The sequence below is a fragment of the Coffea eugenioides genome, chromosome 6 (assembly GCF_003713205.1).
Source record: "Coffea eugenioides isolate CCC68of chromosome 6, Ceug_1.0, whole genome shotgun sequence".
Lineage (NCBI taxonomy): Eukaryota > Viridiplantae > Streptophyta > Magnoliopsida > Gentianales > Rubiaceae > Coffea > Coffea eugenioides.
The window spans coordinates 11,207,342-11,330,482 of record NC_040040.1 but is presented as its reverse complement, the minus strand read 5'-3'; the positions used below and the strand labels follow the sequence as shown (position 1 = coordinate 11,330,482).

Below are 123,141 nucleotides of genomic sequence, written 5' to 3'. Positions count from 1 at the left end.
TTTTGTCAAGCCCATGGAAATAGTAGCTTTAAAATTAAGAGGATCTTGCACAAGGACTTTTTTGTCGCATGCATAGATGGCCAAGTGCGAAGTCTGCAGCACTCAGATTCTGTCAGCAATTAGCATTATGGATGCTGGGAAGGGAAGCCCTGTTTCCTTAAATGGACAGTAGAAACATGTCATAGGGTCGTTGTCATTACTTTAAACCAACTGGGACAGTAGAACCAAATTTGTTTCGTTAACTCGACGGACAGTAGTAGAAACATGTCATAGCCTCATAGGGTCTTTGGGAAAAATATTGGAATGGCCTCAGCTGGGCCCCTCCACCTTACATAAGCAATCCATCAGAAATTGACACCCACACATCTCCGTTTCCTATTATATCCAACAGAGATTGACATGACCTACACAGCTCTGTTTGTAATCGCTGTGGTAATTTATTAAAGGGTTTTTTTTATTATTATAAAATAAGTGCTCGTCGCGAGAATACGGATAAGGGGCACAGCCGTTTTTATCGATTGTGTGCATTTTTTATTGTGCGTAACTTTAATTACACACGGTATAACTTTCTTTGCACGACGTAACTTTAGAACAAATTTTTATGGGTCCCATATATGGCGTGAAAATCGAGTTACAAGATATGATTTGAGCCGCACAAAATTTTTTAACCAAATCATGGCCGTCAAGCCCCATTTCCCGAGAATACAGAAGTGTGTGTTGATGATGTAAAAAGTCTAACCTATTGCGTGATTTCGTACACTGACAATTATTGTTATACCCTGCATTGATATATTTTTCTTAATTAATGTTATGTGTTTTTCAAAATATGAACATCTAAAGTTTGTGTTACGAACACTCAGTTAGAAGGATCAAAAGATTTGTTACTTCAATCTTTACTGAGTCGATTCTATCGACGGGAATGGAGACTGAGGCCTCGTTTGTATTGTATTTTTTTGAATTTTTTGTAAAAAAAATTACAGTAACGATTTGATATATATGAAATAAAAGGTGATTGAAAATGCATTCACGAAAAATGTAACAATTTTTCTTTGAAAAATGGCAACTCAAACACACCCTGAATCATCATCGAATTAGACGAGTACATCACGTACCTCTATGAATTTAAAAGAAGTCACGTATGTAACGATACATTGACGGGAATTAAGATTTAAACCCCTGATCTTTCCTCCCATAATTCATACAGTGGCCAACTTCTGCGGAGGAAGTTGGTTGGATCATGCGTTTTAGATAAATAATTGTTTGTTGTACGGTTTGGTTGGTACAGATGATGCTCCTCCATTTTAAATGACCACCATGAGCTGATCACAGTGTACCTTCCTTGCACCTCTAGATGGTTCCGAATACAAAACCCAGAAAAAGTCTGAAGGTTGTTCTGGAAAAAGAAAGAAAGAAAACCAAAAGCAAAAGAAATTTCTCCTCATTTTAGCGCCCACCAAAACAAATCTCAATTGTATTTTTGGCCTTTTTGGCTGTTGTTTGTTTGAACTTTCTATTCTTAGTTCAGACGGCGATTCAGAGGACCAGACTTGCAGAGGATCTACGTCACACTCCTTTTTGGCTCGACATGCAATGATTCTACGCTAATTACACATCACTCCTCAACTCTTGCCAAACTCCCAGAAAAGCCCCATTTCCACCAAAAGTCAAGGCCCTCCCCCCCCTCTGCCATTCATCGCGCCGTCACACTTCAGTTCCCCACCGTCCGATCTGACGATCTCCAACCACCCCCGTCATTTTCCACCCGTTCAACGGTACCCCCATTTCTCCACGTCATCCACTGGACCCCACACGCATCCCTCCATTTCCCTCGAATTTCTTTCTCCCTTCTTCTTCTTCTTCCTTATTCGATCCCGAAAAATCTTCATTTTCCGATCTTTCACCGGAAAGATCTTCTTCTTCTTCCCTACTACTGATTAAAAGTGCGGTTTTGGGTTGACTCCAATTTTGATTATTCTTAATAATCATATTTGGTTATTAGGAATTAAGAACTTGCCATATACATAACTGTGGAGCATGGACCCAATCATTGGAGTTGGGGTTTTAGATTTATCTAACGTGATGGTCAGGCATTTAATGAACTAATCATTCTTTTGGTGTATACATACAAAAACATGTATGTATAGACTAGGTTTAGTTGCAGCAATTGTATACGTATATAGGCACATGCATCGATGATTAGGCGTAGAAAGGCGGGTTCGGAACCCAAAAAGCCGCTGACTTCATCACCGCTGCAATCAGAATCCGGCGAAAATAAGGATCAAAAGAAAAACTTTGAAGCTGAAAATGGAAAGTTAAATGTAAATGAGAACGAGAATGAGAATTCCAAGAATTTGAATTGGAAATCGAGTACGAAGTCGAGGGGGAGATCGTGGAATTGTTTGGATAGTTGTTGTTGGTTTGTAGGTTATATATGCTCGATATGGTGGTTTTTGTTGTTCTCTTACAATGCAATGCCGGCGTCTTTCCCGCAGTACGTGACGGAGGCAATCACAGGGCCGTTGCCAGACCCGCCGGGAGTGAAACTGGCGAAGGAAGGGTTGAAGGCGAAGCATCCGGTAGTTTTTGTGCCCGGGATAGTGACTGGAGGGCTAGAGTTGTGGGAAGGGCATCAGTGTGCTGAAGGGTTGTTTAGAAAGAGGCTCTGGGGTGGTACATTTGGCGAAATCTATAAAAGGTAGCGTTGCTTCCCAGTGTATATTGGGTGTTTTCTGTTTTGTATTATTTTGATGTTGAACTGGGGGTTGTTAGATTAATCCAGGAACCTGATTTTCGTGTTTAATTGGGCAACTGTAATTGTTGAAATTGTTAAGAGCTGCTTTAATTAATTTTGGTGTGAAGAAAAAGTGGACGGTACTGAATGAATCATAGAATTGATGGAGTGCAACATGTGTTATCAGTTGACATGCTGAGGGATTATTCCTTTTTTTTCCCCCTCCTTATGAGAAATGGTATGCTGAGGTTACTGGGAACTTGAAAGCTCAAGTTTTATACTCCAAACTGCAAAAGAACTTGCTTGTAGATCTCTTCTTCTTCTTCTTCTTCTTCTCCTCTCTCTCTCTCTCTCTCTCTCTCTCATTTCTTCTCCTTTGTCACTTGTTTTCATTGAATTACTTTGTCCGTTTCTTTGTGAAGACCGCGTACTTTCATTGAACTAATCATGGGGACTAGGTGTCCTCTAGACAGGGGAATCTAGTTTTTTTTTTTTTGATAAATTTTATTTTATTATAGGCGACAGGGCAATCTAGTTACTTTTCACTGAATTTGTAATTAGGTATAACTCATAAACTTGGAGATCTTGTGCAAAATTAGACGATTTCAAGTGATGGTAGGCTATGTTGTAATAACTTCATATTGTAGATTTCTCAGAAAGGAAAGAGAAATTTTCAATGAAAACTCAAGTTTTGCTTCATGTGGGTAGTCTAAATTCTATGTAGTTTTGATTTGTTAATTAGTTTGTACCAAAGCTTGACGTAATAGGAAGTTTTGATATGGTAAATTCTGATAGGGGAAAAATGGGCTCAAATACGAAAGATTAATATGAGATGTCATCTTTACCTGTGGATCATTTGTTTAGCTGATTCAGGGACATATCTGATCATTAAGACAGAGGATGACGACACCAGTTAGTGGTTACTGGGGCAAGGTGACTATTACTTTTAAGGTACAGAAGTCTTAAATTGCATAAATTTGTATCCTTACACCATTTAGTGGCAAAGATTGCTGAAATGTTGCTCCTGTGGCTCTTAAGAAGTATTGGAAGTTAAATGAAAATTTAAGGATCTGAAATATAGGACAAGAAAAAAAAAAAAAAGATCTCAGGTGAACAAGATTTAGAAAAGAAGTTGTATACCAGCACATGATTGATGTAATTGGATCACAGTATCTTATAACGCAATGCTAGGGGATACCAGTTTTTGGTGATTTACCAATATGTTAATATTGTTTATTGCAACAGATTAAGCTCGGAAGAAGTTGTAGTAGTAGTGTAATTTAGGTTCAATTGGTTATTTATGCTCAGACTGTAGCTTTGTCTTGCTAACTTTTGCCCCTTTAGGTAGATTATAGTGTACTTATTACCTCGATCAAAAGCAAAAGGCAGTGTCTTGCTAAAGAATACCGCATAGAAAAAGGACTAACAAAATTATAAGACATTCTTGAGAGCATCACTGGCTAGATACAGTGGTTTCTCTTAGATTGTGTTGCATTTTAAAGCTGGAAGTGGATACATGCAAGCAGGATTTTGTAGTAAGTACATTTAACCACACAATTCTGCTCATTTATTGCATATTTCTGTGATTGTACATCCAAAATGATCAATTAAAGTTTGTGGAAAAAGTTTTATGGTTTAGTCAAGAGACAATATCTTTTCCCTGCATGGTAGATTTTTAACTCATAGTTTCATAGTAAAATGCTGGAGCACTACCTTTCATGCTCTCCCATCATGTGGGAAATCCAATTTAATAGGTTACTGTAGATGCCTTTGTGAATATCTTCCTTTCTGGTCGAATGGTGTTCCTTTTGTTCTCTCAATGTCTCTTTAGTTATTTTTCTTTGTAATCTAAGTTCTTTGTCTTGGTTCCTTGAGTTTATCTGCTCTTCGTGCAGACCTTTGTGTTGGGCTGAGCACATGTCACTGGATAATGAAACTGGTTTGGATCCTCCTGGTATAAGGATCAGACCTGTATCTGGACTTGTGGCAGCTGATTACTTTGCACCAGGTTATTTTGTATGGGCTGTTTTGATAGCTAATTTGGCGCGCATCGGATATGAAGAGAAAAACATGTACATGGCTGCTTATGATTGGAGGATATCGTTCCAGAATACTGAGGTGTTGAATTTTCATAAGAATTCACTTCATAGATCTTTTCCCCTCTCTCACATGACATACTTGACTGCTTTCATTTGTTATGAGTTTTGTGCACTGAATACATTAGGCTGAAAATTGGAATTTGACAGCTCTTAACCTTAATAATTTCTCAGAGACGATAGGAAGTGTCTTATTGGATGAAATACTTTTGAACTCCAGCCATGCATGAGAAACACTGGAGAAAATTTTCTCCTATTGCATCTTTGATGATTTTCTGAGGATGTTGATGGATGTAGAAATGGTCTCTTCTGCCTTAGAAGTTTGCCTAACCTTGCCTTTTTTCTGATCTTACTCTTAACAATTTAGATGAATGCTTTACAAATGATCAGGTTAGAGACCAAACTTTGAGCACTATAAAGAGTAACATAGAACTGATGGTAGCTACAAGTGGTGGAAAAAAGGTGGTGGTAATTCCTCATTCAATGGGTGTTTTGTACTTCCTGCATTTTATGAAATGGGTTGAGGCTCCAGCTCCCATGGGTGGCGGAGGTGGCTCAGACTGGTGTGCTGAGCATATCAAGGCTGTAATGAATATTGGTGGACCATTTCTGGGTGTCCCAAAATCAGTTGCTGGGTTACTTTCTGCAGAAGCCAGAGATATAGCCGTGGCCAGGTTTTTCTCATAACTTATGATAAGTTGGTTCTAGGTCCCTCTTACCTTGATCTCTCTCTCTCCCTCTCCCTCTCCCTCTCCCTCTCTCTTTCCCCCTCCCTCCCTCCCTCCCTTCCGCAATATTTACCTTCATATAGTGCTTCTGTGTCAAGTTCTTGTTTTCACTGTCCTTTGGTGCAATACCTTGAAAACTATGCACTAAGTAAAATAGAGTTGAAAGCGTAAATTTTGTTTTTTGTCAACATAAGCTTGTTAACTTTCTTTCTTATCATGTAATGTAGAACTCTGCCATGTTAGTTGATAATCCAAAGCTACTAGGAATTTATTCTGGCAATCAAAATTATTCTCTATAGCTGTACCTTGTATCTTTTACTAAGCAGATTTTATCTTCATATAGGGGTATGGCACCAGGTTTTCTGGATATGGATGTATTTGGTCTTCAAACTTTGCAACATGTCATGCGAATGACTCGTACCTGGGATTCAACCATGTCAATGATTCCAAAGGGTGGGGACACTATTTGGGGTGGCCTTGACTGGTCTCCAGAAGAAGGGTATGAGTGTAGCCCAAAGAAACCGAAGAACAACAATAGTGAAGCAGGAGGCCAAAATGGGTTTGGGAATCTGGGTAATGCAACTCAGGTTCATTACGGAATAATGATTTCATTTGGGAAGGGTGTAGCTGAGTTACATTCATCAAAGCTTGAAAGAGTTGATTTTAGGGTAATATTTGACCTTGTTTTTCTTTATGATATATAGGCCATTTAATGAAATTGGAAACATACCCGTCTGAACCTCCCACCAGTAATCTTTCCAAAATCCTGTACAAGTGGCTCATTCTTTTAAGTAGATTGGTAGTGGTGCCAACTTTTATTTATCGAATTATTATGTCCCCTAAAAAACAATTTTGTCTTCATTATGTGGTTGATCCATATGTAATAGAACCATTTTATATCTATGCTCGTTTTTGTTCCCTGGAAATTGGTTAGCATATGGGTTATGTTCTTTTTTTGCAAGTTTTCTTTGGAAAGATTGATTTTTTCTTGACAAGTAGTGATGGAAACAACATCACCTATTAGTCAATTGTGCAACCTTTCCAAGGTTTTTGACAACTTCATTGTGGTGTGTGCCAATCTAATTGACTGCTCTGTCATATTTAGATTTAAGTGTTAGGTATCTTGTAGTTATCAGGTGGCCATCGTGAACAGTGTAAAAACTTGGATCAAAATCAACCAGCTCGTTCCCTTGTTCCCCTCCTTTCTTTTAAAAATTTTATTCAACTGTCTCTTTGATTTCTACCAAATGCATGCTTGGAAATTCATGTGATGAATGCTCCTATTATGCAGCCTTCTGAAACTTCTGAGTACAATTTATTGTGCGAATGATGAGTAATTAGGATTCAGATACAGCACTTTAAGGTGGCAGTTATATTTTCTTGTATGCGATGCATAATACCTAGAATATTGAATATGAATCGAGTTGCAGCAATAATCAGTATCATTATTTCTTATTAGAATCTAAATGTTGTTGATGCAAATGCAAAGTGGAAGAGAGGGACATGCCACTGTGCTACAATTTGTGGCTGATGCATGATGTTGCAGAAGATTGAATTCTGGCTCATTCAATTAATTAACAGAATCTTTTTCTGATTTTCTGTCATGTCATTTCTGTCTACAAAATGCATGCTTTTTTTTTTCAGCTTACCTTCTTTCTTATTGACCTTTAGGGTGCTATGAAGGGCAATCACCTTGCAAATACAACGTGTCACGATGTATGGAATGAATACCATGATATGGGTGTTGAGGGTGTCAAAGCTGTTGCAGATTTTAAGGTTTACACAGCAGGATCAGTTTTGGATTTACTTCACTTTGTGGCACCAAAGATGATGAAACGAGGTGGTGCACATTTTTCATATGGAATCGCTGATGATCTGGATGATGAAAAATATGAACACTACAAATATTGGTCAAATCCTTTGGAAACAAAGTGAGGTTCTTTCTTGGAGTTTAAACCTAAGTTTATCAATAATCTTCCCTTCTTCTGATTAAATTTTGAGTGAGAAGTGCTTCTTTCTCACCACATAAATACACCTTTTTATGCATATATTTACAATGAGTTTCTAAAATTACTTTGTGTTATTTTTTCCAAGCATCCAATTGTTCATCTGTTGGGAGTTGGCATTATAAATGAGAATGGAAATGTTCCTTTATCATCTCTGCACAAATTGCATGATCAAGAGGAAGCCTTTTTGACAGCACAAAGTTCTTTCTATGTTGCTTTTGCAGATTACCAAATGCCCCAGACATGGAAATTTTGTCAATGTATGGAGTTGGCATCCCCACAGAAAGAGCATATGTTTACGAGTTTAGTCCTACCCCTGAGTGCTTTACCCCTTTCCGGATCGATACCTCAGCTGAAGCTGGATATGAAGGTACTTGTTTAAAAGGGGGAGTATTTTCTGTTGATGGAGATGAAACAGTTCCTACACTTAGCGCAGGTTTCATGTCTGCAAAAGGTTGGCGCGGAAAGACTCGGTTTAATCCTTCTGGCATCCGTACCTACATAAGGGAGTATAATCATGCGCCTCCAGCTAATCTTCTAGAGGGAAGGGGTACACAAAGTGGTGCTCATGTTGATATAATGGGAAATTTTGCACTGATTGAAGATATTCTCAGGGTAGCAGCTGGTGCTACTGGTCAAGACCTTGGCGGAGATAGAGTGTACTCTGATATTTTCAAATGGTCTGAGAGGATTAATTTAAAACTCTAGATTTTAGAGTGTAAGTTTTTATGCATGTTAGTCTGCTTTCTTTGAACAATTTGAATTGTGTGTATTTCGACTGTGCATCGCTTAAGTTGGGTAGTATTGGTTTCTATGCCGCCAACAGCAGCGGCTCTTCTACCCTGGAATAGATAGAACAACTTCCTCGAGAGTGAAATATGTTGAATACTCGAGTCTTGAGAAACTCAAGCTAAAGTACTTGATGTGGTTTCACTGTCATTGGTATGTGAGGTTGCAGGAAGAAAAACGAAGAACAAAAATTTATTATTAGTCTTTTCATATGACCAGCTAGGTCGTCTGGTTTTATGGCAAATTGGATCATAAGTTTTAGGGAATCTGAAATGTTTAAAGCTTGAAAGTAATTGCTGCACTGTTGTTTTGTTATATCATCTCATCTCAACCATTGAACTCTAATAGTGGTTGGTAGGGATGCATTTTCTTGTAAAATGTACTTTCTGTTTCGCTGCTCATTTTGTTGTTTCCATTTGATTTTCTTCATTGTCAGCTATAGTTATCTCCCTTTCTTCTTCTTGTCTTTGTGAATTGTGATGGATGAGACACTCACTAATTATTGGTTGTTGTTGATGCAGGTTCCAGTGCGGAGGCTGAGTCACTAAAGGGGCAGTTGTGCCTGTACAGGAGCATTACAATTAGGTTGAAGAGGAAATATAATCCATCTGTCATCGGAAGCTGGATGCTGTTCTCTCAAAATGAAGTTGTGCAGGCTAATCTGTAGCGTATATTTGTACACTAGCATAATGAATGGGAAACATGGATTCTGGTTTGCATAACAGCGGCCTATATCCATGGCCCCAGAAATTTTGACCTTTTTTTTTGGGGGGGTTATTGTTCTTGCGTAATTAACTAATCTCTGCAAAAGTTAGAGCGTCTTCTGTTACAAATTTTGGTAGTCGTAACCATCATTTTGATTTTTTCATAACTTTTCATAGCATTTGTTGTTAAGATGTTAGAATTGAATGGTGCACTATTTTCCTGATCCTGTCGAAGTCCTGATTATCTATCTGGTCTTTGCGGAACGCTGATTTGATTCCCCTTGCTCCAAATGTTTTGGTTGAAAGTAAGTAGAAAGTGATGGCAGTGCAGTGCAAGCAATAATATGTCTCCTGTTGGCGTGGATTCAAGTTTCGATGTTATCATCTCTTTTCGGAGAAGAGGAGCACTAAAATTAATAATAATAAATGTCATTTACGTTGTCAAGATGTTGTGGCTGAGCTCGTGTCACCCGCGCGTGTCGGTATCCTGTGTAACAAAATCTCGTAAGATTACGTGGTAAACCTTGAGGACACTCTAGTCTTAGGGAAATATAAATATAGGGAAAGCACGTGTGAGATCTTTCACATCGGTCGGATTATCTTTGAGGATACTCTAGTCTTAGCAATGAAAGCAAAAACATTCTAAGGTCAACCTTTGATTACCGAAGAGGTGAATTCTGGATTACTGAACCGAACAGAAGGGATTCACCTATTAAATCTGCACAAAGAGCACAAGGCTTTGTCGTCCTGTCCCACTTCGATGATCAAGTCAATTCGGATACTCAATTGCAAATTAAAAACAAGGGTCTTAAGTATCTTATATAAGTGAGAGTGAGAGTCGGCACCTTTCCTACGAATGAAAGAGTATTTACAGGAAATAATATGGTGGGAAGAATGATAGGCTCCAACTTCCATGGATCTTAGGCTGAGGTTTAGACTTGATAGAAGGGACATAGCACTAACCATTTTTTCACTGTCGCGTCATTTCATCATGCACAAGTCAGCTTGCTCAATGGTACGTCACATGTCAAATAGGAGGTCAAGATAGGATGGGATCATCTCGAAAGAGACTGGGACTCGTTCTTGAGAAAGAGGCAACGAATCGAGGTGACAAGGAACTCGCGGAGATCACCTCGCCTGATCACGAAAATCAAGAACCCTCAATTACCTTTGAGATCCCTTAACCCAACCCAAATAGGTCAGCTCTTAGCTACGTAAGCACGTATTTTCTGTCAGGTGTCAACAAACAGTAACTAGGCAAGGCCGGGAAGTCAAGGCGATGGCCTGTGCCGCACACAACCCAAATTAAATTCGTGCTTCTCACAGAATTGAATTACTGCTACTATTTATTATTTACTAGTTCATGCAGCCGGATCGTCTTCCTGTGCCCTGTGACCGCAACGTCTCGAACCTGACTAAAACGCTGCTGCTGCTAATTACATTTACAAGAAGACGCAGCAGATGGAACATCACATTCTTGAAAGCAAATGATTGACGCGTGACGACGGGTCAATCATCTAACCCCTTCCCCTCAGCTGTCATTATTTACATCTGCTGTGTTGGCCGTCCTCCAACAATTCGATTCAGTCAATTCTCCTTGCCTGTCGATCAAACAAAATTTTGGGACCCAAAACCAAAAATGTAAAACAAATCTTTATGGAGTCCTTTATTCATTCTTTTTCCCCCCTTCCACATCGAATGATACTTTTTCCATTTGTTCGAAAGCAATCTACTATTATTATTCTCTTCAAAAGCTTTGCAGAGGGAAATTGCTAAACATTACACCATTTTCTGGGACCTTTCATGTCCTCCCAAATAAGTTGCTTAGAATTTTTGTTTGCACAGCGGTATTGGCACCTTTTTCTTTTTTCTTTTTTTTTGTAATTGGTGTGAAATAGCTCCAACTTACTTTAGACATGTTTTTATCTTTTTATTAATAAGAAAAAAAACAACATTATTCAAGACCAAGTTCGAACTCAAACTTGCTCTATTATCTCAAGTAAGTTCAAGTACGAGTTCAAAGGCCTTATAATTTTGACAAGTCAATCTGGAGTGGCCATTCAAGTTATATATCTATTCAAACTCAAGGTTGGATATGCAAAATATTTGGCCTGAGGCTGAGGCTCATCTTGCTGCAACTTTTTACCTGAAAGTATTGAAGTGAAAGGCACGCACGCCTTTTAAATCTTTCCACAGTAAGTTCATATATTCTTTTCCCCACAGCAAAACCTATTGAAAACCTAACAATTATATAAGTTTCCTGTATGAGAACGACAATAATATCATCTTTTGGATCACCAATCACAATTGTACATGCCACCCACACTCCAGGTCCCAAGCCCAACCATAAAAATGTCTTTTTCATTTAGGAATGCAAAAGTCCGACGATGCCGATTGATGCCTCGTCTCCTGGCTTCTTTTTTTATTATAAAAAGACAAACAGACGAAAAAAGGAAACATGTTTGGGATAACGTTGTACCGTATTTTTATGATTCACCAAAAGAAAAAAAAAAATCCCACCCACCTTCGAATTACTGAACTGCTATATCAAACCGGATATCAAATGTTGTCCGCTTACATTCCCTTTCGCCCTTGTGGTGCCCTATTATAACATAGTGGGACCTTTCTGCATTTTGTTTTTTTCCCATCTTAGATTCTTTTTTTTTTTTTTAACCTTCCAAGTCCTCCTCCTGCTCTTTTTCATCCCCAAACTGTGAGTCCTTTTTTTTTTCTCTCTCTCTCTCTCTAAGGGTACTTTTTTTTTTTGTCGCCACTTAGCACATTGAATCACATGGGAGGAAAAGTGGAAAATTTGTACCCAAATTGTTGTTGTACTTTTTACATAATACGGTCTACTCTTATAAAATTTTATTGTACATATAGATTTTATTCTTATATATATATATATATATATATGTATATGTATAAACTCAATACATAAATAAACATAAATGCGACAATAAGCGTCGATCAAGTTAGGGATGAAAATTCAACCACCACATCACACTATATCTAATTCAATCATACCTGTCCTAATTCCGGATTTAATATCATTGCTGATGATATCCTTAAATGAATCCCAATTCTGACACCAACATCCTCGAGTCCTTCCAAGTTCTTTGCTGATGTGCATGATGAGCAGCGAGGCCATTGAAATGAAATATGAATTCCAATATGGTGTCTGAGGAATCAATAAAAATAATGCTTTTATCATTTTGTGTCAATTCTTGCCTCTTTTTTTTTTTTAATTCTCCTTGAACAAATTAATCGGTGGTTTGTGTAATTTTTGTATGTTTGTTTTTTCAATTGATCACTCTTTCTACAATTACTTCAAGAAAAGGCTATGACCATAGTATTCAAGTATATGGTCGTAGTGTTGAGATCCTATGGTCGTGGGGAAAAAAAAGAGAGTTTATAATCGAGAAATCAATCTGACGTCTACAAATTCATTGTTTGAAGAAAAGAATGTCAACCCAAAATATCAGTCGGAGAAAGTGCCTTTCAAAGCTTTAATTAAATGAAGCTATCAAAGGCTAATTAAACCATGGGAAGATGACCCGTAGCACCCCTAGTCTAAGCAGCCAGATTAAATGTAGGAAAATTTTCTATTAAGTGCTTTTTTTTTTGTCAACAGAGTGGGTGTTTGAGTCAATTCTTACGGGCCCTACTAATCCCACTCCTGTCTGGAAGAAGAGACCCCTTCCCCCAAACACGGTAATCACTGGGACTCGATCCCTGGTAGGAGAGTTGGACAACGACTTCCAAGGACTGTCGTGATCAAACGAGCTGCCCAGGAGAGAGGCTTCTGTTAAGTGCTTTGTTGACTAAATTGTGCACTTGTCCAAACTTCTTTAAAGTCCTCTCTCTAGCCCGGATTTCCATTTGAGAGTCTTGGAAGTCATCAATACCTATCAACTTCACATGTTTTCATTGATAACGAATGATGATACTCTGTCTCATATTCGTAACATTGTTTTGGGGGGGGGGGGGGGTGTAATTTAAAGGCATTGTTCAGATTAAATGTATCCCTTTACCCCCTTGAAAAGTTACTTTTTGAGCAGAAAGTTAACGGCATGTTGTGGTCTTGAGCAAAAAATCACCCTTTCTCTAGGAAACTAGGCTCCGTTTGGATTAGCTGTTTTTTGGGTTGTTTTTCAAAAACAACACTGTAACATTTCGTTTTTGAAATACAAGTCCGTCTGGATTAGTTGTTCTTTGGATTGTTTTTCAAAAACTATATGAAATACTTTTACTGTAGATGTTTTTTGGATTATTTGTAGAGGTATTTTTAAAACATATTTTTGGGTATTTTTATAAATCATAATTTTTATATACATTTATGCATTCATATCTTATTTATAAATATTTATAAATAAATGTATTTATATATTGAAGCAAAAAAATATATAAATGTATTATAAATGTATTATATTATATATAACACATAATATAAATATATTTATGAATGTATAAGTGTATATTATTATGAATGTATAAATTATAAATGAATATTACATAAAAATATATAAATGTATTATATTATATATAATAAATAATATAAATATATTTATAAATGTATAAGTGTATATTATTATAAATGTATAAATGTAAAATGAATATTATGTATATTAATATAAATGTATAAATGTATTATAAATGTATTATATTATATATAATACTTAATATAAATGTATGTTATAAATATACATTAATATATATATTATGTATAAATGTACATTTATATAAATGTATAATGTATATAATATATATTATAAAATATAAATGTATGTTATAAATATACATTAATATATATATTATGTATAAATGTACATTTATATAAATGTATAATGTATATAATATATATTATAAAATATAAATATATTATATATTATATTATATATAATTTATATAATGTATAATATTCATATAAATATATTATAAAATATAAAAATATAAAAATATTTTTAAATAAAATAAAATATTTATAATATTTATAAATAAATATATAAATATTTAATATATATAATATACATTAATATTAAATATATGTATTATAATATTATAAATATGGTGTTTATATTTAATTTCAATTTGTAATATTTATTGTATATTTCATTATATAAATATTCATATAATATATAGTATATAAATATATAATATATGATTTTCAATTTGTATAATATAATTAATATTGTATACATATAATATAATATACATAACATTATATATTATACATAATATACATTATTACATTATTACATATTATGTATATTAAATATTATACATAACATTATTATACATTATTATACACAATAATGTACATAATAATATTATACATTAATAATGTATATATTATAATATAATGTACATAATATATTATGTATATATATTTACACATTTATGTATACAATATTACATATTATGTTTATTATATTATATTATGTATAATATTAATGTATATAAATATTTATATAATATATAAAATATATAATTTTCAATTTGTATATTTCAATTAATTTTAATGTAATATATATAATATACATAATTGAAATATACAAATTGAAATATACATATGTAGTTGTTTTTGATATAATGTTTGGATATGGTGTTTTTGGAGTTGTTTTGGAAATACACACTTACTGTAGCATTCGGAATGTGAAAAACAGTGTTTCAAAAACAGCCCCAAAAACAAGGATCCAAACGGACCCTATATAGTTAAAATGGCACATACAAGTTGATTGATTCCCATTCCTAACATAATAGCCAAGATACTTCAACGAGAAATTACCTCAGCCCTGATGTGCAATATTTGTAGCACCATGACTGACTTTTGCATCAACTTGTTCTTTTTTGTAGAACCAAGATACTTGTTCGTTTTTAACTTTTACATCAAGTTAAAGAGAAATACTACTGCAGTTTTTTAAGTGTTTATACTGTCAACTTGTTAGTATTCTTTTGCAAAGATTACGTGAAAGCAACATATGATTATGAACAAAATTAACTGGCGGCCACAGAATAGGTAGAGGCAACTTTTCTCGCATCTATTAACCTTTTAAAATTTTTTTGCCTCCATTTATTTCACTTTGTATCTTACCATGTGCTTATCAAGCCAAGTGCATGTTTAATCTGACATTAGTACAATGATATAAATCAACTCGTTCTGGACAATTCTAGTAATAAAATTTGCATCTATATATATCTATATATATATAAAATACCATATGCCTTAATTACCTCATTTGACACAAAATTAATCTTCAATGTCTTAACTCTTAACCAATGTGATATTGCGCCTACTAAATGAAATAATATTCAATGATAACGTATAAGTATAGGTGGCAAACAAATCCATTTAATTAAATTTATCCATACCCGTCCATAAATAGATGGATATGGATATTTTAAATTTTTGCATTTGGGTATTGGATAAACTATCAAACCTAATTAACCCATTTAGAATTGTCTTCCTCCAAATTTCTTCTCTTCCCCCCCCCCATTTTTTTTCAGACTCTTCATTTTATCATGATGTTAACTACTTTTGTTTCATTATTATTATTATTATTATTAGTTGATTTTATCTTATCATTTTATTTTTTCTTAGTTTGTTAACTTACTCATTTTTCAGCATTACCAATTTATGACAAGTTTTAGTATTTTTTCCTACATTTTCAAAATAAAATTTTAAATTTACACACGAAAAAAAATGTTAAGGGTTCAAAATTTTTGAATTAAGCTTTTATGTTAAGTTTTATAAGACTTAGTTCAAATTTTTATATTCTTATTGTTCACTTATTAAATAGTATGTAATTTTACGACATAGAGTATGGATGAAAAAAAATTGGTAAGTACGCTTATTAAACAGTATAAGTAAACATTTAAAACTAATGATGCGGTGCAAAGAGTGGTATAAATTAATAACTTAATTTGTAAAAATAAATTTAAATGAATTTATAAAAAGTTAAAATAAATGGATAATTAAATTATCCAATTCATTTTTTGACTTACCCATTTATACCAATCTAATTAAATATATATAAATGAGTTGATTCACTTATACCAACCACCCATTTTAACCCATCCAAATCATCAATTTCGACATCTCTGCGTACAAGTCGAGGCACAAGTTGTAGTAGCACTTTGCCTAAAATCTTTTAGGAGTTCTTGGAAATTTTTGTAACATGGAGCTGGGTAACTGTACCATTTCTATTTGCCCCCAAATAATTTTTTTTTTTTCTTTTTGACATAGGGTGGAGGTCAGGATTAAAAGGCCCATTCTCATCCGCGACCGCGTGTAAAATCACGAACAAAAGCCCTACAATTTAAGCCATCAGAAGAAATCAACAGACGCTGAAGCGCGTGAAGTTTACAAAAACGGGGGGCAGCTGGAAAGTGCTACACGTAGTCGGAGGAAGCAGAAGCAGTAAGTAGATCACTGGCGGTACTCTGCAATGCAAAATTGTAAAGTATGCACCTCTTCAGTCTTTGCCCTTTGTACTGTACTGGTAGCTGAAGTCTTGAGGATGGTTGCCAAGTTTGCTCTGTGTTCCAAATTGGTTGTCCATGTGTATAGGAAATGCATGCGTTGATACATAATTTGTAGTAATAAATTATTTTCTAAGTAACATATGATTCAGAACATGCCTGGCCACGGTGACGATCAACTCACATCGACTTTTTTTTAAAAATTTTTCCTCTGATTGCCTAGAAAAAAAAACAATAAAATAAAGGGAGATGGACGGATGGATGGTGGGGGTAGCAAGCTGAGCCTGAGAGGTGGTATGATGGCAACTATCTATTGAGGTCCATAATGGGGACAGAATTTGGTGGGGCCCACCTTGGAAGAAGATGAAGAAGAAGAGGAAGTAATGAAGAAGACGTTAAGCGCTAAAATACAAAATACCCCGAAAAGGGGTTGGGGAATTGGGGATGCCTTTGGCTTTGGATATATATCAACTTATTAGTTATTACTACCATGATCCGATCCTGCATGGTGAGTAAAGTAGCAGTAACAGTTGCTAAAATACTACTACTATGATCCGATCCTATCCTATCATCATGAATGGTGCTGGTAGCTGGGGTGTGTCTTTATTGTGCTACTAGCTAGTTAAATTAATACTAGTAGCTTTTTGGGTTCTTCTTCTTTTTTCTTTTTTTTTTTTTCATTGCTTTCTAGCGTAAGAATTACTGTAAATATTTTTATTTCTTGGCCCCAGGGGGGGTAGAATATACAACAAGATTCTTCAAGACGCGAGAGAGATAAATAGGAAGAGAGAGTTTGAACTTTGAAGTGAGGAAAGGGAACATACCCAATTTGATCCCAGCAACTGTGTTTCTTGCTTCTTCTAGTTATAGCAGATCCCGAAGGTATCCATCCGTCTTTCCTTCCTTTCCTTTTCTCTCATCTATATGCATAATGCATGGGTATATATACATTTAATAAACACATCTGAAAATTTTTCTTTACTTTCTTATCATAATTAGGTTCTGCAACTTTTATTATTGCCTCATATTTTCTTATTATTAATTATTTAATTGCTTGCTGTATTGTCATTATGTTGTGTTTATTTCGCTTGCATGTCTTGGATGCCTCCCTCTTTCTCTTTTTATTTATTTTTATTATTATTATTTTTTTTTTTGGTGGGTTGCTGGAAAGGGGTGGCGGGGAAGGGAGATGGGCTTTACTGACAGATGCTTTTGGGATGCATGTAGTTTGAGGGAACTGGGGAGGGCATTGCTTGTGGTTCTGTTACTGGATAGAATTATTTGTTTCACTGGAGTTTGTGTACTTTTTCTTTTATATTTTCTGGGTTTTGCCGGATCAGTCTTTTAAAAACTGTGGATTCAGCAAAGGGTAATTTCTTATTAACTTTTCATCATACAACTATTTGGTTGTTGATCTAATCTTGACCAATAATTCTCTACTGCATAGTCTGTTAACAGAATGGTGGTCTCTGGTACTGGTGGTGATTGAGAGGCAGATATGGCTAAGAAGAGAATATCGCCTTCCTTTTTCTGGGATACGGCTCTTCCATTTCCCCCTTTCTTTTTTGCTTTGTTTTTCTTTGAGGCATGCCAAAGTGTTTCTTCCGTTTATTCTCATAAAAAATTTTTTTTTTGCTGAGTTGATGCGTTTAAGCATTCTTGGGGGACAATTTTTCTTTTATTGACTTCTATATTCATTTACGTTTCAGTAGACAATACATTTCAACAATTTTTTGTTCCAAAGAATGAAGCCAAACTTCTCTGTTTGACATAAGTTTAGGGGATAGAGGATTTGCATGTAAGAAAGTTGATTTTGCCCAGTTACGAGTGTTGGCCTTGACATGGGCTCCAGGATCAGAAGCAAATAAATGTTGTAAAATGTCATCGTATTTTTGACTGATGATGGTCCTGGAATGTCCTCATTTATTATACCATGTAAAGTTCACCATACGAGGAGGAGGTGATTAGTTAGATCCGTGTTTCGGATAGTTGGATACTAACTTTGTATCCAGAAAGCTCACCAACCCCCTGAAAGTGTTGCATCTGTATAATCTGTTACATTTTTATTTCGTTTCCTGGTTTATTTCTTCTTTAACCTTCCAAACATACCCAAGCTGCTGATGATTGATTTAATAATCTGTTAGTTGTTTATTGGACATACTGGGCACATTGATCATACTCATTTCATATTAATTGGAGATGTTTGGAACAACTTTTTCATCATCTCTCGTGTTTTCCTTGGGCAGATGAAGTCAAGTAGAAACTCTCAGTCTCAATTGATTTTGGGCATTTTGGGTTCTGCAGAGTTTAGAATGCTTCAATGAGTAAATGGCTATACGAGTTGAGAACATTCACAGTAAAGTTTTAGGACAAGATTCTACTTGTTCAATGCTCCATTTTGTCAGTTCACCATGGTGGAATTTACAGGAACAACAGTTGTCTCAGACATCATCTAAAAATCTCAGTTTGAGAGTAGAAACTCCATCTCTATGCTTTGAGGAGGCAAAGCATCTAGGCCAACAGATAGAAGAAGACCAAAGCTCTCACTCAATGGAGTCAAGCAGCCAGTCTCAACGTGGAGCGACTACTATGGGAAAGTCAAATTCTCAAGATCAATGTATTTCATCAGAATCTGGTAATGGTGCATTAGCGTCCTGATTCTCTTGAATAGTTGCCTTTTTACATTTGAAACTTCTGCTGTTTGCTACTTATCCTCTAGGGAAATGGAAAACAGAAAATTACTTATTTGTTACCAAGTATAAATTCTGCTGCTATATCTACTACTGGTGCTACAACTTTTGTGAAATTTTGGAAGTAATATAAATCTTAGACCTTTGATGATATATAATACTCCTCGATTGATTATGCTGCAATTGTTAATAACTTCGGATGAGCCACATCTACTCTGATAGATCTGTATAGATGTCAAGCTCAGTATGAGGTGGAACTGTCCCTGCAACACAGAACGCTAACTTTATGATTTAACTGACCCAGGACATTAAATTTCATCTACATCTTCTACATTTTCTGTTTTTCTATTTGGTTATAACATGCAATTGCTGTTATTTTGGGTGAACTGTTATCATGTATGGTCATACTAGAAAAGCAAACATCATAGTGGATGATATCTTGTCCTAATTTGTTCTAGAAGGTCCTCCTTGGCTAATTAAAGCTATTCAAATTGATCCAGCGCAAAATGAAAGCTTTGGGACGCATGTAGAAGAACAACCAAAACCTGCTTTCTTTCCGAGTAATTTGGAATCTTCAGCCAATCCTTCGCAAATTGAATTCCCCCAATCAGCTGTAAGTTGCTGCAGTCACTTCAGAGTCATCTTAGTGGCCAACAATTAACAACTTTTACTTTTCACCTGATGAATTCGTCTCTTATTTTAGGCACAAATTCCATGTATTTACTCGGATTCCTACTTCAGCAGCTTATATTCGGCTTATGGGCCTCAAGCCATGGTAAGTACACCATTCAATGTTTTCATAGATTTGCAGAATCAAATATAACCTGCAATTCGATGATTTAATGTTAAAACTACACAGATAAGGATGAATGCAGTGTGCTTTTCTTCGTGTATTTCTGAGCATGAACTACAGTTCAGAGAATCTATAAAATAGGAGTCTATTTCTTAATTTTTGACTTTCCAAAATGGAACTTTAGGCTTCATGTATCTGGATTTTTAAAGTATTAAGTGAAGAGGCAAGTCCTTCATTTTAGTATATGACCTTCATGATCTTTATAATGCCATTGCTTGTGGAATTTCATTAGATTCAGCCGCAAATGATGGGGATAGCACCTGCTCGCGTCCCACTGCCTCCTGATCTTGCCCAAGATGGTCCAATATATGTGAATGCAAAACAGTATCATGGTATACTCAGACGGAGACAGGTGCGTGCCAAGCTTGAGGCTCAAAACAAGATGGTGAAAGGTAGAAAAGTGAGTGCAATGTCTGCTTTTCTTCCATCCTAGTCAGTATCAGTATGTTTCTTTAGTTATTTGCTTATTCTGTGATTCAATAAACTGTACTAAGCATATTAAGCATGGTGACGGAAGAAAATATGTAAACCGATTTGCATCTTCATCAAAGATACGCGCTGTGTTAGCATAAAGATTAGAGAAGAAACTGATGAAAATGATAGAATCCTCCCCCCTCCCCCTAGTTTGTGACTTTTGTGGGAGGTTTTTGAGCTGCCCACTTGGAACGTTGTTTCATATCTTGCCCTATTTAATTTATCGGATGATTTGAAGGACTTTTTATTCTACAAAGAACGATGAGAACTTGTCCTTGTTCTTTGGGTCTCGCTTTTGTCAATAAACTCACTACTAAAGTTTAATAGTTTAACTTCGTATGTAAACATCATTGTGCACGTGAGGTAATGCTTTCTAAATCAATTAAATACAGCCATATCTTCACGAGTCCCGTCATCAGCATGCAATGAATAGGGTTAGAGGTTCTGGTGGAAGGTTCCTCAGCACAAAGAAACAGCAGCAGCAATCCGAGTCAACTCTCTCCACTGGCTCCTTTTCCGCATCCATCCATTCTTGTCAAGAGACCGATGCGCTGGAGATGGAAGCTGAAAGGTCCAACGACAGCAGGCATTATGCTTCAACTAGTACCAGCTCTTCTGCCATGGGATACACTCCTGATGATATCATTTTCCAGCAGCATGCCGACAGCTACATCAGCCTTTCTGGTCAAATCGCTGGTTCGACGTCGTCGGGAGGCTTCATGCAGAATGGAACTCCGCTCCCTGTTCCGACTACCCGGTGAAAAGCGCAGCAAAAAGCACCGGGACTTGGCAATTCATCCTTGGCTTTGTTACATTCAAGTTTTAGCTTATTTTACATGATGGACATAAGAGTACCGTGTAGAGTATACTAAGAATACTTCACCAGTTTGAGTCCGTTTGACACATACCATGCACCTGCCAGTCGAAACCCTATGTCATGGCTCATGATAAGGAGATTCCTTTGTCATTTATTTAACCATGGTTCAGTTTGTTAAATGCTTAACTCTGGATCTAATCTTCTTCTGCTTCTTCTTCTTCTTCTTTTTTCATGTCGCTTTCGTAAGAATGTCAAGCATTCTATCAAGAATCTGTACCCCTAGATTAAAGTGAGATGATGCAGTGGAAATGCCTGCCGTTTGGTTCTTTAGGTATTGAAAATTGAATTTTTGTGCTAATATTCTTGGATTATTTTATGGGGTAAACTTTATGGGTTGGCTGGTTCCATATCGGGAAGTGCCGTGTAGTTATTTAAAGGGTAAATCACAAGTTATCACCCTAAAGTATATCTTGATTTTCACTTCAACCTCTATTCTTTATATTTTGTTACTTAACGCCTTAAAAGATAAAAATATCCTTCTAGTATTATGTAAAGTTTTTATTTTCAAACTTTCTACTCCTTTTAAACATTGAATTTAGACTTGTGATTTGATTTTGACCACTTTAATTGATAGTGGTAAAGTTTCGCATGAAATTTGTGTGTGTGTATTAGGGAAGACACTTACAATTGAATATTTTTTTAAAAAAGCCAAAGAAAAGATCCTAAAAAGCAAAAATTCATTAGAGTAAAAACAACCAAAAAAAAATTTCCAATAATTGGTATGTGAATCCTTATCCTTATACTATATAAGAATGAGTTTAGGGTAAAGATGATCTTTGGATTTCAACTGCAAGGGTGGGGCTGTTTTGGAAATGCGAGAGTGTTTGAAGTGCAATTAGAGCATTGAATATGAGTCATTGTAGTTAATTTGGTTTTGTTATAATTATTTAGATGTCCTTTCAGACATTCAAAGTTAGGGGTAAGTTTGACATGTGACAGTGTTCGATATCCGATCCAACATTGGGTACAATTAAATTTAACTTGTGTTTTAGTGAAATTACATAAAAGCCCTTCTAATCATTTAATTGTATTAATATTCAAGTCTTTTAATTTTCTAAAGCCTTTCGAAGGAGTTTGAATGCCGGTGTGAGCTAAATAAATCAACGGAAAGTCTTGGTTCTGTTGAAAATGCCAGTGAAGGTGATGAGCCCGATATAAAAGATAGGACTAAAAACATTCAGAGTTGGGGGGGTCGTGACGATTCTAGTAACAATAAGGTTGATCATTTATTCGTCGTTAAAGACATTCGGAATTTCATCTCCGATGACACTTTTTTAGTTAAGGATAGTAATGGAGACAATTTTTCCATATATTTTGATATTGAAAATCAAATTTTTGAGATTGACAACAATCATTTGTTTCGGAGTGAACTAAAAAATACTTATTGGAATTCTAGTTATCTGAATAATGGTTATTTGGGCCTTGTTTGGATTGCTGGTTTCCGTCGAAAAATTACGTCGTTTTTCGTGATCACATTACCCTATTACCTTTTTCCCTCACATACATCAAATCGCTACAATAATTTTTTCATGAAAAATCACGAAAAATGCAATCCAAACACAAAATTTCATTTCATTACATAATTAATGTCAATTAGTAGAGAAGTTTGGTTTCTTGACGATTACCATGGCAACCCCCATCTATTCAAATTCATTTCATTTACTTATAGTTTTGTTCCATCACAATCATGCAACCTATTTGTTTCTCAATAGGTGTGTTTTCTTTAGCCAATCTACTTTTTGGTTGAAGAAATCTGTAATCTTGCAAGTTGTATCTGCAATAAGTTTTTAGTATTTTAATTCAATTATCCATGTTAGACAAGCTTAATAGGGAGGAGATCACATTTGTTAATTGTTATTTGTGATTTAAAATAAGTTTATCATCATAAAATTTTCCATTTATAGATTGTAGCTACTTCTTTTGTTGTTTTAACTATTAGTTATGGTAATTTTCAAATAGTTTACTATTTTATTGATGATTCCATCTAGGCAAATTTTCACTTCATTTGATTTGCCAATATGTTTAACTATCTACTTAAAACTATTTGGCTGCAAATCTAAAGTATGTATTTCATTACTTTTTATTGTTTTCTTGAATTGAGTGGATTAAGATGCTTTAGTAACTTTTTGAGGTTATTATTTCTCTAAATTAGCGTGTTAGGTGTTGTATATCTTTGCAATTAGCTCAAAAACTGATGTTTCGTGATTGTAACCCTTATTGAGAAGGAGATTCTTTTCTATATGCTCTAAATCATACAATAAATCATAATTGATTGATTGGTCAATGTGGAGGTTTCGTGATGATATATCCTTGAAATCAATATAAAATCAAGAATTTGGCTTGCAAGAACCGAAATTCCACCAGCAATGATTTCTTTAAGTATGTAATTGTCCAAATCTCACTTGTATGACAAGATAATGTGGTAGATTGCCCTCATATCAAGATTAAATTCAAACTAAACAACAGATTTTAATATTCCTAAAGTGCATGAGCGGATATAAGTAGGTTTTTTATTCTATTAGGTTAGATGCAAAGTGGTTGATCGTATCTTATAATTATGTTTCATTGCATATTATATATTTTGACTAATGATTTTTCTGTTTAATATTACATAATAAAATTATCATACTTCAATTCTTATACTACAAAATACCAAATAATAATTATTAACCATCTCTAATTATAAGCACTAAACTCCCGCGCGTTGTGCGGGCTTTTTCCCCTAGTGTGTGACTATAAAAATGGGTAATTGACTTTGAATTGTCTAATTATAAGGAAAGAGAATAAAACATATCTTAATTTGGAAAATAGATGAAATTGATTTATAAAAAAAATGTACATAGCTTCTTTAATTTTGTAAATTAGACAACAGACATCCTAAAATTTTTATTGGAGAAATTTTTTTATTTGCTTATAAATAAAGATTTGAAAAAAAGAAAACTAATGTCAAATAAAAAAGAGAAGAGACGCAAAATAAAAAAAAAATCAACATAGTATAGGAAAGAAATAGAAAGGCTAGTAACAAGAAACAAAAAACGCTGTCGTTTAGCTCCACCACAACCGCAACGCCGGTCTCTTTGGTTTCGTCCCCTCAGCAGCACACGCCCAAGCAGCATCACTCAGTAGTCAGTAGACAAGAAAAACTGTGAAAAAGAGAGTGTTCCTCACTTCATCATCTCATATACGGGTACATACGTACAAAGATTTAGATACAAACACAGTCAGACTCTCCATTTAAGTATACGTGTATATATATATAGAGAGAGAGAGAGAGAAAACGGGGAGATAGAGAGAGAGAAGAAGATGGTGTCGTACATGAGCGTACTGCTGTACGGAGTGGGTGGAATAGTGGTCGCCGGGATGGCGTTACTGGTGGCTTTCCAGGAGAAGCTTGTCTACGTCCCCGTCCTCCCTGGCCTTACCAAATCCTACCCCATCACCCCCGCCCGCCTCCGCCTCCTCTACGACGACGTTTGGCTTAGATCTTCTGACGGCGTTCGCCTCCACGCTTGGTTCATCAAGCTCCTCCCCGAATCCCGAGGTGCTCCTCTTTACGTCTTATGCTTGTTGTAATTCTTAATATTGTTGCTTAATTGCTTTGGGAATTAGGGCTGGGTGCTTGTTTAGGATTGGCGATTGCCGGAGTCAGAGAACTTAGGGCTAATTGTATACAGATATTCGTAGCTGTTAATTTGTTCTCACTTGTTAATTTTGTGTAAGAAAGTGATTGGCGTGTAATATTGCTGTGAATAGGAACTATTTTTGAGCTTGAGCGATGTAGTTAAGTAAGGTCTTCTGAAATGAAAGAGTTGGTTTCTGATTTCATTATACGGTTACATGCATTCACAGAGTAGTTAAGTTAGGTATTGCACTGTTTAAGAGTTGGTTTCTCAATTGGTTGTGTGGAATTAAATTTCATTTATTCGGATATTTGTGCATCTTATAAACTGGACGGCTTTACTTTAAAGTTTGTTGGATTGTAAATGAAACTTTCTCATCTTTTGACCATGGAACCTTTTGTATGCTTTAGATTATGAGCTTCATAGGTTATTTTAAGACGTAGAAGAAATGCAGGAGGGAAATTATGTATGACTTTATTTCGGCTTAGTTTTGGTGATACTTCTGTTTTCTCATGTAGCTGTTGCAAAAACTAACTGATGACTGCTGCAAGATGATTTTTAAGTTTTCACTTGCCTTGTAGTCTTCCATGATTCAGTTTTATTTACTTTTTTATGCTTCATAAGTGGTAAACTTGTGTTCTTTTGAAGGTTCAAATTAGCTTTCAAGCTGATGGAAGTATTTGTGTCAATTGCAGGTCCAACTATCCTCTTCTTCCAAGAAAATGCAGGAAGTATCCTTTTGTGTTCTGTTGCTTAAATTATGATGTCTTTGATTTCTTACCGCTTTTTGTTTATCTCAAAAAGTGATTTCATGATCAATCTTTTGGAGGACTTTACTAGTTATAGATATTGCCCACCGTCTTGAGATGGTTCGCATTATGCTACAACGTCTGCAATGCAACGTTTTCATGCTGTCTTACCGAGGGTATCTACATTTTTTTTTTGTGTGTACCATCTGGCAGTGTTCATGGGGACATAATTATGTCTTGTAAATTGATGTAAACTGTTCTATATGGATTGTAGTTACGGAGCCAGTGATGGATATCCTTCCCAGCATGGAATTACAATGGATGCTCAGGTTTGTTTTTCTGTCTATATGTTTCTTTGATGCACCCCATAGATGATATGAGATCTTTTCTTGTGGCTTCTGCTTCTTTGTAGGCTGCTTTGGATCATCTGGTTGAAAGGACAGATATTGACACATCTAGGATTGTTGTCTTTGGAAGGTCACTTGGTGGCGCTGTTGGAGCAGTACTTGCCAAGAACAATCCTGACAAGGTACATATTAAACAAAAATTTTGTTTTCCCAGTTGTGTATTGCAACAGATCCTGGTATGTCTTTTTTGTGATAGCTTTCTTATTTTAAATGCCTTTTAACTTGTGTCATCAAATATTTTCAGCTCATCTGTTTATGCAGTTGTAGAATATCTGCTCTCATGGAAATTTTCTTTACGAAATTTGTGAAATCTAACTGGAAGCCTTCTAATGGGTGAGCTTTTGTTTACTTGATCAGTAGCTTAGGACACTAGTTCCTTATGGAAGGTCCTGTCCTTGCAGGACGAAATTCCGGTATCATGTTCTTGATTGTCTTGAATTACCACCTATGGGGTTGATAGAGACATCCGACAAGCCTAATTTTCTTTGAGTCACCGCATAGAAACATTAATAGGAGTTTTTTGAGTCCTCCTCCTGAAAAGTCTGCTGAAGTTTTTAGAAGCTTTCTTTATCTATAATTGAACAAGAGAATCTGTTCAAGTTGTTTGGAGAAAGTAATGTATGTGCTACAGCTTCTGTGAGAAGCTGACTTGTAGAAATTTTATTGTAGACTCTCGTTTCCTTATGGGGCAAGGGCTGTTTAGGACCTTGCAGTTATTTTGCATATTACTGTGCGAGAAGATCAATCAGTTGCTCTGAGGCAAATTTACGAAATACACTATCTTCCTCTCTCTAAAACTTGAATGTATTTTTTTTGAAGGCTTCTTCCTGTTACAAATATATTATCCAATGAAGTAACTATTTCTCTGTCGTGAAACTTGATTAATCTATGTCTTGGTAATATATAGTTTTCCCTTCCTTGCTAGTTAACAGTCCTGTCAATCATAATCTGTATCCCAGGAAATCTGTGCATTTGAAATTGCTATTAGTAAGCATTTCTATTCTATGCTTGTCACATTTTCTTTTGACCATGTTGGACCATAAATTTCTTTGCTTCAGTTATGCATAAAGTACAGATTTGTCTGAGTTTGGCTGCCTTCTTGTCATTTTAATCGGCCTTTTTAGTTAGTTATGTTGTTGAAAGTATACTCATTTATGGTTGAGACACATTTTTCTTAATGTGATTGTGCTCAGGTGGCTGGGCTAATTCTGGAAAATACTTTCACATCTATCCTTGATATGGCGGGAGTTCTTCTACCCGTCCTAAAATGGTTTATTGGAGGGAGTGATTCAAAGCACCCCAGACCTCTCAATTTTCTTGTCCGCTCTCCATGGAGGACTATTGATGTGGTTGGTGAGGTGAGATTTCAGGGTATTGTAGCTCCAACCCTTCCCCCCCCCCCCCCCCCCCCCCCCCCCCACCCAAAAGCAAAAACAATGTATTGTAGCTTTTACTCTGCACTCAGAGTGATTTTGGGTTTCCATTTCATGTTTCTGAAAAGTTGTAACAGGGATCTTTATAGTGTATTTGTTGAATCAACAATATGAAAGGTCTTGTGTTATTTTAGGGCAAGACTTGGTTATTTGATATTGAACATCCTAATTAAGTCTAGCCTAATAAAATGGAAGTGAGGTAGTGACATGTTTTGTGTTTATTCGATGCTGTGATTTTGTCCTTGTCTAATGACAATTTATTTGCACCTCTTGTGTTTGAACTCTTTGCTGCAGGTCAAACAGCCCATTCTCTTTATCTCAGGATTGCAAGATGAAATGGTTCCTCCATCACACATGCAGTTGCTGTATGCTAAAGCAGCTGCACGCAACAATCGATGCTTATTTGTGGAATTTCCAACTGGCATGCATATGGATACATGGTTGGCAGGGGGTGATCGATATTGGAAAACCATTGAGGATTTTTTGGAACAGACTGTCCCAGAGAAGAGGTTTGGTGAATCTTCGCACAGGGGTGAGTGTTACATTTCATGTTCTCTAAAGTTCCATTATTTCAAGACTAAATTCTCCCAAGTTTCGGGAGGACCGTGTGATGACTTTGTGCTTCATTATGCAAAGCAAATTCCAAACAATGATGTGCCAAGCACTTTTCAGATAGTAACTATTCATTTTTCCCCCCCTGCTATGCACCTTAGGTTTTGATCCAAGGTGACCTGCTGGGGTGCAGTTATTTGAGGCGTAGTCCACGAGTTCAGGCTGCTGTGACATTCAAGCTTCTGTACCTTTCTTTGGTATTGCAGTGACCGCTAGCTCATTGTGATTGCAAGACCAGTGTTGATGTGTCCCCCAAGTTTTTTGTCTTGTGGACACAATTTTGGGTACACCAATTACAAATTATGCGAAACTGTGGACGGCCTTGGTAGATATACATATTGACACTGACAAATTGCTCTTGCAAGAAAAGTCTGACTGATTGTCCTTGTGTGAATAAGAATCTAGAAGAATCTCAGAATTACACTTGGAGTTTATCAGTAAAATTGCTTGTATCACAACTCTTATTGTGAACCATGGCACGAGTAGTCCATACTGTTAGTTACCAATGAATCCGAGGTCTCAAGTTCCACTGTTATATTAGGCTTGCTTGCCCTGATTATAGTTGCTGTTAATATGTGTTTATTCGGATTGATGGGGCTTCTAGAGGATATGATTCGTTTATCCATCTCGTGGATTCCACGCCAAGATACTGAATGCAGCCTTACATACTGCATAATATAGGTTTGGGGGGCGTCTGTGTGTGCTATAAGGTGATTTTGCTTTATCATCAGTATTTTTGGCCATTCATAAGAGATTTAATTGTGATTAGAAATGGCCGGAGGCAATAGGTCAGATTCATTCTTTTTCTTGTGTAGGAGGTCAGGTCTCACGCCTCAGCCCTCAGCTAGTAGTTTACCTTAGATGCCGCCATAAGAGTAGTCAGCTGATACATATTATCAGATTTAGTTGTAATAGAAATGGCCGAATTTGCTCCTTCCCCTCTTTCCTATGTCTTCTTCTTTGGCTGTCTAATAGTATTGGGTTATGGTGGAGATGGATCTGGGGAACTCGTTAGCTAAAGGAATATACATGAGAAGATGATTAAGCGCGTGTTGGCGGGGAAGTTGAATGTGCATCTCCTGTGCGATGAATAACGCGGGCCCTCGCGGAATGCTGTGTCTGGGGGGAATTATGGGCTTCGACCTTCCTAAGTCAAAGCTCAGTCTACAATAACCAGACCCAATAAAAAAATATAAAAAATGATGGTCATGGCTTCGAGCGTGCCCGACGGCCAACAGTTGATTTAGAAGAGTTGGGAGTACCCAAAAAAAAAAATTAAATAAATTGGGCAGAAGGGGCTAATTGATTAAAATATAGCTCTTTCCCAAAAAGTTCCGTCAAATGGGGTCTGTTGTGCGGGGGGTATAATTCTATGCCCGTCGCTCCACCAACAAAATTTTTTTTTTTAAAAGTCTTCTGGCCGTTGCCCATGTTGGAGCGACGGTCAGAGATGTCAGAAATTTTCTGACCGTCGCGCCGTATAAATCTTCTGACCGTCGCTCCTACATGGCGTGACGGTCAGAAATTTTTTTTTTAAATCGTCCTGCTCATTTGATTAGGGAACAATTTTTCTTAGGTTACATTTACGGTTAGGGTTACAAATAATTAGAATTTGTTTTAATAAAAAATCCTTCTGCCAGGCGATTTAGAAATGAATTTTTTTAATCTTTTTCCAATTTAATTAGGGATTCGGCAAATTTTTTTTGTAAATATTATTTAAAATAAAAATTTTTTAAAAACAATGCATTCAAATTGACAAAATTTAAAAAGCAAACATTGGGCTCGCAAGAATTTTAGCATTTTAAAGGAGACAAGCTTTTAAAAATTTGATCCATTTGTTAAAGGATTTAGGGGTTCCTTAAAGAATTAATGTTTACCATTTTAGCAAATTTAAGTTATATAACATGCGTAATTGGTATGATTTGTTAAATTTAGAAAATAATTTAATAATATGATTTAAGTTGAAGTGATTGCATAATGGATGAAAGTATTGCTTAATATTATTATGATTTGTTAATTTTAACTTTATTATGTATAATGCACACAGAATATTAAAGGAACCGTAATTGTGTCCAAAAATAAAAAATTATAATATGAATTACGATTTATATATTTGAATTTTCATATAAAATATAATCGTATAAAAAGATTAATAACATATTTGTAGAAATGAAGAATTATTTGCGTGTCATTATTTGATACACGATAATTAGTTTAAATAATTTAATCTATTAAAATAGCTGTAAAACGACTAGTACTTATTTGTTTTGTAGGTATTATCCTATAGGGACCCTTTTATCCAATTATAGGATTTAATAGAATAACTTGTACTTCTTTATTTTGAAAATAATCGAGGCAATCTGTCTTTTTATTGCACGCAATAAACTGGACAATGATGAACGAATGGCAATACAGGTTTCACGTGAAAAAAGCTATCAATAGAGCCACGGTCAAAGGCTGCATATATTCTAATTATCTGCTGGACGGCTAAGAAAAAAAAATTTTTGGTGGATTTTTCTGGAGCGACGGTCAGAAAATTTCTGACATCTCTGACCGTCGCTCCAACATGGCGCGACGGCCAGAAGACTTTAAAAAAAAAATCATAGAATTATACCACCCACACAACAGACCCCATTTGACGGAACTTTTTGGGAAAGAGCTATATTTTAATCAATTAGCCGGCAGAAGGCCTCGAAAAATAAATGATGTGGAGCAAATTTGTAGACTTGAAACTTTTCGTTCCTGCTAAGTTTATTAGTCTATCTCTTTCCAGAGCACTATTGTGAGATTCGAGTCCGTGGCTGCAGCTGCTTGCGCAAAACATCAACTTAATCAGTGCAAAATGTGGATGGGTGGATGGATTTTTGTGGGGTGGGTGTGTGTGTACCTGCTCTGTTGATGATCCTGCTCTGCCTGCTCGCCCTCAAGTCGGTCCTTCCTTGATTTTGTCCTCCTCCGCTCCATTGACACCCAGAGACCCAAGAAGTTGTTGGTTCCGGTTCCGGACCAGGCAGTTGCCAACCCAACACCTCTACAACGTCTCATCTCCCCTTCTTGAGACGGGCCAATCCCTTCCCACCACTCAACATTCAATACAGCAGCAACACAGGTCCCCCATATATATATATATATATATTTTTCCCTTCCCAGCAACTTGTACTCTCTCTCTGCTGTGCTCTGCTACCCCCTCCTTCCACTACTTGTACGGCTTCTACATTAGCTTCCATTTGTGCAGAGCCCCTGATCCATGATGCCAATTCACCACCCAAACCTATTCCCGCCACGTGTACCCCCAACTCCCCTGTGGTCCTGTGCCCAACAAACAACTGCAACCCCTACTCCCTATCAAGTCCCCCGCCGTTGGATGCCCATCCGTCCACCATCATCAGCATCAGTACCCTGATGCAGTCGGGTTGCAGGATAGCATTTCTCCCACCAATTCCCATCCCTGCAGCTGCAAGCTATGAGTAGTATCCGTATCACCCCGAGTCCCCGACCCCTCTCTCTCTCTCCGTGGCACTTCACTTGCACCTGTGATATGCTGCCCATCGATCGCGGACCTCAAATACTCCCAAAATCACAACTCACAAACACCAACTCAGATCACAACTCGGAGGATTTGGCGGGTTGCCCCGTCAGCACCCAAAAAAAGTACCCAAAAGGACTTCCCACGGTCACAGAACCTCTCCTCCCCCAACCAAAAAAAAAAAAAGGGAAAAAGTTAAAAAAGCCAACTCCTTCGCAATTCTTTTACTTACTGGTAGTAAGAAAATAAAGAGTGAAATGAAATCCAAGTGAGCGAGCGAGAGGGACCATGGTCCATGATGAAAACTGCTCCCCGGGAACGAGAAAGCGACACAGGGCCGCTAAGAAATAATTTAAAATTCCAAACATAACCCTCCCGCTGGCCCCTATTTGGGCCACTCCAGATTAGACTCCTCCTTTTTCAGACTCATCAACTCCATAAATAAATATATCCCTTTGGTAATTATTTATTTATTCTTTTCCGTGTTGTTTTACTGCAAGAGTCAGATAGAAGCAGCCAAAAAAAAAAAAGGAAAAAAACAAGTAGTACTCTTGGGCTTCATACATTCTCTGTGAGTGTGTGTGGGACTGACTGCGTGTAAAAAACTAAAAAGCCAGCTCTAATGGACGGAGGAGGAGGAGGCTATAATCCTCGAACAGTGGAAGAAGTTTTCAGAGATTTCAAAGGGCGTCGTGCTGGCATGATCAAAGCTCTCACTAAAGGTACTTCTTCTGCAATTTCCCATTCACTTCTTCCCCTGTTCATGTCCTTGCGACTTGCGAGCCTTTTTTTTTTTTTTTGGTTCTTTCTTCTGTGGTTCGAAGTTTTCGTTGCTTCGTTTCCAATTGCATTTTGAAGCACTAGGGTTTTGGATTTTCGCATCATAACGTGGTTTTGTTGGCATTTTTGGCAGAGGTTGAAGTTTTTTACCAGCTTTGCGATCCTGGTTAGTTTTGCTTTTCTCTTCTTTTCTTATCTTGCAACGTTTATTATTCCTACGTGTCTTGTAGTACTAATTAATGCTCCCTTTCATTTCGTTTTTCCTGGTACACGGGCTTGCATACAGTAGTAATTTTGTCCTGGTTGTTGACATTACTCGGTCTGCAGTTGCATTCTCTTTATTTCTGCCTTCATTTTGATCAGAAAATTACAGTCTTCTGTTTCTCCATTTTACCCATTAATTTTTTGTTTGCTTGTTTCTTTTCCATTTCTTTGTATTTCTGCTCTTCTATGACTTTGTGGTTGGAGTTCTGTGTTTTAATGCTACTGAGTAATTACTTTTTTTTTTCTACTCATCATCTTACTTGTCAGATTGCACTTTCTCTCTTGTGAACCTCGCTGTTGCGTAAAGCCTTTTTTTTTTTTAAATAGCTTGATGGATTCTATGGTTTTATTGTGAAACTCTGGCCCATGTGGAATTCAATTTTGATACGATTTGCATTATCTTTTCCGGCATTCTTTCATCGTGATTAGCAGCATTAGTTTGCTTTTCTAAGTCTTCTTTTTTCCAAGTTTGATAGTTTATTGAGCAAAGCGATTGTGTATTGGCTGTTTCTGGAAGGAGGAGGGTCTTGTGGGCCTAATAGAATTCTTGCTTGGTCCAATGGACGTTAACAAATGGCTGTTGCATTGTCATTAGCATACCATTCGGATGCCTAATGAGTAATTTCGCTTTATTTGTATCAAATGTTTGACACTTATGCTCCAATAAGAGCCTCTCACCATAATTTTGTACTTTTCTTTCTGACTCTCCAATTTGTTGTCTTTTAAAACCTGTTAATTCATCTTTATTAAATTAAAGTTCTATAGCCAGACATATTATAGTTTACACTTAACCTAGTGTTACATACAAAGTGCTTTAGAAACTCTAAAAGGTTTCAGTTCCCTTTCAAATACAGCTATCTTGTAGTGGTATGGCTTTTTAGAGAATATGAAAAGGCGCTGGAAAGCAAGATAGCTTTGTTATTTGCGGAGGACTGAAATAGATGATGGTGCATGACTGATTAAGTACGTCATATCATCTTACACGTATATTTAGTTTGGTTGTCATAGACTGGTGCCAGTCATACCTTAGGATTAGAAAGTTAGTCTTGTGTGTACTGTTCACTTTGGCCCTCTATTGATATTTCTTGATCTTATCCTCGTACTGAACTAAAAAGAGTGCAAAAGAAGTTTACTGCTCTTCTCATCTTATTATTTTTTGAGGATGAAAGTTGATTACTGTGATGTTCATCTTTCCATTTCTTTGCCTTCTAATTGAACGCCTTAGTTCTCAGAAAAGTCCTCCCCTTTCATACTTCAACATGTCATATTGCAATACTAGTTAGATTACTGTAGGTGTATTTTTCGTTTCTATGTATATGGAGTGTTAATTCATCTAATATGAAATTCTAGACACACTTAAATCCAATTTAAGGAACAGTGGAACACTTGTAAGTGTGCCCTGGCTTTTCTGAATGCTTGATTCTATTCATACCATTGGAGTAATTGGATTGGATGACTTTTGAATTTTTTGATGGACAGTAATGCCAAGTTTCTATTATCTGACATATAATTCTGGTTTGACTTTTTCATAATAGTTTTTCTTGCTTAGAGGACTAATGTCCTGTAAGGAATAACTAATAAAATGGTTTTCTTGCTGTGGTGTATGCCAAAAGTTAGTGAAGGTTGTCTTGTTGATTTTATTTTATTTTTTTTCAATCAATTTAGGGGAGATAAAAAGCCTTACTAGGGGGAAGGGGAAAGGGAAAGGCTTTAGAGTTGAAGGTTGCCATTTAATTTTCCTACCAGCTGAGCTTGGTCTTGAGGACATCTTGACGATTTTCACAAGCTAATGACATGTAATCTTTCTCATCATGTCCTTGGAAGCAGAGATGTGCTATCCTACATTTTTTGTATTTGTCTTCTCTCTCTCTCTCTCTCTAAGTGTAAGTGTACTTGTCAGCTGCTTGGTCATATAATATGAGTTCCTTGTACATTATAGTAATAAAGAAGACTGAAGATGCTAGTATATCTCTTGATTGCTGCATAATTTGAGAGTTCTTAAACCTTACAGAGAAGGAAAATCTTTGCCTTTATGGTTTTCCTAATGAGCAGTGGGAAGTTAATTTGCCTGCTGAAGAGGTGCCTCCAGAGCTTCCTGAGCCTGCATTAGGGATAAATTTTGCCAGGGATGGAATGCAAGAAAAGGACTGGTTGGCCCTTGTTGCTGTGCACAGTGATGCGTGGCTATTTGCTGTTGCCTTCTATTTTGGGGCCAGATTTGGTTTTGATAAAGCTGACAGGTAACATGTGAAGCTAAGTGATGATACTTTTCCGCTTTTGCCTGTTCAGCATCCTTGTTTCTTTTTTGCTCTCAGTCAGTTTCGTTTGAAATAAAATGTGACTAAAACAATAAATTTTGTATCAAACTTGAAGTGCTAATGTTGCATGGGAAATTAGACTGAATTTTAAGTTTCTTTCTATAAATTCAGAACTCAGCCTTTGTTATTTGGTGGTTGTTGGTATTTGACAAACTATTTATTTAGTTTTTTACCTTTTTGGAGCTACGTTTACATCTGGAGGCAGTTGTGAAATAGTGTGGAACCTGAGGTTATGGTTTTTTTTTTTTTTTTGCTGGCCAGCATGTAAAAAGGGCAGCCTCATGCCTAGTAAAGACTCCCTTGAACAGGACTGACAAAAATATTACTTTTAACTAATGTTTAGCACTTCAGTGGGGTATTCTTAAGGCGGGGGTAACTGTAACATTTAACTCCTTGATGCTGAGATTAACAGATGAATGGTCCTCTCCGTTGTCTTCAGCAAGGCATTCATACACCAGTGGGTTACATCTTGGACCTTGGCCACATATTAGTCCTGACCATCATTGTGTAACATAATTGTGATACTTCTTTCAATAGTGTATTTTAGGTCGCACATGGTGTGAAAATATGCTCATTCTAACAGAGTTTAAAGTGGTCTGGAAGTAGGCAGTTAAGACGATGGTAAATAAATACCAGACTTGCTAGTTTACTTCCAGCAATTGTTGTTGATTTCTGTGGATGCATCAAATTGAAACCAAGTTGATTAGTTTATGTTTTTGTATTGGTTGGATGCGGTTTCATTAACTTCTTCGGCTTTGTGATTCAGGAAACGGCTCTTTGGTATGATAAATGATCTCCCAACAATTTTTGAAGTTGTAACTGGAGCTGCCAAGAAGGAACTTCAAGAGAAATCATCTGCCTCAAATCATAGCAGCAGCAAATCCAAGTCAAACTCAAAACCGGTACAAGCATCTAATTTGGTTCTATCAGAAGATTATTCATTATGTGATGTTCCGTGGTCTGATCATGTCAAAATGGCTAGAGGAGTTTTAGAGAGAATGAGCCTTGGAGGATTAATTATGCTGAGTCTGCCATATGTCATAGATGATGCCTTAAAGGTTCTATTGCTCTGATATCTAGGTTGAGGAAATTTTTAGGCAGCTCTTATTTGCTTCAAATGTGTTTTACTTGCAAGTTGCTTTGAGCTTTCTCTTGAGCATGATCTTTCAAGTTTTATTCATTATTTGGTGTATTCTGTCAATTGTTACGGCATAGGGTGTTGGAGTCGGGGTCTGTACTTTCTTTCTAGTAAAATTGGTTGGATTCTCTATTAAGCATTTTCCCAGTAATTGTAAGATTTTGACAGCAGCTTTTCTCGAATAGATTTTGTCTTACTGTCTGTTATAGCAGTTTTTGCCAATACGAGTTAATTATTTGGTTTCAATCACAGAGCAAGTACTCAGAGGTCCAAGAAAAGGACGAGGATGAAGGCTTAGTAGATGAAGAAGAAGATGAGGATCATGGGGAGACATTGTGTGGAGCATGTGGGGAGCACTATACCTCAGATCAATTTTGGATCTGTTGTGATGTGTGTGAAAGGTGGTTCCATGGCAAGTGTGTCAAGATCACTCCTGCGCGGGCTGAGCATATCAAGCAGTATAAATGCCCATCTTGCAGCAACAAAAGATCGCGTCCTTGATATATTTTATGTGAAGGTGTGGTGTTGGGTCTCAGGTTCTGTAATTGCCCCAATTTTAGACTGTAGCTAACCATCTAGCTGGCTGGTCATTACCTAAGCGTGACGGAAATGTCTCTGTGTTAGTGTCATAATCTTGTTTAAACTTGTTTCTGGGTAATATTTTCTAGCTTAAACTCTTGGACACCTTTGATGTGACCCTGATTTAATTATGTAGAGATTTTATCATTTTAGGGAACTAGGGGTGAAGCTTCCTTGATTAATGGTGATGCTATGAAATTTTGCAGGTTGTGATTCTGCAAGTTTTATAATAGAGACTCACACTTTCTCTCTTGTTTCGAACTCCTTAATTCCTTCACATTTTAATCCTGATATGAATTCGAAATCAGTTTTGAATCTCGATGCCTAGTCGAAAGTAGTATAATCTCTTCAATTGTGCTTATGCTTATGATTCCACAACATTAATTTGTTTCATATGCGATCGACAACTTAAAAAAACAGATCAGAGTACAATGCCCTGAAACTCAGCAATGACTCGATGATATCATCCAACTCTGCTATAATTATCCGGTGGTAATTTGAGATTCCAAATCAGTAAAATCCACTAATCATTCTCTGTCTTGGAAATCAAATATTTAATTGGATTCGACCAAAAAATTCCTTGGCCTGCCTCTTGTGAAAACTCTCAAAGGTTATTTGTCTCAGATATTTAATTCAACTTCCCCAAAGCAAACTGGATAAACAAGGGAAAAAATAATACAGAAGAGAAGCCAGAAACTAATTCTCTTGTTAATAGTCATGTAAAATTTATAAAAAAAAAAAAAGGCTATTGCAAATTATTTGAAACAAAGTACGGACCAAAGTGCCAAACAACGAATAACATGCATCATTAAACTTGTAATCTAGTGATTCAGGTTAATCAATGAATCTTTTGAACGGATGATCAATAAGCACTCGTTAATGCACATAAATTTCAATCAATTTATCATGTATATACACATTAACAATTATTGTATTTACTTACATTTATATATATATATATTTAAATTAATTTTATATTTCTCAAAATATAACACTTGAAAGGGTGGATAGTTTGATAGACCTTTAATCAAATTTACCCCACCATTATCATTTTCTCCTTCTCCATGGTATCCATCCATCCTTTGATGCATTCATAAGAAGAATTAAACAAGGCTCCCCTTGCAACTAGAGCTGTTAAGTCAATCGAGTAGCTCGAAAACTCGTTAGAGCTCGACTCGTTAAGGCTCAACTCGGCTCGTTAATTTTGGTTAACCAGTCGAGCTCGAGCTTGAAACATGCTCGTTTAGTTAACGAGCCGAGTAAGCTCGGCTCGTTTGATACTCGAGTAGCTCGTTAGAACTCGTTAATGAAGGGCATATTTATCATTTTAGAAATCAAAATTATAAAAATTAAAAATTTTAAATTTTTATTAAGGTTAATTTGCACGAGCTCGAGTTCGAGTTCGAGCTCGTGAAGCTCGACTCGTTTGTGATAAACAGTCGAGCTCGAGCCACATGTACATTTAATGAGCTGAGTTCGAACACATTTTAAAGCTCGTTTTCCTAACGAGCTCGAGTCGAGCTCGGCTCGAATTCAACTCGAGTCGAGCTCGACAGCCAAATACTCGGCTCGATTAACAGCTTTACTTGCAACTATAACTCCATCGATGATTGACCACCAGCAAGGAAACAAACAGTCAAAATATAGGTTAAATTTGCGATTACTCGTCCGAAGAAAATAAACAATATAATGCTTTTACCTCCATAATAATGAAAAAATAGAAAAACCGATGAGATTCTTTTAGCTACTTATGAATTTTTATTTTTATTTTTTTTGGATAAATCACCCTGATGGAGAACATGAAAGCAACAAAACGTCAGTTTTTTTTTTTTTTCTTTTTTAACCGTTAGTTCCCTACACCTGAAGTCAAACAGGCACGGAAGCTTCAGTTTGGCAACAGCTAGTTTTCTCATTTGCATAATTCTCCGCCTTCAGTCGATCAGCTGCTGCCCCACCTGCCTTAAAAACTTAGCCAGTCAAACTAGGTACCTTCCCAATTTCCGTAAATGTAACGTTAATTAGAATTTGTGAGAATTCAAAACCCATTTTTTAGTATCCAATCTTGACTCCGTCGACACAAATTTATCCCCAAAATAAAGGAAAAAAAAATGTCCACAGAAAAAGATGGCATATATCTTTAAACAGGGAGATTGTTATATGATAAATGATAGGGAGTATCACGCAGTATGTACAGAAGTCGCAAACTGAAGAAGTATGGAAAAAAGGCTATCAGAAGCAGCAGCAGAGGGAAATGTGGAATCCTTGCTTCAACTTCTCCGGGAAGATCCGCTAATTCTAGACAAGACTATTGTTTCCTGCGTATCAGAGACTCCCTTGCACACCGCATCAATCTTAGGCCACGTCAATTTTGTCAAACAACTGCTGAGCTCGAAGCCCGAGTTAGCATCCGAGTTGGATTCCTCCTGCTGCTCTCCCCTGCACTTGGCAGCAGCAAAAGGGCATGTTGAGGTCGTCAAGGAGCTCCTCAAAGCAGATTCCCAGGTGGGTTCGGTGAGGAATTTGGAGGGGAGGACTGCTCTGCATGTTGCTGTGGCTAAAGGGAGAGTTACGGTAGTGGCTGAGTTGGTCCGAGTTAAGCCCGAGTTGACCCGAGTGTTGACTGACCGCGGGGAGACGGTATTGCACCTTTGTGTCAAGTACTTTAGGTTGGAGGTGTTGAAGTTGCTGGCTACTGAGTCTGTTAAGAAAGATAGCGAATTGGTTAATTGGAGGGATTCTGATGGGAACACCATCTTGCATACTGCTGTCACCAAAAAGCAATTTGAGGTAAACTTTTAAACTGTGGTACTTTTTCCTTTTTTTTTCCCTCTCTCCTTTAAATTGCTGAACTTTACTTGCTGGATGTAGTATTAGTATTTCTCTACAAGATTGATCTAGCAGTTTTTCGTTCTGTATATTTAATCCTGAGGAAAGGCCTCTTTCATTTGTCAATTCACAAAATGTTGGACTTTGGCTCGGAAAAAGAGAGAACTTTTTCTTTGGAAGTTGAAATTCATTTTTAGTTGCGAATGATGATAGTTATGATGTCACTGATATGTATGATCCTAGGTTCCTGCTTTCTGCCTTTTTATTTTGTGAAACTAGCAAATATGAGTAATTAGAGTGTGGGGTGTCTGGTTTCTAGTTGTTAACTGCAAGCATTTTTTCCAATTAATTTTGCAGATTGTAAATCTTTTGCTCACTATGTATCCTGCTGAAGTAAATGCATTAAATAAATATGGTATCACAGCTTTGGATGTTCTAAATCAAAGCCCAAGAGACTTGAGAGATATGGATATTGAAAATTCACTGAGAAAAGCTGGAGCATTAGGTGCAAAGGATTTGCTTTTGATCACAGATGATGGGCTTCAAGATACGCTTCCTCAGATTGCAAAAAAATTGTCCTCCAAGCCAAGCAGTAGTGCACAGAAACCATCTCCAAAACACAAACACACGGATTGGCTCGGTCGAAAGAGAAGTGCGTTGATGGTGGTGGCATCTTTGCTTGCAACCACAGCGTTTCAAGCATGCCTAACGCCACCAGGCGGAGTTTGGCAGGATGATTATATATCCGATGACAAGGGCAATCCTGTTCTGGAATCTCACATTGCCGGGACATCGGTGATGGCTTATAAGGCAGCCAAAGATTATGGCATATTTATGATCTTCAACACGGTTGCTTTCCTTTCATCTCTGAGTATAATCCTCCTTCTTGTTAGCGGTTTACCTCTCAGAAGAAGGCGATATATGTGGTTTCAGATGATCACCGTGTGGATTGCGATCACAGCTCAAGTTGGGACTTATTTTATCACTCTGAGGAATATGTCACCTAAATCTACGCGTGTTCAGAGAATGTTGAAAGAAGTTACTGAGATATCTGTTTTGACATGGTTGTCACTCATGGGTGTTGTTTTTCTTGGGAATGTAGCCCGGATGAATTTGTGGATTCTCAGAAAATATGGCTACATCAAGGAGAAGGAAAGAGCATCTTTGGCTGAGGAGGATGATGAAGAATTACTATGATGTAATGAACTCTTGATCATACCTCTTATCTTGCTTGCTATACTACCACCAGTAATTTTTTGGCTCGAATATACCGATTCAAGATTGGAGCAACTAGATCATATTACTGTGTCTATACAGTAGCGTGTAGAGAATATGGATTAAGATCATCAATTTTGTAAGCATGATACCAGTAATTAATTTCTTGGATATGTTGAGAATCTGGTGTTTGGCAAAGACTCTAGGGAACAACAACCGGAGAAAATGCCCGCCTGCTCCCTGAGCCTTGTTTTGTTACCTGAAATAGTTAATTCACAGCCCGCCTAAACTGGGATGTTGTCATTTTCTTGGATTTCCATGAGGATATAGCGCTCATGTTTTCATATTGAAAATCTCCAACATTTTGCAGAACCAAAAGAGTTACTAGGTTCCTCCCGAGGGCATTGAGAAAGTAGTAACTGCAATAATTCATTCAACGTTTTGCTGGGCATTTTTGTTCAACCATCCTTGAAGTTTCAGGTGGCAAAGAAGGAAGAAAGCCCGGTTGGTTATTGTCGATCTTGGAGTTTTGAGGTAGTCGAGCTTCTAGAAGTGATACGAATACGCCCATAAGAAAATACGATATAGAAACGTTCAAGAGTCGGAAAGTCAACCAGTGATCGCCGGATTCAGACCACTACAGCTGACTAAACTAAGTTTAAAATTGCACGGTAGGCCTTAAATATCCTCTAGTATTTCTAAAAATGCATTCCAACCAGCTTTTGACTTTGACTTTGACTTCCTTTTTCTTGCTTTCTAAGTAATGGCTGAAATTTATTCTACTATCAAAGTTTTCCAAGATAGACTCTATTAGTTGGCTAGGTCAATAGTCAACCTGGAACGCTGTTGATTCGGGGTTAATGAAAGCAAATGTAGTCCTAAATGTTTCAATTTCTACGCATCTCTAGTTCTAATGATCGATTTTTACCAATTACTACCGAAATCAAGTCACACGTCAGAAACCAATTTTTTGAAAAAAAAATAAAAAAATTTGATGAAGTATTGCTAGCTATAATTTTGCAATAAAAGATGACTAATTACTCATATTTCGATCACGTGAGTTTTTTTTTTATATATCATGTGAGTAATTAGTCTTCAACCATTTTTTTGTCAGCAAAATTTTTGTATTCTACAGTAAAGAGTAATTACGTACTGTAATCAACATGTGAGTAATTAAACCCTTCTTACTATAAATTATGGCTAACAATATTTTTCATTTTTTTAATGTTTTAAACAATTGGTTGTCGACACGTGATAGCGCGTGACCTGATTTGGTGGTAATTGATAAAAATTAGTCAGTGAGACTAAATATGATTAGAAATTGAAACGTTTGAGATTATATTTACTTTCGTCCAAACTTTAAAAACTCCATGACTCATAATATTTGAGACCAAAACTGTAATTTTCTCTTAAAGAACACTTTTACTTTCAGCGGAAGGACAGTGCTAGAACACTGCATTGTAAAAATACTCAATCACAAATAATCCAGCCCTATCTCAAGATGTACACCTGAACAGTCAGAGAGCACGATTATGAACAAGTAGTAAGGCCCTTGTTAAGAATTATGACTTCTAAGATTTAACGGAACATAAAGGACTAGCAAAAAATGTCAGTCCATACAGGAAAATGTGCCTTTGCTATGCCTACATTCGGTGGGTTTTGAGAGCTGATTCTTTACTTGAATATGTTGCCTGCAAATTGGAAGCGGGATGCCGATTCAAAATTTAGATTGGCAAACTGGAGAAGCAAGTTATTTGGAACGAACAACAAAGGGAGAGAAGATAAGATACGAAATTAAACAATCAGACATATACCGAATTCTAGCCAAAAAGTGCAGTTTTGGTCAAAATTGATTGTAATTTCAGTCTGATTCTTAATATGTCAGTGATACACAGCACCAAATGAAACAAAATAAAACAGAGCTGAACTGTATATTTCCAACCAGATGAAAAAGATGAGCGTTTTCCCCTGAAAAGACCAATATCATTGCACATCTTGATTGCAACACTTCTACATGTACAAATGAGGTGAAAACACACGCAAAACTACCTGTACTTCTGCAGGAACTTGTATTGGTTAATTAAACTCATCCACAGCACATACAGGGGAAATTTTTACCATCAACAGTCAAAAGAGTGTGTCTGGTGTTTGATTGCTACTGTCACAAGTCAAAACAAAAGCTGGCACCAGCTGCACATTTACACAATGTTGCCAAGTTCAGAATAGCTTGAACTTGTGTCACCCAGATATACGATCCTTTGATTTAGTCCTGTATTCGTCCTTCTTACATAGATGCAAATCCCTTCTTTCTAGCGCAGCCTGATGGTTTCATTTGGAAAAATGATATTGGGATTACGAATATGAGGATTAAGTGCAGCCAGTTCCTTCCATTTGGCCCCTGTGCCATGAACTCGAGAAGAGATGCTCCACAAAGTCTCACCAGGTTGCACTGTAGTTGTCTCCTGAGAAGGCACTGGCAATGACGATTTCGCACCTGCCTTTGACTTCATCAGTGGATGTTTATTCTTCTTCCCCATTCCATTGGCAAGTAACCAACGAGAACCAGACTGCTGTTGGGTGTTGGAGCCCCATAGCTTCTTTTTACCAGGCTCAGTCTTTAGACCTGCAACATGTACTTCAGTGATTTTGAACTGAGGAATTTGCTCCTCTTCAAGGACTTTTTCTTCCTTAGGCTCCTCGCTGATGTCCTCTTTTTTGACAGGCAGAGTCTCATCATCTTCTTCACTAGTGTCCCTTGCTAGGGAAACTGTGCAGTATATTCTTGGTTTTGGTGGAAGAAACACTCTCTCCACCTGGATGAGTGCCAGCATTGGCGTACCAACTGGCTCATAATTCCTTAAAGGATCACGTAGCTGCACCATCAATGCAACAGTAAAATTGTTCCCCAGCAAACCACAATTTCGACCCTTTCCCCTTCTCTTTTCCGCCTTTGACCTTCCGCGAAACACGTCCAAGCCTGTGGCATGGTGAGCTGCAAGTAATTTAGACGTTTGCTCACTGATATTATCCCCATCATCAATCTCACCAGAGTCCAGCTTCATCCATTCATCTAGAGTTAGAGATAAGCCCATCAATCCATCAACATCACCACCATTGTCTTTAATGTCCAACAGTTGTAACCCACCAGCTCCCTCCAGACCTAAGGACCCACTAGAACTGCCCCTCTTCCCCTCAAAGGCCGAAAATTCACGTATCGGTTGGGCATTGATGTTTAACGGAGCATCCTGATCCGACAAGCCAGATTGTATTCTCAACCCTTCAACTGCAAGGGCTTCGATTTTATCCATGGCCAAAGGAGCAAGATCTTCTAAGGAGACATACTCCATGTCCATCTGGTTGCCAACAGGATTTACCTCGGACTTACCAACCCTTGGTCCGGATGTTTTTGCTTTGATATTTCCATGCTCACCAGATATGCTTTGTCCAAATCCAGATTCATGCTGCAGCAAATCTTGACTGGAGGAAAAAAAATCGATCAATTGCATTGAATATTCTCAGAATTTAAAAAAAAAAAGAAAAAAGCATGCATATTTATGTATATAGTAAAACATTTCAAACTTCAAAGGTGCTTCAATATGAGTGACAAACCTCTCAGGTCCATTCAAACTTGGTGCAGCTTCCCATGCTATTTGTTGCATTGTCATTCCAGTAATATCTTCCAAAGGCATCAGTTTATTTGCCTGCATTGAGAGCTTTTCAATTCCAACAGAGGCCAGATGCTGAAGTATGTCCATGACACCAGATCCCATTTCTGCAGGCATCACCACTGGACTAGACACTTGCATAATCAAGCTTCCTCCACTCTTAGCATTGCTGAAAAGCACAGGATTCATTGAGCGCAAAAATCCTCCATCTTTAGTCTCAACAAAAGGGCCTAAGCCCTCCCCAAGGTTAGGAAGCTGATGAGGAATTTCAGGAGGCAGATCAATTGGACTTCCAAACCCCCCAGAGCTATTAGGTGGAGAATGTTGAAAGGCTTTTTCATTCATGCCCCACTCACGCATTAGAGCTTCTGTCTCCAAGTCCTCTAACACAGAGGCTCTTGTTTTATTTCTCGTTGGCTCTCCTTCTATCTTAGGCATCGCTTCAGAAGTATGTACCATCGGATAGGGATCAAAATTCTTGCAAAACATACCCCACTCTGACTCGGTTGCAGCATCATAACATACCTCTGGTTCGTCCTCATCGATACCAAAATTAAATAAGGAACACCCACTGGCTAGAGTATCCTTCTCAAATTGCCTCAGCAGGCGCTCTCTTGGGGATTCAGGCTCACTTTCAGAACTCAAGCCAACTGGACTATGCACACCTAGCATATCCAGAAAATCAATAGCTACAGTTTCAGCAACATCATCCAAACTGAGTGACTTTCCCTTCCTAAGCTCTCTATGACTAGATTGAAGCTCCAGGTGATTCCCTGGAGTTGAACTTTCACTTTCGTCTTGCGAATCTAATCCTTCTTTCCCTAAATCTGAGACATTGCTCAACGCTGACTCCAATTCTTTCAACAATGATTCTTTGGCTGAGACATCAGTCTCTCTAGATTTGCAGTCACTTGTCAAAAGCTCTCTTTCCTGACCCCCAACTGAAGAATGATGGTGGGTTTCTTCCACAGGCACTACCTCAGCACCATTGCTTTGAGCACCCTCTCCCGCACAATCATGAGCAGGCTTCCCAGTGTCCTCTATTGCTTTCTCCTGTTCATTAGAGGGTAATTCTGCCCCTTGATCTGTGATAGTGACTTCAGTAACTTCGAACTCATTTTCATCATTATCCACACAGGCATCAGATGAGGAATGGGTATCTGGCTTTACAAGCTCAACAGGATCAGGAAAAACATTAACTTCTGGTTTAACAGGTGCAAATGGAACATTTAATTTCTCTTCATCAAGTTTCTGATACAGAACTGATATTGAATCTGATAAATCTGAATTTGATATGGGCAAAACCTCATGAAGATCCTTTATATCTTCAACAGATTTCTCTGAGGTTGAAGACCTTGCAGGAAGGCTACCCGTTCGACGTATCGTGTTCAACTCATGGCCATCATTTAGCTCCAAGTGCTTCAAATTGCTCATGCTCTGCTGCCTTAAGCTCCGCAACTCGGATACATCCTTACTCTTATTTTCCCCATTAACTTCATACCCAAAGCTGACATTCAATAGTGCGCCTTTAGCCTTACCTGATAATCTAAAACTAGTTGTCCACTTCCCTGAGCTCTTCTCCTCCTCTAACTCCTCCAGTGTCAGAGGAAGCAGCCTCGTGAGATCAACCCGATGCTTTCCTAAATCTTGCTCTGGATAGCCATAAACCGAAGCATACAACAAGAAATATTTGGCCTCATACTTAGCTGAGTGATGAGGACCACTCCTACTACCATATACCAAGCACGAATGTGTCAACTGTTCCTCAAACTCAGCTACCCCTTGAAAAACCATAACAGGACGAGTCATCAACTCGCCATCCCGCCTCTTCCAATGGACAAGAAGACTAAGGTCATCAAAAAATACCGGCAACCCTTCAATTGAATGTACTTGAAGAGAAAAACAACAGTTAAATCTACGGCTTCGGACGTTAGTTAAAGACCTTAAACCCTTCCAACTCCAAATAGACTTCTTATCCTTTTCGACTGTATCCTTCTTATCATCCTTATTACTCTTGGATTTTGGCTCAGGCAATGGGATTTTTCCAACTGATTTAGATCGACTACTAACAGTGGAAAGCAAACTTCTAGGCCGAGTTTTATCCAAATACAAGGCTTTACTAATGGTTTCAATATCATTTAACAACTTACCCGCCCCCGAATCCTCACCTACTTTCCTTCTAGCATCCACCTTGGATAACATCTTCTACTCAACAAAATCTACAAAATTCAAACCAAGAAAAAACGATGAAATAAAAATTTCACCAAAACCCCTGATGAACATAAACAATAATAACCAATATAAAACCAAATCCAAAAATTCCAATATTTTTACAGAAAAGCCCACAAATAATTACTTTCAAGAAAATTAAACTAACAAGAATAATTCAAGAAATGGAAGGTCCAAAGGTTACCAGCATCAATATAAGGGGTGACCCAGATGGGATGAAAATGAAAAATTAAATTAATTCATAGGTTTTAACGTCGTTAGAGATAAAATTTGAGCTTTACATGCATGTCTGACGGTTATCAATACGATCGAACGAAAGAGATTCGTGGAATTTGAAACTTAAAAAAAATAGAAATTATGAAGAAAGAAAAAAATGGATGACTAAGAGAATAATTTATCTTACAAGTAGAGTAACCGATACAGGTGGCGGGGTTGCCTCCTTCTTGCCTGAGTTGTCTGAGGCCTCCTTGGCGTGACCGTATTGTTTTTTAGGAAGGAGCGTGACCGTATTTCAATTCAAAGTTTAAACCCCAAAAAAATGTAAACGAAATTGTAAGTTGTTTTGCCGCAAGCAGGCGACCTTGTACTTAAAAATATTTATGATTGTTCCCTGTACTTTGTTTGTATTTCTTTTTTCACCTCATATTAGTTCTCCTATGTTATAAATGGGGGAACTAAGGTCTTGTTTGAATTGTATTTTTCTATATTTTTTTGTAGAAAATTACTGTAGCAATTTGATATATATACGGTAAAAAGGTGATTACGAAATGTATTCAAAAGGGTCTTGTTTGTAATGTTCAAAAAATGTTCTCCCTTGTTACTTCAAAAATATGTTCTCCCATGTTTCAAAAAAAATGTTATATTTCAAATATTAACAAGTGTTTCAAAAAAACGTAGCAATGTTAATATTTCAACAAAAAAAAAATGTTCTCCCATAATACTTTTTTCCTATTTGTCTCTTTTTTTTCTCCCTTTCTCATGGTTTTCATTTTTTATTTTGCTTGTCCATTTTTCCCCTATTTTTCTAGACTTAGTATCAACACGTGGTGATTCATAATCTTAGGTCTATTAAACTTAATTAATTTTTTCAAGAGAGAATTTCTGAAGTACAAATTTGAGTTTTTATTACAACAACATTATGAATTAGTTGACTTTTATATCAATAAAATTTTAATTAGGTTCCTCATGCATAATAAATTTGTGGGTTACATTTTAGTCATTCCAAAATTGTAAGTTCATTCATGATATAAGAGCAAATCTCATGAAGATTTGTTTTTGCCACATATGTGTCAGTGTTGCAGTTTTTCATGAGTTTAAATAGTTTATTTTGATTTTGTTCATATGTTTTTCTCAGCCCAATATCTAATTAACTATGGGGTGAAAGGGCTAGATAACAATTTGAAAGGGATTGCAGGGGACAATGGCGGAATATGCTAAAAATGTATGGAAAGCTATGATTGAAAGTTCTTCTTTCTTAACACACACAGTTAAGCTAGCTTAATGCTAAAACATGCTAGTATACTAAACGTTTGAGAGGATTTGCCGATTCGGGCAGGATAACAACACATAATTGTAGTAAGTTTTTATGGCGTTGAAATTTTATTTTCCCCTTTTATTGGTAAATTTTGTAGCATCCAACCAGGGTTTTTTCTCTCAATTTTAGGCTGCAAAACTTGTTGATATTTCCTTTTATATTATTTATTAAAAACATTTTCTTGTTTTAGATATGGTAGAGATAGTGGGTAACTATGACAACAATCTAGCAAACCGGTATGTCAAGAAAACAAAATTAACAAATGAGAAGTATAGAATATCACATTCATGCATCATCGTTCTCTCTTTCTTTTGGTAAGAAAAAAGTTTGGGTGGATTCAACTTCGATTATCAGTCAGGACATGCTCTAGAATTATGGATCACTTATAAGTGTACTTGTAGATTACTCACCTATAAATCTTCCATATCAATAACGAGATTCAAACAAACGACCTTTTATGACAAAATGATCCGTTCTTACAGATTATACATTGTTATTGTGCTTTTTATCCTGTGCTTCTTTCTTTTTCTCTTTTTTTTTTTTTAAGTCATTCCTACTTCTACAGTCCCCCGAGGACCACTTTTGGATTAAAAAATTGGATGAAAGTAGAATTGGAATTTGGTGAATGAGACAGAGAGATTGGAGCGTCTGCCCTGTAAAGTCTAAACAAACAAAAAGGAGAGTGGAGCGTGTGTTGACGAAAGGAGGGACGTTTTTGAAACTTAAAATTTGGGCTACCCACCAACTTCGAACTTCAAAGGCATCGGAAAGCCTGGGCTCACTATCTGGGCCACATGCTTTGTTTTCTGACTGATGCCTGTTTGTCGTCATTTTGGGCCCCCTTCCCACTTGTCTAGCTTACTATCTTGATCTCTTTATTCTATTTCTTTTTTTTTAAGAACCCTTAAGGCTATTTTGGCTCGATTTTATTTTATAAAAAGAAAAAAAAAGGAAGTGGCACTAGAAATGTGCAAATAGTGTATAAAAATTATCTTAGGTTTCTTAAATATCATTTGCACAGATGTAAGCAGGTGGATAGTTAAATTACATCAATCCACTCTTTTATAACTTCATAAACTATCCAAGCATAAATTATTTTTCAGAGCGTTACATGTATTCTCGCAAATGATTTAAATTATATAACTATATGCATTTATCAATTATGTAATATAACACGTTTTGTGATATGATACATTCGCACAAATTTAATTTAGCAATTACGCACCCCATCATCTTTGTCCACTAGAAGCTAGGGGGAAAGGTGGTAATTTTTGACTCTATCCCCTTATCATTGGCATCTTTATATCCACCACAATCCACTCAAAGAGACAGCAATAAATAAATGGCTGACTGCGTGAAACCATTTTCAACATCCAATGTTTGGAAATTGTGAATTTTGGATTTCATTGGATTTGTTGAATTTTGGGCAGTAGTGTAGGCAACTCTATGAATTGAATCCGTTAAATTAAATACCGTTTATTTACACCGCCATGCAGACATGCAGACATCTCCATTAAATACCTTTATTTACATCTCCATGCAGACATGCACTGTCTAATAAGTGGGATGCCCAGATGCCAGAAAAGTCTCGTCCTTGAAAGACGGGGTGAGGGATCACACAGATCTTCTGCAAGTTTAATGACTAATTAATACTTTCAAAAAAAAAAACTAATTAATAAGTGAAGCTCAACCATCTGCAGATAAAAAGGGTGCAGCTGCAGGATGTTGATGTTATAAGGGGCTAGTAACTACTTACTAAAAGATTCTTTTAGTACCCATTCATGGATGCGATACGTCGCGTCTAAGATAATTTGGGATTTTCTACGCCACTACCCGATGTAAAATCTGGTGTCAATATCACTTACATATGAAGGTAAAAGAAACTTAAATAAATAGTATGCATATACAAAGTTAAATAAATAGGACACTTGACATAAATATAGAAATAGCACTAATGATCACATATGCTATCTATACATTTACACATATTTTTTATTTTCCACACATTACATATGACTCTTCTTTCCTTTTGCTTGTAGGCATACTCTTTCACACATATATGCTTCCTCTTTTGTTGGAAAACAGTTGGTAAGGTATTTTGAAATGGGTAATTTCACTTCATACTATTCAATTTTACTCCCATTTCTACTTTGATCTTTAGATTTTAAAATAGGATTCTTTAATTCTTAAAATATATAAATTATTCCAATTTAGTTTCTAAAGTATAAGATCCATCATACTTTAATCCCCATAACATAAAATCTTTCACTATTTTAGTTTATAACTTTTATATTTTACAAACTAAAGTGGGGGTAAATTTTAAATTTTGGAGATCAAAGTATAATAGATTTTATATTTATGAACTAAAATGAGACAGATTTTATAATTAAAGAACTAAAGTATCACACTTTAAATTTTAAGAACCAAAATAGAAATAATAATTGATGGATGCAAAGTGAAATTAACCACATTTTGAAACACCATTAAGTATGTACTAATAGAAAGAGTTAGTACTAGTTTTCATCAAAAGCACAAAAGCTTTGGGAACAAACTACTGTCATTTCTCTTCAACCAACTATGCTTAGAGTAGTTGGCTACCAAGGGAGTTTTAAGATTCTACTTGGCTATAAGTCAAAGGATCAAATATTTTGACTTACAATCTAAAAAATCCAAGCCTACATATAAGTCAAGGGATCAAATCTTTTAACTTACATTCTAAAAAGTCTAAGCTCACATCCGTCTTAAAGCTCTCTTATTTTTTGTTCATACTTTCCTCAAATACCTTTTATTAATATTAGATCATTCATTGAAAGTACTCAAATACCCCTTATTAAGAGACACATATTACTATAAGAGACACATATTAATATTACCTTATCAGATCATTCATTGAAAATAAGAGACACATATTACTATATTGTTCTTGGAGGTTAGAGTGATTTTGTTTTTCAATACAAGAGTTAATTTAGTTAATGTTACATGTTTGACTAAAATGAAGAGCAAGAATAAAATTGCTAAACATTCAAACTTTTCAATTTGGAGCCATTAGAAGGTAATTAACATATTCACAAATTTCTAATAACCATGTACATTAAATATGAGAATGTTACTAAAATAACAAATTAACTACTCTTTAAAAGTGAAAATTGATTTATCTACCTTGTATATAAAAAGAAATAGGGGTTTAGTGTTTTGTTTTCCTTCTGCCACGTGGTTTTCTATTGATGCAACAAGTGGTGCATCTCTATATTTGTTGTTCTTTGTTAATGGGCCAATGAACTCAAAAGATTTCAGCTTTTACGGCAAAAATTTGCTAAGAACCCGCTGCTGCCACGTGGCAGCTCCAGAGCTGAACTTTTAGACACTGCTTCTTTCATTGAAGGAAGTGTGAGGATGTTGTACGTTTGAGTGTGCTTTGTGGCGGTTGTGCTTTGTACGTTGCACTCTTGGTTTCTTGTTTGTCCACTGTGGAGCCCACTTTAACCATTTGCATAACTTGACAGTTAAGAAGCATTCAGGCTCATTCGCATATATATGTTGGATTTTTGCTTTGTTGCTTTTGGCCCGTGGACCCCATATTGATTGTATGTATAGTCCTTCGCCTTTCCTTTCATTTGGTGTCGACGCTTTCGGCGGAGGTCAGCCAACTGCTCCACCAACTCTGCCCGCTGCAGACCCACTCCAATCTGCTTCCTTGAAGCGATGGACTTGAGATGACCACTCAGTCCCATTCAAATTCATCCATCTCCTTTTTGTCACGGGAGAATAGATGGTGAAAAAATCAATTGAGCCATAGTGTTCTTGTGCTATAAACATTCTTTGATCTGAAATGGGAGGAGAATAAGGTCCGGTTGTTCAGCGGCTGGAGCTTGGGATTCCTCAAATGCTGAAGCTTGGGATTCCTGCAATTTTTTGTTATTTCCTTTTTGGTTTGAACATTTGTTTTTTCTTCTTTTTATTTCCTTACCAGGGTTTAATGAATCTAAATTTTCTTGGACTATAGTGTTGATATTTTTTTGTTGGATTTTCACAACAAATAAAGATTAGAAATAGGTGAATTTATTTTGTTCTCATCTTCGGCTGTGATGATACAATATTGTTGCCATGAGTTGTGTTTCAGGCTTGATACTAACTGGATTTAAGCTGTATCTTGGCGAGGCAACTCAGATGGCATTTTGGAGTATATATTATTCCAGAACTGCAACTGAGTTTGCAGCTATGGTTGTGCTCTTCTTCTTCGCCTGGCATTGAGAAACAAATTTGAGCTTTACTTTTAATTGTCAAAGTTCATTGTTTTTTTTTTTCATTTATTAGTCCAACGGTAGCTTAGTTTGTTCTCAGCAACAAAATCAAAGATATGGTTGGGATTTTTTGCTTCAGTTTAAAATCTCTTTTTCCTTCTTTTTCCAAAGCTTCTCTGGCCTTTTGTGATTTTTCCCCTTCTTTTTTAATTTCCTTTTTTCTCTTTTGTGATGTTTTGATGTCGCAACTACGAAATTTGCAGATTACCTCCACCATTCTCATGCTTTTTTCTAAGTTTTTTCCCCCTTTTTTAAAGGTAAGTTCTATAGGTTATTTTCTGAAAAAAAAGACTCTTTTTTTCTGTATCCTCCCCTTACTTAGTCTTATTTCCGTCTTTTTTTTCCTGTGACTAAAGACGTCTTAGTTTCAAGGCGTCCTGAGTCCAAGAAAATAATGTACATCAAATTCTGCTATACTATGTCTGCAGGCCCAAGAGGACGATGGAGATTTAAAAGATGCTATTTTGTGATGTCTTGGCATTCATCAGCTCAACTGCCACAACCTAAACATTCAAGATTAAAATTAAACTTGTCTACTTTTCATGTTTAGAATGCCTGTATAATTAAAACTTCTTTCCAGCATTACTAATTTTCACTAATATGCCTGTATAATATAGTTCCGTTTTATACTTCCATTTGATTGTACGCATTTTCACTAATTTCATTCTCACCAACATTACTAATTGAACATTATTATTTATTCTTCACAATTTAGAATGAGTAGCTTACATATATTCATTCATTTATAGATATTTAACTTTTTGGGAAATGTGGCCACAGTTTTTGTCAAATTGAAAACGTATAATGTTTAAAAAACAAACAACTTTTAAATAAAATTTTGATATCTTTACTTAGCTTTCAGCCATATTTCCATAAAATACTTTTCTTCCCATTGACTACTTATTAAAATGAACTATTTTATCACATTCAACAAAAAATTCCTTTTCATATTGCTTTATAAACTCCTCATTTACGTAATGTTTTCTTCTACAACTAAATTTTTCACATTTCTTGGCACCAATCAATACATCTCAATAGGCATTGGCTGTGCGTACCACACTGATATGAACATAACTACAAAAAAGAAAAATGTATCAAATTTTTCTTAGTACACTTCTTCCACCATCTACACATGCACGTGATGAATATCTTTGATAGCACCATCTTAATTACAAAGAGCCCAAATTATTTTATGCCAATATATATTTTGCAAATCGACACCTTAACCACTAAATCTTTTTTTTAACATTTTCCTTTATTGTTTTACAATTTTCAAAATCCAGTGCACCTATTTTTTTTTGGGATTTAGCAATGTCATGCTATATTGAAAAAAAAAATTCTATTATCATTACAATTTAGAATGAACAGCTTACATATGTTCATTCATTTATAGATATTTAACTTTCTTTCCATTAAACAACAAATTCCCTTTTCATATTGTTTTATAAATTTTCCTTGTTTCTTGACAGCAATCAATTAATCTCAATGGGCATTAGCTGTGATCAATTAACCACTTGTTCTTTTGTGCACCTTAATGGATCTTAATATGTGATCTTTTGTAATTGCAGCCTATGATTGCACTTTATATTAAGTATTTAGCAAGTCATCTCCTGTCTCTGTAAGACTAACTTGCACTTGAAGATGTTAAGCTGTTTGTCAAACTACTTGCCATTCTTTTGTCATCTTCTCTTATATTTTGCAATGCTAATGATTTTTGTGTTTTGTTTAGTCTCATATTGTTAGCTGCATACTTGATTGGTAATTTATAATTTTAAGTATGCTATTTCACAAACATTACTATTAATCTTATTTTATATGAAAATATATGACAACAGATTATAGGGGGCCTAGGCTGTGCTTAGCACAGCCGATAACCTCCTAGTAATTTGATACATACAAAGAAAGAAAAGCGAGCCAACCTTTAATCAGGAAGATTGAACTAGAATCTTGAGTTTGTAAGGGAGCCACGTGTAGAGTTGGATATGGCATCTTTCTCGGGAAGTGTAGTAGGAGCAGGTGATCCATTTCCATATTTCCATATATCCAAAAGCCCAAAAGCTCAATCGATAGACTAGTTGCCAATATTAATTATGCGATAACCGTTACATTGTTGGGTTATTCCCAGGGTACCTTCTTTGATGCTCCGTACTCGTACGCAGGTGTACCTGGGCTTCTTTTTTATTCCCATCCCATGCGTACTTGGGGTTCTTTTTCTTCCGAGAAATCTTCCTGCGCTCACTTCTATCTTTTGCTCCTTGGACAAGGCTAAAGATGAATTTTTGCCCCGGGACTTTCTCTCTCTGTTTTTTTTTTCTTCTTTTCGGTCACGAGGTAAATCTAATACACCAGATCTTAAACTTGGAAAACTGCAGAAGTTGCCTCATCAGAAAACTATTTTAAGGCAAGGGCCAAGGGTGAAAGGAGTGAGTGTATATCATGCATATATGCCCGGATGCCTCCTTTTTCTTCACACAACACTTTAGGAATGTAATGATTTGGTTCTTTATGGAATTAAAATTGTTAAAGACCAGTCTTCAGGTTATCACATCTTAGGATTAATAAACCTTTCCATTTCTTTGAACATTCCATCAATTTCTTATTTTAAGTCTTGCCCTTGTGATCATTGTAGAATTTTGATATGATAGTCCAGTATATTTTGGAACATCCCATCCCTTTTATACTTCTTGGTTGTGTGAACATAGAAATTTCTGCATTTGGAAAGCCATTTTCTTTCAAAAAAAATTTTACGTTTTCTGTGAACACGTTTTTTAGTCACCTTTTTACCTGACATATATCAAATCGTTACAATATATATTTTTCACAAAAAAAAAAAACTTCAAAAACAAGCAATCAAAAGCTTCTGCATAAATGAAATATTAGCGTCTTTCAATAACATTTGAATCCAAAAGTATCGAATATTCTTTCGTCTGAAATTGTGAAGCATTGTTTGCACTTTAACTATTAGCTATTTAGAAATCGAAATAAATATCAATAAGAACAACAATGAATTAAAACAAATTAAAAAGAGAAAAAGGTTGAGGAATCTTGGAAACAGAAGCTTCGAGTATGTTCCTTGGTATCCCTAATGACAACTTCATTGTACTTATTGGCTATATAACTACAAAAAAGTGAGTAATAATAATACATTATTGACTCTATGTGTTGATGTTACCAAAAGACATCCTGTTCAAAGTGGAAAGTTATAAAAACTAATAATAATAGTAATAAAATTTAAAACCAAACTTTCCACAACTAGAAAGAAACGTGTACGGATAGCAAATAAATCTGTCTGTCTAACTCATTCTTATGCATACAGACATTAATGTGTATTTTATCACTATTAGATGTATGACAACTAATATATATTTAAATTTAAAATTCGAATTTTATATACGTCTCATGTATCTAACTGTAACAGTGTATACATTATTAATGCATACAAGATTAATTCATAATTAAATCCGACTAGTTTTAATAAGGCTCGAACCCTACCATATACTTTCAAACAAAAATGCTACAAAAAAAAAAAAAAAGAAGTTGAATCCTGAGATATACCACCAATAAAAAAAAAGGCAAAGTTTACATATTTACAAGTTCGATTATATGCAATCATGTCATTTTGTGAATAATAGTACGTTCCTTATAAGAAATTGATTATTAAAAAAAAGAAGAAGAAGAAAGTTTTCACCTAGAAAGTGAGGATACAAGTATAACCTTAGAAGACTAGTAGGCTATTTAATCACGCATTTATTTCTTTTTCTTTTTTTAGTTCGCTCAAATGTTAAAATAGCATAAAATGAAATTCGGCCTCAAAATTTAGCAGCTGTCCTCGGATTACAGTTGGGAGTATAGATATATAGAATCGTCAATGGAGTAATGTATTAACAGGAAACTCAAGTCATAAACAACTTCTTCCTTCATCAAATTCATATTGATTGCTTCTCCCACACACCAAAAAAAAAAAAAAAACTCTAATTGATTGCTAGGCATTTTTATAGTACTATCCAGTTTTATATATACGTCACACAGACCCACAAAAATTACAGGCGAAGGAGAGGAGCACAGAAAACCACCACCACCACCTTTTCTTCTTTTCATACTTGCGGGAAAACACAGGAGAGTCTTTGAGCAAGAAAATGTATAGCAACGGAGAATCTTCTTCTGCGGAGGACTCCAATGGCGAATCAAATGGAGGGTTGATTCGAAAAAGGCTCAGAGATCGATCAGAGGTATTAATTTTTTCCCACGTATCTGATTTAGTTTTGCAGTTTGTGATGCGATTTGGGTAGTTCTTTGTCATCTGGGAATTGTTTGTTGCGCAGAAAGTGGCTAAAACGAAAGAGATATTGTCGAAGCAAGCAGTTCAAACCAAGCAGATCTTGTCTAAACATGCAGATAAGATTGCCAAACGGGCTGAAGAACACGAAAGATTCATCAACAAGGTAATCAAGTAACCGACCGACCAAAACCCACCATATGTTTGTCAGATGGTCTCAGTGGCTATTAAAAGAACAACTTTGTAGCTCATATTTGTTTCCGGGATTCATAATTTGTTTATTTACTTTTACTAGCATCTTTGCTTATGGTTTGGTGACATGGGATGTCGATTTTAGGTTGAACTGATTGGCAGCTTTTTGGGTTGACAGGTGATTTATTTGTTGAGTGTTCTTGGGTTTGGAACATTCTGCTTTCTGTTGGGTGCCAGTGAGTATTACACTCTTAAGATTTGACAATTCAGTTATCTTTATCCCTCGAATAATTAGTTAGGCCTAGTGGATTGTCGTTTGCTAATTTGCTTTTGCGGTTCTTTTCTATTGTGGCGCAGGGCCTCAAGATGTCCCTTATGCATATTGTTTGCTCTATGTCATATTTGTTCCTCTACGGTGGATTTATTATCGATACAAGAAATGGCATTATTATCTCTTGGTAAGCTCTTCCTGTTTTGCAACTTCTTGTTTTGGCTCATTTAACTACACAAATATTTTTTGTTTTGCGTATCTCGGTTATTTAGATCCTTGTCGAAGAGGTTCTAGAGTCTTAATTAGACAAAATCACTTTAGGTTTAGTTGAAATTCTGATGGTACATGTTATCTGTGAATTTTTCTGTTTCAGTGTAGACTTCATCTCCTACAAATGTACTTTCTCTTGTGTCACTATGTACTTCTTTTGCCATTCAGGACTTCTGCTACTACGCCAACACACTATTCTTGGTCATGCTTCTTTGTTTTCCTAGAAATGAGAAGTTTTTCATGATTTGCTTCTCTTTTGCAGAGGTAAGCAATCAATCTGGAGATGCCTTGTTTTCATCTAAATGGCATTAAGATTTGCTTCTTTATGTCTTGACTTCTCACATAACTGCAGGGTCCACTAGCTTGGGCACTGATTGTGTGGAGATGCAGCTTAGTCTTTAATTCTTTCGACAAAATTGTAAGCGTCTTCATACATCTTTTGCCTGGTAAGTTGGACATCCTTCTCTCTTTTCTAGTCTAGCCCCCCTTTATAGCAGGTATTTCGACTTGAAAGCTAGGTCTAGTTTAATGATGATGAGAATGAATTAAGCACTTGTAGTTATTAGCTGTGGGCCTTCATTTTTATCACATCTGATTGCTTCTATCATTTGCTTGCCTGTTGACTTCTTCATTCGCTGCATATGTGCTTTTATCCTGATTATGTAACTGTTTATGTTTGAGAAAATATGGTATCAATCTTTTCCAGTGGATATGCAGATGTTATTTTTCTTATTTAATTACTTGTAATGCCCTTTGTAGTCTCTGCTGAATGGGAAACAATAGCAGTCCACAGATGTATGCTTGGAAATTTTGTTGAGATGGATCTAATATGAGATAGAATTAACCTTACAGTAATTCAGCTCTACGAGCCGCGACTTGTGTATTTTCCTTGGCTCCATAATTTCAGCATAGTTATTCTTGCTAGGAGTTTTTGGTGGTATATAAACTTTCTTTCAATTGTACAAATCTCACTATGACTGAAGCAATATTCTTAAATAATAAAGAACATAAGAATTTTGTGCATTTGAATGCATTGGAATAGTTTTATGGGGTATCATGCGTCCTGTCTATTCTTGTATGACATCTAAGCTGCAATAATTGAAAGTTGTAGAAAGTTTTGGCAATTCAAATATGTTTTGACTTAAGAGTATTGCTTTATATTGTTTAATACATTTTAGGTCTTTTAACAACTTTAGACTCTAGAATTTTTGACATCATCAAGATACTTTTGTCACATTTTCATGTGGCCTGATGAAAATTTTCTATATGGTGACGTCTTTCTTTGCATGTTTATGGTGGTCTTATTAAGCACTCCTTTTGGAGCTATTGATGCAAATAGTTAGTTAAAGCTCGTGTGAGAATAATAAAAAATCTTGTCATGTAAACTATAAACATCCTTTGACAGAAAGGACGTCCATCCTTTCTTAACTTGCAAGTCTGCATGTGTGGCTATGCCTCACAATTGCTAATAACTGTAGAAGAATCGTTTGCTTTCCTCCTAGAGCACCTGTATTACTGAAGGCTACCTAAGAGACTTTCCTCCTAGAGCACCCGTATTACTGAAGGCTACCTAAGAGACAAAGGCATATGCACAAAACACCCTCTTATTCTGTGCCTACATACATCATCTTGTTTAAGTTGCGTTCGCTGGAGTGCAAATTTTTTCCTCTGAAGTGATGGCATGGTTCTTTCCCGTGTAGTTTCAAGTAAATTTGTTATTCAGTTGTCCGGTGCAAATTGTAGCTTACTTGATAATTCTGAATTCAGGGTTGGTTTTCTTCACAATTCGATGGTGGGATCCTGTGTTTTTTGAAGCCATGCACCCTGAGGGGACTCCTCGCCGACCTTCATGGCCTTATGTAGAAAGCAAGTATAACCTCTGGACGTGGCTATTTCTTGTTCCATTAGTTGCTTACTGTCTCTGGCAGGCTCTTTATTTTCTCATTGTAGATGTCCTCCGTAGGCAGAGACTTTTACAGGACCCTGAAGTTATGACCTCTTACAGGTTAGTGCTTTTTATCTGATTCTTCATCATTACTCTCTCTCTCTCTCTCACACACACACACACACACACTCTTGCACAAGTGGAAATGTCCAGTTACTCTTGATTTAATCCTTCTTCCTATGACTTTATCTTTAGCCTTATTGGTTTTGTTCTGTTCATTCACTATTTTGCAGAGAGCTCTCCAAAAAAGCACAGAAAGCTAACAATATATGGTGGCGTTTAAGTGGTATTCTTGGAGATCAGAACCGGTTGCTTATGTATATTGTCCTCCAAGGAATATTTACAGTGGCAACAATGGCACTTACAGTACCCATATTTTTGTCCTACAAATTGTCTGTCTTTTTCCAAATCCTTAAACTCTCTGCAACTGTATGGAATGGAGGGAACTTTTTACTTGAAGTAATGCCAAGACAGTACGTACTTAAAGAGAAGAAGAAATCAGAGGGCAAACGGGAGCAGACTATCGAAGACCAGTCAATTGCCCCGGAGAATTCGATGAGCTCATATGGTAAATGTGTTCCTCAAACCATGCAGACTGAACAAGACCAGCCCATTGTACTTGAAACCTTGATGGGAACAAGTAATTCGGCTGAGATGCAAGAGTCCTCTTAGTGATGTACAAAATAAATTCTGCAAACTCCATTTTTACAAGTGAAAGCTGTGAACTTTTCAGGAATATTCTTTGTAGATTAATGTGTTATACAATTCCCTTAAAAGTGATCACTCTTCAATGAGGGGCATAACATGTAGTTTAGCTGAGAGGAGATGTATTGACAAGATGTCGGATCTGATGAGCTGGAGCTTTTACTTTCCAGTAAAAAAAAACAGAACTAGAACCGAGATTTAGGAACAGAGGGTGGGAATTAATGTTTTGATGTAAAGAGAACAGTGATGTCGGAACATAAACCGGGTTCCAGTTGATTTTCTGTTTTCTTGAAATTATTTTAACAAGAGGGTTATCCATGTTAGTCACAGAGGTGTCGAAATGGTTGATGGTCTTATTTGTTCAGTCATATTCGGCTGTTGCCAACCAAATGCTCAAGGCAGTGTGTTTCTAGTCTTGCTTCAAAAGAGAATAAAAATGGATAAATCAGGTATAGAACTTTGCAGCACACCCATTACTTAACAAAAAATAAGTATAAATTAGGGGACAGGAATTCTTTCCCCATGTATAGATAGATAGCTTGTGCTTTTCATGATGACCTGAAGTGTAAAACAGAGAAAATAATTGGATAACTAGCGTACTTCTAATTCCTGCACAATAACTTTGATCGTCCTACATTTGAATAGTACATCTTAGCAACACACAGATGAAGACATCCAATGCATGCTGCGAATCTTCTACGGTGGCCATTACATTAGACCAAACAACACTTGCTAAATAAGTAATTAAACACCCTGTGATGATGAATAATGATACTTGCAACGAGAGTATGTTTCATAAACCAAAGTTGAATACATGATTTGCCAACCCATGTTTACAACCAGAAGTCTCCAATACTCAAAAAGCTCTGGTACAATTCATATAGGAACATTCCAGTTTGCATCCTTTGACGAAACTTCGAAGTGTTCAGAGGTCCCCAAAATAGTAGTGTACGCTAAGAAATGATGTGTATGGGAGAAAGTCCCCCTTCGGCTAGTTTCTTTGTGAAGGGCCTTTGGCCCCCCGGAGATACCAGACCCGCACCTAAAGAAGTTTATACTACTTCGTACCATTTATTTCTACACATCTAATTCCAGAAATGCAATTAGTTTGCCTCTCTCCCTCGGTGAAAATCTAAAACTACGTGCCCTGTTATTCGTAAGGTCAAACGGCGAGTGACAGGTTCAGATTCTCAAACCAATAAATGGAAACGCAACAGACCTATTGTGATTCGAATTTTCTTTCTGAAAACCAAAAACGCCCAAAAGATGGGATACTATTCCTCCACTTTCACAATTTGATGATGTGATTTGCACACACCTTTTCTCCAGTGAAGGATACGGCAATGTTAAAACTAAAAGAGTCAAAGCGCAAACTTAAGGAAAGGCACCAAGATCAGCAAAGATGGGCACAAAATGAAATTTCTTTATACTGTTCAGAACCGCAAATATATCAATTAAGGATACGACCATGCTAAGATTAAAAGAGCCAAAACGGAACCTTGAGAAAAGGCGTTAAGATCGGCACAAAATGAAATCTTTTCAGACACTGTTCAGATCAGCTAAAAATAGGCACAACATTGAATTGCCCCACACAACAGTAAGCGGAACAACTGTGTAGGCCAACGTCAGCCGGAGGAAACCAAATTTTAGTTCTGAAGTATTCCTTTGAAAACCAGAGCCATTCAAAAAATCTAAGTCTAACGTCAATCCTGTATCATACCTCATAAGACGTGAAAAAGAAAAAGAATGTAATCAAGTCATTCATATATAAACCAATAAAACCTTATGGAGGCTTTTTACATGATATCTCAAAATACAGTAGCAACCTAACTGCATTCTAAGTCCACACTAAAAGTTAAGAACCTAAAATTGCTTCAAATTTACACTCAAATCCCCAGCACACACCAACTGAAAAACCAATCATGACTCTATTAACTAATTGCCATCACAGTACTAGCCCCTATAGCTTTGTGCTATAATACCTCTCGTGTCGGGAAATGCACGAGGGGAATCAAAAAATTGACCCAGATAACATATATTAACTGTTACCTGAGCTAATGGAGTAAATTTACAAGACAAATATGCAACCGAAAATGAAAATTTATGCACAAGTTTCTGCACACCAGCTGATGCGCAGATTTCAATCTTCCAGAGATGAGGTGATGATTTAGAATAAAAACTTGATAATCATCATCCAGAGCTCTAATGCAAAAATGCAAAACCTGAATTCTCTCGGATTAGTGGCGGAGGCTCAATGTCAGCAACATCCACCGGTTGCATTGATTTGGAGATGTCATCCACAGAGAATGGGATGCTGCATTAGTGTTAGCAAAAATTAATGCTTTTCATAGGTTCATGAAAGTAAAGTCAATGTACTCGGGAACAAGCACAATCTCAGATCCATCAAAAATAGACATCCAAACTCAACCAAGGTCAAAAACCTTTGTTGAAAAAGGTAAGTATCAAGAGAACTTTTTTATTCTAAGAACACATCCAGATAATGATCTTTCTTTTTTCAGTAGTGTGTTGGAGGTTCTTGGATATGCTCAAATTACCCACATAGTACTCCCTAAATTGGTTTATTACACCCTTGAGTTTACCTTGAACGCAGCCTCAGACCTTTGTTTCATTTCCAAGTGATCAAGAGAAGGTTGAGGTACGTTAAAGAGTCAAACACAAAATGAAACTGACATAAAAAAACAGAAGTTGTGACTCCTACACGTTAACACATGATTACCTTGAGTCATCATCCAACAAAAAGGAACTGCTAACTGCATTGTTAGAGTCCTCTGTCATCATAACTCTCATATTTGAAATAACCTAAATTTCAAGGAAAAGATGCATAGAAGTGAATTATAAACACCAGAACTAAAATTAGGAACAGCCAAAGGAAACAGACCCATTCAAATGAAAGTACAAGGACAATTCATCTGTTTTGTGTGAGAACTAACTTACATCTGAAGAAACGCTGTGGGTGCCATACTTGTCATCCCAGTACATTGTACTTATCCTGTACAACTGCTGTATGCTAAGCTCCTGAAGAATAATAAGAAGAACAATTAGGTCCTTAAAAGTGAGAACAAAAAGATCCGGAGTGGCTACAATCAATTTTCTGTATAAGATGAATAACTCATTAAGGAACTTGGAAAGAATAGGATAGGACAAAACAAGCAAAAGAACAGTTTCTCACCGAACAAAGCTCATTTGTGATTTCATGCAATGTCTTTTTGGGCTTTTGATGAATAACCTGCAGATAATTGGAAAATAGAATAGATTAGCAACCACGTGATGCATCATAACCAATTGTAATGACTGTCCTGAACTCACTAGGAAGCCAACAGCCTGTCTGATATGCTTCAGTTCATCCCATGCGGAGCCTACAAACTGAAAACAGGAGGTCATAAGAGGTTTCACATTAAAAAGTTGCTGGCCTATAAGCAAGCCTGTTTGTGAATAATCCTTACTTCTTCAGTTGCAGAACAACACCATTGCTCTAATTCGGCGAGCCCAGCCTTGACATACTCCCCATTGCTGAAGGAGCAACACTCACGCCGCAAAAGAAGACTGGAAACATAAATAAACGAAAGTAAGTAATGACAATAATTAATAAGATGAAACATTTGGCGTATACAGTTGTCCTGTTACTGGGAAGAACTTGCCTGTTAAAAAGTTGAACATTGATGAAAGAAAATATCTGAGTGAAAACCTTGCGGACCAAGAAGGGAGGAACCTGTAAAAGTACAAGATAAGGAGCAAGTATTAAGAAATTGATTCAGAAAGAAATATTTCCATAGAGTGTAAGTTTTAAAACTCACGGAGTTTGCTTTCATTATGTTCAAGTAATTATTTAGGCTTTTCACAATGCTCTGCCAATGAGCAATCAAAGCTTGTTGAGCAACAGCATTAGCTTGAGAGCGTCCTTTTACCAAACTAGCACGAGATGTCCTAGGAGCCTGCAGTAGACAATTCATTGCCCATGAAGTGAATACTTTTAAATTTATAGGAAGCAAAACTAAGCTGCATAAGTTACCAACTCCATTATAACTCCAGAAAAGAAAAGAATAGAAAACAGAGAGAGAAGAAAAGAAGAAGAAGAAGAGCTGGAATTGCATAAGGTCACACAAACTAACGAAATGGAAAAAGAGAAAATAAGGGAGATATTATGGGTACCATGGATGCAGGGCTTCCAGAAATCATTGGCGTACTAAATTAAAAATGGTTTCAATTTTTTATTTGAAACCTGAAGATGAGCTTCTTTAGGAAGGTTAGCAATGGTAGTTAACCTCCAAGATAAGTACTAGAGCTTTACTATTGGCCAAATCAAGTAAGGATGCTAGGAACACTAACCCTGCTAAATCATCACAAACAAATCACTAATCATTTGCTTATCCATTAACAAAAAAACACTCGTAAGAGCTGCTTATTGTTTTCTGATGCAACTTGCAGCAATCTAAACATTTGTAAAACAACAGGACATGAAATACCTGGATGCACAAGCCAAGCAATGGAGAAATCTCTTTCTTTAAATTGTCCCTTATCATCCCATAGATCTTCTCAAGGAAAGCAGTAAGCTGCTGCTTGAACAGCAAAGCAGGATATTTAGCCTCAACTTGACGCAAGTCATCTAGTCTACCAAGCACCCGGCCATTAAGAAATGAGAGCCCAGCACTTTGTGGAGATCCCCGTAATCCCTGCATTTAAGGAAGAAAGAAGAATTTACAGAATTCAAAACAGAAGATCAAGAGAAAAGGCCACGCAAATCAAATCTTAGGCCCATACTTGAGACATCCTCCCAAAAAGTGAGGCTGATGATGACCTCCGCCTTTGAGGAGTCAAACTAGCTGCCCCAGTGGCTTTGAGTGTGTGTTGGAGCAGCATTAACAGCGTAGAAGTATTACACAACCAGTAAGTTAATGTATCATTGTTGTCTGAGACCTAGAGGACAAAGGTTGCTCAAATTAATACAACTCATGTAAGCGATTTCTGATGACATTCATCAGCAAATGCTAGTGAGCAGATTATCATGATTTATGGCTACAAGAAAAATAAAATTAGCAATCCCATTATAACAACAAACCTCTATTGCTGAAGCTATTGTTTGGATGATTCTGTCAAACACTGTAGTTCTCTCAACTTCAAATGATCTCCAATGAAGAAGGCATTTGTAAATCAAACAAGCAGCAATTGGTTTGCCACCAGAAAATCCCAAATCTTGAGAGATGCACTTGATGAGCAAGTCTTGGTTCTCCTGCAGCAGGATAGTGGATTGCAGGAAAAGATTCCAAAAAAATCAAATAGGAAAACCAAGAATTACAAGCATAATATTTTATGCATCCAAAAAGCACCCACCTGCTGCTTTTCATTAAGAAACTTTTGTGGTTTTTCCTCAGATTCAGACTCTTTTGGACTGGCTATAGCAAGAGTCATGTCCTGACACATGTAACATATGATAAGAAATAACATCCCTTTCCATTGGTTGTTACCCAAATAAAAGTACTGATGCTCCTTACATGTGCAACCTTGGTTTCACCATTTGGAATATTTCCATTCTCCGGAGTTCTCTGCATGTACACCAAGCAATCTTTATTTTTCTCAACATAGCATGTAACTTCAAATAAGCAAGAAGCGTGATATTACCTGTATAATAGTTGTTTTTGGTCTTGCAGATATAGTTTTTCCAGTGGGAGACATTGCCAAAGCTTGTTGACGAAGAACTTGATTCTCTGATTCAGTATTCGAGAGCTTCTCTTCATGCCTGAAACAAGAAATAAAGAGGAAATTTGCAACTTTTCCCCATAATATGCAATAAAAGCAAAACTGGATACAAGTGCCTATGTGCTTGTGCATGATTAAGCATGCCTGATTCAAAAAGACGGGTGCAAGTGCACATTATGTGTTACCAAGCATGGGAATGAATGAAAAGAGAGGACAATAGAAACAAACTACGACAAAAGGAGATAGAGAATCCACAAACACATGCATTTGATGAACAACAAGAGGATCAACAGCAGCATCAAACTTTCGATTGAAATCTTAAACAGGCACAAAGCTAGAAGGATAAAAAAAGGAGGAACAGAATGACTACCTGTCACTCTTATATTGGTATATAGCATTTGCTTTATCAAGGTAATAGAAATGTTCTACTACCTACTTGATCAATTCAGTGGTTCAAGAACAACTATAGCACGCTTGAAACTTAAAACGTGTTAACATACCTCTGCAGAGACTCCTGCAGCTGATCCACTTTCCGTTCTGCATCTTCAAGTTTTTTAGCCTGTTCTGAATTTCTGGCCTCAGCATCTACAGAAGCCTTCTTTGCTGCTTCTGCAGCTTGCCTTTCAGAATTCAATGAAGCCTGCACAAGCAAAATGGCTATGTCAATACTCTTGGCCTTAATCTAATTATCGCCATAAATGGTCATCATTGTTATCCAAAATTTAATACTGACTGGAAGCTTGAAGCCCATGAGTGAGCCAAAACAAAGTGAGGAACACGTATGACCATCCTCTGAAGGTGGATATACAAAAGATTTACATTTCTTCAAATCTATATTGACAAGTTTAATCAGGACATGCAGGTTAAGCCATGCTTGTTCAAGAACGCAAGAGATATACACTACTAATGGTCCAAAAGACTCTGCTAGGAGAACTATGCCAGCTTTTCACTGTTTTACCAGGCTTTAGATATGTATCGCAGCACTTATTATGTCTGAATTCTTCACATTTGCGAACCAACCACAAACTGCTTTGTAAGAGCTTATTGTGTAAATAATGCATATTAAGGACAGGCATTTGGCTTAATTCCAATAACAGAAGGAACACTGATCATGAATAAAAACACATTTATCCATCACATTTGACATGCTTGGTTTACATGAATGCATCAATTGATTATCCACAACACAATACAGTAATATAAGACAGCTTCACTACCTTTAATTGTTCAACCTCAGCTGTTAATGCTTCAACTTTTTCAGTATCTTGAACTATAACAGGGGTTTCCTTAATCACAGGAGGAGCTTCTTCAATGGCTTTTCTTGCTGCTTCCCGTTCTTTAATAACTTTAGCATTTGCTTCATCTACTTGAACTTGCATTGCCTGCAAAGCCTCCTGTAACTTCGTAATTTCCTGGGCTTTCGTTTCTTCCAGTTCAGTCTGTATGCAAGAACAATTGTCACAAGGTACCCATCCAACGGGAATACATTGAATATAGATGTACATACCCGTAATCGTTTTTCAAATTGCAACCGCCACGTAAGTTCTTCCACCTTCTTTTCCAGCTTGTCCTTTGCTTCTTTGAGAGCACCAGTTTCCCTTGCGGCCTGAATTAATGCATAAAATAAGTAACTGGTTATCAAGGCACTCCAATATGAATTGTTAACATGTTAATGTCTAGCGAATAAAATCACATCAAGGACAAGAGTAAACCATTTTAAGCTTGCGAAGCTCCCTCCTTGCCACTCGTGCTCTCCAACCACATTGAGTAACAAGAGCAGCCCTCTGCAGACTTTTGTAGTAAGACCAATCCCTGTAGCAACGCACATGAGCCTGGATGACAAAAATATCTTATATTAATTATTATTTCAATTACTCAAAAATTTATTCTCATTCCCTGCTTCTATTGCATCTCTGGTGAAATGGAATAATGGGCACAAACAGGACCTGGATTTTAATAGCAGCCTTTGTTTGTTTCCGATATCTGAATTCATTCCTGGCACTCAATGCTCTCATGCCTGTCTGCAATGTGATAGCAGAATGCTGCAATGTTGAGTACGATTTCCAAGCAACGTAACAGCGGAAGTTCTTCTGTATCTTCAGAGCAGCTGCTTGACGGCGTAATTGTTCATATAGCTTGCGAGCCAATATACCTAATGAATCCAATAGCGCACACACAGCAAGAGAAAGTGCATTCATTATTTATTTTCTCTGAGAGCCTTCTATTATCTTTGTCCATGCTGAATAGCAAATTTGCAAAGAGAGGATAATAAGCAGATAATCACAGCATAAACAACCACGAGTAAGGAATACCTCGCCAACATGATTGCATTTGAATTGCCGCCTGGCGAGTTGTGATGAACTCTTTCCTAGCAATGTAAGTTCGAATCTGTCTTTGAATAATCCTGGCTGCATTTCCAAGGACCTCTGCTCTTCTCGCATCTAGCTCAGCCATTTGACCAGCTCTTAGGAAGACTTTTGTCTTGCCCATCTGCAAAGCCAATGACATTTCATATATTAATATAAAGAATAATTTGACGATGCTGCTGGTGCATCACAATGAGAACATAATGAGGACAAAAGAAACATAACAGAAACACCAAATAAAGTCTCATTTTATTCTAATGTTGAAACTGTAAATAGCTTGTCCTCCTGTAAAATTGAACAAATAGCATACCTACAAAGCCTTATTTCAGTAGGGGGGAAGAGGTTCAAATTTACCTGATAGCCTTTTAATCCCATTTTGTCCAGAATCATTTGGCACGCAACCTTGTCATCATAGCTGCCAAATGTACTTTTGTTAGGACACGAGGAAGTAGATGAACTAGAGATGCTTAGAGAAAATAATTGAACTGCAAGATGAAAGGATCGCAGAAATGCATGCAATCCTCACTGCTATTCTTCCTACCAGGTCAATTCTGTGAAGAAAAAGAGAACCAATAGTTTACCTTCCATCCAGAACTTCTGGAGCAAGAACACCAAATCGCAGAAGAAATTCATCGAAACTTCGCCTAGTGGGGTATCCAGCACAGCTGATTCTGATAGCTTCCAGAACACCCTATAAATGGTAGAGGGCATACTAAGAATATGAAATACAAGAAGTAAAGAATTGCACCTTAGACCTCATTAACAATCACTGGGCAAAAGATTTAACATATACTCACACCACACCGCAACTGCTGGATGACATTCAGATTCTCAAAAATAGCAGGCTTCAATTCATTATTGGGCTTCACACATCGAATGTAGTGAGGTTCTGTTGAACTCAAGGTCTCCATTAAAGATTGGAGTTGTAGCTGCAAGTGTCAACATAGATGATAAACATTAGAAAAGAGACGTCAACATATACCGAAATGCTGCTGTTCGAACTGGAGAAAGAAAAGGAGGAACAGCCATTCTTGCAAACTCTTGGATTTTTGAAAGGATAGAACCATGAAAACTTCAAGGATAACAAGGAAACAATTTGTGAGCTCAAGACTTGAGACTTTGAAAACATTGTCCCGGTGGATACCTGAGAAATATGCATCCTGTGCTAATATTCCTTCTTCTAATAATAATAATAATAATTATTATTATTATTATAAATTATTTTTATTATTAAGAAAGACGCTATTTAAGTGCTTCAAAGCAGACAAAATTTTTAGTAAAAAAATAAAAGCAAAGAAAATCATTTGTTCAAAAGTTTTATCAAGAAGGTTACATACTAAAAAATGTTGCCCGAATGTAAAAAGGTTTCATAAATAACTTTTGACATTTCAACTAACAGGATTCTGAGGTGCCAAACTCTTGAATGTGTCTTAACAGAGTAACTCCAGAAATTCAAGTTCCTAAACATTAAATTTCTCATTGGAAGATGAACTTAAACATCAAATTTGATTATGCTGAAAACCCAAACCCAGTTGTATAATTAACCCTCTTCCAGTAACATGGAAATTAAGTCCAGCCCAAGAGTGTGAGAACTACAGTCACCTTTTGGTAAACAGCTCCCTGGAATTTTTGGGGCCTATATTTGAGTCATCTTTGCACCAGTGAAAAGCTGTACTCATTATGAATCTCTATACTCTAAACTCTAGTGCAGTATTGAACATAAAATACCCTACATAATTGGTAGTCAACATCAAACTACCACCATAAGTCTGAAAGTTTAGCAAGATCCACAAGTTTTACTGAAAGTAGTGTACAGCCATCCCATCTTTCAGTGTCATACTGAAACAGAGAGCTTCAGGAACATAGGCAGAAACGCTTACAAATCAGCAAAAAGAAGCGAGCTAACACAGCAATACAAAGAATTCTTTCACAGATATGACTTTTATCATAATGGCATCTCATGTGATCTAAAAACTTTAACATCGACAAGATTTCTATAGTAATTCAGTTGACCATAACTTTAGTCAAGATTTCATGTTTCACAGAATAGGCACAATAGTCCAGCAACATAGTTCTATTTGGTTTTTGTCTACTACATGTTTCATTTTAATGCAGATTGTGGTCGTGCAAATTACTAAATTTAGACCATGGTGTCCAAAGAATAGGCAAGCAAACAACAAACTTTGCCATCAGCTTACAATAAAATACTGGCCACTCCTGAAGTAAAACCTGCTAAATTAGATTATATGAAGGTAACAGTCAGACTATTTAATTTTACATCTCTCTGGGTTCTATTCTCTGTATTTCACATGTATAGCAGTTCAGTAATGCTAAGTAAATTGAAGAATGAATTTGCCATCTCCATAAGGCAATCGAAGACAGCAAGTACCTTAAAGCGGGACCCGATAGAAGAAAATTTGGACGACTTTGATGATTCTTCAGGAAGTGGAGGAAATAAACCAGCTACAAAGGGACACTTTGAAGCTGTCAGAAGATCCTGATGTTCTGCCACCACATAATCTTTGTTTTTATCCAGAAACAGATCTGCCATATATGTAACCTGCAAATGATACAGGAAGTAAAGCATAAGATTGCAGTGAACTGCTCTATACAGAACCTTATAGGATGCACATTGATACCTCTCCTGCATAGTGAGATATTGTAAAATTGGTGCGCGAAAGCTTAGGTTTGATGAAGCGCTTATTCTTTGCAAATGTTTGGTACAACTTCTGAGCAAATGTTTCATGGGTCGATTTGGGGAACATGCTGCATCAAGCAAAACATATCAAAAGTGCACTAAAGCAGAAGTAAAGTCGTGTAAGTGGGTAAACAAATTTGAGCTTGTCCATATTGCTGATGAGCTTCTAAGTGCCATAATGACACAGCAAACAACAAATAGTTATCGTAAATATCAACCCGCAACCAAGATTGAATGGCATTAAGTATGAAAATCAATTTCCAATAGAGGTGGAGAAAAAGAAAAGAAAGGAAAATTACAGACCATGCTTCATCCAGAAGTGCAATGATTCCTCCAGGTTTCTGCAACATTTTAGGGCAAGTTAAGTAAAGAAGCCAAGGCCCTTAGCAGAGAAGGCGGGGAAAAAAAGCTAAGGCACTACATGATGAACAAAAAGGAGAAGAAACCATTTGATTATTAGCTCTACAATCATATGATACAATAGCCAAACAAGTGACTTTCTCATATTAAGAAAACATCCGCAAAAAATCTGTAATCTGAAGAATCAATAAGGTAGCATACCTTTTCAATCAGATCCAAAACATCTTGGTTATCAACAAACTCTATGTAGCTCCAATTAATTTGTTCCTTCTCATACTCTTCTTGTTCCATTTTAAATACATGCTGCAAATGTTATGTCAAACAAATTGATGAAAAGAATGTCCAAATTTTTAGTCAAAGCAATGACCAATATATGATAAACAGAGCAATAACCTGGTTGAAATGTTGCTGCAGCTTTTCATTGGTAAAATTAATGCAGAACTGTTCAAAGCTAATTACACACATAATACAAAAAACAATGAGAATAGGCTGTAAACTGTACTCCAGATAAAACACTGTACCCAAAAGATGTTTGTAAGGGGTTACCTATTCTGCTTAAAACTTTCAAACCCATATATATCAAGAACTCCTATTTTTGATTTTGAGTTCGGATCCTGACCAATTGATATATTTATTTTCTCCACAATCCTGGGGAAATAGATAATAGTCACTAAAATTAGACAAGGTCAAACTCCAAAAGCGTTCAAATATTTGATAATAATTAGAAAAATTAGAACTCCTTACCAGTCAAATAGACGAGAATATATCGTCTTAGCCAAAGCATCCCTGCTACCAGTAGCTGCTTCTGGATCAAGAGTCCTTGTGATAACCTCCTCAGGTGTCACCATCACACGCTTAATGAGTGCGTCTTCCAAGCTCTTAGCATCACACCTGTTCCATCATGTTTCTGCCTTTTAGATACCTAATTGCAATTTAAAAATCTTACTCAAGAATGAAAGGCGAATATGCCTACTTGAGCAATTCAGCTGTCACATCAAGATGGAACCTAGATTTCTCATCCTTGATCACAGAAGAATCTATCTCCTGCCCCTTTGCAAAGTCAACATTACCCAGGTGAAGAATTGCAGCCACAACCCTGAATATTGCCTCCTGGAAAGATGTCGTGTAATGTAAGAAATCTAAAGAATATGCACAAAAAGCTCAAGGAAATCGTTGGCAGGCAAACCTGTTCTTCCTCATTAATTCCAACTATATCCATAGCCCTTCTTGTTGCAAGATATTCTTCACCATCATTAACTCCATCAAGCTCATAACAATTGGACTGATTGAGATAGTGAAATATTTTTGGATTTCCCAACTTATACCTCTCCTTCTCCTGCAAGTTAAAGTCGAATAATCATTTTCATTTATTTAGCCAGTATAATTAGTACAAGAGAGGTAAAATCTTAGTAAAAGTCACCCGTCCAACGGAAATAGGACAAACCATTAACTCTTACCTCCGGTGGTGCCGCACAAAGAAGATAAAAGCAGTGGTAATTTCTCTCAGGAGTAGAGATCTGGCATACACGAGATCTTTCCAGCAGGTAAGTTCGTATAGCTGCCCCAGATATCCTCCCGCTCTTATCAAATTGTATCTCAACAAATTTACCAAAACGACTACATTGAGAAATCACAAGCAAAAGATCAGAAAAAGTATTATCACACATTTCAAGATGATGTGTGAACACTAGACACCCTAAGATACAATGAATCAAAGTATACGTAAACCAAGTAAATAACTCTAGCCCATAAACTTTCTCACCTTGAGTTATTGTTCCTCACAGTTTTAGCATTTCCAAATGCTTCAAGAACAGGATTGGACTGTAAAGTTAGCATAAACAAGTCAGAGACAATGCCTATCCAAATGACAATTAGAAATGAAAACAGCTTTTTGCATCCTTTTATACGAGCAAGAGAAGATGAAAAAGAGAAGAAAACAGTCCATCTTACTTCTAGAACTTGCTGTTCGACCGTCCGCCCTTCAACTCCAGAACGACCACCCAGGTATGCAAGATATCTCATGAGCATCTTCGTTGTTTCAGTTTTACCAGCACCGCTTTCACCACTAACCAAAATTGAGTTGCTCTTTCCCTCATTGATCATTTGCCTAAAGGCAATAAAATGTTGAGAAGCGGCTAGTAAGGGAAAAGACAGTGGAAGAAAAATCCCATCCAAAAGATAAAAACACTCAAAGATTATTGAGTACTCACCTGTATGAAACATCGGCAATTGCAAATACATGTGGACTAAGCTCTCCAAATCCTGTTCCTTTATATTGTTCCATCATGTTACTATCATACAGGTGAGGTATTTTTTGAAAAGGATTCACTGCTATCAATATATTTCCTGTGTATGTCTGTGCAATAGATTGAAGAGAAAAAAAAAAGAAAATGAGAAGATTGGTTCTTACATCAATTATACTTTTCTTCAACAAGCATTTTGCAAGGTCCTGAAAAGATAATTCTGAAGCTTACATATATTTCATTGAGTTCATATCTGGTAGCCAGGTTTTGCAGAACACCTGGTTCATGCAAGTAAGAGAGCTTAGTCATGTCATCCACACCTCCAGGAGGAGCTTCGGTATCCTCTGGAAATGCTTTTGAAATGTTTGCAACAACCTAAAATCAACTTTCAATCATAAGAACCTTCAAATTCCATGTAAAAGAGTGGCTTCTCAGAAGCATCCAACCACGTTCTAAGCTAAAACTCAACTAACAGCTAACAGCTGAATTTGCATGGCTTTTTTACCCCATTTCAATTTTCGACCAAGGTATTGAGGCATCTAATCCACTTACCAATTATCATTCAAAGGCATATAAAGCAAAGTGAGTTAAAGCTCATGTTGAGTTGATAAAGGCTCAAAGTGAAGTAGAATAAAGCTAAATTTCCTAATTGCAGGGCAATGAAGGATCAGGATATTGCACATAGAAGTGGCAGCTACTGAAGAATTTGATCTACGTTAAGAAATGCCAGAAGTTACATGAAAATAGAAGTTCTGTAAATGTCACTTACTCACTTTTCAATTGCTGTCTACTTTGCTGAACATAAAATGCCTACCCTGTAAGTTTGCTTTTTCATCAATAACTACCCGCTTGCCCAAGGTGAAAGACCATGGTGGCATACTACCATTGGCCCTCTGCCACAATCAAAAAACCTTATCACCACCATAGTCTGTTGCAGCACAATGTTACAGGGCCACCAATAACTATTATAGTCCGTTGCAGCACAATGTTACAGGGCCACCAATAACTATTCCTGTCAAACAACTTCGTAGAGCCTAAGTTACCGGCTCAAAACACTTAAGCCCAAGCAGCTAGGAGCAAGATGTCTAAATTCTTAGAAGCTATTGAAATATCTTTCACCTATGCATTTTGAACTAGTTGTTGGAGCATTACAATCAGCCATCACAGCCCTAGCTCAAGCCACACTAGTACCATATACAGGATTGCTTTGGTATCAACTATAAGTGGAAAGTACCAGCATATGCAGGCTAAGCTTACAGGAGGCTAAACTACCAATGGAAGATTCTTAAGCTGAAGCAGATTAAAAAAAAAAAAACTGCAAATCTAGGAAGACTGCATGATCATACAAGAGACACAAAATATATTGCTCCAACATCAAACAGGACACACCAAGATTCTTAACGTCTACCAACAGCAGGTTATCACATATTAAGACTTTAATTTCGGCACACCATTTGAGCCACCACCATAACAAGAGACTACAGTGAAAAAGTTTAGCTATGAACAAAGCTGCACTCACTTTTTTCCCATTCGTTGTGTGAACATGAACATCTTGACCATTAATTTGAGTTACTTCCCCATCAATCCACGCCAAGACTGGATCCTCAACCCATACATGAGAGCCAACAATAATATTAACTGGCGATGCCTGCAAAAGAACCAATACCATTAAATTAATAGATTTAAATTCACAACAACATTATTTAAACTCATAATAATTAAGACAAGTATCAACTTGTATAACCCAACACACAGAAATGTAAAAAACAAAGAAAGAGCATCAGAAAGTAGAGAACTTCAACATAGATAAACTGTTCATCTTCTATGAAGGAATTCTTACTGCAGCCAATCAGAGCATAAACAAATCATACAGGTACAAAGAAATTAGATTCACTGGATCCTAAAGCTAATTTAGTTTGTTTCTCTAAAAGGCTACCTCCTGCCTAGTTCTCCAAGGAACATTGGGAACTAAAGTCTAGCAGAATGTGCAAGAAAGATAATCTAAAAGCCCAACAATTGGAACGCCATACACCTCAATTAATATAACAATAATTTAAATAGAGAATTTACAAACAAAAGCTTCACAGAAGTGCTGTTTGAACACCAAATTCAGAATACAAACCCAAAGCATGTGATACACCGAAGTGAACAGCTAATTCAATGCCAATCTACTTAGAGTACAAGAATAACTTTTGACACGCAAATGCTAACTCACATATCAATTCTACATTGTAAGAGATGTCTAGTCATTTCTTTTCCTTAGACTTACTTCACCAATTTATTCCATGTTAGTTTCTCTTAAAGCACTTTTTGGCAGAAAGTCAGTACCTCCATGTTAGTTTCTCTTAAAGCACTTTTTGGCAGAAAGTCAGTACCTTGTAATTGTGGCAATGTACATAAATCTTATGTACCATTTGAAAATGCGAAAGGGGGTTACTTGAAAACCAAATATGAACTCTTTTAAGTTCGGCATGGTACACAGTGCATCAATTTCCACTATCGAGAAATTTTTCTTGCTACATTGTTGTGTTTGCCACTAAAATTGGCTCTAGTATGCTATACAGTTCACTGTATGCTATGAAGCAGAAATTGGATCTGTAAAGAAAAGTTTAGGTGCAAAGTGCACTAAATTGATAGATGCAAAAGGGAAAGATATTATTTTGGGGGAGTGAGGAGTTCAAGTGCCTTGTCCGTTAGTCCTCAAAAAGAAGCCTCAACAAATTCATGAAGATGTTCACACATAGTATTTTAAAAGAAACCCCAAATACATAAACAATGAAAACCACTCACAGTGGCCTAAAATCTGCTTTTCCTGGAAACTAAGGAGAAAGTGACATTTGGTAGCATTAGATCATTACAGGACTCAATAAAACACTCTCTGCCACATAACCTACTCTAAACCACCAGTTGCTTTTGAAGGTTGGGCAGCAAAAAGAGGGCTTTAACAATTGCATAACTAAGCAGGAAACATGCTGAGAATAAACTTACTCGGACTAGGCCACTCATTTTACAGAACTTTGACGATTTATTTTCTCAATTTAACTGCAACTGGGGGCTCAATTTTTCAGTTACAAGACTCTAAACAGATAAAAAGTACAATAATCTGAGAGTCTTAACGATCATGATTTACTTTCTCCCTTTATATTTGCTTTGACAGCGTAAAATTAATTTTTTTAACACTTCTTAAGGCATAGCCAATGCCTTTCCTACTACAAATTACGAAAGACTCTGGATATTTTATTTCCCAACATTTAATATCCTAGTTGAACCAACTAACGATTGCATTTGAATCCTACGTGGAAGGTAAAAACAAAGTACTCATTCCCAATTCAGAATAAGATAAAAATTGACCGATTATATTTAAGTACCTGTTGATAAATTAAAAAAAAAAATCCTCCAATAATTCGTGAATTATTTACAAGTATCCGATCAATTAGATGTGCATGCATATTGTGCCCGTAATATAAACATTTGGACAATTTTGTCGTACCAAAGGTAAATAGACTAATTTAATAAAAACAAAATACAAACTTCCAACAAATAAGGAAATTAAAAAAGGGAATACTACTGTTAGTAGAAACTAAGCTGAACAGATTTGACTCGAGGCAACCAAAAAAATAAGAAAAGCTTAATAATCAGTCAAAATAAATTCAAAGCAGCAATAAGAACCGTGGTCACGGCCTGGACTTACCATTGAAGAGTTTCCGTAACTATCGATCTCCTCCTCCTTGCCGTCTCCAACTCATCAAGCAGAAAGAGACCGACCAAACGGAGCTCCGACTCAGTGAGTTCAGATCGGAGCCAACTGGGGCTCAAAAGCTTCGGAATTTTCGGCGACGCCGATGCAACAAAAACACAACAAAGTTTCTTATCTGCTATAATAACAATAATAATGATTCAATTCAACTCCCTTCAAAAAGCTAACCAAACAAAAAGCTCTCTAGCTTTCCCTCTCTAAACTAAATACAAGTAAAAATTTTTTAAAAAATAAGAATATCATGAAATTCTCAGTATATTTGAAAAAAAAAAAAAAAAGAAATGAATGTAAAGGTAAAGTGGAAACTGGAAATGGTTGTAAATTTTGTTGCCTTTTGTTTTAGTTTCTCACTCTAAACTTTGCTTTTGTTTGCTTGTTTTGTAATTGTTTTCTCTGTCTTAAAATTTGAAGCTGGTTTTGGGTTATTCAGTGGTGGCTGGGTGGGGCCGGCTCTGGTGAGAGGTGGGTGTGGGACCCCACTCAGGGCAAATAGGAAGGATGTCGTGCAAGAGAGAGAGCTGGAGTTGGAATTGGAGGTGCTTAACACGAAAACCGACATTAAGGCTAGGCTGGATTAGTTTATTACGGCTAATTAAGCTGGGTTTTTTTTTCTCCCCTGGTTTAGTGTTTAGGTTTATTTACCAGATTTAGCCCTAGAATGCGGGAATTCAAGCGTTACTGTCAGATATTAATATTTAAATTTTACCGGATTTATAATCCTAACGTCCTTTTAAGGACATCCGCCTGAGTGTAACGGTACAAAGAAAATTAGAGATAGCCTCTTTCAAAAAAAAAAAAAGAAAAAAAGCCTATAAAAAAAAGGGTAGAAATTGATTTTATTGAATTGTGAATTCGAAGGTTCACATAATGGCCTTGCTATCGTTGAAGAGTGTGAAATGGCCATCCCAAAGTCTTGAGATTTAATCAAGGTACTTAAAGAGAGGGTAACAAATGTACAAATTCCTCGTAATTTTGGGAGCTAAGTTCATTGCTAACAATCATTTTCTAGTAAGCAGCATCAAGTGGTTTTGTTGGCTAGATGTTAAGTGGGAGGAATCTAGTTAGCCACAGTACTTTGTAGGTGTAACTTAATAGCTCCTACTTACCAAAACAAAACAATAATATTTTGAAGGTAGATAATTGGTTATATAATATGCAAAACAAAATTCATAATAATATAAATACTTTCATACCCAACCGTTCAAACATATAACACAGATATGATTAGAGACTATTTTGTTTAGTTTCATCCTTCACTTATGTTTGGTTATCAAGATTTGCCGAAAAAAAAAATTTCAAAATTTGTTCTGCTTACATCATAAACACCATTTTTAACCACATTTTTATTTCATATATATTACATTACAAAAAGTGTTTCAGTAATTATTTCAAGTAAATATTTCAAATAACCTCCTATCCAAACACTTTGTTAGCTCATTTTATTTTTCTCGATGCTTGTGAGTTGTGACTAACTCATTAGCAATATCAATTTATTAATTAGCAAAATAGGATTGGATAGTTTTTTTTTTTTTTTTGTAATGTTGCAAACTTGTTGTAATCCTTCCAAAATAAACTAGCATAAAAAGCAATCAACCGAAGCTTTTCATTTAACATTTTTTTTAATGAAAATAAGCAAGAACAACAATAGGATAAAAGAAAAGAACTAACTCATCTTTTGTCTTTTTGTTTATTTACGCTAGCGTATTTTATTTAATCTACTATCTCTTTCTAATTCCTTATTCCGCTCTTTTTTTTTTTCCCTAATGATCAGTATTTACTCAGAAACTACTGGTGCTAACAGATTCAAATGAAAGAAGAAAAAATTGCAAATCAAAATGTCAGCCTTGGTGATGCTTGTTGAAGGTAAAAAAGAGAAGAAGAGAGGTCCAAAAAATTAATAAAAAGATTGATGTAGTTTAACTTGCAATATCTTTTTTTCTATTATGTTAATTAATAAGTGTATGCAAGACCACTATCATGCATGTTCTTACTACATGAATCACCCCACAGGAATCTCATGATGTTCTTATATCATATACTCGTACTTGATTTTGTTTTGAATCGAGTAATAGTAGTGTTTCCGTTTTTAATTTAAAAATTTTGGGCCACAATTATTAATTAACAAGTACAACCCTTTTAATTTTTTTTTTAGCAAAGAATGAGTGAGATTTAAGAAAGGAAAATTTTAAACAGAACCTCTAACATCTTTACGTTTCAATTTTATTCGCTAGATTAATAAGACTTTCGCGGGAAATAAAACCGTTTTATGATAGAAAATGATGGGTCTATGCTCTACTCCAAAGCGTAAGCTTGCTTTTGAAGTTAACCATTTGATTTGCAGGAGATCACAAAGATGTTTCCAACAAATTACAGGCGAACAAATTAGTACCTGCTGGGTGATTTGATATATAGATGAAATTTCAGGTAGGTATATTACAGGCGAATGTCTTCCGACAAGTCTCATCCTCCGGTCATGGCGCACAAATTATTTACCTTTATTCCGGGGAGAGATGGGAAGGACTTCGTCGCCCAACAAAATTCTAAGACACACCCAAATCTTCCTAAACATATATCTTCTTACCCCACATATTTTCTTGGATGCTCATGGAATATCACTCATAAAATTGGTTAGGACTTCTTTTCTTTTTATTGGATTGACTAGGACTTAAAAAATAAGAAATTTTAAGAATGAAGCCAATATTGACTTTGCCGTGAACCAATCAGGTTTGAGCATACAAGTTGTTTCGTAACTTGCTAAAATTCTTGTTTACCTTAGTGTGTACCTTACCCCAAAAATAAAAATAAAAAAAACAGTTCACTAATTAATTCAAATACTTTTGTTTGGATTGGCCATTTTTTTTAAAAAAAAAAACAAGTTTTTCAACTATAATGTTATAGTAATACACAAATAAAAATAATTCACAAAACATTTCATTCGTATAATATGTCAAATATTTCAAAAAATATTTATAGTAAAAGTTTTGCATATACACTGCTATAGTAATATTTTTCAAAAACACCCCGAAAAATAGCTAATTCAAACGGATAATAAATAGGAAGTGTTTTTATAGCACCTAAATGTGATGTTTCACATGACAGCATAACGATTTTTGATTTTGAGATAATTCTGAGGGAGGCAGGATTCAATGCGACAACAAGACCTTCAAAACTTGCCAATTAAACGTCTACGTTTTAAAAATAACGCACAAAGCCCACCTTTTCTTTTCTTCTCTTCTCTTCTCTGCTTTTTCATTTTTGGGCGCTTGACTGCTGGTGTGACGTGGGGTGGGTGGGAGAACGGAGGCCAGACCGCCGGAGTGGAAACCTTCATGATTCACAATTCACAAGTGGAGTTGCTTAATTTGTCTTTTGATGTTCGTTTGCTGAGTGAGTTAGGTTGGTCGGTGACAGATTCCGGAGATTGAAGTCTTTTCTTTATCTTGTTTGAACTCTTTCCTTTTCATTGTATACTGTTTAAAGGAGAAATAGAAACAACAAGACTGTTGTGTTTAGAAATTAGCAAATTGCTAACCGGACAAAAGTTTTTCAAGTTAAATTTGACGCGATTCATTAGTTTGTCTAAATGGGGTTGTTACATGTGCAAGAAAATGATTTTGAATCATCTCATTGTTATACGTTAGTCCGTTTTGAAAGAAAGCGTTTCCTGTGTGGTGGAGGATGATTTTCATTAGCTGAATAGCTTACAGCATAGAAATTAGTCCTAGCAAATTCTGCGCTTGACAAAAGTTTATCAAGTCGACTTGATCCATTAGCTTCTCTAAATGGGGTCGTTATATGTGCGAGAAAATGATTTTGAAATTACTGTCTAGTGCATTTTAACTTTTCATTTGAAATACGGCCTCGTCACTCATGCACTTTAGTGTCTTAATGCACTCAGTTTTTCACCGATTATTCGACTAAATTGGAGAATCGAAATCTTGTGAAAAGGGCTAATGAATCGTTAAACTACCATAGCACTCTTATTTTTTGTGTCTAAATTATAGTTAATCTCGAAAACTATGTACAGGTATCCCTTGAAAATAAAGCAAGTATGAAATGTATAGGTAAGTCACAGGGAATTCTACTTATAACTTGTTTGAGAAATCTTTCAATTAATTAAATTCGTGTACATCAACAAATTATATGGAGTTTGGGAAGAATTGGAAATTGTCATATTAAACAGTATTTTAGTATGGATGGCAGCTGTTTGAAGTCGAAATCTCTCATTTATATTTCCTACCCTTATATCATTCAATCCATTCCTCCTTCTACCTTGTATCTCATGATACATGCAGCTATTCAAAATTAGGCCACTTAGAGTATTCAGTGCATCAAAAACATGTGCAAATATACGCAATACTACGATTACTAAGACCACAGATACCAGCATAGGGTGAGTGTCTAATTGGATATGGCCTCATAAGTTGAATTTGATTGATATGATTCTTACAACTTTTAGTATAAACACGTACAAAATTGAGTATAAATTTATCAATTCATACAACTTAGGGCCTGTTTGGAAGGTGAGCTTTGTGGGTGTTTGTATAAAACTTTACTGTAAATCACTGTAGAAGTTGTAAACAAACTTTTGTAAGATAAAAAGTTTTTTTCCTTTTCATTTTCCTTTTTTTTTCTCTTTCTTTTTTCTTTTCCTTCCTCCTTTCCCTCTTCTTTTCCTTCCCCCCTTCCCTCTCCCGGAGACTTCCATGGCAGCAACTTTCTTTCTGTCTTTTTTTTTTTTGCTTTTTTTCTCTCCCATGGCAGCCACCCCTCTCTCTCCCTCCACCGCCATCTCTCTTCTCCCTCTCCCCTTCCCCTTCCCTCCCCCGCCACCTTTTTTTTTTTTTTTTTTTTGCTTTTTCTCTTCCCCTCTCCCTTCCCCGCCATCCCTCTTCTCCCTATCCCTCTCCCCTTCCCCTTCCATCCCCCGCCGCCCCTCCCCTCCCTCTCTCCTCCCCTCCCCCGCCATCCTCCCTCTCCCCCTTCGAGACGCGATCTAGTCGCGCCCCTCCCCCTCCCCTTCCTTCCCCAGCCGCCCCTCCCCTTCTCCTCTTCTCTCCTCCTTTGCGATCTGGTCGCGCGACCAGATCAGTCAAAGGGGGAGGCAGGGTGGCGGGGGAGGCAGAGGCGAAGAGGGGAGGGGAGGGAGAAAAAAAAAGAAAAAATTTTTCAGAAGGGCACCAACAGATCGGTCAAAGGGGAAGGGGAGAGGGAGGAGAGGGGGTGAGGGAGCGAGAAAAAAAAAAGCGGAAGGCAGGAACTGGCGGCCGGAATAGTGACCGGCGCCGGAAGCGGTGGTGGAGGTGGTGGCCAGCGGCGAAGGATATGGTGGGTTGGGTGGGGGAGGAAAAAGAAGAAAAATTGAAGGGAAAGTTTTTTGTGTATTTTTGAAGTCTGTAGGTTAAAAACTTTGAATAAGTTTTTTGGGGTTTCTGAAGCAAAAGTTGTTAAAAAATTAGTTGGTAAAAAACTTGTTTAAAAACCTGGCTTCCAAACAGGCCCTTAGTTGGTGTACAATACACTATTACACCAAAACTAGAACAATTTACACCAAATGAAGTAAAAAGTATACAAATCGTTTTGAATTGGGCCTCGGATCTCATTTAATTTGCTTACTCTACTCCATTTCCATTATTGAGTTGGAATGGAACATTAGCAAGTACCCAAAATAAAAATTCACAGGAAACATTGACCTAAATATAGAATTAGCTGTTTTTAGGGGTGCTTTTGAAAAATTTTGCTGTAGCAGAGTTTTTAGATTATATTTTGGGATATTTAAGAGTAGAAGAGTTTCTAAAATATATTTTGAGATTTTTTTAAAATTTTAAAAAATTTAAACTAATTTTTAGATTACTTTTTAGAGTACTTTTTAAAATTTTTTATTATATTTAAAAAATTAATTTTTAAAAAACACTCCCATCCAAACAAAGTTAAATATGTTTTCGGTGTAAGCTGGCATTTGGCCGAGCTTGAGAGTAAAGAAACAAATCACCCAAAGGAATTTCAAACAAACCACGAGAATGATCTTCGGTCGAAGCTCGGGTGATGTTAAACTACCTAACTTTGTGCCATCAAACATACGAGAGGAGACATGGAAAAGCAAAAAAAAAAAAGTTTAAAGCCTTCCAATGCATATTTCTGCCACAGATCCGCATGTAACCTCGCAGAGAAAATAACAGAACGAATAATGAGAAGATTGTATAACTGGGAGCTTGGATGCTAAATCATTGGTCCAACCAATGTAAGAGATCATCAGAATAATTGTATGATGAGAAAGATTGTGGATGTACATGACAGATTTGACATTCTCGTAGAGTAGTACTACTCAAGCTGTATGGCATTTTTTTTTTGGACAAGGCTTATGTTATATATTTCGTATCAATCCTATTCGCAGAATAACTTGCGATAGCTGGTAGATTCTGCCAACTTACCGTGAAAAAAATTTTGTCATAATAAGTTAGTAACTTATTAGTACTATCAGGAAAAGATTCTCAGTTGCTCTGCCCTACAGGTGGATTGATATCAACCATATCTCGCTCCAATAATGTGGGGTCCCAAAACCTAGTACTCTTTGAACTGACTAGTCAGCCTTAATTATGTCCAAGGCAAATGCACGTATGGAGGATTAACAAGCTTGGAAACTCTTTTTTTTTTTTTTTCCCTTCTCCTCTTACTTGTAACCTTTGGATTAAATGCCCAGCAATCATGACTTGGCTGTCCTAAACTGGACATCATCATTCTGCCCCACAAAGGCAAGAGAAAAAAAAATTTGCCGAACCAAGTAATGGAGCAGGACTTGCCCCTGTGGGGGCTTCTTTCCCACATCGATACTGGGGGATTTAGGGATGGGTAGATAAGTCCCTCGGGTGCCTTCAAAAGTTGCCGGCTTTTGAAGGTTGCTCAAGGATTAGGTTTCTTTACGCATTATTGAGTTCTCTTAAGAAAATGAGAGAAAAAAAACAATTATGGGGGTGCCATACGGGGGTTGGTGGGTTCCTAGTTAGGGCCTAGTAGAGGCCGCCCAGTTGGACTTGCCCCTGTGGGGGTTTCTTTCCCACATCAGTACTGGGGGGTTTAGGGATGGGTAGATAAGTCCCTCGAGTGCCTTCAAAAGTTGCCGGCTTTTGAAGATTGCTCGAGGATTAGATTTCTTTACGCATTCTTGAGTTCGCTTAAGAAAATGAGAGAAAAAAAGTAATGGAGCAGGAAAATGTCCTGTCGCTCAATTTCGTACAAAATTTTAGCGATTGTTCTTGCTCTATTTCCTTTTACGGTGCAGCATGCCAATTGGTGAGAATATTGAATGGTTGAATAACGTTTCTTAATTGTCTCTGTTTCCTTATTTGGATAGAGTGTTATTTGAAATATTATTTGGAATAATTACCGTAACACTTTTTGTGATGTGATGTATGTGAGATAAAAAGTTGACTGGAAATATAAAAAGGTGAGTTGGAAAATGTGTTTATGATGCAAGCGAAATATTATTTGGAATAATAATGGTATCCAAACAAACTTAATTCTAGGTTTATAAGCACAATAATTCCGCTGTAAGTAATTCCTACGAACAAATTTAATAATCATAATAATAAAAAAAATTTCTACAACTGAATCTAGCTCCTTATAAACAAGTCTAGCTTTATAGTAATATGACACGGCACGGTTATCCTATAGATGAATCTAGCTCCATTGGTTTGAATAAAACGAATATAGCATCAAAATGGGGCATGGTACGATTAATACATTCGCGGTTTGTAGGATGTTTAAACCAAGTCTTTATAGGACTAGTTTATTTGTTTAAAAACTACTTATTTCATTGTTATTTAATTGTGATTTTTTATTATTAGTATGATTTGATAGTTTACTATTTATGGAATTTTGTCAGTTAATGGTCTTATATAAACGGGCAAAAAATCTCAACGCCCATTAAATTATTGTTCATGTCGACTTTTGATTATTAAACAATATTTCATCACAAATTAACTGCTAAACTAATTAATTAATATACCCGTGATCATTTCTTCGATTATTGTTCTTAATTTACATAATAATCAGAACATATGTCAAAATGTAAGAGTATGTTTGTCCACCACTGGTATTTTTTTTGGTCAAAGCACAATTCTGATTATTTTATAAATTAAGAGCAAAATTCGACAAAATAACAGTGAGGGTGCTGATTAGTTAATATGGTAGCTAATTTATGATAAAAAATTATTTGATAGTCAAAAGTTGATACGGATAATAATTTAATGACGGCTAAATTTTTTTTTTACCCTACATAAGTACCTTTTCTAGTTCGTTGATGTATGAGAGATTTATCGGAAAGTTTCCCATCGCTGAGAAAATGCTATCGACAAAAAAAGGTCAACTCCCAGCTTTGTTTCGTGTCTAGCCTCGAGAAGTCATTCGTCCCGTTCTCATTTGTTCGTCGTCTCTGGTTATTTGGCATATATACTACACTACTACTATTTTTGAGGCACTGAATATCAGTATAGAAGTCCTAAAAGAATGAAAGGCCGTCCAACTCCCTGGTCCATACAGGATGACAAGTGTGAAACCTGCCTCCAGCATGGCTCGGAAGATATAGATGACACGTGTAAACTATGCCGCTATCATACCTCGGACAAAGGAATGACAAGATAAAAAGCAAGGGTTGCATGCAAGTCTTCATCTGCCACAATAAAAAGGCTACATTCCAATTATCAAACAAAAAAAAAACAAAAACAAAAACAAAAAAGTCTTCCGAATCCCCCTCTCACTGACCCCACCAGCTCTCAGTTCCTCCTCCTCCCCAACCCATAACCGCCACTTGCCACCCTCTTAACAAAGCCGAATTCAGCCCACAACTACCCAAAATCGGCTCTCCTCCTTAAGCACTAAACTGGGGCATCTAAATGACATGGCTTCTTCACCACTGTTCAATTCATTCCTCCCCAAACCCACAACCGCTGCCCCGTCACCTCCAAGTACGTCCCTCAGCTTCTCTGCCAAGTACGTCCCCTTCACTGCCATCACCTCCAGCTCTGACTCTTCCCCTACCGCAGAATCCTACTCCCTCGATGAAATCGTCTACCGCAGCCGCACCGGCAGCCTTCTTGATGTGCAGCATGACATGGCCGCCCTGAAACAATTCGACGGTCAATACTGGAGGTCTTTGTTTGACTCCCGCGTTGGCAAAACCACGTGGCCTTACGGTTCGGGTGTCTGGTCCAAGAAAGAGTGGGTTTTGCCTGAAATTTCAGACGATGATATTGTCAGTGCATTCGAGGGAAATACCAATCTTTTCTGGGCTGAGCGGTTTGGAAAAGTACATCTAGATATGTATGATTTGTGGGTGAAGCATTGCGGGATTAGCCACACGGGCAGCTTTAAGGATCTGGGCATGACAGTTTTGGTTAGTCAAGTGAACAGGTTACGAAAAATGAAACGTCCTTTGGTTGGGGTGGGCTGTGCTTCCACCGGCGACACCTCGGCGGCTTTATCGGCTTATTGCGCGGCTGCGAATATTCCGTCCATTGTTTTTCTGCCAGCTAACAAGATTTCCATGGCGCAGTTGGTTCAGCCCATAGCAAATGGTGCATTTGTGCTCAGTATTGATACTGATTTCGATGGATGCATGAAACTGATACGTCAAGTCACCTCAGAGTTACCTATATACTTGGCGAATTCATTGAATAGTTTGAGGCTGGAAGGACAAAAAACGGCTGCCATTGAAATTCTGCAGCAGTTTGACTGGGAAGTGCCTGATTGGGTAATAGTTCCCGGCGGGAATTTAGGGAATATCTATGCATTCTATAAAGGGTTCAACATGTGCCAAGAATTGGGGTTGGTTGATCGAATTCCTAGGCTTGTCTGTGCACAAGCTGCAAATGCAAATCCTTTGTATTTGTATTATAAATCAGGGTGGCAGGAGTTTCAGCCAGTGAGGGCTAGCACCACTTTTGCTTCTGCTATACAAATTGGCGACCCTGTTTCGATTGACAGAGCTGTTTTTGCTTTGAAGAATTCAAATGGGATTGTGGAGGAGGCTACCGAGGAGGAATTGATGGATGCTATGGCTTTGGCTGATTCTACTGGGATGTTTATTTGTCCGCACACTGGAGTTGCATTAACAGCTTTGACAAAGCTTAGGAAGAGTGGAATTATTGGTCCGACCGACAGAACTGTTGTGGTGAGTACTGCTCACGGTTTGAAATTTACTCAGTCCAAGATTGATTATCACTCTAGACAGATCAAAGACATGTCTTGCCGTTTAGCGAATCCTCCAGTGCAAGTGAAATCTGATTTTGGGGCTGTCATGGATGTTTTGAAGAACTACTTAGATAGTAGAGCTTCTTAGTAGGAGTAGGATATGCGTGTCATTTGTTTTTCCTCCTAGTTCTGAACTAGTGTGGTACAGTTTCTCTGATTAATGGACTTTTAATATGTGAGATATTAAATATGTGAAGTTTAGTACGGTAAATTGTGGCGTTGATGGTGACATTCTATGTGGTATCTACTTCGGTTTTTTGCAGATTCCATTTTTTTTGGGGTTTAATTGGTATGGATTAATCCTACCAGTATACGTTAAAGCTCTTGCAAAATTCAAAAAGTTGTTCCGGCAGCCGGTCAAGATGGAACAAAATGAAGTATTTTTCTGCTTATGACTTGTCAACTTTGGCCCTTTGAACGACCAAAACGTTTAATAGAATAATGGCGGGGTGGATAGTTTAATTTGTTCTTAATCCAGTCTACGGACACTAAACTGAAATTTTTGTTTGGAGATTTGTAGCGACTTATTTAGAGATCTGCACTTTGATCTGTAGTCAAATGGTTTAGCACTATGTGCTAGTGAAAGGCTGCACCCAAGGATCGTAGTAAGCTGACGGACAATGCATTTGCGGTGCATGCTGTCCTTCGTAGTTACTACTAGTTGTATCGATCACCACCAGGTTCAAATATTGCCTCTCGCTAAATACTACAGTAAATGACTTTCTAAAAAATTCAGATAGATATATTGTGCATTCGTCTGATCCGATAGTGGTTCAATTCCCGTCGGTCCTCTCATTGGCCCAGTTAGGTCCTCTCATTGGCCCAGTTAAGCCCTCCATTAGAAATAAGTTAAAGTAAGAGTAGGAGTAAATATAAAATAGGCTGCAAAAAAAAAAAAAAAAGGACCATAACGCGGAATTCCTTTTTTTTTTTGGTACATATTTTTCACGTGCATGCTGTCTTTCGTAGCGACTACTAGTAGATAAGGACCATACTGTGGAATTCTTTAATGAGAAAGGACCCAGCAATAGCATATTCGGTCTTAAAGCTTTGCGGAAGTCCTGTCTTTTAAGGTAAAGAACAGGCATCCAATGTGACATTCCGCTGTGTTTGGGATATTGTGGAGGGACAGCTGTTGCGGAGCGATTATACAACTGTAGGAAACAAGAGCTAAGAAGTGGGGTGTGATTTGTGAAATTAAATAGATGTGGCTTTCCTTTGTTGGCGGGGCACTGCTTGAAACTCGTTGAGTTGGAAATTTGCAGACGGTAATTTTCGGTTGCACGAGTTTCAATTGGTCCAAATAATGAAGGTAAGCAAGCATAATTGACGCTAAATTTACTCTAACCCGATTGCTTATGACATATCAAAGTTCCCAAATTACGTTAAAAGAAATGCAAGAATTTGACTAGTGCCGTTCTTTGTATGACGGGTTTATCTTGTTATCCCGTCCCAATGGCAAAACAATTGGGGCTAAATTCGAGGACAGAATTAAGGCGCTTAGTTGCCGAGGCATAAATGAAAGAGATGCTACGCGGGTTGCACAAGTGAATTTGTATTTTGTTAGCTAAAATTTTGGGATATCAAACTATATGTTTAATGATACAATCTGATCATCACAGCAAGCGACGTGGAGCGGACTCAACAACTAACATAAAGCTTTAATCCTCCGTGCTTTGAGCAAAATCAATTCTCAAGAGTACTGATAAAATGCTATGCATTTGTCATCAGATACACTTGCAAGCAGAGAGGACCCTGGTGGTCCAAATGCAACCGCCCAAACCTGATCATTGTGGTTCGAAAGTATCTGTGTAGCCGCTCTCATCTTCAAATCCCACAGCCTAACCGTCTTGTCACTTGAGCCTGTTGCAATTGCTGCTCCATCCGGAGAAGCATCCAAACTTAACACCCAGCTTGAATGACCCGACATGGTACTTATCAAGGTTTTCCCCTCAGTATCATACACGTGCACATGGCCATCATCTGAAGCAGAGAATAGTACCCTAGAATCAACACGTGAATATACAAGGGAGCGAACAGGCATGCAATGACCTTCCAGGTGATGTAGAAATTTGGCTCGTGTTACATCAAAAACAGAGATGGTTCCATCCATTGAACCACAAGCAACGTGTCTTCCATCAAGGCTCCAGGCAACTGACAGAACAAACTTCTTGTTGCCACTTTTATCAGACGGCTTCAAACCTTCGGGACGAGGGATTGACAATGTAGCTATCTCCTTCCATTTAACTGTATCCCACAGCTTGACTGAGGCACTGCCACCTCCAGCTGCAGCTAAGATTGTACCCTGAAGATGCAAGGAGAAACGGTGCAAAGCTAAGTGATCCTGGTGCTTGTTAAGAAAGCAACAACTGATAAACATCTTAAGGCAGCAACTGATGGTACATTCATGGAATTGCTAGCAAGGTACAATGGCAAACAGAAAAAAGGACCAAGGACGGAAAGGAAAAACCCAAACATTTGAAGAAAGCAAATAATACTCACGAGTCTTGAATGTGCCGTGAATTTAAAGAAATATGACCTTGAGTTTGTAACAAATAGCAGCTAAAAGAAAGAAATCAATCAATGAAAATGATCCACTTAATATCCCCCCACATTAACATCCACCCAGTGGCAACATCTTGCCATATTATGACAATTGGTTACAATAGCCAAATCATGGCATGAAGAATCTTTTCCTAAAGGTCACGAAGTTCAAAAAGCTGCTAAAAGGGTTCTCCAGGTGTAGCCACAGTAATTGGGCTATCAAATGTCCTATAATGCACTAACTTGGCGCCAAGTTTACTTCCTTTTGAGTATTTAAATAGCCAAATATAAAACAAATTACTCAACTATTAGTCAGACCCAAGGAAATGGCAGCAGCTAAGATGATAATGCAAGCAATGTAACTATGGATTCAACATAAAGACATTACTCAAAGGTCAAAAAGACGACAAGCAAACCATAACTGACAAGAAAGTAAGTTTGTTTAATGTTGCAATGTCTAATACTAGCCATCAGAGGAGAAAGCAAAACCTCAAATTCTTATAGTCCACACATACGAAGAATGCATATATCACATGCATAAATTAGCAAAAGCAGGTAACAAGCAGAACATATGAACTTCTTTCTTTAAAATGCCATTACATGAGACTACAATGAGTTTTCTTCTTCTTAAGAGAACTGGAAAAAAAAAATGATATACTAAAGGTTTTGTGGGCTACATTATATGGAAATATACGTTGCCTTTGGTAGCCCCAATGTGACAAAAAACACTAGTTTCTAAGATCTGTTGTCTACTTACACTAAACTTGGGAAACAAAAAGTTAGACTAACAGAAAGTATGATAGCCAAATATTCAGGAACAAGCAGTTAAATCTAGATGTTGCTACACTTGCTTAATAAAAAGCTCCATTTTGTTTTAAAACTCATCTGTCCTTCTCTTTCACACACAAAGGGACAGAGAAAAAGAAGTGCTCTTTAGCATGCTTTGTTAGACTCTTCAGCCTTTATAATCGTTCCGGGAGTAGCCCAACAAATTCAAATTAGCTTGAAACACATTGACATATAATACCAAAGGCAGATGCAACATATATATGCTTTGGCTAGCCAGAAATCATGTTTAAAGACAATAAGCGAAATCAACAAAAGTAATACTACTGCAAGAGAAGGCCGACACTGCAAAGTGTATATAGGAACAAACAAAACTGTAATGTGGCTATGGAAAGCATGAACTAGCTTAGACAGAAATCTCTGTACAAAAGAAAGCCAATTTACAGGTACCCTGAAATCTAGAGTCCTCATTGCATTATTGTTGTTGAGCCATGTAGGTAACTTCCTGACTCAATTTCCACTTCATCTAAATCTCTTCCACAGGCTTTTCTCTTTTTTAAGTCAATTCTTGTGGAAACATTTAATGCTATAAACCAGCATAAAACCTGATTTTGCTCTATTCATTTATTTCCCTCAAAACAAGAAAAGGTGAACCTTTCAGAACATTCTTGCACTACGTGAAGTAATACATTATATTTGCGGTTTCACATGTTAATAATGGTTAATTTCCTCAAATTCATATGCCTGAACTATTTGAAATTTTTCAATAGTTGTCACGCATGCCCTAGAATCCCCATTTTTAAGTTCTGAATACGACTCTGGTACTATTCACCTTTTTACCTGCAATCAGCTAAAATTACAAGCAAAACTCTGACAGCTGACACAGCTTTATGAGAACTAAAAACATTATAGGCAGACTTTCTAAGCTAAAAATGCTCATTATATCAAAAAAAAAAATTGGCAAACGAAAAACCACATTTTCCAAAATAATAATAATAAAAAAAGAAAAGTTAGGTCCTACTCCAACTTTAGCATTATCCATTCAGTAAACTAATAAAATACTTCATAAAATATAAATTGGATTATTTGCATAATTATCCAAAATAAGTTTTAAAAAAATTTCTACTCCGAAAGAACAGGGCCGTTCTTTTTTTTTTTTTTTTTACCTCAGGGTTAAATTGCAACTGCCAGACTTCAGAAGGGGGAGCTTCAAGGGTGGCAATGGTATTATTGGAAGCAACATCAAAAACCCTAATAAAGCTATCAATGGAGGCGGAGGCTGCCATTCTGCAGGAGGGATTGGCGGCGACGGAGACAACGCCGAGGCAGTGGCCGGTGTTAGTCCGGATGCAACTGTCCTTTTTGTGGTCCCAGAGCCGAACGGTTTCATCGAGCGATCCGGTAAGTAGGATAGGGGCAGAATCTTCTGGGGCTAGTGTCCACGTGGCCGTCCATATGGAGTCGTCGTGGGCGTTCTCGATTATCACGGGTGAAGTTAGTTTCATAGTGGTGGTGCTGCTGGTGCCGTTATGTGGAATTTGGTCGGAGTGGCGGGCTTAAACCCTAGGCTTAAGGGCTAGTTTGGGATTGAAACTTTTGGAAAGAAAAGGAAGGATGGGTTTTGGTTTTTATTTTTTTGGGTTATTTTTTGAGGAAAGCAGAGAAAGGTTATGGACGGACGAGATGCAGTGCTGCAGTGATTTTATATAAAATAAAAAAAAAAAAAAAACTCTAGGCACTGTCTATTTAGACAGTGAATTATTTACAAACATTTACTTGTTCACATCGTCAACTCATTTTTCAATCATCCTTTATTCTCAAATATATCACATCAAAAAATTATCAATGGTATTTTGTTCCACTTATTCAATTCAAGCTTAACTTGACTAAGCTAGATTGTGAATCGTGATAAATCCTTCAAAAGAACAAGTTAATTATCGGAGACATCTCATAATGTTCTACAGGTAAGTTGCAAGAAGGTTACGAACTAAAAGCAGGCCTAAAAAAGGTACCCAAAGATTAAAGAGATGTGTATCTTCGAGGTAGAAATAACCAATCTTCACGGCAATATGCTATGTCAGTTCGTGGTTTGCGAATGATCTCATCTATGCAGCTAGAGAATTAATGTTAGAAGGGGGTTCCCATGCAATGCAAGGGATTATCCACGTAGACACGCAATGTTCAACATTTGCTTCAAAACTGTTGTGGATTCTGTTCATTTGTGGTCCTTCCTGCTCAGTGTACACGCACAGATTAACAAATCCAGGCCTCTCGAAGTGTTGTAATCCTAGTATTCTAATGTATGCTCTGTTCCTTCAGCCAGTGACTGTGAATTGATGACTTTCCAAGTTTCCAACCCCACTTTCTGACCCAATTCATCAAGAATGAGGCCACACAAATTGCAAAGCTGAGGCACAATTGACACTTGAAAGTTGAAAGAAGCATACATCATGAGTACTACTCATGGCCATCTAATTAATATGCTTCAATCAGTGCAACGTGCAAGTGAAAAGCAATGAGGATGTGATCAGTGTTGTAAGTCCCGTTTGACAAATAAATTTTTTGAGTGTTTGTCTAAAATTTCATTTTAACTTATTGTAGAATTTATAAAAAAAAAAAAATTCAAGACGTAAAACTTTTTTTACCGGATTGCACCAGGGGAGAAGGAGGGTGGCGGGGGAGGGAGAGGGGGGAGGAGGTGGCGGGGAGAGGGGAGCAAAGGGGAGGAGGAGAGGGAAGGAGGAAGAAGGAGGAGAGAGAGAAGAGAAAGAAAGAAAAGGAAAAAAAAAAAAAAAGAGGTGGTTAGCACCGGAAGAGGTGCCAGACGATGTTGGCTAGCGGTGGAGATGGTGGTGGGTTAAGATGGGGGGTGCAGGAAGAAGAAAGGAAAGAAGGGAAATTTTTTTGTGTGTTTTTGTATATTTTGAGCTATGTATTTTAAAAATTTTGATGAATTTTTTTGAAATTATTGTAGTTAAAGTTATTAAGAAACTTGTAGGCGAAAATTTTGGCAAAAAACTAGTTTACCAAACAGGGCGTAGATCGAAAGAGATGGTGAAAACATGAATTCAGTGATTAAATGTTATGTTCTAGTCTCCCTCTTATATAACGGGAGATGCTAGGGTCCCTTTTTCTCGGTATTGTATTCTTAGGTTGCACCTCACTGTTGGAGGATGGAACAAGAAATTTTGACCCTTGAATTGCAATAATTTCAATCGTTTAAAATGTAGATCAATCGCTACCGTCGTTGAATAATGGGGCAATTAGCGAGTGGACAAAAATTAGGGGAATGATTCATTAAAGGGGCTATAAAACCTTCTATAAGATAGTCTTGACAAGTATATAAATGAGAGATGACGAAGACATTAATCAAATGTATTCAAATATCATGATGAATCCAAGCTCTTGATTGATAACAAGCCAAGGGCATTTAGTTATGGTTTAAAGGCACCTACGAACATATGGTGTTTCCGCAAAGCAATGGCCAATAAGCTCTATAGTTGCAGCGGGATCGATTGGGATGATGCATACTCAAAAGCAGAAGGTGATCGATTGCTTATGCTTTCAAGTCCAAACTCATCAAGTGTTTTGCTTTTGATAACTTATTATAGCCTGTTTGGTTCATTTGTATGTTCTTTCGTGAAGAGGTATGCCTCTCTTTGCAAAAGTCTTAGCTTTTCCGCTTTTATTATATGGTTGAATGCTGATTCTAAGATAGTTTAATGCACAATCTTACAATCTTGCGATTTAGTTTGTGTTCCTTTCATTGTGTAGGCGGCGTATCTGCCAGGGTCAACCTGCCTGCATTTCTTTCTCTTCTGTTTTATTTAATGACAAAAACCAAAAAGGACAAAAGGAAAAGGAAGATTTTTTTAGGCTCTTAATCGTAAGCTTAAGGAACTAAACAGCTATTAAAAAATGCACAGAGGCTGAAGCCGAAAAGTAGATAATTAAGCATATTCTGTTCTGTTCCACTCTCTGTCTCATTTCTTACCCTGCCAAGCATCGCCTACTCAACTTAATGTTGTCACTCCCAGAATCATGAATTAAAGAAAGAAAACAAAAACCGAAGAGTCCTCGTCCCATCTACACTCCGTCTTCCATCAGCTCTCCGTCCATCCCAATCATAGGAAAAGTCTATGTACTTATGATGCTTTTTCTTTTTCTGTTTTAATTTGGTCACTAGATGCAGTGTCACAGCCCCGAGCAAAAAGATTAGTGCATTTATTAGTAACATTTAATACTAGTTGGATCTTCAACTACTAGGATTGGCTCAGCGGCCAGAAGCTTAGGCCTTGTTTGGATTGCTGTTTTCCGTCGAAAAATTACATCGTTTTCCGTGATCATATTTTCTTATTATTTTTTTTTCACATACATCAAATCGCTACAATAATTTTTCCATGAAAAATGACATGCAATCCAAACGGGGCCTTAGCTTTTAGAGTATTTCTGTGTCATATGACCATCCCGCCGTTCCCTATCACTTAAACCCCTCTATCACCTGTTCAACTTTTAAAAGTGCTGGTAGCCATAACCCCCTATCCCCTAAACCATTTTACCCTGCAAATGTTCACAAATTAATCAAATCTCTAGTCTTGTAACAAAGGCCCTTTCCTTCCAAAGGAAAGACCAAACACCAAATTGCTTCTATTCACTAAGTACAGCAAAAAAGCATATACACATCCAATATTCCATGCATGCAGCAAAACTCAGCCCTAAACTAATCCCAACCATGACAAAGCTCTGAAATGAATTTGTGGGGTTGGGGGGGACACAATCAGAGCCATGTCAAATGTAGCACTATATATTGTGTACCAAATTCATAGTCCTTTTGTCTCAATAATTCAATCAAACCAAACAGCTTAAGATATAACTCGCATCCTCTGCAAGAAGTTGCTCCAATTTAGAACAAAAAACACAACCAGAGCAACAATTTTTTTTGCAACCCATGAATGACACACAATCTACATACTCTCAACCATAAACTAGTGGAACTAAGTAATTTGGTCTCCTTTGTGATTGGCAAAAATTGTATAAGTGGAAAATTGAAAAAGGGAAAAAAAAAGAAAAAGAAAAAGAAAAATCAGCATAGCTTATGCCTGTTGATCGCTGGGCTCAAACAAATTCTGGGCTTGGTCCATGGTCCGTCTTATGCTTCCCTTTCATTGAATTCATTTTCTCCAGCCTCCACTCATCTTTGAGCCTAGCAATAAAATTGTCAGCTTTCAGGTTAACATCCGGGCTTGGACAAAACACTGACTGCCCAATTGAATCTGCACCGTCCATTGCTTCCGATGATTTGACTGACATTACGTCAACGTCTTCCAGTTCCGGAGAGCTACACCTTGAACTGTGAGCGCTCCTTATCCTAACAAAATCTCCGCGAGCCACGAATTTGAAGTCCGGCATTGGAAACGGCGGTGGTGGCGGAGGCGGCGTTGGTATTGGTGGCGATTGTGCGCCGCTATTTATGTAATCCTCGTAGTAAATACTTGTTTTCGCCGGCAACGGAGGCTTCCTGGTGGACGACGGTCGTCGCCGGAAAGGTTCAGGTACTGTTGTTGGAGTTTGAGGTTGAGTGTATTTCGGCTTGCGGTTTGATGACATTTGCTGCATTGGTGGAGGTGGCGGCGGCGGGGGTGGTGGTGGTGGAGATGTGCTCTCTGATTTGAACCGCCTGCTTTTGCTTCCGTGCTTGAAAAGTGTATTCAGGATAGACGACGGAGGTGGCGGAGGTGGGGGTGGTGGAGGAGGAGCTGATGATGTCGAGTTAAATCGCTTACTCTTGCTCCCGCCTTTAAACAAGTTATTGAATATTGAATTTGGAGGAGGCGGTGGCGGAGGCGGAGGTGGTGGTGCAGTGCCGGAAAGGGAATATATACGTTTATTTTTGCTACTTTTCTTGAAAAGATTTTGAAAGACCCGAGAAGAAGGAAGTGGTGGAGGAGGAGGAGGTGGCGGCGGGGGCGTTGGTGGTGGAACGGATGAATGTACAGAAGGCGGAGAGCTCTCACTGGAACTCTCAGAATTGTTTCTTTTTTTCAAAATTTTCTTTCTTTTAGTCTGATTGTATAAAGAAGCGAGGGCTGTTGTTATTTCCTTGGCCGTTCCGCTCTTTCTCCGCTGGAGCTTCTGCTCTGGAATTTGCTCAAACTCCAGAGGTGGTGGCGGCGGCGGCGGAGGAGGAGGAGCAAATGACTGAGGCGGAGGAGCAGCTGGGGGAGGTCGTAATGGGCTTTCTTCCAACTCAGCCTCAGTAACCTTAGGCCCCACACGTGGCTTTCCCAACTTTTCTTTACGTGGTGGAACGCTGTGAAGTGATCGCCTCCGCTTCAATCTCGCCGGTGGAGGCGGTTGCGGCGGAGGAGGAGGTGGTGGTGTTACTGGCTTCGGCGGCGGTTCAGGTGAGGGAGGCCTAGCTGAATGAACTTCAAAAGTATCCACCGGGATCACTTTAACATCAGTCTCCTCCCTCTCCGCCCCGCTCCGCCGTGGACGGTGGTGAAGTTCTTCGGTAGCAGTTTGCCGCGAATGCCTGTATAAATTCACCTCAAAGTCATCCGTAAACCGGTGGCGCGTTTCTCCGGTTTCCCACACCGGTCCTTGCCTTAAATCCGGATAAGAACTACTGCTCCTTCTCAACCGGTTAACCCCGGTCCCTCCCAATCCAACCAGAGGAGTGTTAAACCATTGATTGGTGCTGCTCTCAGCTTGCTGAGCAGTTGTATCACTAGCAGCAGCAACCCGTTCATCATCATGGGAACTTTCCGCCGCCGAAACGTCGTCGTTTCTCTTCGCAAAAACCCCACAAAGAATTGCAAAGATTACCAGAAGGATATTGAGTGAATCCCAACTTTTTTTAACTGAATAGGTGGGACGAAGGATTTGAGTTGTATGGGTGAGAAATGGAGGAAGTAAGAAAAATATAACGAGCAATGCAATGATCGGTAGGAGGAGGATAAGGGAAACCGGGTTAAAGATCGGAGAGGGTGGTCGGCGGCGAAGGCGTTGGTGTTGGAAGATGGCGTTGGTTGAAGGTTGGGACCAGAAAGGTGGTGAGTCTCCATCTTGTTCCATGGAATTATGATCTGGTTTGGCTTTTAGGCGGAAGAGAGGTTCTTTTAAAGCAAAGCTTTTGTTTTCTTTTCTGGGACGAAAGAAAAGGGGCTTGGCCTATATAGAGAGTTCATGACACAGTAGATACGGATTTTTCTTCTCTCTCTCTTTATTATTTTTGTTAATCAACAACTCCTGCTCCTCCGGTCCAACCGAGCCAAGAGGATTAGAGGGAGAAGATCCCTTCTCGTCTCTCTAGATCAAAGAAGTGCTCTTCTGTATTTTTATACCTTACTATACTTCTACACCTTACGTTTTACCTTAACTCATCTAAAAGAGAGTTGATTGGAATCATAGTAAATGATCCATAATTAAATCCCATGCCAATGCAACAGGAATTGGGATACACTCCTGTACGGTATACATAATTAAGGTACTTAAATGTTTTAGCATTAATCATTAGCTTAGGGGTACTAGATTTTTAATTTAGTGAAGATCACCAACAATGGCCATTTTCTAAGGCCTTGCTTGGATTGCTGTTTTTCGTAGAAAAATTATCATTTTCCGTGAACACATTTCTCTATTACCTTTTTTTCTCACATACATCAAATCGCTACAGTAATTTTTCCATGAAAAATGACGGAAAATACAATCCAAACGGGACCTAAGGTTTCCCATTATTAGTTTAGAAGGGCAATGTCTTTGCTATTCAGTAATGTATTTTCAAAAAAAGGGGTTGTCCTACGTCGGTCTGATTGTTGGCTTAGCCAAATAAGAAAAGACTGTTGTGGGTCTTGACTTAAAAAGTTCCAAACATTTTAATACTACTATATGTTCTTTTGCTGACATGCTTCTATTAGGTTTTGGGGTAAGCATGTATGATTGAAGCCCGGATGGAGATTAAAAATTTACAACAAATATCCCGTTTGAAAAGCGTCATGCAACAGAAGTCTATACTGCATCACATTACATACTACTACTATTGCATTGCAAAATCGCACGAAATCTGGCTATGGGGTAAACTAATTTTGGTGCTGCATATATTTAATCCTACCCAAGTTTCAAATGTTGAATATTTTTATGACGATTTTCGGTAGGAAGGTAGCAAATGGTAGCTAGCAAAGGGAGGGAGGGGGGTTTGCTTAATTGGAAGTCAATCTTGCTCTGGTGTGTCTCGTCCATTGATGCTTCGTTATAGGAGCTACATACTGGGCACCCAGTCCCGCATTTTAAATCGCAATAAGCTGTTGCTACTGTTTTCTCAACAACTGCGCATCAAGAATATTGATGCAGGGATTTGTTTGGACTGAGATGATTTCACGTAAAATAATTTGCTTCATAAATTTCAATCGCTTTTCATCTCAATCATCTTTTTATCTCACATGTATCACATCACATCACAAAAAATGCTACAGTCAAATAAATCATCCAAATAAACTCCTATCCAAACAAACCTTGCTGTACAGTATCTTCAAAAAAAAAAAAAGGACATTTTGCATTTAACATGTTACTAATTTTACCACTGAATCAATAATGAATTGTGAACCTCCAATCCGATCTTAATGAGGGCCATACTTGATTTTGCTCTAATTAAGTTAAGTCGTTGCACTTTTACTTATTTTCTTTTCATTTCTAGACAAATGGAGTAATCGTATAGTAGAAGTTTCCCATAAACAGATACTAGTAGTATTAGTCGCCCTTTGGTTGATAAGAATAAGAATAATTGTGCCGGGTTCTTTTGATGGGACGGGGGGTGGATCAAGTTAAAGACACGTTTAACTTTAGGCGGAGGGAGCAAGCGGCTAAGCTAGCGGACACAGGTCACGGCTAGTATTATTGGAAATTTGGAGCGTGGCTGTAATCATTAAAACCTCCAATCCCTTTACATCAAAACACCAAGAAACACCTTTAAAATAGTAATCAACTCAGTCAAAAGCAAAGAAAAAGTACCTAAGACTGCTACCGCCCGCCCAGCCCATCCATGTATACATCTTTTACTACTGCTAACATGTTGCATTTCCTTTGTTTGTCGGAGCTTCAAGGCTCTTGCTGTGCCGAATTATGGCAAAATTTTCCTCGATCATTCCTTCACCTGCCGCAAATTTTTTGATTGCATTTGTCTGAATTTTTTGATAGAAAAATTACTGTAATGATTTGATATATGTGAAATGAAAAAAGTGATCCCACGGAAAGAAAAACGTAGCAAAAATTTTTTTTTTTTGAAAATTGCAATCCAAAAGCAGAAACTTTCCAGGCCATGCTTAGATTACTTGTTTCCGTCGAAAAATATTGTCGTTTTCCGTGATCACATTTCCCTATCACCTTTTTCCCTCACATATATCAAATCGCTACAGTAATTTTTCCATGAAAAATGACGGAAAATGCATTCAAAATCCAATCGGTGGAAGAACTTTTGAATTGCAGTGTCAAAAACCACCATTCATTACTCATCAGAGCTTTTAGTTCTCTTGGAGGATGATGATGCAGCAAGAAACAACCATGCACTTAATCAAAAGTTACGCTGCACTTGATTTAAAGTTACATTTAAATGGAATGAAAAAAAAAATTATACTTTTTTGGTTAGTGCACCATTAGTAAGACCCTTCTTTCTTTGGACTTTTTCCTCGTTTCGATTTAAAAAAAAAAATTACAAATCTCACTCTGGATTCAAAATTTAAGAAATCTATATATATATATATTCTTTACGTGTTTGATATGCAAAGAAAAGAGAGATCAATTTGGTAATGCTGGCGTAGTGCAGATGCAGGCAGTGTGTGTGACAGTTGTAATTAGAATTAAGTTAATCCCCAGAGGAAAAATAATTAATACTAGCATAAATTATTTGAGCTTAATTACAAGGCATGACTTCAAATCCATCGACCATCTTCATTCATTCGTGTCCAGCCCCTATAACATGCGTGTAATTTAATTCAAACACATTTTTAAAAAAGGAAATGTCCCATGACTTGTGAGTTATGCTTATGACCCACCCTCCCCCTCATAACCTGTCCTTCTCGGTGCTGGATGATTACAATTCAACATACTACTTTTAAACAAGGGAACGATATTATTTAATTATTATTATGAACTACAAATTAAGAAACGAAAAGTCATATGCAAGATAAACTTCAATTAACAATGTGATTAATTTTCCACCCGCCACCTAAGCACAGATTAAGTATAAGAGAGATTAATTGTTGATTGTTGTATTTATCACAACTAATACCGGTTGTAGGGTCTTTTAGTTTTGTTTTAGGAATAAATACGATCGATGGGAATGGAGACAGGTTGGACATTGACAACCATTGTCCCCGGCCTCGAAGGCTTGCCAACAGCTAGCATGAGGCAGCCACCCGATCCATGATGGCCGGTTCTTCCTCCTCTAGCTCTAGGCTCTAACGTCACATTTCAATCTCCATTCCAATCCAATCACGAATTTTTTTAGATTAAAACAAAACAGAAAATTACTCATTTTTCTTTCTTATAGTAATTCGGAAATGATGATGATGTGTTCGGTTTTTCAGGCTTTTTTCTCATATGATTTCTAAGGTGTGATTTTTTTATTTTTAAAATTCTATTTTGTGTTATTCTTTATTGCTTTTTATATTTTGATTTTAGAATTTTTTTTCCCTAAAAGTTTGAAAATAGATCCTGATTGTATTTTCTTTTTCTTTTTTTTCCGGACGAGAAAGTACCGTGACCATCAATACTTTCAGAAAACTACTTAAATACCTAAAAAAAAAAAAAAAGGTCTATCCATGCAGGGTACGAGGGCCACTTGTCATTAATTAATCAAAATCAGTTTTATTGTAGTTTTAAGTCAAATACTTGTGCATTGATTTAAACAGCTTTTCTAAGATCAGACGAGGATACATAGGAGAAATCTGATTTTCAACAACAATCAATTTAATAAAAAAAAAAATTTAGAAGTAGCCCTTGAAGGGCTCCAAGCTTCATGCATTTTCGTATCAAAACTATTGTGTATGCTAACAATAAATATCTATAATTTTAAAAAATATAGGAGTGGGATTCCTTTATCAAAAAATAATTTTCTTATTGAATAGTGTATAGGAACAGCATACCTACTTCCCATTTTGATGACCGACAATACGTATTTGTTTTTTGTGGCTGTATTTTAACGCAAAACGTCAAATGCCTTGAAATAGCAACTCGATGGTGGATCCATAGCCGTCAAGAAACTCCTGGTCCGATGACGTGCTTAATTACCTCCAGAAATCAGCTACTACTTGGTTATGAAATGAAACCGCGGAAAGAAACTCTCCTCTCTGCCTCTCTGTTGTGTCTCTTTTTTTTTTTTTTTTTTTTTTCAACACAGGGGTGTCCGGGTCAAGACCCGAAGGCGGCCCGACTAATCCCCTGTGCCTGGAGTACAGCGCCACCCCAACCGCACCCAGGCGTTATGTGAGGTTCGATCCCACGACCTTGCGAGTGATTTTCCAGCCGCAGACCGGGTGATCTAACCCCGGGAGCTCCTCTCTGTTGTGTCTCAAGAACTGATTACCTTAAATTAAACAACTATTATCGTTTCCGTTGCCAACCAACTCTATATATATATAGCAAATGTATTTGTGTATGTTGGCGTCTGAACAATGCTTCCATGTTTTCTTAATGGGCTTTTGCTGAATTGTTCTTGGGCAATCCGAATTCAAAAGCATCTAGCTAGCCGATCTTTAGAAATATCCCAATCGAAGAAATTATTTTGTTGCAGATCACCTGTACGTATTACGGCCATTCTTTTCGAGTATAATATCCTTCCGTAGCAAAGTTTTGAGTTTCGGGCAAGTGCCAAGACAGTAGTACATTAATAATCTTTAACAGCTCATTCAATCATTGATTCTTTCTATATAAAAATAAGGTCAGACCCCCTTTTTTCAGCTTCAGTTTCTCAGACTTCTGCGCCAAGCCACAATACCAGCACAATAATGCTCAAGACTGCAGTTTTATGGAAAATCAGGCTGTAGAACTTTGACGTTGATCCTTTTTAACTAACTTAAAGGAGAAGTAAGAGAATAATATCCATTATTTATAGTACGTATTTCTTAGTCGATACAATGACCTGTTTTTTAGATACCAGCCAAGTTATGGGCCGGATGATCAGGGTATGAAACACCACCTTGTCCTTCTCAGTTCCCTATTTGTACTTAATTATTGTTGATTGAAAATGCCTTTTTTTTCTACGCCTGTAAGTGAACTCATACCGTGAATTAGGTGGGATTTTATGTTGTTGTCCAATTAGCTATTCTTGTCCGCTTAAGAAGCGAATTTGGACAGTTGCAAAATAGTCTGTCAATAATTCTCTCGCAGGAATGCAGAAGACTTCGCAGTATAGGTGGCGCAAGTCTTTGCAGTTCGTGGAAATCTTCTTGTACTGCTACGTAGCTACTAGATCTCTTGCAAGCAATGATTGGATTATAATAGAGAAGACTTGAGATCCGTCTTCTAATGGTACAAGTAATTTTTGTTTCCCTTTCTGATCATTGCCCTGATTTGCCTCTCATGCGTTGCTTTGCTTTACACCAGAAACAATCAAAGCATTAAGCCAGTAACACGCTAACAACTCAGGTCTTGGTTCCTCTTGTAACATTGAATTTTTGAGCCAACTGGTCCCCGAGCAAGCAAGTTCTTTGAATGTGTCAGCAAGGTAAGTTTAAAGAAAATGATAGTATAGGAATAACTTAATTATAAAAGGGCCGACATCCAGCTCGAATAATTAAGTAGGCATCCTTTCAGTTTCCAAACCTATCAGTAGTGATTTGTCTGGCGACGTTCTTGTTAGTATAATCTTCCTGCATGACCTCTAATTTCTGATGTGAGGTAAAAGTATAGTTGTAAGAACAGATCATGAGGAAATATGGTATAATTACGAAGAAGAACGATAATCTACCTAAAATAGGCTATTAAGCACCATGCTGCACCAGTTCCTCCACAAAATTTTAACACTTTTTATGAGCACATTTTTTAAAGCGTATTTTTACTTCATAAACATCAATTTGTTACCGTACATTTTTTAATGAAAATTTTAGAAAATAGCAATTCAAACAAGTTACGTATCAAATGCATGTGTGAATTCCTCTCTTGTTGTTCTTGCATGAAATCTGAAAAGAGGTTGATGAAGCTCATTAATTATAATTGCGCAGAGAAGCAGAATGATAGCCAAACATTGAGCTCAACTGCAAAATTCAAGAATTCAATGATCAATCCAGCAAGCTAGGCTCCTGTCTCGGAAGTCTGATCCATTTGCACCGAGAAAGCCATCCAATTATTCTCTGAAAGAGTAGGTGATCCATATACATCTTGCATTGACAAACCTGTAATGCCAAATGAATTTGGTAACAAAAATTATCACAAGTCACTGTTCATTGTGCCGTGGAGCAAATTGAAAGTGGTAGATCTTTGTATTTATCGAGTAGTCAATTGCCGCCAACGGAAAATCAGGAAACCAACTTGGTAGTGACATTTTGTTTGTTTTTTCCTTTTTTCCTCCCGAAAACCAAGGGGTAGTGACACCTGGTAAATGCTGTGCTTAACATTAAATTGTCAGATCAACAAAAAATTTATGATTGGTTTACCACTAGTAGCCATCAATCAGCACTAATTGTCACTTTTCCAGTTTTATTAATAATGCAAAAGGCATCTTATTGATCATCGTGGCCTTTTTCAGCTTGCTAAGTTTCGACTGCTGACTTGCCGTTCTCGCAAGTGTCCTTCGAGAGTGTGTGATTTTAGCAACGGCTACAAAAAATCGCTAGATTATCAGTTTTTTTGGGATATTTTTGAAATATTTTACTGTAATAATGCATATAAAAAGCTTTTATTATAGATATTTTTAATGATATTTTTAAGGTGTTTTTTGAATGTATTTTAGAATATTTTTAAAGGTTAAATTTTTTTTTTGATATTTTTAAAAAATTAACACTGCCACCCACCATAGCCACCACCTCTCTCGCTCCCTCCTCTCTCTCTCTTTCTTCCTCTTCCTCTACCTTCATCCTCCCCTTCCCTTTTGCCATCACATCCCACCTTCCCCTCCCCCCTCCTTGATTAGACCTCGATTTGCCAAATTGATGCCTCTGATTGTAGCCAAACTGGGGAGGGAAGGGAGGAGAGGGGTGGGTGTGACGAGAAAGGGGAGAGAAAAGAGAAGGGAGGAGGAAAGAAATGGAGGAGAAAAAGAGAGTGATGATAGAGATGGAAAGAGAAGGAGAAATGGGAAGGAGAGGATTGTGGCTGTGACGGTGGTCGATAGTGGTAATAGATGGATGAAAAAAATGGTGTAAATTTTATTTTTTAAATTTTTTTATATATTTGAAATTATTTTTGATATATTGTATGAATGTGTTGTTTTTGTTGTGTATTATTGTAGCATTGTAAATGAAAAAATTGTTTTTAAAAAAATAGAGAATTCAAACAGAGACCAAGCTTTTTTTTTTTCCCTTCTTCTTCTTAAGTAAGATTTCAAACCAAGCTTACAGGTTGCATCGTATTTGTGATTAATGGATCAATTAATCAAATCATAATCAAATAAGTATAGACGGTTTAAACTCACATTCAAGAAATAAATTTTAAATTTTACATTTGAATTAGCATTTAATGCTTGAATAATTCAAGTTATTTTAACTAGAATTGAACTTAGAAGCTGGCCTAAGCGAATAGAGCTTTTGGAAAAGAAATTATTTGAGATATTATTAGGAATAAATAGTGTAGTACCCCATGGGTGGATATATGAATCCAAATATGTCGAATGACTCATGTTACAATCTTCTACATCCTAGGTCTTTCCGTTTTATCATTTGGCTTACATTCTTCGTGTAGCATTCAGATCGAATGACTAACGATCGAATGAAATGTTAATAACCCATCCTCCTCTCTTTGAAAGAAGGGTGCTTCTAATTCTGTCAGTGCTTAAAACAATTTTATCTTCTCCATATTATTATATCTCTAGAGTCAATAATTTTATACGGAGAACTACTGAACTCAATCAATTGTTGCCATTACTTTTCAATTTTCTATTGAGGTCATTTTTTGTGATATAATATATGTGAAATAAAAAGATTATTAAGAATATAAAAATAAATTGATAATCATAATTATGATGCAAATAAAATAATATTTGAAAAAATGCGTTCTAAACAAAGTCCTGCTGCAAACATTCGTCGGTACTTATCTCACAATGTGGGCTTAATAATTTTAAAAGCGGTCTACGAATTCTTTCATTAGCCCAAAACCGAAAAACCCTAAACACTTAAAAAAGCCTTAAACCCTGACAAATGGAAGCCCTTTATACTTCGACTGGATTTTACCGCAAAGGATTCTCCAACGACAATTTTGTAGGCGGAATTCATTCTCCAGAAATTTCTTCATCGGTAAACATCCACACACGAGAGAAATGGTGTGGTTTCAGTGTGATGACTGTGGAGACAACTTGAAGAAACCAAAGCTGCCTAACCACTTTAGGACCTGCTCTGCATCCAAGGTCTCTCTTTCCCTTGTTTTTTCGTGAATTTTGTAAATTTAATTTCTTGAACTGGGTTCAGCTGATTCTTGCTTCAAAATTGAATCTACTCGAATGTTCATTCTTTTCTTTTCGGTGAATTTTGTGCAGCTATCGTGCATTGACTGTGGAGAAATATTTGGGCGACAAAATGTTGAAAGCCATACCCAGTGCGTCACAGAAGCTGTATGTTTCGAGCCCTTCTCATTCTTTGTTGTCCTTTTTATTTTATCCGTTTACTTTTTTTGGATTTTTTTAATTGTTATTTTGTCTATTATTTGAGTTTATACAAGCTCTTGATTATCTGTTCATATTTCTTTTTTTTTCCCATATTACCTTAATGGCAATATGATTTTTTTTTAACCGTAATTGATGTGGTAGAAAAAGCAATATTTTTGACTTGTTGCTATGCTGATTTGGCCAAAATGTGTACTTTCTTTGGACAATCTTTGTGGAACTCCAATGCATTGGGTTGAGTGGCTTGAAACTGAGGGTTATTAGTAGTTCAGGACCAAAAGAATTGATAAACATATCAAACAATTACCATATTATGGGTATAGTATTAGTATGGCATTACACGGACATCATAAGTCATTTGAAATTTGACTTTCGGTTGGAATGCTCATAGTAATTTAAAGTTTTTAGTGGAAATGTTAAGAGACATAGATATGAACGATTAAGATATATGAGAATCATTCAAAAAGGGTGCTATTTTCAGGAAGAGCTAGAGTATGTGTGTCTGTAATCTGGCAAATAATATGAACCAATTGTGATATGAATTTTTCTGAGGTACTGCCTGTCCTCATTTTGAAACTTTCTTATGATGAATTTAGCCTTCATCTTTTACTTTCTTTGCTAATTATTAACTTGTATGTAGTTATTTTGGTGTTTATAAGCTTTGATCATTCTTGACTGATTGAAAGTGATATGATACTCTCATTTTCAGGAAAAATATGGTCCAAAGGGACAAGGGAAAGCTATTAATGGCTCAAATAATAAGCCTAACGGTGCTTCAAAACAGAAACCAGATATTGATATACATGTTGGATTATCTCAACGTGCCCCATGGTCTTGCAGGTACTTCCCTTCCCATGTACGTATATTGAAAATTGTGTCAATTCTTGACATAAGAGATGTTCAAGGAAAGAAAATAAAACCACTTGGCTGCAATAATGTATAGCTGCATGATATGAAGTCCAGAGCCTCACTAAGATAGGAATATGCTCTGCAACACCTAATGCTTTTGCTTTTAGCTTGCAAGTACTTTGAGTACAGAGATCATCTTTTGCTTCCAATTCTTGTTTAGATTATTTTTTGAGAGATTTTGTTTCTGGCTCATACTATGAAATTTGAACTAAAAAAATATGAGCTTTACTCAACCCTAGACCCGCTAAATGGGATCCTTCAGATCTGGTGATGATGTGTAAAGCTGAGACAGTTACAAAGATTGTTATATTTTAGCCTTTCATTGGGGAATCAATAAGTTATCTTCTTCAGTTGTGGATGAGATATGAAACTTTGTGCCTGCTGTAAATTATTCTGTGTAGATGGATTTGTTGCTTCAGTTTGCCTTATTTGATCTTGGCTTAGGTTAAGATATTTTGGTTTCTATGCCCTTTTTTTTAAGTTAGATCTGAGCTTTCATAATGTTAATGTGTTATTTTGCAGTCTGTGTAATACCAATGTTACTAGTCAGCAAACCCTGCTTCTCCATGCAGAAGGGAAGAAGCACATAGCAAAAGCAAAAGCTTTTCATGCAGCGAAGCAGCCGAAACAGAGTGAAGGAAACCTTTTGGAGAGTGATGTTCCAGCTGAAAACAATGCAAAGAATGAAGCTGTCGAAGCCACTGAGGAAGAAAAAGAACAGAAGCCGTCTAATACTATTGCTGCAAAGAAGGACAACTCTGTGGCAGAAAATGATAATTTGCAGTTGAGTAAGAAGAGAAAGCTCAAGGTGTCTGAAAATGTCGATGCCAGGCAAATACCTGGGGTTGATATGCCTGATGAATCGGGCAATGGCGAAATTATCCATGTTAGAGAAACCAAAATGAAAAAATTGAAAGAGAAGGATAAGAAAGATGAAGAAGTTGTGTCTGAAGACAAGAAGTCAGTGAATCCCTCTCCTAAAAACGAAGATGACAAGAAGAAAATAAAGTGGAAGAAGCTGATTACTTCATCCCTGAAATCTGTGCGTATTGCTTTCCTCTAGCTCTTCCATCCCACTAGTTTATTATTATTATTATTGTCATCATTGTCGTCGTCGTCCAATGTTTCTCATTCCAGTAGAGTGTATGATGAAATTTCTGTTCCATACGTAAAACTGTTTTCCTGCATGCTGGCAGAATCCTGATGGCTCACTGAAATTCAAGAAACTGATAAAACTTGTTTTGAAGTCTCTCAAGGAATCTGGCTCAATAGTTGAGGAAAGCAGAGTTGCTGAAATTCTTCAGCAAAAGGTAAACTGATGCTTTTAAGGACTTGTTTGTTCCTATTCTTGTTATGAAGCATAATCTTATTGGGATTTCTTTACTATCTGCAGATCAATTTTAGTTCCAGATTTGATTTTGATGGCAAGTATGTACGATTAGCAGTGAAAAGTTAAGAACAGGTGTGTGAGTGTAGAGCGAACCCATCATGAAAATATGAGTTCTGATTGCTGTATTGCTTCGGTTTGATCAAACTATTAATCACCCATTTTATTTGAGGCTGAACTGGAACAAGTCTCATATGTTGTTGTCCCTGGTGCATTTTTGCACGAGTACCGGGTCGGAAAAAGTTTTGAGCCCTATGGATCTAATTTTTGTACTTAGCCTTCTCCTATGATGGTAAACCGTCAGGGACTTGTAAATCTAATTTTTTGTGAGATATTGGTGGTGTAAAGCATAAAGCTAATCGTTGAATTCTGGTTCCTCTGTCCTGCGTATACATTTGCATTTGTATGTACAAAGAGACGCGGAAAAAAAAGTACCTGGCGCTTTCAATGGTAAAGCACCAATATTAATTTGAAGAGCCTGAATTTTAGATGTTTTTATTGGACCCCTTTATCAGCATATGAAGAAGAAAAGGGGAGCTCACATGATGAAACTCGAGTGTCTTTTTATGCTATACTTTTGTGAATATCTGACTTGCCATATGAACAAGGGGCGTCTCTCTCTATCTCTCTCCATCCACAATGAAAGTCGTTTTTCGTTAACATCTCCAACACTAGAGCAAGGTCGTCATTGCACCAAAAAAATGATTTATTCAACAACATAGTATTATTGTTCCTAAAATACACTCTCTCAATCACGGTTCCTATAACAGAGCTTTAGCCCATTTTGTAGTCGTTTCTTCGATGGCGGGTTACATTTCCCCTTCTTTCTTTCTACTGTTCTTTCTTCTGTTTCCTTTGTTTTTTTTTTTCCCCTGTATAGTGATCGGTGGAAAAATGGAGTCATGTGCTATTTGATTCTAAGAAATCATATCTACATCAGACATCGCAGCTGAATTAAGGAAAAATATACAAATCCCCAAATCACACGCCCTTGCCCACAAATGCCTCCAAAGCACGTGCAACTGTCAAGGCGGGAGCTAAAAAAGTAGAACCACCACTAAGATGATCAACAAGAAAACAGAAAATGCCATTGCCTGCACCAATGAGCACCAAAAATCAGTAAAGAAATAAATTCGAGGGCATATATAAGACCTGCCATTGCCTGCATTTTGGTTGCTAATTCCCATGTAAAGACCTGTGTAGGCTATGTAAGCGCAAGTGCATAAGCAGAGCATGGAGTACTTACAGCTATTGCAGATGCGGCAAGCCCAGCTCGTTCTCTAGGATCCTTTTTGTAGTAATTACCAAAATACAGCAATGTGGCATAGTACCACATTATTGGGCAAACAAATCCTAATAGAAATCTGAAGAAATAAAGTGGTGATCAGACAAAGATGCACAAGGAAACAGCACAACCCCTAGCAGCAACGATAAGCATCGTGAAAAATGTAAATATGGATCAGAGACGTACGAAAACCACCCAACTCCACAGCCAAAACAGGGTAATGGCTTGTCATATATGCTTGGTTGGAAGTCATCTGCATCTCTGATCAGGGTATATTTACCCTTCTCACGGTCAGAAGCATCTGCCACTTGCCCTATCATTAAAAGACACGTAATTACCATATTCATTTTCTTTTTCATAAAAACTACAAAGAAATTATCAGTCTACAACTGTAAAAGTGTGTAATCAAGCTAAAGACTTGCATGAGTTTTTTTTTTTTTCCCTCTAAGCAAGGGAGAGGGAGAGATTTAAGAAGTGGGGAGCAGGAAGGGGGGATTAGAACCCAGTCCTAAGGCCTCAACCTTAGCCACTAGACCTATCATGGCCCAAGTGGGGAATATGGCATTCAGCTGAAGTTTTATTCAAATTAAAGAACAGAAGTGCCTAAGAAGGAAGGAACATGGTCAGGAGATTGATTAAAAGAAAGGTCTTAATGCAATAAAATTTGAAATGGAATAAGGACAAAAAGTTGAACTCCTATGCAATGGTAATCAGAGCTTCAGAAAAGGCAAGTATCCAACAAGACAGACAGAGAGGTTTTGTTTGGGAGATGGATGATGTGAATGCATGCGAAATAATCTTGCACTCATATCATTGGGCCAACAAAAGTTGAAACCTCATCTCTCTCTCCCTCAGATACACACACAGAGATGCCAGGTTCGAGAACTGCCATCAACTGACACTATGATGTATCCTAGAGTGACCTCACTTTGACAGGATAGCTATTTTCTGACTTCTTTATCAGGGGTGGCTCTCCATCAACTGATTGGTTTTACTGCTGAAGATTTGCATCTTATTTTTTTTTTAGAATCATTACATCTTGACCGATCACTATCAGGACAAGATAGCTATTTCTAAACTTAAACTGGCAAGTATAAGCCTAATGTCCTCCTCAAGGCATCCCAAGCTACAAGAAGTGAACCTTTTGAACTTAGTACATATTGCACAGAGATATGTCAGGAGATATATCATCTCCAAATCATAAAACAATAGAAAGACATTGTGCAAGACATAAACATCTAGAAACAACAAATATATGGACGATACTTCAAAATGCAAGAACATCATAACAATGACACACAAACAGAATAACTACCTTTAAAAATTGAATAATATCGGGCTGATGGTCTCAAAAGATCAAGATGCTTATCTGAAACTGATTTCACCAATTCAAGGCCACTTTTTACATCTCCCTCCTCGATAGTAATATCTGTAACATCAACAAGCCCCAATTTAGTCGTTAAAAGGCCATCACGCTTGAAAATTTCCTTATGTCAATGATTTAATAAACATACTGTTGCCAAGTTGAGGGTTGAGGTTACACTCATGGAACTTAAATTTGAATTGGCATGTCTCATTGACCACAACATTCAAGTTAACCAATCTCTTCCCTCCGCCTCCCCCACCCCCACCCCCCCCCCGGGGCCCAAAAAAAAACCCCGGACAAAAGTTAACAGTACATTTCCCGGTTTGAGTTACAATAAATTTGTCAAATTCTAAAGCATAACTGCATTAGCAAATGCCAACTTCCTAAACCCTATTACAACACCATGAAGAACAATGCACGCAATAGAGGAAGTGATGCCACCCGACCTAACCTAACATTACCTCTCCTCCTTGCCCAATGACTCGTTGTTTGATCAAAGACTTTTCAGAGGAGTGTCAACAATTTCTGGATTCCCAGTATGATATACCATTATTACCGCATGATTATCAAAATCGGAACATATACCGATAACACATTCATACTCAAGAACTTGGTATCAAATATGTAACTCTGAAATGAAGTAGAACAAATTAACAACTGAAGGCACTCACTTTGATCCATGTGTAGTTTTCCAAAGCAAAATCGCCTAACAGTCAGTTGTCACCTCTACAACACCTGATATAATGAGAGAGACATAGACTTCACTATTATTCCATCACTCAACAACCAATTTTAGTCAAGGGTAGTGCAAGAGAGCATAGTAACAGAACAATCAAACATTGATATACAATAACCAGGTGATACCCCGCAGGCGCATAAGCAATTATGATGACAACATCACCTATTTCTTTTCATTCATCATCAACATCTAATTTTTCAAGCATCGATTTAACAATCCACTAAAAAGTGAGAGCATGAATCATACGATCAAGTTCAATCATGCATTGTCAATATTTTCAGGTTTTACCAAGTGAAGCTTAAAAATTCGCAACTTTATCAGACCTATTGCTCAAACTTCTAAATCCCAAAGAAACCCATTAAGAAAAAAAAATGAAAACCGCAATCAAAATCTAGAATCATCTCACTTCACTTCAATACAAAGCAATTCAAGATACAAGTCCTCAAAGAAAAATACCAAATTTTATGAAACATATTAAGTAAAGAACACAGCACCAACACCCTCCCCCGCCTCCTCAACCCCCACCACCTCTAACCGCCCCAAAAAATTAAAAAACCCCACCATTTTCTATCTACAAATAAAACCAAGATTAAAAGAAAAAGAAAGAAGGGAAAACCTGCCTTTATGGAGTTTGAGCTGGGGAAGCGGCTATTTGGAGTAGTTGAGCTCCAATTCGTGATGAAGGGACAGGAGACTCAGGGGTCGTTTGGAGTTGGAAGAGGAGACGAAAGAGGAGTCCAATTTCTTTTGATTTATTTTCTGTTTAAAATTAATTGTTGACGCTGACTATTATGCATAGGAGAAGTGGATGGGACGGAAAGCTTTCTTCAATCATAAACTTTGGACTGACTTTGAATGAGAGACTTCGAATAGAGGAGTTTGGTAACGGCCTCCTCCGCCTCCTACTCTCCTCTCCGATGATCCGTTGTTGAGTAAAATATTCTTGTGAGCTTCGGACACTAATTTTGCTGCACTTTATAAAAATTAAAAAGGAAAAAAAAAAACAATCTTATCTTATGGGCGAGCCAAATATATCAAACTCTTGTTTGTGTCGAGATTCGAACTCTTGGCCAACCAGACCAGCCCCAATGGTCATGAAAGAAGTTGAATTACGGTCAATTCTTCAACGCAAATTGCGTTCTTGTCAGAGTTGCTTTTGGAGAGAAACTTTTGCATCGTCAAAAATTATTGAATAATATGATATAATTATAAGCGTCGTGTAAATAAGGTTACTTTAATTTAATGACGTAAAAATAGAAAGAGTAAGTGATATATGATAATGTAAAATTTAAAAATACAATAATGTAATTTAAGTGATTTAAGTATTGTAGGATACCATACGCTTTACAAGTGTCTTGTAAACTAATTTACTCTAGTATGCTCCCCCCCCCCCCCACACACACACAAACAACCCCCACAACAACAAAAAAAAAAATAATATATATATATATATATATATGTTCTTTTTTTTTTTTTAGGAAAACTTTTGTATACCTGCTCAATAATTGTTGTGCTATCACCAAACTTTATCCGAAGACTGAAATCAGTATCCTTAGGAATGCATAAGCACGAGCTGACGTATTTGATTCGGCTGAAGCCGAACCTAGGACTTGCGAATAGTTAATATAGTAAAAAAAAAAAAACACTGGAAAATATATATACAAAAATTCACTTTTAAAGCTGAATAACAGAAATGGAAATTCTCAAAGTTTTACTTTTATTTCCACGAATTGCACATTGACTTTTTGTCTTTGTTTTGGTTCTTATTTAGGGCCTATCGGTTGGCAAAATTCATTTTGTACTTTTTCCTGAACCGTAAAACTAGCGTATTTAGAATTTTAAAAAATAAAATAAAATAGTGTAGTTAAGAAGATTCTTTTCCTCCCGTCTTTCTACGGCAGCCTTTGAATGCTTTTATGTTTTTTTTCCTTTTTCCCGTTTGGCTGAAACTTTTTAATCCCTCTTTATGATTTTCTTGTCCTCTTAGCTATTTTTTAGGTGGTATAATTAAGATAATTTCTCCGGGAGCAATTGGATTTATGAGAGAAAAAATAATGACATTGCTACAAGGGAAAAAAAGGATAAATAAAATTTCTCTTAAGTTTACTAATCATTTTCAATTAGTTGAAAAAACACTATTTGAATTATGAATACCAGCCACCATAAATTGTTATATTGCCGAATTGTGGAAATTCGTCAGAAGATGCTTCTGTTTTTTTCCTCCCATCGTCACAAAATGTAGGATCCGTCTAATTAGCATGATTTTTAAAAAATTTAAATATTGTTTAACTTATATCATAAATACAAATTTTAATTATTTTTTTATTTCACATAGATCACGTAATAAAAAATGCTATAGTATTTTTTCAAACACTTTTTTTTTTCAATTAATCTCCTATCCGAATACATCCTGCATACACTTACAAATCTACAATGGAACAAACAAAGGATATACTGCATGAATTAGTAGGAAAAACATGTCATGCGGATAGTTTTGATTAGGAATGTAAACGAATCGAGTCGAACAGAGTTTCAGTCTAATAGAGTTGAGTCTCAATATAATTTTACCAAACTTGAACTCGACGAGTTCAAAATGTCAAGATCGAGTTTTAAAAAATAGTTTATTTTTTTTTTAAAAATAAATAATAATAATAATTTTTCTTAACAAATATGAAAATATTAGAAATATATATATAATTTTACTATTAAAATAAGATATATATATATATATATATAATCGAGTTTGAACCGACTCACGAGCTAACGAGATTAGTATTTTTAAACTCGAATTCGAAATCGATTTCGACTTGGTCAGTTCGACTTCAAACTCGCGCTGCTCGCGATCAACTTACGAGCGGTTCGATTCTTTTGTAACTCTAGTTTTGATGATTGAAACTGGATTTGGATAAATGGATTCTCCAACTAAACCAATCCAAATTCCTAATTATGATTGATTTTGCTTAGCAGCTTAAACATTTCATGTATGTAGCTTCCTCAATCTTTTATTCTTTTCCTTTTCGCACATGTGAACTCAGATTATTTTCTTCCCCGCAGCCGATTTGACCCTACACCTGACAAAGAAAAGTATTGAACGGAATTGTGGAAGTAGACTTCTTGTGATGTTTTTCATTGGTCAGAATTAAGAAATTTTGAAAAGGACGCCATAAATACTGCTGGTCTAATATAAAGAAGAAGACAAATGTGTTTTTTTTTTTTTTTGTGATAATGACAAATGTCTTACTGTAGGACTAGTCCATTTCGATTAATTGTAATATCATTCAACGTCCCTGAACTTTATAAAAATATTGAATGTAGTTCTCGATTTGTTCAAAAAATTACCCAACAATTTGGGGGGCCTCTCAGCATGCCCTCTATTTTATTTAAGAGATACCTTAAAAATTCCTAAAGTTTTCTGGACCAAGAGTCAAGTGATAATTGTGTTATTGTGAAAAACACTTAATGTGGATTAAAAGATAGGTCGAGTCTGGAGAGATTCAGGTTTAAGAACACTTGCACACAAAAGTTTTTATCTTTTATTCAATGGTCACCGCTAATCGATTTTGGTCCCAAATCTTTGGGGTTGTATTTTCCAATAAATGTTGGTTACATTTCTTTATATTATTTGTACCAGTAACTAGTTTATGGTCTCTTTTTATCCATTGTGATAAAGGGAAAATCTTTTAAAATGTATTTTACATTTCGCCAAAATGAATTTTTTTGTCATTTACTTTTAAAATATTAATTTTACATATCTAATAAATTCAAATCAAGAAAATTTGGTCATGATGTAGGTTTTTAATCACTTTTTTTCTTGAACCAGTCGCATAATTCACACGTAGTTTTAGGGGCAAAAAACTATATATCATTTATAGTTAAAACAAATAACCTGATTCATATTCATTTTTTTGCCTCTAAAAAAATGAAATTTGATCCGAACTAAATATTCATTTTTTTTCTCTAAAAAAGTAAGACCTAACCCAAATTATATTCATTTTTGTTCCTAAACAAATGAAATTTGACTTTTTTGTACCTAAAAATGATCACATATGAGTTTTGTGGTGATTTCAAACTAAAAGTGGTTGAAAATTTATGTTGAGACCAAATTTATAAAGGACGTAAAAATAATATTTAAAAAATGAAAGTTGAAAATATTCATTTAGCAAAGGTATAAAGAATTGTTTAAACGATTTTTCCTTACAATAATATAAGAAATCTAAGGCTAGGGTTGAATAGCATAGCTAAGAAGAAGAAGAAGAAGACAAAAAATAGGGTAAAAAATCTGAGCGACCATTAAACTATTGGTCGGATCATGTTTTTGCCATCAAACTATTTTTCGTTAGTAACTGGACATTAAACATTAGTAAACCTGTAATCATTTAGTTGATAATTGCTCTTAATCTATGAAATTAGCAGTTAATCTATAAAATACGGTCACGTAGTTATTGGACAAAATTGCCTCCTTGTTTTACCACATGTATTGCTAATTTCATAGATTAAGAGCAATTATTTACTAAATGGTCACGGATTTATTGATTAAATTATTTAGTGGCCAATTATTAACTAAAAATAGTTTGATGGTCAAAATATGATCTGACTAATAGTTTAGTGGTTGTTGAGGTTTTTTGCCCAAAAAAAAGTACGATCAACATCAATGACAATTTGACAATTCTATGTAGTAGAGGTGGCAAAATGGGCGGGATGGGCGGGATTTGCTTGGGTTTGTGATGGAACCGGGTCATATGGGTTTGTGCCCAATCTTACCCATATATATTTTGGGACTAAGTTGGGCGGGATCACTTTGGGATGGGTTTAGATTGATCCTGCCCAATACCCAAATCTATTTTCTACATATTTTTTTCCTTTAATTCATTTTTATTTTTTATATAATTTTAATATTTTTTATTTATTAAATTTTTTTAAAATTTTATTAAATAAACATGCAAGTGCTTTATACTCAGGATTCCCATCAAAAATTGGATTAACAAATAAATGAAAAAATAGATATACAGTCATATTCCAACATATATCAAGATGGCCAAGGTACTTAAGGTATTGAATATTTATTCTCATCATTGTCCAAAGATGACAGGTCTAAATTGACTGAAATGTTGAAAATTCTTGTGGATAATGACTAGGAAAACTACTAGATTATATTCTCTAGTATGACTATAAAAATTGTTAAAGATAATTTTTGAATCTAAGACTCCGTTTGGATTGGCTATTTTTTCAAAAAATAAGTTTTTCAAATATAATGTTACAGTAATATACAATAACTCAAAAAACATCCCATCCATATTAGTATATCAAATATTTCAAAAAAAATTTATAGTAAAAATTTTTCATATACACTGCTATAATAAAATATTTCAAAAATATCCCCCAAAAATAGTTAAACCAAACAGAGCCCTTGTTATTTGAGCCCAATGGATACCCAAGTATTTCCCAAGTATTCCCATCAATTAATGGGTATAATTGGGATTTGTCCCATTTTAAACCCAATATCAAAATCCAATACCCATCCCGCCCAAAGTCCCCATGGGCATGGGTAACCCATTGGGACTTGGGACAAATTGCCACCTCTAGTATGTAGTAAGAAGGAGGTATCTTCGGCAATCAGAGAATACGAAATTGATTTACTCGACTTCCTGAGCCACAATAGACTTGAAATGATCCTAGATCACCTCCCTGTTTCCTTTGTTACTTGAGATCCTTTTTCCTTTTTTTTTCAAAGTTTTTGGAAGGGACACCAATGTAAGAGCACCCAATTAGCTGTTATAGTTCAGTCACGGGCTTTAGAAACTCGGTGGCTACTATTCGACCATTCGAGTTAATCAAATCTTTAAGAAGCCAGTCAAGTCAATTTCGAATACTACACTAACAGGGTCGTAAACGCCTTCAGCCCAGAGTACTACTTGAGCTAAAATACTTGAAATCGATCTTAAGTTTGATTGTAGTTTTAGTCTAATTGAACGTAATTAAACACTCAATAACCTGTAAAAGAGTAAAAGAGTAAAAGCAAAATCAGTTTTGGACCCTATTGTGCCAGACCAATCCCCTTACTTCACGAACACAATTCATGTGCATTGGGATCGCAGAGGCCCCCCTTCCAGGTAGAATCTACAAACATTACACGCATTGGGCCCGATCCACATACGAAAACTCTGTATGGTAACTGGTAACAGGTGCTTATCCGGAAATCCGTGGGATGACACCCCAATGCCCAAACACTTTTGTGTACTTCAAAAATAAGTTTTTAAATATAATGTTATAATAATATATAAATAAAAAAATTTAAACGGAGTCGACAAAAAATTTTTTGTATTATGGTTCGGGCGGTGGTTTTTTTAGCAAGTCATATAATTGGAACGGTTTATGACGTTTTTTAAGTACTATTCAACTTTTGTGCTGGTATCTTAGCTGGTGGAATCGACTGATCCAATTCGATTCTAAAAACATATATATCTATATGTATTCAGGAAGGGATTTTTAGCAGAAATCCTCTCAATGCCTTCTAAACTTGTCATACTTTTTTCTAGATTTTTGTATTTATTTTAATACATAAAAAAATAGTGGGTTATAACTTACCTTATCACCAATCAATATTCCCACTATCTCACTCCCACTATCCCACTATCACCTTATCATCAATCAATATTCCCACTATCCCACTCCAATTAAGAGTCCACTCCAACTATCTCTTAATGACCCTTTTTTTTTTAATTCAAAATTGCGTCTTCACATAACAAAGGAAAATACCTAAAAGCTATCCTATCCTGGTACCAGAACTCCGGTGCTCTTCTTAGTACGCATCATACTTCTTTTCTTGAACCTTCGGCAGACGTCACGAAGCCGGCGGTGACTACCTTTCAGTAAGTGACCTTGCTCATTTAGCTATTGATTAGTATTATTGTGTTTTTTCACCTTTGCCCCACTTATCTGCTGTTCCAAATTCAAGTTGTCCTATTATTTAATATATTAAAATTTTCACTCAAAATTTGTAGGGAACCCATCTAAAGTTTCCTCACCATGGAATATGCCAGCCTACAAGCATTTCTACAACAACTATATTTCAAACTCGCAAGATTGCAAAGGAGGAAATATTTGCTTAGAAAACGAAACATACACCGCAACGATTCCACACACCAGTTGGAAAAGCTTCAACAAATTTGCGTTGACGAAGGAAAAATCTCAAATCAAATCCGAAGGACAAAATCTAGGCTACACTGATTAAAACGTCACTTGCATCAAATTAAAAATTTCGGTACCGTGTTTTCTTTAAATATTATTCCCCATATTGTAATTTTTTTTATTTTCGATTATTTCCAATAATATAATATGTCTATAATTTTTTTCCAACCCCTTTACTGATCAACTTAATTAACTTATTGAGTTAATTAACTTAGATAGTATTGTATCTATAGTTGATTTAGCAAGATATTGCAGCCAAAAAGTGTGTATGTAAGATGAGTATGACGATATAAGAAATTGTATATTTACCATGATCACGCAAAATCATTGGTGATGTGGATGCCTGGCGATCTTGAGGACAGTTAGATTTTTCATTTATTTGATCTAGAAATAAAATATATATTAAATTAAAAATCAATAGTTTATGTATTTATTTTATGTGTAAATAGTGATACATTGTATGAGAACTGTTAACCAAAAAAATACAATAATTAATATAGAAATAGCATCAATAGAATTTAATAGAATTGCATTGTAATCAAATGAAAACAATTATAGAGAAGTGGTTACCTGGACTAAGGAATGCAATTTTAAATTCTCAAAAGTGCCTTGACGATTGCACATATGTCAGGGGCTTGGTGAGTTTTTTGCTCCTCTTGAATCATTTTCTTTTTTCTAATTGTAATATATTACTTGCAGGTGTTAAGTAGGACTTGGCTCTAACCTTTCGTTTAAGTACTTTAAGCAATGAACTATTTATTCCATGAGTTGAATTGTGCTATTGCAAGATAGATGAATCACGTAGTTGTAATTGTCATTGTTGATAAAGAAAAGAAAGGCTAGAATGCAATTTTACCAAAAAGATTTCTGACGAAATTAAAAATTAATCCAATTTTAATAATGTCGTATAGTGCCTTAGTTATTAGTACTATCTGAATTGTTTTTCTCCAATTATAAACCATTTTTAATTATCAAAAAATCTTTTTTTATTTCATGCACGATCATTTTTGGAATAAAATTATGAAAATAACTATCGTAACACCTATTTTATGTGATAAATGTGCAATAAAAAATAATTAAAAAAATTTCAGTAATACAAACAAATAAATTTTTATAATATACAATTTATGTTAGAAATAGTAGAACCCTCAATCATGAACCTATACCATCCGCAATTATATAAGTAAGCAATACCTTTTTATCTTTGCTTTACATTGTAACAATAAGCAAACAACCGTTCATAGGATTTTGTAAAAAAATTTCAGAAATAATGGATGATCAGAAAATCAATGCAATATCATTCATGACAAAAAGCAAAGCAAAAGCACAACATACTTAAAAGGCAGAGGGGACCGACCTGGAAAATTAAGCCGGCCGCAAGAAGGTTGATTTCTGCTGGAGTCTCTGCACATAATATCTTCCACTACTGCTCACAAAAGAAATAAATCAATACATTTACAAAATCAATAGAGAACCCAAAACAAATAAGAAACTGAGAGAGAGGGTGAGGGAATTAACTCGATAAGTTAATTAAGTCGATCAGTAAAAGGGTTGGAAAAAAATTATAGACATATTATATTATTGAAAATAATCGAAAATAAAAAGAATTACAATATGGGGAATAATATTTAAAGAAAACACGGTACCGGAATTTTTAATTTGATGCGAACGACGTTTTAATCAGTGTAGCCTGGATTTTGTTCTTCGGATTTGATTTGAGATTTTTCTTTCGTCAGCGCAAACTTGTTGAAACTTTTCCAACTGGTGTGTGGAATCGTTGCGGTATATGTTTCGTTTTCTAAGCAAATATTTCCTCCTTTGCAATCTTGCGAGTTTGAAATCTAGTTGTTGTTGAAATGCTTGTAGGCGGGCATATTCCATGGTGAGGAAACTTTAGATGAGTTCCTTACAAATTTTGAGTGAAAAATTTTAATATATTAAATAATAGGATAACTTGAATTTGGGACAGCAGATAAGTGGGGCAAAGGTGAAAAAACACAATAATACTAATCAATAGCTAAATGAGCAGGGTCACTTATTGAAAGGTAATCACCGCCGGCTTCGTGACGTCTGCCGAAGGTTCAAGAAAAGAAGTATGATGCGTACTAAGAAGAGCACCGGAGTTCTGGTACCAGGATGGGATAGCTTTCAGGTATTTTCCTGTGTTATGTGAAGACGCAATTTTGAATTAAAAAAAAATGGGTCATTAAGAGATAGTTGGAGTGGACTCTTAATTGGAGTGGGAAACGGGAGAGAATTTGTAGGAGTGATTGTAGGATGAATTAAGATAGTGGGATACTGGGAGTGAGATAGTGGGAATATTGATTGGTGATAAGGTAAGTTATAACCCACTACTTTTTTATGTTTATTTAAAATTAAATAAAAAATCTAGAAAAAAAGTATGAACAAGTTTAGAAGGGCATTGAGAGGGTTCGTGCTAAAAAAAATCCCTTTCCTGAATACATATAGATATAGATACAATACAATTGTATTACATTCTATTGATGCTATTTATAGACAACTTAGCAATTTTATAGATTAGCAATTTATTTTATTTTATAGATTACCAATTACTACATGTACCAAAATATTTTTATATAGGGATTACTTCATTAACTATGGGTGCTAATAACAATTCAATTGGTGCGTATTTTTCATTTGATTACAACACAATTGTATTAAATTCTATTGATGCTATTCTATATTAACTATTGTATTTTTTTGTTAACAATTCTCATACAATGATAAAAAAAATTCTCATACAACCGAAAAAAGACGGTTCTTGAATGATATATACATTCTATTATATTTCAAACTATTGTTAAACAGATATTATATTTTAATTTTATTGGTAAAATTTTTTCACATTTATTTGTTCACCATTTTATTTTTTTCCAATAATGTCAGCAGCACCGTGCATAGCACGGGTATTCCCACTAGTATTATTGTATTAGCAATAGTGACTCTACAAAACATGGGAATACAACAAAAGGAAACTAGAATGTATTGATTTAAGGATTAATTTTATATACATTGATAATATATAAATTATCATTATTAAATATATAATAATTAATTTAAATTTTACATATGTGTCATGTATTCAATAATTGAACAAAGAACATTGGACACCCTCTCTTACCTAATGAATCATGGGCCTTTCGTTGTACAACAATTATAAATCCAAACACAAAGAATTTTCGGTGATAAACGAAATAAGCTTTGGACCCTTATTGCCCAATCTTTTTTACGAAAGAACTTTTTTAAATTGCATCATAAATATATTTTTAATAATTTTTTTATCTTATATATATATGACATTAAAAAAAATTACAGTATTTTTTTTATTGCAAAAAATCTGCACCAGCCCCTCCACTTTCGAAGTGAAACAGTACACTTCCTGGAAACTTCTGGGCCGATAGGCCCCAACGTCAGTGTTACTAGCGAGTATTATTATTAT

At 36.5% G+C, this 123,141-nt stretch overlaps 13 protein-coding genes across 15 annotated transcripts; 8 read left to right on the top strand and 5 right to left on the bottom strand.

Annotated features, from left to right (window-relative positions):
- The first annotated feature begins 2,251 nt into the window (after window positions 1–2,251).
- Window positions 2,252–9,208, top strand: LOC113775974 (phospholipid:diacylglycerol acyltransferase 1-like). Its single transcript, XM_027321037.1, has 7 exons — window positions 2,252–2,695; window positions 4,627–4,849; window positions 5,218–5,501; window positions 5,899–6,223; window positions 7,227–7,486; window positions 7,786–8,279; window positions 8,872–9,208. The coding sequence occupies exons 1-6, from the start codon at window positions 2,472–2,474 to the stop codon at window positions 8,267–8,269; spliced, it is 1,800 nt and encodes a 599-aa protein (XP_027176838.1). The 5' UTR covers window positions 2,252–2,471; the 3' UTR covers window positions 8,270–8,279; window positions 8,872–9,208.
- An 8,122-nt stretch (window positions 9,209–17,330) lies between these two features.
- On the top strand, window positions 17,331–21,620 carry LOC113776279 (nuclear transcription factor Y subunit A-3-like). Its single transcript, XM_027321402.1, has 6 exons — window positions 17,331–17,418; window positions 18,783–19,171; window positions 19,727–19,839; window positions 19,930–20,001; window positions 20,312–20,479; window positions 20,946–21,620. Exons 2-6 carry the CDS (start codon window positions 18,865–18,867, stop codon window positions 21,312–21,314), a joined length of 1,029 nt encoding a protein of 342 aa, XP_027177203.1. The 5' UTR covers window positions 17,331–17,418; window positions 18,783–18,864; the 3' UTR covers window positions 21,315–21,620.
- Window positions 21,621–24,539: 2,919 nt separating this feature from the next.
- On the top strand, window positions 24,540–28,786 carry LOC113775520 (alpha/beta hydrolase domain-containing protein WAV2). Of its 2 annotated transcripts, none has more exons than XM_027320435.1 (8): window positions 24,540–24,971; window positions 25,746–25,781; window positions 25,897–25,975; window positions 26,074–26,128; window positions 26,212–26,328; window positions 27,400–27,564; window positions 27,934–28,171; window positions 28,458–28,786. In XM_027320435.1, exons 1-8 carry the CDS (start codon window positions 24,734–24,736, stop codon window positions 28,475–28,477), a joined length of 948 nt encoding a protein of 315 aa, XP_027176236.1. In that variant the 5' UTR covers window positions 24,540–24,733; the 3' UTR covers window positions 28,478–28,786. The 2 variants fall into 2 exon arrangements, with proteins under 2 accessions (XP_027176236.1, XP_027176237.1); XM_027320436.1 differs by having other exon boundaries at window positions 28,353–28,786.
- Window positions 28,787–32,301: 3,515 nt separating this feature from the next.
- On the top strand, window positions 32,302–37,109 carry LOC113775047 (PHD finger protein ALFIN-LIKE 4-like). The gene is made up of 5 exons (XM_027319771.1): window positions 32,302–32,499; window positions 32,691–32,723; window positions 34,833–35,061; window positions 35,906–36,041; window positions 36,530–37,109. The coding sequence occupies exons 1-5, from the start codon at window positions 32,400–32,402 to the stop codon at window positions 36,776–36,778; spliced, it is 747 nt and encodes a 248-aa protein (XP_027175572.1). The 5' UTR covers window positions 32,302–32,399; the 3' UTR covers window positions 36,779–37,109.
- A 1,702-nt stretch (window positions 37,110–38,811) lies between these two features.
- Window positions 38,812–41,200, top strand: LOC113776256 (ankyrin repeat-containing protein ITN1-like). Its single transcript, XM_027321374.1, has 2 exons — window positions 38,812–39,643; window positions 40,040–41,200. The coding sequence occupies exons 1-2, from the start codon at window positions 39,071–39,073 to the stop codon at window positions 40,877–40,879; spliced, it is 1,413 nt and encodes a 470-aa protein (XP_027177175.1). The 5' UTR covers window positions 38,812–39,070; the 3' UTR covers window positions 40,880–41,200.
- Window positions 41,201–42,799: 1,599 nt separating this feature from the next.
- On the bottom strand, window positions 42,800–47,268 carry LOC113775643 (protein PLASTID MOVEMENT IMPAIRED 1-RELATED 1). Its single transcript, XM_027320598.1, has 3 exons — window positions 47,195–47,268; window positions 44,507–46,781; window positions 42,800–44,374 (listed from the first exon to the last, which is right to left on the bottom strand). Exons 2-3 carry the CDS (start codon window positions 46,762–46,764, stop codon window positions 43,207–43,209), a joined length of 3,426 nt encoding a protein of 1,141 aa, XP_027176399.1. The 5' UTR covers window positions 46,765–46,781; window positions 47,195–47,268; the 3' UTR covers window positions 42,800–43,206.
- Window positions 47,269–56,499: 9,231 nt separating this feature from the next.
- LOC113775097 (uncharacterized membrane protein C776.05) lies at window positions 56,500–60,608 on the top strand. Its single transcript, XM_027319837.1, has 8 exons — window positions 56,500–56,855; window positions 56,949–57,068; window positions 57,273–57,330; window positions 57,452–57,552; window positions 57,804–57,899; window positions 57,988–58,081; window positions 59,403–59,640; window positions 59,814–60,608. The coding sequence occupies exons 1-8, from the start codon at window positions 56,763–56,765 to the stop codon at window positions 60,250–60,252; spliced, it is 1,239 nt and encodes a 412-aa protein (XP_027175638.1). The 5' UTR covers window positions 56,500–56,762; the 3' UTR covers window positions 60,253–60,608.
- A 1,415-nt stretch (window positions 60,609–62,023) lies between these two features.
- LOC113773302 (myosin-17-like) lies at window positions 62,024–77,746 on the bottom strand. Its single transcript, XM_027317915.1, has 39 exons — window positions 77,359–77,746; window positions 75,187–75,315; window positions 73,899–74,042; window positions 73,635–73,780; window positions 73,375–73,531; window positions 73,187–73,245; window positions 72,882–73,041; window positions 72,611–72,760; window positions 72,398–72,534; window positions 72,169–72,315; window positions 71,971–72,072; window positions 71,818–71,875; window positions 71,626–71,727; window positions 71,368–71,405; window positions 71,006–71,132; window positions 70,756–70,926; window positions 69,164–69,295; window positions 68,948–69,057; window positions 68,721–68,781; window positions 68,313–68,490; window positions 67,947–68,152; window positions 67,713–67,832; window positions 67,508–67,606; window positions 67,218–67,439; window positions 66,501–66,640; window positions 65,923–66,040; window positions 65,796–65,846; window positions 65,635–65,715; window positions 65,363–65,533; window positions 65,065–65,220; window positions 64,770–64,976; window positions 64,101–64,238; window positions 63,945–64,015; window positions 63,750–63,849; window positions 63,613–63,669; window positions 63,476–63,532; window positions 63,241–63,321; window positions 63,023–63,105; window positions 62,024–62,599 (listed from the first exon to the last, which is right to left on the bottom strand). Exons 1-39 carry the CDS (start codon window positions 77,359–77,361, stop codon window positions 62,488–62,490), a joined length of 4,581 nt encoding a protein of 1,526 aa, XP_027173716.1. The 5' UTR covers window positions 77,362–77,746; the 3' UTR covers window positions 62,024–62,487.
- Window positions 77,747–86,152: 8,406 nt separating this feature from the next.
- LOC113775231 (threonine synthase, chloroplastic) lies at window positions 86,153–87,951 on the top strand. The gene has a single exon (XM_027320017.1). It carries the CDS (start codon window positions 86,321–86,323, stop codon window positions 87,758–87,760), a length of 1,440 nt encoding a protein of 479 aa, XP_027175818.1. The 5' UTR covers window positions 86,153–86,320; the 3' UTR covers window positions 87,761–87,951.
- Window positions 87,952–89,211: 1,260 nt separating this feature from the next.
- LOC113774891 (WD repeat-containing protein VIP3) lies at window positions 89,212–92,620 on the bottom strand. Its single transcript, XM_027319542.1, has 2 exons — window positions 92,169–92,620; window positions 89,212–89,977 (listed from the first exon to the last, which is right to left on the bottom strand). The coding sequence occupies exons 1-2, from the start codon at window positions 92,505–92,507 to the stop codon at window positions 89,366–89,368; spliced, it is 951 nt and encodes a 316-aa protein (XP_027175343.1). The 5' UTR covers window positions 92,508–92,620; the 3' UTR covers window positions 89,212–89,365.
- Window positions 92,621–96,117: 3,497 nt separating this feature from the next.
- On the bottom strand, window positions 96,118–98,079 carry LOC113773541 (protein EARLY FLOWERING 5). Its single transcript, XM_027318179.1, has one exon. The coding sequence runs from the start codon at window positions 98,077–98,079 to the stop codon at window positions 96,118–96,120; it is 1,962 nt and encodes a 653-aa protein (XP_027173980.1).
- Window positions 98,080–106,368: 8,289 nt separating this feature from the next.
- Window positions 106,369–109,601, top strand: LOC113775612 (UBP1-associated proteins 1C). Its single transcript, XM_027320564.1, has 6 exons — window positions 106,369–106,552; window positions 106,682–106,756; window positions 107,517–107,647; window positions 108,239–108,758; window positions 108,913–109,026; window positions 109,110–109,601. The coding sequence occupies exons 1-6, from the start codon at window positions 106,466–106,468 to the stop codon at window positions 109,170–109,172; spliced, it is 990 nt and encodes a 329-aa protein (XP_027176365.1). The 5' UTR covers window positions 106,369–106,465; the 3' UTR covers window positions 109,173–109,601.
- A 190-nt stretch (window positions 109,602–109,791) lies between these two features.
- Window positions 109,792–113,312, bottom strand: LOC113775829 (60S ribosomal protein L18a-like protein). Of its 2 annotated transcripts, none has more exons than XM_027320853.1 (6): window positions 113,110–113,312; window positions 112,426–112,489; window positions 111,704–111,817; window positions 110,575–110,701; window positions 110,350–110,467; window positions 109,792–110,197 (listed from the first exon to the last, which is right to left on the bottom strand). In XM_027320853.1, exons 2-6 carry the CDS (start codon window positions 112,433–112,435, stop codon window positions 110,141–110,143), a joined length of 426 nt encoding a protein of 141 aa, XP_027176654.1. In that variant the 5' UTR covers window positions 112,436–112,489; window positions 113,110–113,312; the 3' UTR covers window positions 109,792–110,140. The 2 variants fall into 2 exon arrangements, with proteins under 2 accessions (XP_027176654.1, XP_027176653.1); XM_027320852.1 differs by having other exon boundaries at window positions 113,114–113,312.
- Window positions 113,313–123,141: the final 9,829 nt, after the last annotated feature.

Coding starts and splice junctions, on each gene's coding strand:
- LOC113776256 (XM_027321374.1), top strand. CDS start 39,071: ATGGAAAAAAGGCTATCAGAAGCAGCAGCAGAGGGAAATGTGGAATCC. Junction 39,644..40,039: donor TCACCAAAAAGCAATTTGAG/GTAAACTTTTAA, acceptor TTAATTTTGCAG/ATTGTAAATCTTTTGCTCAC.
- LOC113774891 (XM_027319542.1), bottom strand. CDS start 92,507: ATGAAACTAACTTCACCCGTGATAATCGAGAACGCCCACGACGACTCC. Junction 89,978..92,168: donor AGTTGCAATTTAACCCTGAG/GTAAAAAAAAAA, acceptor TTGCATCTTCAG/GGTACAATCTTAGCTGCAGC.
- LOC113775643 (XM_027320598.1), bottom strand. CDS start 46,764: ATGTTATCCAAGGTGGATGCTAGAAGGAAAGTAGGTGAGGATTCGGGG. Junction 44,375..44,506: donor AGTTTGAATGGACCTGAGAG/GTTTGTCACTCA, acceptor TTTTTCCTCCAG/TCAAGATTTGCTGCAGCATG.
- LOC113775097 (XM_027319837.1), top strand. CDS start 56,763: ATGTATAGCAACGGAGAATCTTCTTCTGCGGAGGACTCCAATGGCGAA. Junction 56,856..56,948: donor GGCTCAGAGATCGATCAGAG/GTATTAATTTTT, acceptor TTTGTTGCGCAG/AAAGTGGCTAAAACGAAAGA. Junction 57,069..57,272: donor ACGAAAGATTCATCAACAAG/GTAATCAAGTAA, acceptor TTGGGTTGACAG/GTGATTTATTTGTTGAGTGT.
- LOC113773541 (XM_027318179.1), bottom strand. CDS start 98,079: ATGGAACAAGATGGAGACTCACCACCTTTCTGGTCCCAACCTTCAACC.
- LOC113776279 (XM_027321402.1), top strand. CDS start 18,865: ATGGCTATACGAGTTGAGAACATTCACAGTAAAGTTTTAGGACAAGAT. Junction 19,172..19,726: donor ATGTATTTCATCAGAATCTG/GTAATGGTGCAT, acceptor AAATTGATCCAG/CGCAAAATGAAAGCTTTGGG. Junction 19,840..19,929: donor TTGAATTCCCCCAATCAGCT/GTAAGTTGCTGC, acceptor CTCTTATTTTAG/GCACAAATTCCATGTATTTA.
- LOC113775829 (XM_027320853.1), bottom strand. Junction 110,702..111,703: donor ATATTATTCAATTTTTAAAG/GTAGTTATTCTG, acceptor TTTTAATGATAG/GGCAAGTGGCAGATGCTTCT. Junction 110,468..110,574: donor TGTGGAGTTGGGTGGTTTTC/GTACGTCTCTGA, acceptor TTATTTCTTCAG/ATTTCTATTAGGATTTGTTT.
- LOC113773302 (XM_027317915.1), bottom strand. Junction 65,847..65,922: donor CAAAAACAACTATTATACAG/GTAATATCACGC, acceptor GTGTACATGCAG/AGAACTCCGGAGAATGGAAA. Junction 64,016..64,100: donor ACATAATGAAAGCAAACTCC/GTGAGTTTTAAA, acceptor GTACTTTTACAG/GTTCCTCCCTTCTTGGTCCG.
- LOC113775520 (XM_027320435.1), top strand. CDS start 24,734: ATGGTGTCGTACATGAGCGTACTGCTGTACGGAGTGGGTGGAATAGTG. Junction 24,972..25,745: donor GCTCCTCCCCGAATCCCGAG/GTGCTCCTCTTT, acceptor TGTCAATTGCAG/GTCCAACTATCCTCTTCTTC. Junction 28,172..28,457: donor TGGTGAATCTTCGCACAGGG/GTGAGTGTTACA, acceptor TTGGTATTGCAG/TGACCGCTAGCTCATTGTGA.
- LOC113775231 (XM_027320017.1), top strand. CDS start 86,321: ATGGCTTCTTCACCACTGTTCAATTCATTCCTCCCCAAACCCACAACC.
- LOC113775047 (XM_027319771.1), top strand. CDS start 32,400: ATGGACGGAGGAGGAGGAGGCTATAATCCTCGAACAGTGGAAGAAGTT. Junction 32,724..34,832: donor TTACCAGCTTTGCGATCCTG/GTTAGTTTTGCT, acceptor TAAACCTTACAG/AGAAGGAAAATCTTTGCCTT. Junction 36,042..36,529: donor CCAAGTCAAACTCAAAACCG/GTACAAGCATCT, acceptor TTTCAATCACAG/AGCAAGTACTCAGAGGTCCA.
- LOC113775612 (XM_027320564.1), top strand. CDS start 106,466: ATGGTGTGGTTTCAGTGTGATGACTGTGGAGACAACTTGAAGAAACCA. Junction 107,648..108,238: donor CGTGCCCCATGGTCTTGCAG/GTACTTCCCTTC, acceptor GTTATTTTGCAG/TCTGTGTAATACCAATGTTA. Junction 109,027..109,109: donor CTGAAATTCTTCAGCAAAAG/GTAAACTGATGC, acceptor TACTATCTGCAG/ATCAATTTTAGTTCCAGATT.
- LOC113775974 (XM_027321037.1), top strand. CDS start 2,472: ATGCCGGCGTCTTTCCCGCAGTACGTGACGGAGGCAATCACAGGGCCG. Junction 2,696..4,626: donor TTTGGCGAAATCTATAAAAG/GTAGCGTTGCTT, acceptor CTCTTCGTGCAG/ACCTTTGTGTTGGGCTGAGC. Junction 4,850..5,217: donor TATCGTTCCAGAATACTGAG/GTGTTGAATTTT, acceptor ACAAATGATCAG/GTTAGAGACCAAACTTTGAG.